This window comes from Apodemus sylvaticus, chromosome 4 (genome assembly GCF_947179515.1).
Source record: "Apodemus sylvaticus chromosome 4, mApoSyl1.1, whole genome shotgun sequence".
Classification (NCBI taxonomy): Eukaryota; Metazoa; Chordata; class Mammalia; order Rodentia; family Muridae; genus Apodemus; species Apodemus sylvaticus.
In genome coordinates this window covers 14,479,328-14,623,506 of record NC_067475.1, presented here as the reverse complement: position 1 = coordinate 14,623,506, position 144,179 = coordinate 14,479,328, and the positions used below count along the sequence as shown (strand labels likewise).

The 144,179-nt window shown below is 45.2% G+C and overlaps 2 protein-coding genes across 5 annotated transcripts in view; both read left to right on the top strand.

The window, feature by feature from the left end:
- Mcoln2 (mucolipin TRP cation channel 2) overlaps nucleotides 1-8,466 on the top strand; it is a 51,025-nt gene extending 42,559 nt beyond the window's left edge. For 2 of the 3 annotated variants that reach the window (XM_052179000.1, XM_052179001.1), the window contains exons 12-14: nucleotides 3,363-3,569; nucleotides 5,326-5,447; nucleotides 7,649-8,466. In XM_052179000.1, coding sequence (XP_052034960.1) covers nucleotides 3,363-3,569; nucleotides 5,326-5,447; nucleotides 7,649-7,685 — 366 coding nt within the window. In that variant the 3' untranslated portion in view covers nucleotides 7,686-8,466. The remainder of the gene's footprint in view (nucleotides 1-3,362; nucleotides 3,570-5,325; nucleotides 5,448-7,648) is intronic. The other variant, XM_052179002.1, reaches the window with a different exon arrangement.
- A 23,594-nt stretch (nucleotides 8,467-32,060) lies between these two features.
- Lpar3 (lysophosphatidic acid receptor 3) lies at nucleotides 32,061-99,071 on the top strand. Of its 2 annotated transcripts, none has more exons than XM_052178998.1 (3): nucleotides 32,061-32,278; nucleotides 52,766-53,522; nucleotides 97,491-99,071. In XM_052178998.1, the coding sequence occupies exons 2-3, from the start codon at nucleotides 52,787-52,789 to the stop codon at nucleotides 97,817-97,819; spliced, it is 1,065 nt and encodes a 354-aa protein (XP_052034958.1). In that variant the 5' UTR covers nucleotides 32,061-32,278; nucleotides 52,766-52,786; the 3' UTR covers nucleotides 97,820-99,071. The 2 variants fall into 2 exon arrangements, with proteins under 2 accessions (XP_052034958.1, XP_052034959.1); XM_052178999.1 differs by lacking the exon at nucleotides 32,061-32,278 and adding an exon at nucleotides 33,938-34,018.
- Nucleotides 99,072-144,179: the final 45,108 nt, after the last annotated feature.

Here is a 144,179-nt window from a genome sequence, read left to right as displayed (position 1 = left end):
TCCGAGGTGTGATGGCTAATCTACACGGTCAGCCTGCCTGGACTGAGCATCTCTCAGAGACACACCTCTAGGCATAGACATTTGGACGTTTCCAGAAAGTTCTAACAGGGGAAGGGGGCCTCATCCTGAGTATGAGTGGCTCCACATAAGGACTCAGAGTCCGGAATGAATAAGAAGGGGGCAAAGGAGACCCTGGAGAGAGCCCTGACTCTCATCCTTGTCACTGAAAGGCAAGCAAGCCGCTGTGGTTCATTCCCATTGCCCTGACTTCCTGACATGATAAATTGTATATCTGGGCCTGCCCCGCCCCCCTAAAAAAAAAACCCTATGAGGAAGATAAATCCTCTTTCGTTGCCAGGTATTTGTTCATGATGACAAGGAAATCAGTTAGACAGGGGGTCTTGCTGTGCCTAAGAGCTAGCCAATGTGCTATCCAACTGAAGACATTTTAGCACCTGCCCATTGGCCCCTTTATGCTCATGTGTTGGAATTTGGCCACTAAAACAACTTTGGTTATAGTCTATTCTTGTGGTAGAAAAGTGGCCCAGTATGCAGTAGTTACTTTATTTGGTCTTTGCTGTAATCTGGCGGGCTAGAATAGGTCTCATTTGTACACAGGAGGGAGAGGTATAATAGTTATGAATACATTAATGTTGAGATGGGCATTGTGTCTATACTGAGCATGTTCACACAGGAAGCTAAGGCGTAGATCTGATAGGTACTGACCAATGAGCTGTCTGAAGTTCTGAAGCAGGAAGCACAAGAGGCCTTGAAACCAAAGACAAGAGACTGACCAGGTTACAAAGGAACTGGGGGGCTCCAAGATGCTGTTAGAATTTCACTGGTATCCAGGGAAGCCAACTTTAGCCCGATTACTGTCTTAAGTTGGTGACAGTAGGAAACATGCCAGGAACTTCCTGTCTTACTGTTAAGCAGTCCGCATACTTACTGCTAAGAGATCTGCTCAACTGGATGCTTCCTGCAAGACTCCAAGGAGAGCAACATTAGTTCCGCTCTATGGAGCAGACTTTTCAAGGGCTTGAGAGTGATCACTGTTTGGGACTTTTCTCCTACCTGCATCTGGGCCTGCTCCATCCAGTGTTAAGACAAGTGTGAGATGTAAGGTTTGCCCTACAACTGAGGTATAGAAATGCATTTTGAGGCCATTAAAAGACGGCCCTGCCACATTCTCTAGGGTTCCTACTGATAACGGAGCAAGGGCTGCAGTTGACGGAGCATCCTATCCCCAAGCAGATCTTGGTTTAGCTCTTGAATGTTGACTTTGATGCAGAGGGAAAGGAAGAATACATGAGAGGGAGAGACCAGATTCTACTGGGGAAGTATGTGGAGAGCAGAGCTAAGCAGGGATATTAATATAAAACAAGAAGCAACCATGAGGTACATGGAAGAAGGACTTACTAGAACCTTCCATGCTTCTGTTTTCAGCTTTATGGCCATACACAAGGGTTGTTTGCTTGTTTCAGTTCGGATAGCAGGGTAAAGAGACTATCATGCCCGAGGCTCCCCTAGAAAGGAATGACATCAGAAGAGGGAGGAAGGCTCATATCATGAAGCACATGGGATTTGGAGGACCAAAGGGTAGGGAGACTGCCTGGCCACACCCGCATCGATGTGAATGTTCTCAATTGTTTTGGTACAGATGTTTCGTTTGGGTGGGCGTTGCAGTCAGTTACAGGAACAGAGGAATTTGGAAGGAGAGCCCTTTTCTCGATAGGGTGATGTGAGGTGCATTTTGTTACCTGTAACATGACAGCAGGTCCCTCCTCCCCATGACGATGTCCCAGATGCTGATCAAGGCCTTGGATGTTCTCAAGGCCATGCTCAATTAATGAACATAGAGACCCCGACCTGAATGGATTGAAAACTCTACAGTAACCCTTTTTGTGTATTTCTGAAAATCATACTGTCTTTTGTTTATTAAGTCACTATTACCCCAGCAGTTTTTCATATTTGTCTACTGGCTCCAGGGACGTGTTTATTTGGGGCATACGGTTTGTTTTAGTGGAGTTGGAGGCTGTTTGATAGCTCCTCAGAGCCAGGATGCCTGCCTGTGGATCCTAGTGATGCTCTGTGTCAGCCTCGGACCAGTGCTTAAGCTCCACGTGCCTCCCTTCAGCTGAACAGCCTAGAGTTCCAGGTCCCACCTGGTACCTCAGATACACTGTATCTAAAATGTCTATTACTAGCCTACCAATAGTGATTTTTCTTGTGGCTGCAACAAAGCAGCTAAGAAATGAATCTGAAGGAAGAGTTCCCTTTGGCTTGCAGTTTGAGGGTACATTCCACCGAGCTGGGGAAGTCCCAGCGGTAGGACCTGTGAGGTAGTTGGTCACACGGCATCCACAGTCAGGACACAGACAGAGATGGATGCTGGAGCTCAGCCCACTTCCTCCTTTTTTAATAAGCCTGTGGCTAGAGTAAGCCCAGGAAATGTTGCCACTACATATGGGGAAGATCTTTCCACCTGAGTTTAACTCCTGACACCTGCGGGGGCATGGCAGGCTCTTAGACTCAGACAGTCGACAGGGGCATGGCAGGATCCTAGGTGGTTCAACTCAAGTTGACAGTCAAGATTAACCATCCCACGGCCCCTCCTAGCCTTCATGCAGATGCACATTCTCCAGTGTCTCTTTTTTTCTGGCTAGGACTCTGTCTCGCGTTGACTCCTGATGTCGCCTCTGACTGGCATCTGCCCTTGGGCTATCTTGCTCTAGGAAATCTATGACATGCTTTTAGTTTTTAAAGATGTATGTGTCAAATCGCATCTCTCCCGTGGCAGAGATGCCATTCAAGTCTGCTTGTGAGCTGGATTGCACCTGACACATGCCCAGGTCTCAATGAGGTTCTGGGCAATTCAGTACAAATGTCTCTTGTCAGTCATTGCTGTGGGTCTCAGAACCACAATTTCCCACAGTCACTGAAGACAACCTTTTCTTCCCTTTGTTAAGAACTAGTTTGGAGTGTTGTTGAGCTACTGTGTCCCACCCCAGCTCTGCCCCAGGCCTTGCTGTCTTAGCTGTGGCCTTTCTTTACCAGTGGGAAGTTCCTGGAAAAATGTTTATCATATGGTTGGGACATCTGTGGCTTAGCCCTTTAGAAAAACCCTTTTATATTGTCCTGAATCTCAACCTTTTCCAAATGTTGCTTGCTGTAGTATAGAGACATCACAGTCCTACTAATGACAAAAACAGCTCAAAGACAACCAGCTCCCTGCTGCCCCCTGCTGCCCCCTGGAGCTCCCTGCTGCCCCCTGCTGCCCCTGCAGCTCCCCGCAGCCCCTCGCAGCTCCCAGCTTCCTGTGGTGCTCAGTCTCAGGGATTCCTTTACATTTCCCCTTGCAGTTTGAAAACCTGAACATAGTTGCAGAGTGCCTGTTTTCTCTGGTCAACGGCGATGACATGTTTGCCACGTTTGCTCAGATCCAGCAGAAGAGCATCCTGGTGTGGCTGTTCAGCCGCCTCTACCTGTATTCCTTTATCAGCTTATTCATATACATGGTCCTCAGTCTTTTTATTGCGCTCATCACTGATTCTTACCACACCATTAAGGTAAGTCACGATCAATGTTTGCTGCCCAAATGCATCATAAACTTTGTATGGATTGGAGCACAAGAAAAGGCTGTAATCTTATTGAAATGCAATTTGTTTCTTCTTTTAAATTTTTTTAGAAAATAAACCTTTTTGTTGTTGTTGTTCTGATGACTAATTTTAAATATGTACTTGTCTTAGTTAGAGTTTCTATTACTGTGCTAAAACACCATGACCAAAGCAACTTGGGGGAACAAAGGGTTTATTCAGCTTACGTTTCCACATCACAATTCATCATCAAAGGAAGTCAGGACAGGAACATGAGCAGGGCAGAAACCTGGAGGCAGGAGCTGATGCAGGGGTGATGATGGAGGGTGTTGCTTATTGGCTCGCTCGGCACGCCTCACTCAGCCTGCTTTCTTATAGAATGGAGGAGCGCCAGCCCAGTGATGGCACCAGCCACGGTGGGCCAGGGATCCCCCCACTGATCCATAATTGAGAAAATGCCCTTCAGCCAGATGTTGTGGAGTCATTTTGTCAGTTGAGGTTCCCTCCTTTCAGACAACTCCCCCTTATGTCGACTCAACATAAAACTGGCCAGCACAGTACTTGAAACAGTTTACTTGTTACCCTGGTGTGGGTTGGAGGAGTATTTGGACAGAGAGAGAGAGAGAGAGAGAGAGAGAGAGAGAGAGAGAGAGAGAGAGAGAGAGAGAGAAAAAGCTGATTTTGAGGAACTCAACAACCCTGTTCTCAGAGCTGACAGATGCTCCTGCCTGAATGGTTAGCTGGGACATAGGATTCAGTGTAAACTCTAGCAATGGGAGGTAATTGCCACCCTGACCACTGAGAAATGGCCCTGAGATATCTTATATACTTAGGGTGCACACTTCCTTGAGGTGAAGGAAAGAGCTGTTACAGCTTCCTAAGCCACAGTACATCCCATGCCCTTTCCCACTGGGCCTGTGTGGGTGATGTATCCACGGATGCTCTCTGTCTTTGGAGCTGGTCCCTCGTGTCAGGAAGATCACTTCAGGGCCAGCCCCTAGATGACTTCAGGACAAGCGCCATGGTGGTGTCCTTCGTCACTGCCCTTTGCTCATACAAACTCAGAAGAAAGATGGTCAGTGGTCGGGGCATGCGAATCAGAGCCAGGTATGCATGGTAGCTGACCCTCATTAGCAAGGTGTGCTAGGACAGTGTTGCAGGCTCTTGCCATGAAGATTCATGTCTTTGGCATGGTCAGAGCTGGCATATGTGTCCTTGTATGGGCCAAGTCTGAACACTGGGATGGATGGACTTACTAAACATGACTGGATGCTAGGGGTATTTTGTCTGTTAGGAAAAATCTACCGCCTGTCTCACTCTGTGGTCATCTTTTGTGTAAGCAGAGAATGTGGATTACGTCCCTGTAAGATTCTAAGCGGGCAGTGTGTGGGGTGACAACTGCTGGCCTCATGATTAATATCCTTAGCTTTCTGCTCTGGATGATTTCTTTCGATTCTTTTCAGCACACTTCTCCCTCTCCCCTTCCTTGTTTTCTGGAGTTTCCCCTTCCATTGTTCTTAGTTCCCCTGCCCCATTCTCTGCTGTTCTGGGACAGACAGATTGTTCTGGGACTGACAGACTGACTCTGCATCGTCCATAGTACTCCTCAGATCTGAATTAGCACCTTGGGAGTGGCATTTTGCAGAGGTGGGTTTGCCTTGTTGACAATGGGAACCATTGCTCGTGCCCTAGACAGGGGGTAACAACAACATTGTGTGCTCTTTAACAGAAACACCAGCAAAATGGGCTTCCTGAGACGGACCTGCAGAAATTCCTGAAGGAGAGCAGTAGCAAAGATGTGTACCACAAGGAGCCATCAGCCCTGCTGTCCTGCTTCTGCTGTCTCAGGAGGTCAGTGCTGTGTCTGTAGTGGGAAGAAAGTCATGAACTCTGAAATCTGCCCGTAGTGGGAAATGGTTGCTCTTTTTTTTTCTTTCCTCCCACACAGATTTGTTGGAGAAATAAATTGTTTCTCGTAAAACAATGTTCTGCACAACAAGGTTTGTGTACAAAGATCCATGATGTCACTGAGACTCATAGTTAGAAAGCCTCAGGAGGAGAGGAATGGTGACCAGAGGCGGGAGGCTGGATCTTAAGGGTCAAAGGAAGAGGTGGGTCTCTAGGCACATCAAAGGCATCTTCTCCCCCGACAGGGCGTGGAGCAAATCAGCTCCTTGAACAGATAGGACATGATGGAGAGGAAGCCATTGGTGTCTGTCCCACTTACCTTCCTATTGCTGTGACAAAGCACCAAGATAAATAATAAAAACTGAAAAAGAATTTATTGGGGTTTTTACAGATTCAGAGGGTGAGCCCGAGCCCTGACCATCATGGCGGGGGGTGGGGGGGCATGTCAGCAGGCGGGCATGATGCTGGAGCAGTGGCTAAGAGCTTACATCCCGATCCACAAGCATAGAGCAGAGAGACAGCTAACTGGGAATGCATGTGCTTTTGAAACCTCAAAGCCCATTCCAAGTGAAAACACCTCTGGCAAGCCACACCCCTAATCCTTCCCAAATAGTCCCACCAGGGACTAAGTATTGACATATATACGCCCGAGGGGAGCATTCTCATGCAAACCAGCACAGTGTTCTTGGATAAAAGCACACATCAGCTGTTCTTCATCACTAGCTCTTTGGACTCTGAGAGATATGACCTGATTCTCAGTGACGCCCCACAGTTATGTGGGGACCAGCATGGAGGTCATATGGGCATGGTTTTCTCAAATGGACCCAGATTTGTTTTCACTTGGGTCAGAGGTGGAAAATTTTCAAGTATTCCTTGCCCATGTTTTCTGAGGATTCCATCAATCCAATTCCTAAAGGAAGATGGGAGATCATAGCTACTTAGGCTCACATGATGAGTTTTCTATCCGTCAATTCACACTGCTCCTTGATATTTGCAACAGGATGAGTGAGCACATCCAAAGGATGTCTGGTAAACATGAGATGAGGTCTTCTGACACATTTCCAAAATTGCATTTCATCCTCTCAGAGCATTAAACTATTGCTGTGGCTGCCAGGATAAAGGAAAATTAGTTTTCTTAATTGGCAGCTGCCTCCTAAGACATGGGAAGGGTAGTGCAGGTCTCTAAGGGCCGCCATGGCATTGTGTAGTTATATTAATAGCTTCTCTGGCTGTCGAGGCAAATGCCTGATGATAAACAGCTTAAGGAAGGGCTTACGGCAGCTCAGGATCTGAGCAGGTAAAGCACGTTGGCTGGAGCCCGTGGTGGCTTTGGTGGTCACTTTTGGTAGTCACGTTGGACACAGGGAAAAAGCAGAAGACGAAAGCTGATTCTCTGCACTTGTTCACTCCCAGTCAGGGCTGCCCACCTTCCAGAGTTCTTCCTTCTCAGTTAAACTTCTCTAGAAATACCCTCAGCTGTGTACCCAGGCACAGATAGTCTATGCCTCTCCTGAACCACTTGATGCCCTCAGGGTGAGTCTGCTGGTCTCAGATTCCTCTTCTCAGACTGATAGGAGAGAGAAAGGCTTGGCTTGGCAGATGTGAGTTGTCAAATGTCCTCTGCTATGAAGGAAGGTGTTTGGCCCTGATAGGCATTAATCTGCTCTGCTAAGAGCAGGTGCTGAGAGGCGATGGCTGCTCATAGATTGTTTCCAGAGCCTCGATCCAAGCCTCAGAGTATATTTCCCCTTCTCCATTTTCTTCCTCTTTCACATTTTGCTAACATAAGCTATCTATGTCTAGATAGTATTCTAGTCCTTTTGTAAAGATTTTGGAGAGTCCAGGTGGCAAAAAAAAAAAAAAAGAAGTTGCCTAGCCTGGGCAAGACCCTCAGTTTGATCCCTAATATCACTATCTGAATAATAAAATAAGAAACAAGAGCTGTAAAAGTCAGATGTGGTGATGTATGTATTCTGGGATGGCAAGCAGGAAGACCAGGAATTGAAGGTCATCCTCAGCTACCTAGTTTGAGGCTAGCCTGAGCTACACGAGACCCTATCTAAAACATCAACAACACCAGCCTATCCAAACAAAAATTCTTAAATTGACATTCTCTTTCTCCTTCATCTCCTTTTCTGTTACAGGAGAAGAAGTGATGACCACTTGATTCTCGTTGACTAAAACCCTTGGCTAATGTCAGTCAAGTCCAGACGCTCTTCATGCTGAGGTCATACAGAGAGACCCCAGAGGCAACAGCAGTTCACTCAAAGATTGTCCTACTGAATTATGGATCCAGGAGGGGTGTCCATGCGCTGTGGACCGGAACTGACATTCCAAAGTTGCTTTTCTATAAACATGGAGCGTGAAGAGTAAGCCTCTCCTGGGAATTACTGTGAGGCCAGTGTGACAATGACAGTCATCAGCAGTCTGGTCATTTGTAACTCATAATGTTGAGATCTAAAAATCTATTCCCATTTCAGAGTGTGTAAGCAATATCTAAACCCAGGTAAAGATGGGTGCTTATTGACAGAAAAGATTTCTTTCAAACTGCGATCCTTGGATTTGAAGACATTCTTGTTAACTCATGGTCCGCACAGAAATACATTTGGCTTCAATATCGGATTAAGACTTGAAGCTGGAGAACTGGTAAGCCAAGGAAGGCTCACACTCAAACACGAGCAGAGAGGTGTCTAGAAGAACTCAGATCGTGACGGATTGTACTGTGAGCTTGCTTCTTCAGCAAGCGTGCCACGCAGTGTCTGTTAGCACAGTCGTTGGGATGCAGGAGCACCTGGCTGTCCCTCAGGTGAGCTCTCCCTGGACTGGACATATAATGAGTGAGTTGCCTAAGCTCGGAGTGGCCACCTGTTTCCCAAGTCAGCTCCACTGTGGTGGGGATTTGCCCTTGTCATGGAAGAAAATGTGGATTTTTTTTTCCTTAAATAAATTTATTTTCACGGTGCTGCATTGTACAATTATTGTGGTGTCTCTTGACAACCACCGAGTGAGAGTTTCATGTCACACCATCCCTCTTGAATGTTTTGTCTACATGAGAGATCTGCTGTTTTTAAGCATGTGGCGAAGGAGCTGAGGGTTGGTCCATAGAAGCTATTTAATAAAGATTTGGGCTAATGACAAGACATTAATATCGTTATGCCATAGCTGAGCTGTCTACTGGTGCAGAGGGAGATTGGGGTTAGCATCTCAGAGCAGCCCTGCCCTCCCTGCCTTTGTCTCCGCCCCAAGACTTGTTGTCTATTCCTCTGTCTGCTCCTTGTCCTGATCTTCATATGCTCCCAACTAATCCAGGCAGAGGAAACCCTGCAGTTAGTAACAGTGAGATCTGGAAGTGAGGAAAGGTCTCATGCCAGGGCTCTTTTCTGTCCTGGGTAGGGCAATCTGAGTTTTGTTCCCAGCTCCCACACTGTGGCTCACAAGACCCCATAATTCCAGTTCCAGGGAGACCATGCCTTTTTCTGACATTTGCAGAATGGTACAGATGCATCCATGCAAGTTAAAATTCATATATGAAATAGAAATCAATCTTTAATTCTCTTTTAAACGAAAAAGACTCATGCCTACATATAGAGTGCTTAACTAAAAATAACATTTTAGTTAATTTTTCTTTTAACAAAAAATTGCAAGAGTCTCGGGGTTTGTTTTTAAAACTAAAGATCATCAGACTGAGGTTCTAGGTTTCTTCCTCTGGTTCCAGACCAGGTACATGGCTAAGCCACTGCTAGCTTGCTTGACTCTGAACAGACTAGATTCGCAGTCTGTATCTTTGGCTGCCATTTGAGTAGAAACTTAATGATGGTATCACCCGTCCTTAGCTACATTTTAAAATCGGCTTTCAGGTTTCCTTTCATTTCCTTTTGTTCCACTTGGCTCAAATGCTTTCAGGAAGAAAAATATTTCTCAAGGTTACTGTGGAAACATTGTTTCTTTTTCTCTTAGTCATTTTGAACAATGGAGGCTTTTCTCACTGCATTCTTTTTCCTGTGTTACTGATAGTATAATAGGGTAACTGATGATGGACAGGTGGAGGACAAACCCTTCTCTTAGACCTCAACTTGAGTACTTCACTGCGACCGGAGATATAATCTTTTTACCTTTTAGTTGCATCCTGAAATCTCTACTCCTTGTAGAAGTCGTCTCTTTGGCTTATAGTGACTCAGCCAAAGCCACACACAGTACCTTAAGGTAACTGACTTGGAACAGCAGAAGCAAGCATAGCACGCGAGTCCCTTGAGTCCCACTCAGCCTGTAGCTTTGGGGCTCTGGACAAGCGACATTCTGCCTTGAGGTGAGGATGATAGATCTCAGTAAGTGAGACTGACCTTTGAACAGCTCCTGCCCTGGACTCCGGCACTAGTGACCTGGAGCCGTTTCCCTTCCATCCTCTGCTGTGTTTAGAAGCAGATTCCATGCAATGGTGCAGACGGAAAGCCTTCGCCTCTGTAGCTAATCTATCCGGGATCTCCTTCTTTGGACAGAGCTCAGTGTGTCCCCATTTCTCCATGTGCACAATGGAGATTGTGAAACTTAAAAAAGTCCAAGGTCATAGAAAGGGGCATGGCTCTTAACTGCTCCACTACAGGATCATTGAAGACGACCCCCCCCCCCCGCCTTGCTTGGTGTACAAATGTGCACATCTGTCCCCTGGTCCAGCTGGGAAGATCTCCATTTTTCTGTGTGATTACTGCACAGTTTGGTGGATTTCGTTTTGGGGAAAGACTTAAGGGGCACAAAAACCCACCTCTGGTTCTGTCCTGGAGACAATGAGTAACTTGTCTCTTGTGCTACAAGTGGCTGTGCACCATTCACGGTGAAGCAGGGTAAATGTCCTGCCACCGTGCATCCAGCTGTCCAGAGAAAGAGTCCGAGGAACCACAGTCTCCGTACCCAGTCCCCTATCAGCGGCTCTTGTGACCTTAGCCAGGTTTAACCCAATAGCAAAATGCAGGTCAGCCCCAGTTCATCCAACGTGGCGTCTAGATGTATACTGGAGGTGAAGGGTGCTCACACAAAGCTCCAGATTACTCTTTTCACTGGGTGACCAAATAGTGAAGAAGCAGAAGGGTTTGTCCTGACTCCTAGTTGAAGACATGGCCGGTCCATCATGGCAGAAAAGGCAAGACACGGCCGGCTACCCGAACTGCTCTTGGCCATGGCCGCAGAGCGCCTGGCTTCTTGCTCTCATTTGGCTCCATCGCGAAGCGGAGAAAGGAGACATGTTCCCTTTCTCCGTGTTTCTAAGCTCAGTCCGGGAAGAAGATGGTGCTGCTTCCCTCCAGGGTGGGCCTTGCCCTCAGCTCGCCCTTTCTGCAAATGCTCTCCCGGTCACACCAGAAGGTGTGGCTCACTAGTGCTCCGGGCATTTCTTACTCCCACGAGTTGATGAGATTAGCCTGCAAGCTCTTCCCCGAGTTCGACTCCGTCCTGTGGAGCCCTGACCCCACGGAAACCCAGGCTTGGCTCCTTGAGCTCTTGAAGTACAGTTGCGCAGCTTCTTATCAAGGGCAAACCGCAGTCAGTCCTGAGTACCCTTACCTAAAAATAGCCTGGCTCTGGCGTGGAGCACCAGGAGTCCGAAGGTTATTCGCAAAGTATGTCTGGGAACTGACTGCCCTATGGAGTTGACCAGAGTCCTTTGCCAGCACTAGAGATGGCTATGAGTCCCTCACTTGTGACAGCTCCTTATAGAGGTAATTCTGGACAGACAGACTTCACTGCTCCACGTTTATTTTCATCCGTAACTTTGGCAAATTTTATTTTCCTCTGTCTGACTTCAAATTTGAACACTTCAACTTTGTGTTCTCTACCAAATATCTAGAATCTCGTACCATTGGGAGTGCGTGTTTGAATCCCCTCTTTCCTGGTAGGGTGAAGAGGGCCTTACAGACTACCGCAAGAATGACATTCTGTATACCAGCACTTAAGAAAGGCTGTGCACCATAGCCCAGGAAACAGAGAGCTTTGCTGCATCAGAGAAATGCCGAGCGCCTCTGCTTTCCCTCTCCTGAGATTCTCAGGCTCTCCATAGGGATGATGTCAGAGTTGGCTCGGTGCTCACGTGACCTGTGTGTTCTAGGAAGTCCGTGTGTTCTAGGAAGTCCCTGTGTTTGACTGAATGGCCTGTCTTCATCAGCTTTTGAAATTCTTAGTGTGTTTTGGACAAGGGGCCCATGTGTTCATAGACCAGTGGCCTCCACAGGTAGAGTAGCTAATGCTGATGAAATGACTTAATGATTACAGGATGCTTTCACGATTTTAGATTTCGATTTGATTTTAAAAGCATATGTGGATAATTGTATTGGCCTGCACATCTCTGTGTTTGGGTGCTCATAGAATCTAATGTTGGATCCCTGGACCTCTGGATCTGGAGTTTACAGTCATTTGTGATCTACCCAGCATGGGTGATGAGAACCAAACTAGGAACTTCTGCGACAACAGTGTTTGCTCTTAACTGCCAAGTTACCTCTCTAGACCTTGATGCTTTCTCTTTAAAAAAAAATATATCTTTTTATTTTCTTGAGATTATAATATTGCAGGAAAAAACTGTTAAGGAAAGATTGAATTCTGGGCTTGTATTTTGTCGTCGTTTTAGTTTTGTGAGGTCGGATCTTACTCTGTGATCCAGGCTGACCCAGAACTGAGTATGTAGCCCAGGCAGGACTTGGATTCACAGAAATCCTCCTGCCTCCTGAGTGCTAGGGTTACAGGTATGGACTATACCAAACGAACCTTTCAATTTAATAAATACAATAATAGAAGTGACTGAGCCGGAGTTGGAATTGTATTTCTCACACAACAAGCTTTATCTTTTGGGAAAGTTTTAGGCTCACAGCAAAACAGAAAGTGAAGAGAATCCTCTGCCCTCATCAGGTTCCCAAGTTCCCAGGCCAGAACAGCACATCTGTCGTCAACCCCCCCTCTGTGAACCTGCATGTCCCCGTCACCATGCACAGCTCTGTGGCGTCAGGTCTCCCTCTCGATGACGAGTGTCCTATGGGTGCACACAAGTGTGTGACGTTCTCCACGACTGAGCATTCCTGAACTCTCCCCGCCTGCCTGCTGTGTTTGGTCCCTTCTCTTCCTTCTCTTCCCTTCTTCCCGCCTCTCCCCAGCTCCTGCTGACTGCCCTTCGACCCTTTGTTCTTTGCCTTCTTCCAGTAGGTCACCTTGCTGGGCCCCTACAGCCTATTGCCCTTTCTGCCTGGTCTCTCGCAGGTACTTACGGGTGTTATTCAAGTTCCCCCCATGCCTTCTTATGGAACTGCTATTAACAGTCTCACAGGTAGCAGGGAGCAAGGGTGTAGTTCCGCTGGTGGAGCGCTTGGCCGGCCTGCAGGAAGTTCTGATGTTGATCCTCGGCATCAAATAAAACAAACCAAATGCCATTCTAGTCCTCTGAGAGATGGAAACAGGAAAGTCAGAATGTCACCGTCCTACATGGTGAACCCATAGACAGTTCTGGGAAACATGAACCTCTCTAAGAAACACCAAACAACCAAACCAAACCAAAGCACTATTATGGCTAAATAACTAAGAGGCCTTTGGTTACACCATCTTTCTTTCATGTCTTCACAGAATATGGGACTGTGGGCTGCTTTTTATCTGATCACAGTGGAGACTGGCCTCAGGGTTGGGGATGTCAGGGCCCATGCTCTTCCGGCAACTGAAGATGTGATGCTTTCCTGGGCCCCGAGTCTGCTCTCTTCCAGAACAGAGCATCCTTTTCTGGCTTTCTATTTCATCCCCTTGGCAGAGAATAATGGGTTGTTTGACCTCTGAAGTCCAACCAGTGTGTCCACTCCCATGTGACATTAAAGTGTGTGCCTTGAATGGAGACTTTAGGGACCCACCCAGCCTCCGCGGCTTTCTCTCTAGTACCCCTGGAGCCACTTTTGATTTGAAGTGCTTGGAGTATGGCTAAACAGGCCCATGTCTTAGAGAAAAGGGCACATCGGCTCTGGAGGAACTAAACTAAGTCCCCAAATAAACTCTCGCGCTGTTAGAGAAATAGTACAGCACATGGCTGTTCTGCATGGGACCCCTTACAGCAAACGCAGACACAAGCAACTGTGCAAAAAGCAATGGTCCACGTGGCCTGTGCCGCCAGTCTCTGCGAGTGAACTAGGGAGGTTGTGAGAACACAGGCCCTGTCACACCCTCGCATAATAAGGACAGCAGAAGCCTGACTTCTTAAAGACCCTGGGGAGCTGTTGACTGCGGTGAATGGGGGGGAGACAATTTATTAGTGTGATATATGTTTTCTACTTTCTAATGATACATAAATTATCCCCTGAGCCATGATATGTTCGGTTTAAAGGGAATTTTAAATGAAAGCCTTCCCCCCCTGCAGCACTAATTGCCCAGCAACAGTAGTAAATTACTCATCCCTGTTGTCTGTGGGCTGGAGCCATTACTCTCTCCTCCGGCTTGAGCTGATGTCCCCCAAGAGGGATGCTGGCTCTGACAAAGTGGATTTATATCTTCCCTGTGAGCGAAACACACTAGGTTCCAGGGGAGAGCATTAATAACATTCTGGGCCCTTCCCTGCGCACATGTCACGCTGCCCGTATTATCCACAGTGACAGGGCAGTGCATTTGTCCCTGCCTCTTGGTTTGCCTTTCGGGAGGACATCAGAGTGCTGCTATCAATATTTAAGCTCCTTCCACTGTGAGATTTAAAGACAGACTTGACTAACAAGCATGGGTGTTTCCTTAAGTGGCATGAAGGGGAGGGAGAAGGAAGCATTATTAATTTTGGAAAACACTAGATAATTACATGGCGTGGGACAGAAAGCGATGATGTCACTGAATTATGACTTCGACACTTGTGTGTTAAATTTTAAGGCTGCCCTGTGCACCGAGATCGCAGTCCCGTCGAGCTGAGTTGGTGTCTAGGAGAACAAGGGTGGTGCTCAGGCACAAGATCTCATCAAGATGCCCCAGGAGAGCAGAGAGGCCATTCCTGTGCCTCCCTGAAGTATAAGATGGGGGTGGGGTGGGGGGTGGGGAGACAATCTGAGAGCTGAGGCACAGGGACACCCCTTTCAGCAGGTAGGGGAATAGGATGAGAAGGGCCTGCACCTCTGAAACAGAGCTCAGTAAATTAGGAAATGCCTATGTTAGGACAAGGATCGGGTATTAGTGAAAATCACAGCAGACACGACTGAAGAGGCATCTAGGCAAGGGCGGAGGACTTTGTGAAATGAACCACGAGAGACTATAGACTTGAGAGCCAAGTACCTTGATGACTTGGGGTACAGAGAGATAGGCAGGGAAGCCTATTTCTATTATGAAACACAGAGAAAGAGACAGACAGCAGATGGACAGACAAACTGTTATTAAGTGCAGTGACAAGTACAGTAGAAAATTGCACAGGAACATATATGGTTCCTTCCTTCCTTCTTTTCTTTTTTCTTTCCTCTTTAAAATCTACCTGTACACATGCTTTTCTCCCGCAGAAGGCTTTTCTGCTGCCGTGTTCCAGAGGCTTCCTGCCCTCGGGCTGCTCACCTAGAAAGAAGGGTCTCGTTTTGTAACTTCTGATAGCGAGGAATAGCTGTGTCAGGACAGATAGGTGGGGTGTGTTTCCGGCACGGGACTCTTCCTAGAAGAGAGGGTTGAGGAGACGCAGCTCTGCAAGGCTTTGATGCTGCAGACCTGACCCTGGCCTGTGGCAGTTGTGTGTTTACAAAGGTGACAGGAGGTGGGTGTTCTCACTGACAGAGTAGCCTGACTTCCTGAGTCTGGACATTACCATTGGCCAAGCACACTGCGACCTCTCCTTGTCCCCTCCCCATCTCTCATATTTGCTGGTCCCCTTCCTAAACCCTCCACACCCAGTCACTTTGTGGGACCACCATGGGGCTTTAAGATTGAGACTGCAAGGATTTTTATCTGTGTCTGCCTGAGGGGGACCAGTCCAAGACAATGACTCCCTGTGGTGGGTGAGGGGAGGGACTGAGGGTTCAGAGCTGGAGGTGATGACTGTCTCCAAGGAAACGGCCTTCTCCAGATACAAAAGGACTGATGCCCATAGGCACTCCCAGGCGCTGCCACAGCAAGCACAGGGCCTGCACTGGTTTAAGCCAGACCAGCAAGGAGAAGGGGAAGGGACCAAGAAGGGGAAGGGACCAACTGTGGGGTCCCGCGGCTGCTGCTAACCAAGAAGCTATCTGCAACTGACACCTTCTGGGGGAGGCTTTTCTCCAGTGGAGGGTCACTGGGTCTGACAAGCACATCCCACCCCTTCCCTTAACCCGGGTTCCCCCATCCCAGTCCCCACAAGCCTAAGTGACTGACGTCCTCCTATATCTTTTCTCTTGAAGGTCAAGTTCCTGGAAAAGCTTTTAAGGCATCAGAGAGATGGATAAATGAAGAGGTGGGTGTATGTCCGCTGACTCCTCTACTAGATCTTTGTCACCTTGCATAAATGCTTCCACAGAACTTTGGAAAAAATAAGCACCAGGAGATGGGACCTCAGGCTGATAAGGGATGCTGGGACGTGGGGGTGGCTGATGGATAGAATGGTGGCATCCTTACCTCTCCCTTATCCCTTCCTTCAGGCCTTCAATGAGGCCTTGACCTGCAGGCTTTAGGTAAGATACTCTCAGCACGTCCACTCCCGAGTGAGGGGAAGGAGCCACATTCACTTTCTGCATCAGAAATGAAGCAACCAGAGGCCAGTGAGGCAGGAGTAAGGGCCTGAGTTCCCGTCTTCGGCTCACACATACAAAGTTCAGTGCTATACCCGTGATCCCAGCAGCATGAACATGGAGACGACCCCTGGAGTCTCTGGCCAGCCAGCCCAGCCACGCCTGTGAGATCCAGCCTCAGTGTCATACCCTGCCTCCAAAAGTAGGTTAGATACAGGAAGAGGCCATGTCAGCCTCTGGCATGTACATGTGCAGGAACATGTAGGCGCATGCACATCTTCACATGAGCAGGACGTGTGCTGTGTGCGTAGCTCTGCACATGCTCACACACCCACGTGGACACACAGGAGGAAGGAACTCCAGGACAAACCCCAGAGATACACATTTGGACTCTGGACTTTTTTTTTTTTCCTTCAGGAGTAATAGTTCATTTCACAGTAGTCAGCTGAGAAGACAGTGCACTGGCCCAGAAGTGGCCGAGCTAGTCAGGAGCTGTATAACAAGGACTGGGTATCCAGATAACTCTGCACTTAGAACCTTTAGGCCACAAACATTCCAGATGGGTTACAGAGTGCAAAGGAAGGGGGGAGGGAGGGAGAGGATGGGAGGAGGGGGAAGAGGAGGGGAGGACGGAGAGGAGGGGGAGGAGGAGGGAGGAGAAGAAGAGGAGGGGGAGGAGGGGGCAGAGGAGGAGGAGTAAGAGGAGGAAACACAGATGAACACGGATCCAGCCCAGGGAATCGTAAAGGACTTCCTGGGTTCATAGAGCTGACTATGTAAAGCAAAGCAGAACAACGAAAACTTTCATAAGGTTGAGAGTGGAAATAAAACTTTAAAAGTACAACAGGGAAAAGTAGCTGAAACATAATATTTTGACTGCATGGTCATCCTTAGCCTGGGTGGGGCAGACAGTGGTTACTGTCTCTCAATCATTTGCCTTACTAGGTTCCTGGGGAGAGGCAGGAACAAGCCGTTTGGCTTTATTTTATTGTTTGAGAAAAGGTATACTCTGTAGCTCAGGTTGGCTTGGAATTCATTAGATAGCTCAGGCTGGCCTCAAACTCATAGCATTCTTCCTGACTCCCCCTCTAAGTGCTGGGGTGACAGGTGCAGGCCACTATGCTCAGGCAACATACATTTTTGATGCTATGTTTGACTTACATGTTTTGTTGCTATTTGACCTACCAAGCACAAGGAGAAGTGTCGAAAAGTCCAAAGCCAGGAATGGCTGCAGTGGGTCTCTAACCATAGTGCTGGCTGTGGTGGTGTGGGTCAGCAGTGGAGACGGGCAGATACCAGGTCTCCCTGGCCAGATGCTCTAGCCAATTGGTAAGCTCAAGGCTCAGTGACTCTTCAAAAACTGAGGTGACCCTTAATAAATAAAGACCCTCTGACCTCTGACCTTTCCATGTACGCATTCACCACACACACATACACACACACACACACACACACACACACACACACACACACCACACCACACAGAGCAAAATTTCCATTTTACTGGAGCAGGTGGGAAAGGGTGTCCTTAAATCTGAGGATTCTGATACCCAGGTGTCTCCTTCCTTCCCCTTCTGTTTTCTGCCTCTGTGGGAGATGCTTCATTGTAACAGGATGGCAGAACATCGAGAGCTTGCTTTGTGGGAGGTAGGACTTCTGTTTTCAAACAACTTGTTTAGCCTTTGAGCTCAGATGGCTGGTGCTGATGTGTGGCTGCAGATCGTTTCTTACCTTTGTCGCGGGAGTCAAAGGGCCCTTAGAAGTTCCCGCCTAAGGCTCGGTGCTCGGTGATTTAGGTATGTTGCAAAGTTCCTCCGGGTCTTGGAATCCTTATCTGTATGACACAGATAATAAAATGGAGAGAGCCAAGAGGCCCGGCAAAGTGTTCAGGGTCACTCAGGGGTCACTGCCTGTGCTGGGTGAGACCCAGGCGGCCCATCTGGAGAGCCACAATGTTCTCAGGTCAATGGAATGTCCAGGAGAAGTGACATAAGACTTGAAGAAGTGAGGTTGACTTAGCACAAGAACTGTGGCCAGCAGAAAAGGCTCTCTGATGCCCACGGCATCCTCACTAGCCCAGTTTCCTCTCCCTAGTATGGTTTACATAGTATGTGGATAGACAAACCATCCGTCCCAACCCTGCAAAATAAACCAGCCTGTCAGTTCTGACTAATGGATCAAAAGCCAGAATGTGCAAAATAACAGTTTATTCCTTTTTTTTTTTTAAATTGCTGCTGGGGTTGGGAGCAGAAGATGGCACAAGGCCCTGCGCCTCCCTGAAGATTCATGCCAGTTGATGGTTCTGGGGGAGGAGACATTTTCTTCAGTGGTGTAGCAACTGATAAGTTGCCCATACTTCTGTAAGGAACTGTGATGAGGTTTGTCGGTTCACAGAAGAACAATAACAAGAAGAATCTTGGAGGGGGGGTGAGGAACTAATGGAGCACATCAGTGGGAGTGGGGAGGGGCTGGGAGAAGATGATGGACGGCGAATATGATCAAAATACATTTTATACACATAAGGAAATGCCACACCCAAGCCCATTATTATGGATAGTTGGTACAGGCTAGCAAGAAACTTATAAACATTTACATCCTCTAGGATGATGCTTCTGGCGTGAGTCATCAAATGAAAGTGAAAACAGTGGTCACTCCACCCAGAAGAACTGGACTCAGTTTCTCTTTCTTTCACTTGGCCTCGAGCCAGGAGACTAGCGTCACAACGAGTCTTAATAGTCCTCCACCTTGCCGACGTCGTCAGTTCCTGTCCATGCCTCCCAGTAAATCCTTCTTTAGAAGACTCCACAGGACTTCTCTCTCTCCCGTTTGCAAAATTTACTTTACTGACCGCTCGGAGATAAAGGTGCCTGGACTGAGAGGAGCGTGGTGTGAGTGTCATGCTTGCAAGGGAACGGCTTCATGCTCCAGACGTGCGTCTTTCCTGAGCTCGACACTAATCCTTTGTCTCGTCAGGTTCAGTATCTTTAACATTGACACTTGCTTTTATCATGTCAAATCTACAATCCAATGTGATGGGTTCAATAGTTCTCTGTACAACTTTCTTTTCCCCTTAAGCCCAAAATTTACCCCAGGGTCACTACAACTTTAGGTGTCTATTTCTTTGGTCTCCTTTAATCCAAGATAGCTCTTCAGTCTTTACTGTTGTTGTTGTTGTTGTTGTTGTTGTTGTTACTCATTGCACAGAGATAGAATGACTGTTTGTTCACATCTATGGTACTTTAGTCTCCATCTGTTGATAATTGCCTGTGATTAGCTTGAGGCTATGCAGCTCGGGCAGGGATCACTAAAACACCTTGGTATCCTTCCCAGGGTAAGGCTACAGATCTTTGTTGTGACCGTCCTTTTCTTCATCTGATTGACGTGATGTCAAGTTTTCCTTGGTGGTCTTCTGGTCCTAGGTAGACAGGGCTCAGCTCTCCTTATATGATCAATTCCCTGATATTGAGGTCAGGATCCAGCCAGGTTGGACCAATTCCCCATTGATTTTTCTAAGGCAACCAGCTAATGATTGGGTTAGCACTGCAATTTGTATCTTGTTAAAGAGGTAATCGATTCATTCATTATGTTTCCGTTGTTTTGTTTCAGATTCATGCAGTCTACCTCAAGAATCCAGGATCACCTATATAAAATTTAAAGATGAAGTGCAGCGAGACAAGGCAGAGTCAATGGGGCCATGCTTACCAGGATTACAAAAATCTATCGCTATTGCTCTGTGATATTGCTTGAGGTCAGGGATACTGATTCCCCCAGAATTTCTTTTGTTGTTGAGAATACCCAGAGGATTCCCCAGCATGTAATAAGGATACGTGCTCCACTATGTTCATAGCAGCCCTATTTATAATAGCCAGAACCTGGAAAGAACCCAGGTATCCCTCAATGGAAGAATGGATGCAAAAAATGTGGTATATATACACAATGGAGTACTGTTCAGCCATTAGAAACAATGAATTCATGAAATTCTTAGACAAATGGATAGAGCTGGAGAACATCATACTAAGTGAGGTAACCCAGTCTCAAAAGATCAATCATGGTATGCACTCACTAATAAGTGGATATTAGCCTAGAAAACTGGAATACCCAAGAAATAATCCACACATCAAATGAGGTACAAGAAAAACGGAGGAGTGGCCCCTGGTTCTGGAAAGACTCAGTGTAGCAGTATAGGGCAAAACCAGAACAGGGAAGTGGGAAGGGGTGGATGGGAGAACAGAGGGAAAAATGGGGGCTTATGTGACTTTTGGGGAGTAGGGGGGGCCTGAAAAGGGGAAATCATTTGAAATGTAAATAAAAATATATCGAATAAAAAAAGATGAAAAAAATCTATCGCTAAAAAAAAGATTAAATATATTCTTTGAGATTTTATACATGTATGCAACAAAATGTGATCATATCCACTCCCAATACCATCTCTAACTGTCCCAGATCTCCCCCACAACACAGCCCTGTTCCAACTTCATGTGCTTTTTCTTTTTATTGTATCTACTGAGTCTAATGATGTTGCAGCATGTGCCTGGGTCAAGGCTCAAAGAACTGGGACGTGAGCTGTGAGCTGATGTCTTGTAGATGTAGTCTGGCCATCACAGCCACGAACTCACAGCATCTGTGGCTACCTGCACAAGATAGCCAAGATGGAACCAAGCCAGGCAAGGTTCCAGTGGGAGTGGAGGAGGAGCTCTGGTGGAGCCACCCCTTACTGAGTTGCTATCAGCTGTGACAGTGCCAGGGGAGGGAGGACCATTGGATTTTAAGGGTGTGGCCACTGGAAAGTTACCTATACTCTAGTGAATGAATGGACAATCTTGGTCAGAGAACAACTTCTTTTTCTTCCTCTCTTCTGCCTCCTCTTCCTCCTCCTCCTTCTCTTCCTCTTCCTTTTCTCCTCCTTCCCTCCCCTCCTCTTTCTTTTCTTCTTCTTCCTCTTCTTCTCTTTCTTCTCCTCCTCCTCCCCTTCCTCCTGCTTCTTTTCTTTCTCTTCCTCTTCTCCTTCCTCTTCTTCCCTTTCCTCTCCTTCCCCTTCTTCCCTTTCTTCCTCTTCCTCTTCTTCCCTTTCTTCTTCTTCCTCTTCTTCTTCTTCTTCTTCTTCTTCTTCTTCTTCTTCTTCTTCTTCTTCTTCTTCTTCTTCTTCTTCCTCCTCCTCCTCCTCCTCCTCCTCCTCCTCCTCCTCCTCCTCCTCCTCCTCCTCCTCTTCTCCTCCCTCTCCTTCTCCTTATTCCAGCAGGCAGTAGTCAATGAATAAACTTACAGGTAGCCGAGCTGCTGAGATCAAGGAACCATGAATGGTCAGACTCAGTCACCCCCACTCCCACGCTGCCAGGGTTCAGGGACCGTGGAGGAAGTGTAGGTGGGAAAACATTTATTTACACTAAGCACCCCAGGTTATTTTCCTCCTCTGTGACTCTAGGCTTGTGGGCACATCCAGTGATAGAGAAGGGAGTGGAAAGAACATTGCACTTCGCCATTGTTTGCCTTACATTTGAATACATAGATGTCAGCAGTCTTGCTGTTAAAAGTTCGACAGGACACATGATACCAGATAACTGAGATCTCACGGGCATGGTCGAGAAATGGTGGTTTTTTTAATGTTGGCAATCCATCACGGGAGCACAGCACAATTTAAATCCTATCTCACACTCACGGAGCACTCAAAGGTTTTTAAAGAGCTTTCTTGTGCACTATTTAGTTTTATCCTCACAGCAACATTATGCTGGGTAGAGTGTGTCACCTCTATCCCATATGTGGGGAACCTCCTCATCCACAGAAGGAAGAGGGAAGAAAGCAAACCAGTGTGAATGTGGATTAGAAAAGACTCATCTGAAGCCAGGACGGGGCTTTCAGCTCCTCAAACCACCTTCTGGTATGCCTGAAATCCAGATTTATTCTGTGTAATATTTAACACTTACTACCATTGTTTACACACTGGAATCAATGCCCCCAGCCTGCAGAGAGCGAACCCTCACTCTAATCTAAATTCCTTTAGCTGCTTTTTGCATCATGTGTATCAAATGAAACAACACAGGACTGAACAGGAGCTGGTTGTCTCCATGTTGCTTAAAGATAAGCTGCTTTTCACTGCTAGATGGTCACCCGGTTCACTAACAAGAGAGAGAGGAAAGAACTGGGCTTTGTAATTTTAGAACTGATTATTTGAGAGGTGGATGGGAATACTTTCTTAAAGGGTGAGAAGCAGGTTGTGGAATAATGATTTTATAGGCAGAGGGTGCTTTACAGCAGAGCCACTTCTTGTGCAATTGATTCCTTCACAATCATGGTGATTTTCTTGATCTCAAACAACACCTTTTACTGTACGCTCTCTTTCATTTCGTATCAGTTACAGGAACTTTCTATGATTAATGTTTGCGTAATGTTAGTTTTCTTATTATAATTTGAGTATGTCTCATTAAAATAACCTGTACTTTAGTTTTGTGTGCTATCTACTTATTTATTTGTGTGTGTGTGTGTGCATGTGCGCATGTGTGTGTATTTGTGCAATTGTGAGTGTGTGTGTGTGCAGGTATGTGCATGTGTGTGTGTGTGTAAGTGTGAGTGTTTTGTTTGTGTTTGTTTTCCCGTGTCATTTCTTTTAGTCCTCACTCAACCTAGTCATTCTTTTACTTGACTTAGAAAACTCTGAAGTTAATCAGTTCTTCAAGCACAGAGACCTTGGACTCTTAAGACAGGTTGCTCTCCTTCTTACTGACTCTCCATTGCATGCTTTGCTTGTCTAATGTCTTAGCTTTTTTCCCCTTCCTCCACTGTCACTTTTGCTAATCGTAGGCTGCAGACAGTGTGAACCTGCATCCAGTCACCTCTCAACCTCAAGGAAAGCGTTCTTTCTCTGTGGACCACTTCTTCTTTTGGGATTCATTTCCTTCCTTTCTTTACATTTTTTTTTTTATTGAAATTTGGTCTTCAATGAGAAAACCATAAACCCCAGTTTACCTCTTTGGGTAGAAATTCAGCTCTGGCTTGAATTCTGCCCTGTGTGTTTGCCAGCACTGTGGGGATGATATTTCATTTTTCCCTGGCTTCCACTGATGCCTGTGATCGGCTCCACTCATCTGTCTTTCTTCATTACCTGATAATTTTGTTTGTTCATCTTTAAAATGTTAACTTGTGAATATGGAAGTGTTTGCTTGAACTAGTTAAACCTCTTGAAATCCATCTCATTTCCAGCTTAGAAAAATACCGAATCATGACTTTTTGAAGAGATTTTTACTCTAGCTTTCTATCTAGCTCGCACTGTGTGACAGACTACAAACACAAGCACGAAGTCTTCCCATATTCATTTCCATCTCTCTAGATCTCCTATCATGGATGCCCCTTTCTTCTGCTGATGTGTAATGAATTCCCCTAGACACACCTTCCACGTCCTTAAGTCTATCTCTAGCTATTTTAAAAACTCAAGTGTTTTGCTACATGGTTCAACAAGTAGGAGTTTCACTTCTACTTTTTTTCTTTTTTATAATGCACTCTTTCCTTTTCAACAAATTACTAAAATGTCAACTTCTTAAAGAAGGTGAACTCAATATGATATGAACAGAAGATAAACCAAATCTCAAGATAAACCAAATCTCACTGGAATCCACTGCCTTTTCCAGTGAATACCTGGACAGCTCTGTTCATGTTCTAATCATCGTTAGGCAATCAGGCATCTGGTGATTAGCTTTAGACACAAGATCTGTCTTATTTTGGAACTGTAATGTGTTGCCTATTGTGATCATGACATTCCCAAATTTCACTCAGCCTTAAGATTTCTCTCATTCCAGTGCCTGAGTTTTCCCAGATGGGAAGTCAAGTGTCAGAGAGGCATCTGGGAGTTTGGAGATCCACTCTCTTGCCTGACACTGTATCCAACTCTTACACGTCATGATACAATATTGTTTTCTATATAGTTCATACTCAAGGACCAAGCAATTGAGGTTCAAAAGATAATGGCAAAGGTTTCATGATGTTCTGGTTGAGTTTACCTACCATTTTGTGTTGGTCACACAGCCCGGGACTATGATTTGAAGATTCCTGTTGGCAATTAGGGAGCAGAAGAAAAGTTTATTCTATGTGTTTTGACCTGACTTTGACCTTTGGTCCCAAATATTCAGTTGCTGTGTCTTTCTCTCTGAGATGCTTTTCTAGGCTTCTCATCCTTTACCTACCTCATCCCAGGATCAAACTATCTGCAGTTTCCCTTCGAGATTAATGCCTCATTTGCAGTAAACTTCTCACCCCTTCCTGTTCACTCTGGCCTCGTGCAGTGCCTCCTCATGGGTCACTTGGTCCTGAAGAAGGACCCTGCAGCAATGTCTCCTTCAAGCCTGCTTCAGTTTGTTTGCTTCACGGAAGCGCTAACCACTGTGCTCCCCCAAATGATAGAACACTGATGATGGCTTAGATGCTGTCTTCTGTTTCAAATCAACCAAAGGATGACTAGGATTGTTCCTATAGCTCATTCATATCATTCTGCTGTGTCATTATTCATATTACATAAAAATATTAAATGTTAATTTGGCCAGGATCCATCAGCTGCAACTGAAAAATAAAATCAACCCCAGAGACAAGAATTTCAGGATCTTGTTACAACTTTCTGTTGCAAAACAAGGGAAAACACTGAGTACATAGAATGCAGAAAACTCTAGCAGGGTTTATTTACAAGTATTTCCTTTTTCTTTTTTAGGTTTACCAGGATAAATATTTGCACAGCTGAAAGTGTTCCTAGTATCAGGTTCTTGTTGAGTGCCTCGGGCAAGGCAAATATCTAGTCATGGCTTGAGCAGGGGACCCGGGAGGACAACTCATTGTATAAGGTATATGTTATTGTTGCTCAGACATGGTTTCACTTCTGAAGCTCGCTGATGTCAGATACATTATTCTTTCTTCAAGTTTCCTGGTGTGATGCCTACACTTCTTAGGCTGAAAATGTAGGCAGGCAAATGCAGCACTACTGTTGATAGTGGACTTAGAATGTATCTCTTATTTCTGTCATTGACATAATTTTTCTTTGTCACTCTCTAGGCAAACTAAAGAAAGTCCATCCAGTGGTCTCCTGAGTGACCTTGTAGTGTCCAGATGTTGGCAGGCAGCAGGTGGGGTTCCCTTCATTCTTCTGAGGATCAATTCCTCCCCCTTGTCTTTGGCTCCTGGATCCTGTTTCCATTGCAACCAATGCTGGCAATTTCCTGGGTCTTTGTTGCACTGTCTAAAGTGCTATTTTCTATCACCCCCGGGGCCCGCAGAAAGCCCAGGCACTGGACTGGTCTCTCCTGGGTCTAGTTTGCCATGTTGCCATTTCCTGTAGTACTGTGTGATGAAACTCACAATGAGAATGAGTCCCAGTTAAGCTGCAGGGCATGCCTCACATCGTCATTTAAGATACTGTTGGAAGGCAGGGCACACCTATTTGTCTAAGTCAGGAGGTTCTCGACTGTGCTGTGATGACCAATGCTTCCCAAGTCTTAGTAGCTGAGGAAGAACTCAGTTCTTAGCCCCATGGGTCCCGTGGCCTCTTCATTCCTGGATTTAGGCAGGAGCTGATATCCCTGCTGTTGGGATAAGGGAAGAGAATAAACTGAGCCTTGTGCAGGTCAGCAAAGCTCACCTCCACCCACCTTTGCACCACAGTGAGTCAGATGGGGAAGCGACACAGCAGTGCTCAAAGTATATTTAAAACACAGTCGGCCATATGACACCTGTGTTCTTTATACTTAAGGTGGTTGCCAGTCTCTTAGATATTTAGCAGTGAGAAGTTAGTGGTCCCATGCCCATAGGTTTTTTGTGTTTCTTCTCCACATCAAAATTCTCTTCCCTGAGTTCTAGAGAAGATGGTTTGATCTTCATCTTTTCTCTGTCGTGGATTAAAGTTAAGGCCTTTGAAGCTCCAGAGAACTTGATTTTGCAAACCACAGACCTTGTTTTATTTAAGATTTTTTTTCCTTCTGGAATGGGGGCAATTGCCCTGTAACTGAGCAGCTGTGGGAAGATGTGTTTGTTGTTCTGCTTTTTTTCTTTCCACGATTTGTTGTTCAGTTGTTACTGTTGTTTTTCATGTTTTCCTTCAGCTTGGTGGGCTGAAGAGTTCTAGGGCAGCAAAAGACAGCCAATCAAAGGAACTACAGATGCGAGCTTGTCCCCACTGGGAGCGCTGAGGAGGCTGCCAAGATAAAGCCTGCGTGGGTCCCTAGCCGGAGGAGGGAGTCCCTAGCCGGAGGAGGGAGTCTCTGAAGCGCGCTTGCTTCCCTAAGTGGTAGCGAATTGCGAATCTCTGAAGCGTGCTTCCCTTGGCAGTAGCACATTGTCATCTCTTGTCCACTGGTCACCACAGTCTATCAACCTGCAAGGGTCCTTCCTTTGGGGATTACATGGTAGAGCGCTTGTCAAACACAGATGTTCGACGCTAATACTCAAGGGGCATTTGAGTGAAGCAGCAAGAATCACAGAAGCCCAACTTAGGGTTTTGTTTCATGAACAATTTAAAATGCAACAAGCCATCACATCTTCATCGACTATTTCTCTTTTAATATAGTATCCCTATCAAGTTTTTGGTTTTGCCCTGACACTTCACCTGTGCTCCAGTTTTCTCTATAATCGTTTATATTTGAGAAGGAGTGATTATATTCTTAGAGAGTTCACCCACTCTTGCATGGGTTTTGTTGGAGAGAACTAAAGAAAAAATTATCTATATTCACCCAGAGAAAGCGAGAAGGGATTCCAGCTTGAGGAGCCAATGGCCTCATTAGGGTCACAGGATCAAGCATTGACTAAAAACAGCTTTACTGGGAAGTCCCATGCACAGCGGAAGCTTCCTCCCTCAGCCAATCACTTACTTTTTATATACGTGTAAACCTTACTGAGAGGAGGGTCTCAGGCCGATCTCATGCAGGCTGGTGAGGGATCGTGTGAGCGCCCTTCTTTCCACAAGGGCTTATCAGTGGGTCTAGTCTCATGAGGTTGTCATGAGGGTGTTGATAGCTGTTGATTAGAGTACAACCTTCAGGAATTCTGTGTGTGTGTGTGTGGTGTGTAGACAGGTATTTAAGAAGTAACGCACACACACATATGTAGTCCCATCTCAAAATAATTTCAGTTCATATAAATAGGATGTTGATTTACAGTGTCCATTCATACAAAAATCGCATGATAAAAGCAAACAAAATTGATTAAGTACTTCTGCATTCTGCCTTTTATTAAAAACACATGAAGTCATAAATATATTCTCTTCATTATCTGTTCTAGAAAAGGTGATTTGTATATCCGTACACTAGCCCATTTGGTTGGTGAATGAAAATATATTTGAACAGTTGTCCACTACGGTTTTCATTGGATATCTGTGTTTATGGCATGAAGTGTTTACATATATGTTACAATTTTCATGGGTCTGTAGTGGGCGGTGACTGCAGGATGACTCTCAAATGTTAAATCACCCAATCAAACAACATGGATATTGTTAAGTTTCTTGATATGTTCCAGCCTCCTCTTATGTAGACCTCATAAATTACAACAATATTACATTATTATTTTGTACATGTACGTATATAAAAGTTGTCAGCAAGAACATTGCTTTCTTACTACTTCTAAACTTCCTTTGTGATTTCTGAATTTTTGGGCTTACTTAAAACTATTATTTTCCATTTTATTTTTTGCGCATCTTATAGAGGAGAAGTTAAAGCCTTGGTTAAAGTATTCATACCTCAGCTTCTCCATTCTCCTGAGGGAGTTTGCATTTCTCCTGCCCATTGATTGACTGGCACCACCAGAAGCCTGGTGATACAGCCTTAAGAACAATTTTAAAAAAAGCACTTCCTCTTTGCCCCAGAACTTTCTCCCTGTCCCCAACTTCCATTCTCAAGATGGGTAGACTGTGGTCACGGAGCCGCAATGCTATTTGAGATGCTTTTCATGAGGCCTACCTCCATCAAACATGGACCCCAGAATGAGTACAAATCACCCACCAGAATCATCAGACTAATGCATCCCACCAGCAATGCATAAAATTAGACATTCCCTTTAAATCTTAGTCAATACTGGGAACTGCCACTAAAAACTAACAAAAACTAACAAAAAACATTTTGGCAACTTCTATAGTATTTACCATGGCTAGAAAAAGCCAGCCTAGATATCAGCAGATAAATGGATAAGGAAAATTTGGTAGATGTGTACAGCACCATGGAAGTTTATTCAGCTGTCAAGAAAATCCAAAGCATGACACTTGCCTGAAACAGGGTGTGGCCGGAAATCACTCTGCTAAGCAAAGTCTCTCGTACTTAGAAGACAAACACCACATACTTTCTCTCATGTGTGGATTTTAGATTTTAGTCTTCATGTATGAGGTGTGTGGAGGTAAAGGTCATGGAACTTTACCTGACAAGGAAGCAGGATGCAGAACACCAGGCCAGAAGGGGGCGGTGGGGTGCGGGGTGTGGGGTGCGGGGTGCAGGGCAGTGACATGTGAGAGGGAAGTATTATGAACATGCTATAATAAAGCCCGACTCACTTATATGCTAATTAAAGTAGTTTGCCAGTTTGGAGCCTAGTAAGTAGTGTCTCATTTGAGTTTATACACTTCTGTTAGACTCGTTAAAAAATGTTATCTTTTTTTTTTTGGCCACTTTTATTCCAATTGTTGGTTTACTTGGCTAATTTTCTGTTTTTTGTTTTTTTTTAATATTACAATTTAACTATTAGAATTTCCGGGGCTGGTGAGATGGCTCAAGTTAAGAGGATTTACTGCTCTTCCAGAGGATCCAAGATCAGTTCCCAGCACAGGAACTCCAAGGAAGCAGCTGCCTTCTGGCCTCCAAGGGCACACACTCACACATGGTACACACACACACACACACCAACTCTCTCTCTTTGTTTCTCTCTCTCTCTCTCTCTCACACACACACACATATAAAAATGAAATCTTTTAAAACATTGTTGGGGCTAGAGAAAGGGCTTAACTCTGCAAAGCACTTTCTGTTCTTGCAAAGGACCCCAGTATGGTTCCCAGCAGCCACCTGGGGCAGATCACAAATGCTTGTAATTCCAGCTCCAGGGGAATCAGATCCTCCTAGGTTCTACAGGCACCTGTACTCGTGTGTGAACATCTGCATACACACATATACAACACACACACACACACACACACACACACACACACACACACACACACACACAGCTTTCTCTCCTACTCTCTAGTCTGACTGTTATTTTAAAATATGGAAATATTCTTGCTACACACAGATAGAACTTTTAGTATGTAGTAAAATCAATGGCTATGTCTTGTGATGTTTTATCTTATTGTTACTTTTAAGTTCTCCCTAAAGTTAAAAATCAAACAAGTATTAATATTTTCTAACTATTTCACAGCTGTATTTAACATCCATAAATGTGTGTGTATTTATTGATGTTACTTGCTTCCAGGTGCCCAAGTAGACCAGAGGAGGGAACTGGAGTTTCAGGTGACTGTAAACCCTTTTACAGAAAGGAGCCACATGAAGGTCCTCTGGAAGACAGCAAGCGCTCCTAACTGCTGACACACCTCTTTGCCCCCTGCTGAATGCATTCTTTATGCACGTGAGCCTTGTGGTAAAGATCTAAACTCCGCCCCATCAGTGACTTGTTTTAACGTCAGGGTTATCTCAGCATTGTTGGTTTAAGATGACGACCTCTCCAGATAGAACTATCTTTATATTCAATAGGATCTGTAAGTAGACTATTCGCTTTAAAGAAGCTATCATTTCCTCGAGATTTTTATACGATATGCTACAGTCATATTTACTCTTCTTCCTGACTCCACCCAGATCCACAGTCCTCTCTCTACCCATTCCACTTTGTGTCCTCCTTCTTGTTCTTTTGATACGTCCAGTTTGCACTCCCTACATATTCTCAGGCATGGTTGATGGCCAGGGTCTACCTACAGCCTTCTTTTCTTTTTTTCTTTCCTTTCTTTTCTTTCTTTTTTTCCTTTCTTTTTCTTTTTTTCCCTCTGTGTAGCCCTGGCTGTCCCGGAACTCACTCTGTAGACCAGACTGGCCTCAAACTCAGAAATCCACTTACCTCTGCCTCCCAAGTGCTGGGATTAAAGGTGTGCACCACCCCTGCCTCACTTGCTACAGTCTTAAAGAAAACCGATTCCCCTCTCCCTTCCATTTGCTGTTCTTGCTAAGACCTCCTCTCCAGGGGCAGGGCTTCATGCATGAGGAAGGGACCACTCACCTCTCCCTTGATGCTGTCCCATTTTTTCACACCTCTGCAAGCTGCGTGAGGCAGCCTCTCTGCTAATTAGTCCAGGGCAGCAAATTTCAACATAGCCTCAGTTCAGATTGTTCCCGAAGTGAAGGGCATGTGAATTCTTGTCTGTACGGTTGCAGGTCCAAGAATGGATGGAAGAGTGCAGGCCTCTTTCCATAAACCAGGCAGGAGACGCACCTTGGATCCTGCGTTGCCTCTCCCTACGGCGATGTGCTGTTATTCTTGTTTGTTCATTTATTTACTTATTAATGTATCTTGTAGCACTCACATTACAACACAAGGACACGTGGGGTGCAGCGGGGGCGCAGCTCCTTCGAGGCTGCAGTCTGAACCCCCCTTTCCTTGACAAAGCAATGCTGTAACCCCTTGCTCTCCAGGAATAGAAGAACAGGAGAAGGCTGTTCGGTGAGTGTTCATTTAGAAGGTTTTGAGTGACTCTCCAGCTAGTAGTCATCTTGGAGCTTACTATTCGGGGTACTAGTTTTCATTTGTTTTCACTAAGTGGTGCTAATTTTAATTTGGTTTTTACTTACAAAAATATTTGGTAAAGAAGTGAGAGACGTCCCTGACCCAACAAAGGTTGAAAGAAGATAATCCTTAAATTTCATCTTAAGAGTCAGTGTGTGTGTGTGTGTGTGTGTGTGTATACATGCATGTGCGCGCCTGCACACGCACATGGGTGTGGAAGCCAGAAGTTAACCTCTAGTGTCTTCCTCAATTGCTTTCCACCTGGTTTCTAGCAGAACCCGGAGCACATCCGTGGTCTAGACAGGCTAACCAGCAAACCCCAGGGATCGTCCTGTTTCTGCTTTTCCAGCATGGGGCTTGTGGGTAGGGGAGGCAAGATGGCTCATTACCTGGTGCCTGAGGCTTAAACTCAATCCGAGCTTGTGCGCTTTACCAGCTGAGCCATCAATGTCACCGAGGAGTGTCCCATTGAATGCACATGATCGAACAGATGGTGAAGTGTGTCCGAGCCCACAGTCTAGACATTTCACAAGTGTCCGAGGAGGCGTGGGAATAACTTTTCACACCACAGTATCTTCTCCTAAGCTTACCAGGAAGGCCCACCTTCTAGCATGCTGGGACCTGGAATTTGTTTTTTAGGGCAGAGAAGCCCTCATACTTGTTTTCCTTTCCATGGCCTTTACCAAAGGTGGGTCAGTTTTGAAACAGCATATCCAGGACTGTTCACTGCAGGAGACCAAAACGACTCCCACGAGAGCTTAAACACGCCTTGTTTCCGGTTGTAACACAAAGGTGACTGTATTTGGCCTCTGGGGCAAGCTTGAACTCTAGGGCAGCTTTGGGGTTCAGGCTTTAGGGTGGCAGGTTCAGTCCTGGCAGAGAGCCTGCCTCCCACAGCAGCCTCCTCAAACAGGTATCTTCAATTACAGAGAGAGGGTTAGAGCAATGCTCTGTGTAGGGCCCCTAGATGCTACTGTCTTCTTAGGAAACCTTAGGTAGCCTCTCAGAGCTGGCCACTCTGTGGGCACCAGGTCCCCAGCCAAACTTCTGCAGAGGAAGCTTCTCCCTGGACCGCTGGCTGGCTCTCTGCCGCGCGATCCGAGCTTGGCCGGCTGGGGGCGCGCTCCCGTGGGAACTTGCAGAGCACCGCCGGGCCGGCTGGCGGGCGGGACCGGGCCGCCCTCCACCTCTCCACCCCCTCGTCCTAGCAAAGTTGCCCGGGACTCCCGGCGCGTCGCCGCGGACGCTGGAGAGCAGGCAGACTAGCGCCTGCTCCGCGTCCTCCGCTGCTGGCTGGCCCGAGCCCGCTCGCCCCGTCGCGCTCCCCCGAGGGCATGCGACAGCGGCGGGACTCTCGGCTCCCGGGCTGGACGGCGCGGGCGAGCGATAGCGGTGAGTGCGGTGCGCGGTGCGGGATGGGGATTCCCGGAGCCGCTGTCGGCCGGGGCTTTTTGGGGTTCTCTGGTTTCTAATCCATTTCTCCAAACTCCTGGGGCGGAACTTTCCCCACGGTTTGTGGTGTACCCTACCCTTTCCCACTTCGTGTTTTCCTAGAGCAAAAAAGCAATGCAGATGCAAAAGCCCGGCTGCATTGGCCTCCGCAGCGGACTGAATGGGGCGGGGGGGGGGGGGTAAGCAGGGAAACTCAACTCCATCGCGCCACGCGGAGGGACGCTTCTTTCCAAACTCTGGGAAGTTGAATGGTGATGGGAAACGGGTTCTCCCCGGGAACCCTGGGAGGTGATATTTTCCACCTTGAAGTTTCACCGGTGTGGTGGCCGATCTGTTGCGGGAGGTGGGGGGTGGGGTGGGGGAGCTCGAGCCCAGTACGTGCATCTCAAGTAACCACAACCAGCTCTGAACACTATCAGAGTTGTGCGGGATGAGCCAAAGGTCCCTTGGATCTCCCACACCACAGGCCACAACAGTGCTTTGTTTTGTAGCAGTTTCTTCATTGCCTTCTCCATCGCGGCTATCAGAAACTTAGAATTTTCTCAGGCTTGTGATTTGAGGACTGACTGAATATTGGAAACAATTTGGTTTTATTAATGGGATCATGGAAATGGCCCTCCAAAGCACTTAGAGGTTAATTTGTAAATGGAATGATTTCCCCTAAATGCTTTGTAATTTGCCCGTCATTGTACAGTTTTCTCCTGCCTAACTCTTAACTCTTGGTCACGTTAGCAGTAAGACTGGGATTTTCAGGGCTCCTTTTTGGAGTTTGTAAGTCTGAGGACAAAGTGAATGTTAGACCTAGACAGACTCCTTTTTGCAAGTGTGTGAACTTTGAGCGCATGGCCAGAATTCTCTTAATGCCCCGCGCTTGAATTGCTAAAGAAAGTTCTTGGGTTTCCACTCTACCAATAGTTACTAATCTTGCTACCAGTGAGGTTTGGGTTCAAATTTGTGTGATGATTTGAGTCCAGTGGACATGTGATTAGAATTCCCCTCTCTGCTCCCACCGGAAGGGACTTGGTCAGGACAGCCTTGGCTCAGTTTAATACTGCTTGTCTGAGCAAACTAAGCTATTCTAAAAAACTCTAACAGACAAATGCTGCCCGTTAGGTGGGCCCTAAACCTTGAGTCCCAGTGACCCTGTATCTCTAACCATGGGACAATACTTGCATTGCTTGTCACTACCGTATAGCCAGTGAAATGGATTGTTTAGGAAATTTCTTCCTATTATTTTTTTAAATTATTCTTCAGTATTCAAAACCTTGTTGCTTTTTTTTGATCTAGAGAGAAATACCAGTCTTCTATATCTTGCTGAACGCATTCAGCAAGTGCAAGTCTTTATATCAGATCAATTCTACTTGGGACTTGCTGTTTTATAAGATGTTTAACAGAAACTGATTTACATACATTTTCATGAATGAAAACATTAAATATGAGATGATTTTTCAGGTAGTTTCATATGGACTTGAGATGTTACAATGTTAATTTCTTCTCTCTCTCTCTCTCTCTCTCTCTCTCTCTCTCTCTCTCTCTCTCTCTCCAAAATCACATGTTATTTAGAACCAGGAAGCAAATGAAATTAATTCTCAGAAAGTCGAACACTCTTGCCTAAGGGTGGCCTGCTTTTTCCCTGAGCTCCCGTCTTTCCCCTAAGGATCAGCATCCATCATAACCTAGGTCAGCCTCTTTCATTTTTGGGCTGGGGCAAGGGATAAATCATTACAATGTGAGTGTGAATTGATATAACTCAGATGAGCCGTTAGCCACTGTGCATGGCATCTACATTAGTTCAAATGCTTTCTGGCTTGTGATATGCCCAGCAGAGGGAGGGTTTAAGTCTGAGTGTAAGCTTCTAAATGGCTCAGACCAGACCTGTGGTATTATTAATGTGGGATACGGGGAAGACCAAGGCTTCCCAGCCAGGCTGGCTTTGCCATCTTAGGCACATTGTTTTACCTCCCTAGACCTTAATTTGCTCATCTGTAAAACTGAAGATTACACTCAACTCCCAAGATTAAAAGAGAAAACAAGAGGGTCTCCCACATACAAAGAGTACCCTTCCTAAACAATAAAGACCTGACATTCACATAAACGCTGCCGCGGTTGTCCATTGTTCCACAGGTGACTTAAGCGCCCACACTTCTCTCATGTGGACATGAGACAGGTCCTGGATAAGGACCTGGGATTATTTCCTTTTTTCTTCAGTGCTGTGACCACAGGCTTGACAGGAAGTTCCGGAGGGAGATTTATGATTTGAGAGCACAGCCCATTTGGTGATAGGATCAGGAACAGGGTCTGCTTGCTCACATTGGGGGAGCGGGACACAGAGAGGGGGCAAGAAACACGGCTATAAACCTCGTGGGTCCCCCGGAAACCCACTTCCTCCAGCTAGGCTTTGACCTCCACAGTGCCAGTACCTATGGGGACATTGCATCTCCGGCCCACAACAGGCCTGCCCTGCCTGTCTGCTGCTCTCGGTAGGCACCAAACCCTTCTCCTCTTGGTCCTGATGATACATCACCCTTGTCTTGGGCGAGAGGAGGCAGTGAAGATGGGGAATCTCTCTGTAACCACCTAAAGCTGTGGTGCTCATCCTGTGTGTCGTGTACCGACTGGATGGTTGAAGGACCCTTTTGCAGGGGTCACCGAAGACCACCTGCTTATCAGATATTCACATTGCAGTTTATAAGAGTAGCAAAATTACAGTTATGAAGCAACAATGAAAACAGTCTTAAGGTTGGGGGTCGCCACAGCATGGGGAACGTTATTAAAGGGTTGCAGCGTTAGGCAGGCTGAGAACCGCTGGCCTAGAGCATGTGCTTTTGTAAGTGATGGGGTGGAGATATTTGGAATGTGAGAGTCTGGGTATTTGTGGCAGCCCATCATCTTTGTGGGATATGTGACTTTAAATATATGACTTGTTCTCTTTTTTAAAGTTGGTTTGGTAATCTATGTGATGGGGATTATAATTCCTTGTCCATTTACCTACATGAGTTACTGATAGGTCCTGTTAAGTCTTATATATGAGCATTGTACTCTGAGAGGGATCTTATACTGGGGAATTAAAGAGGCGGGGCATCCAGATGTGGACCATCCTGGGAAGGAAATTAAAGAGGCAGGGCATCCGATGTGGACCATTCCGGGTTGATTCACTCAGCTGCTGGTTACATGCGTGTCAGTATTTTCCTGTGGTTGTCTTCAGGACCGAGTGGACATCATTGTCCTCTCCCTTCCAGCCTCTCTTCTGTTCCTTGAGGTCACATTAGACTTCAGGTTGGGAATTGTAAGGAGAGCTTAAGAAACTGGCCTGAGTAGGAAGTTAATTGCTGAACGGAGATTACCTAACCGCATCAAGGGAAGGGGAGACCAGAGCAAAGTTCCAGGGCTCCTTAAAGCGAAAGGCCATCTCTCCCCTCAGTTCAAGGTGGACGAACCCCAGGAGCCAGCTGCCCTCTTACAGCCGGGAAGAGAATGGGAACAGAAGTTTGGACAGGGTAGACGTGGCACTGGGCCCCCGCATCAGCTTTCTCTGTCATGCCCTGTGACTTCCTGATGCCTTTAGGTTTTAAGGCTCACTCTGCAAAGTGAAAGCAGGATCGGAGCCTGGTCCTTGATGATTGATCCTTTCAGTCAAAGGGTTCCACATAACAGGAGCCAGGAGAGTAGTTTCACCTAAGGGAAAGGTTCCCATACCCTGGGTTGTAGCCACCTCCTCATCACGGTCCTCCAGGCCTAGATTGTCTTTATTCCCTCTTGTGGTTTGGCTGTGTAACTCCTGTCCTCTAACTTGTCCTGTTTGCCTACGCTTTGTCCCATGACTCCTGATATCATCCCCCTTCTCAGAGGTCTTATCCCCCGCCCATCAGACGTGACAGGCTGTATGCCGCCCACCAGAACAGCCAGCCTTATTCTTTCCTAAGATTGTGAGGCAGGCTATCTGTCTGCTCATCTCACAGTCTTGTGTCTATTGTTCCTGAGACACTAGGCTGGGGTTTTCTAGCCCTGGCTTTGACTCAACCATGTGCTGACTTGTAGCATTATAAAGGGGCGGCTTGGCCAGTGGCAGGTCCGGGTTGGATGTCATATTAGCCTCGAGTAAGCATGCAGGGTTGGCCAAAGGCCTTCCAAGCAAATGTGCAGCCTTAGTAAAAGAAGAGAATGTGTTTCATGAGTAAACCTTAAGGCAATCCCTTGGCCTCGCTTCAAGATTCAAGTCCTGACTGCTAGTCAAAGTGTTGCAGACTAAAACTCCATTCTTGGACTCTTACACCAGAGCGTAGCCATCCTGTCTCATCTGTGGGATAGTGACCTTGATCACCATTTTATTTTTTGTCCACCAGGTTGCTCTACCTTAAACCAGCCTGTCTTCATTTCTGAGTTTATTGTTGTTTATTGGGAAGGATTCTAGACTCTGTTAATGGGCTGTTCCTCACTGACCGTCCACATGAGAGTTGCCTTGTGCCAATGGCTTCTGCAAGAGTCAGTCATGTCTGTGACGGTTGCCAGGGGTGACTCATCATCTCCACCCCTCCTCTGTGAGTAAGTTGGCAGTCTCCTCTAAGGAGGAATGCGCCTTCTCATGCTTCCACTCACCTACAGTAGGAAACGTTCAAGAGACTCCTTTTGTATTCAGTATGTTGAAATCTTATGTTTGTGTTTATTTTGATTTTTATATTGTACTCACTGGAAATTCTGTGGTGCTTGGTCTTGCATTTTTGTCATTTATTGAGTCTTATTTCCTTCCTTCCTTCCCTTTCTTTCCTTCCCTTCCCTTTCCTTTCCTTCCTTTCTTCCTTTTTTTCTTTTTTGCCACAATATGTTTCAGGTCCATCTTGCACTTTCTCTAAACTAGTACATCCTTTCTTTTAGGAGATAATGCGATTTTCTCCTTTTAAAACTGTATATTTAAGGCTTTGATGTGATGTTTTGCTATACTGATCTCAATACACATATCATAAAGTGATGTACTTTCATCTCATAGAGTTGTGTATGTGTGGTATGTATGTGTGAGTGTGTGTGTGTGTGTGTGTGTGAGAGAGAGAGAGAGAGAGAGAGAGACAGACAGACAGACGGAGAGACAGAGAGAAACAGAGAGAGACAGAGAGACCTAAAATCAGCCTTCTTGGCAAATTACCCCTACACATTGCAACATTACTGAGACTAGCCCTCAGCCGCAGTGCCCCCAGGTGGGAATGGGGCAGTACAAAGTTGCAGGATGTCAGGGGAATGAGCCTAGTGATACAACGTGTGATGGGAGAAGAGACGGAAGACATCGACATGTGCAAAGCTCATGTGTCCCTTGTTGCCTGGCTTGTGATGGTTTCTGTAACTCTCCAAAAACAGAACTGGAAAGTAAACACACACACACACACACACACACACACACACCTCAATATTTGACTGTGTGTTATAAAATGACAGTTGTAATGTAAGACCCAAGAAGAATCTTCTTGTGTATATGTGCAGGGTTCTGGCCATCACAGAGTAGATTCCTGTTATCATGAACGTTTCTTCTTCTTTGTCCAGAGCAGCCAGTCTCCCTGCCATGAAGGACCCCTCCCTGGCTACTCTGTCTGTCTCCCTTCCTGGTTCTGTAGCTCTCAGCCACAGCCCATGCCTCTGGGCTGGCCTGCATGGGTTCCATGCTGTGTCCTTAGTCATTGACAGTGTCTCTCAGTGTCTTCGGGTTTCTCTGGGAGGAGGATGGAATTAGCCCTAGCTGAAGCCTACTGCTCTCTATTATGAGCTTTCTGAGGGAATTTACAGCTTTATAATGTCTTTGTATGGGCAGGGAAGACAGGAATCAGAGAGTGGGTGATCTCTAGGAGTCCTGGAACCTGCCCGGCATGTGTCTGTGGCTCGCCATGAGTTCAGATCCCGGGATCAACCAGAGGAAAGCCAAAGAAGGCAGAAAGTTACACTTCCATGGAGAGTCCCAGGAGTTTTCCCATTCATTTCCACTTTAATTTGTCATTGTCAGATAAATGAAGTCTCTTGCCTTGTAAGAGTTAATCATTTGTTGCACTGGACAGATGTAGACTCTCTTCCGAGTTTGCTCTGAAATAGGAACAGTGGCTAATTACTGCTGTTTTCTGTAATGAGTTTAATTTCCTTTCGTCAAAAGAGCTTTTTTTCTGAGAAACTTTGGGCAAATTTTTAAAGAAGAGATGCACTTATAAAATTGATATTTTCTTTTTTTATCACAGCCAGATCATATTTCTTCTGGAATCAGTAAAAAGCTTGTGGAAGGCATTAACATCATTATAGAGAGCAATTTTGTATATTCTATTTCTTATATGAGGAGAAAATTGACTAAAGCAAGAGATTTTGATGGTTAGTACAATGAAAAGGGCCAGAAAGAGGGGAGCCGACCAGAGTGAATTAGGGCCCCATCTGTAGCCTCTCTCTCGCTCTAGCATCTTCCCAGTGTGATCAGAGGGGCAGGGTCGGGAACTCACTGAAAGCTCAGAGATGTGCATTTCAATAAGCAGCTCCAATGCAGGCAGGGTCAGCAAAAGCTTGAATTTTGTGTTCCGATAACCCTGCAGTAACTGGGAGTTGAAATGCCTCTGATATACCCCACCCACCAAGTGCCATCTCTTAGTGACACCGTACACTGTCCAGCACAGATTTCAGATAGCTGGAAGCTGTGAACTGCCTGGCGGTGGGAGAGGCCATCACAATATATAGGTCTAGCCTAGGAAAACTGTCCAAATTCACAATTTGAAATTCACAGTTGCTGTGGAATGGGCATCACTGTGTACTATGGTAAAGTTAAAAAAAGAAAAGATCCTAAATTCACTCACTGTAAATTGGGAACTGTCCTCAAGGACTCAGGCAGAGGGCTACAAAGTCCCTTCTCTTGTAGCCACCCAGAGCTTTTTTTTTCCCCCCCACTGGTGATAACAAAGTATCAGCAAGTATCAACTGGGCTCTGAACACAGGGGGACGGAGAGCAGGCGCAGGCTGTTCTGATGGCCACCCCACCCCGCCCCCACCCATGAGTCAGAGCAAATTGGTCCCTCTGTTTTTCCTCCCTGACGCTCTCTTTTGGACCCACCCCTCACTTCCACAGCCAGCCTGGGGGTCTCTCGACTCTCTCTAGACTTTGAAGGGAACAGGACTGTGCACCACTGTGACGTGCACTTCATCCCAACAGCCTGTGCTCCATTTTGTCTCCCTTCACTAACCAAAAAGCTGAGCCTCCAGAGTGAATCTCTGTATTTAGGCCCAGCTGATGATAGCAGCAGTCAAGTCAACAGAGTGTGGGGATGTTCTGAATACACTGAATGTCCCAATAGCCTTAGGAAGAAGGCTTTCTTATTGCCTCCATTTTGCAGATGGGCAAATAAAGGCACAAAGAAGCCTGGTGGCTTTCTAATTGATAAGCAAGGCTTCTAAGGCCCTGCCCACAGGCAATGTGAATAGAGCTGTTTGTCAAAGAATGAATTTTCCCCTCTTTATATTCTTGTCAAAGCCCAGTTGGCTGATTATGCAGGCAGGTATTTCTGGACTCCCTTTTCTGTTCCTTTGGTCTTTGCGTCTGTCTTTTGCCAGTACCGTACCATTTTAGTTGCAGTAGCTTTGTAATATAGTTTGAAATAAGAAAGTGTGACTTCTCTAACTTTGATCTTTCCTAAGATCATTTGAGCATTTAGCAATTCCATATGAGTTTCAAAGCTTTTTGTTTTGTCTTATTTGAATTGAATCTGTTGATTACTTTGAGTGTCCTTTTTTTTTTTTCCATTTCTTATCCGTGCCTTCTTTAATTTCTCCCAACAGCATTCTATTGTCTTCTGTGAACAAGCTTCCGTGGCCTTGACTGAGCTTACTTCTTGGTGTTTGGCTCTGTTTCGATGATATTGTGAATGTAATTGCTTTCCTAATCGTTGGGATTGTTCACTGTGGGCGTCTGGAAATGAATGTGCTTTGTGTTGCTGCCTTCTGTTCTGCAGAATACACTCCGACAAGTGTATCCGCTTATTCATTCTGAGACTCATTGGCTCTGTAGAGTTCTCGACACAAAAGACCCTACTCTGTGTGAACAGAGGCAGTTTTGCCATCCCTGTGCCTTTTGGCTTTCCTCGCCAGTCTTCTTGAGGGTGTGCCCATGTGCTGCCTTCTGAAGCATTCTATTTGGTCCTTTTGGTAACCTTGTATGCTTTTAAAAAGTATGCCAGTTTTTTTTTTGAGGAAAAGAAAGGGCCAAGGGATAGTTCAGCGGATGTCGGACAGAGCCATTTCTAGAAGAAAGAGTCTACCTCTGATGCAGGGTCAGCAGATAGTTCTTCACTATCCTACCCCCATTGCGTTGTGAGGACTAGCCAGCGCCGGCCACGCCTTCTCTAATCTGTTCCAAATACCAGTGCTTCCTTTTCTCGTATTGGATGGTGAATTTGCCCATACTATAGAGAAAAAATGAAAAAAAGAAAAAAACCGACACAGTTAGAGCTCACAGTCAGAACGCTCGGAGACAAGTAGCATCAGCGTGGACCTGCAAACGCTGAGCAGGAGTTATGAGCTCTCCCACAGAGGAGTGAACTGTGAAGGTGCCCTTCCAGAGTCCGGACTCTGACCTTGATGCTCTCCGGCCGCATCTAATGTGAGTGTTGAAACCCACGTGGCCCGTGACAGAGGACAGGCACGAGCCTTTCCAGACCAAGCTGCGGCTCTCTTGCCAATACAGTTTCTTGTGTTTTGTTTTTGTTGTTTGTTTTGCTCCTAGTGAATTCGACATGATAGCTACCACATGTGAGTTCCGTTCTGGGTCCAGTTCTCAAGCGTGCCTATTTTCTGGCTTGGATGCTTATGCTTGCCTCTCTCTCTCTCCCGTTCTCCTGTCAGCATCTACTTTGAGGTTTTCTGAGATGTGGCCGTGGGAGGAGGGATGCACCCCGACTCTCATCCCCTGTAAGCCTTCCTCCCTGCTGGAGCATCTAAAAGGCCTTGTAATGACCGTGAGTGCTTCGTGAAAATTCCCACTCTCTGAGGTTAGAGAGGCAGCCATGCTCCTCGAGTCCCTCAGCCACTAGATGCTTTCCATTCCTCTCTACCTTGGCTCACCTGAGATCTCTCTCTGGTAGTACATTACTAAAAGCCACAAGGAGCAGCCACTCCCTCAAGCTCTGCTTCTTTCTAATCCTTCATCTGGAGCCGCAAGCAAGGACGTCTCAAGTGTGGTGACCTGAATATAACAGAAGTTTATCTTTCCTTCTTGTTCAGGGCCATTCATTACTGTTGCAAGTTCGAGCTTAAGGGCTCCTTTCTTTCTGCTTAAGTAGAACACACTGCATTGCTTATCAAATCTGCTTAAAACAGGGAGGTGTGGCTCAATGGTAACAAGCTTGCTTAGCCTTTGCAAAGCACTGGGTTCAGGCCACCGCACCAATAAAGAAACAAAAAGGAAAAAGAAAAGAAAGCATTTCTGCTGAAGATCAGTGTACTTTCAGAGACTCCACCTGTCCTGCATTTTCATTTTGTGGCACCAAGTTGCTGTAAGTATTTTTAAGTATTGATTCCCTCTCCATGGACATGAGTCCATGGTTGTATTCATCTTTGATGTCTCGGGGTCTCGTCTTTGCTTCTGTGCTCCGTGCTGGGCCCAGGTGGGGAAGAAGCTAGAGGGACACACCCCAGCTTTGTGTTTCAGGGCTGATTGTGCAGAGCACATTTCCTGGGTCACCCAGCTACAAGGAGGTTGGGAGAGCAGGGTCTGGGCTACAAGGTTACAACTTTGCAAGAAACAAAAGAAATCATCTGGGCTGAGAAGATGGCAGGGTTGGTAAAGAGATTGCCTTGCATTCCTGAAGAGCTGAGTTTGATCCCAGAACCTCCTTAAAAAGTCAGGTACAGCGCTGCGTCGATGGTGAGATGGGGGATGGGGAAAGCTGGGCCTCTGGAGCCCACTGGCCCCCTCGCCTCGCCTATTGGATAAACTTCTTGGCTGATGAGAGTCCTTTTTTGAAATAATATGTGGAGAGATTCCTGATTCTAGATTGTCTGCATTGCACATGCAGATGAACACAAACATGTAACACACTCACTCACACTCACATACACATGAAAAGATAAAGCACAATTTAATAGTTTGTGCTATCTATAGTTAGGGGCAGAGGAGTTAGAAACAACCATTAGCTTAGTGTCAAATGCAGAACAGGGGGCTTCTTAGCAGTGGAGAATGGGGTCCTTTAGTGCAGCCATGAGAAGGTCAAGTGAGATGCTGAGGAAGTCCAGGAAACAACTATCCAGGGAGAGGACCCAGTTAGGATCCATAAGGTTATGCCACCGTGCTTGGCAAGAGTCGAGATCCATTGAGTACTGTTGTTGTTGGGATCCTTGTAGACACGTCTGAAAGTGTGTCTTGTGTGTGCTTATGCACCACATATACCGTATGTCTCTGTGCACCATGTGTGACATCACAGATGTCAGAAGAGGGCATCAGATCCCCTGGAATTGGAGTTAGAGATGGTTGTGAGCCAACATGCCGGTGCTAAGAATCTAACCTAGGTCCTCTGGAAGTGCAGCCAGTGCTCGTGACCTCTGAGCCATCTCTCCGGCTCGAACAATACTCTTTTCATGGAAGGGAGTTCAAGGGCCAAGGAATAGAGGACTGAAAAACAAGTCCAAGGCTATCTACAGTTCAAGGCTGGTAGAAAAACAGAAGACTGAATGTGGAGGACGGTGAGGAAAACACAGGAGAATCTGGTCACTGGGCAAGCATGGGCGTGTCAAGTAGATACCATCCGTTGTTGGCTTCGAACTATGAAAAGAAGGCTGGAAACAGGACTTGGGAATTCTTCAGACCAAATGCATTACAAAATCAGTGGCTGTTCCCAAACAGACTTTGTGTTTGTGTTTCCAAGTGGGAGACAGAAGGACACCATCTCTGCTTACAACAACCTTAGACATGGGGTTGCACATGAATATTTAGTGGAGGATGTTGACGGCCTTAGGAGAGGGGGCTGTGTATTTCTCAGCCTGTCTGTCTTTTCCAAGTATTGCACAGACATCATTTGTGCCCCAAGACACTCATGATTTGATGGTGAAGAGAGACACACCAGGAAATGCTTACACAGCGTAATTTCTAATGTGTTTTTGACACACCTGTTAAGAGAGTCTAATTCTAGAAACTACACTGAACCAGTGCTTTGGGCTGCAGAGGAGGCGCCACGGGTAACGCTGCCTTGCAACATAAGGATGTGAGCTCTGCTCCAAGGCTCCACATAAAACACTGTGCACAGTGACATGACCTTGTAATCCTGGCACTGGCCCAGCAACAGGGCCAGGGCGGCAGACGCTTGGGGCTCACTGGCCACCCATCCCAGCTTAATTGTTAATCCGAGATCTTTCCCTAAAGGATGTGGATGGTGCATCTGAATGTGACGCCAGGGGTTGTTGGTCAGACTCCTCCTGAATGTATGCACAGGAAAGTGGTCGCAACAAAGTAGCAAATGGCAGGGAACTGACTCCTGGGAATTCACAAGAGGGATAGCTCATTCTGAGCCTGTAAGAAGCAGCTAACACTCAGGCAAGGCTATCCCGTGAGAGGTCTGTCCAGTAGAAATGAGCCAGCACCTCTGCAGCAACCTGGGAAGACAGTGGCCGAAAGTCAACGTGACCCCCTCCCTCCTATCTCTTTACTGCACAGCTGGCACCTTACTGCCAGGAAAGCATGAGTTATGAAGAGGAGACCATCAGGAGCTTCCCTATGAGGGATGGAGTCTCCTCCCTGGCACAAGCAGCCCTTCGATCTGGATGCCACTCTAGAGGATTTGTTTGGTATTGAAAGTATCCTTCCTGGGATCTCTGAAGCCTCAGTCAGAACTCTTGGCTGCTGCAGCTGCATTGGCTTGAAGTGCTCCTTTCTATGCAGAGACCGAGGCTGTGCTCAGGTGCTTACCTGGGTGGACAAGAATTCCAGAATTACCTGGGTGGACAGGGTTTCAGGAAGCAGGAAGGAATCACTGCAGACTACCAGTGACCTGACACTGGGCGATGTGGGACAAGCCCGGCAGAGCCAGGGACTCCTGAACGTCCTCTGGAGACTAGAGACAAGGCCACACGAGGGACTGTGGTACACGGCTAGGTGAAAATAAAGATAAAAAGGTTTGGACCACAAATGTGCCTGTTGTAGACTTTATACTAAGAGGAAATATAATTTCCCTCTCATGGGAAACCATTGGTGTTAAGGCTGCTGCTCAAAAGTTTCAAAATATCTTATATATATAAAAAAACTTTGGTTATGAAATGTATTTCCTTCTGTATAACTGTCTACACTTTTGATTTTTATATTCTCTACTCTTTTGAACAGTGAAGCCACTGAAATGTGATTATATAGTGATCTAAAGTCTGTCGTAGGAGTTACACATAAATAATACTAATTTGAAAATTCGACTAGCATTTAAAAATGAGGGTCAAAGGTTAAAACCTATCTCTGCTAGCTTAATGAGTTAGATACGGGTTAAAATGTCATAACCAAGTAAACACAATTAAAGATTTACATTACGTTTGGATAAACAAAGTCAGGGAATTTGTTGATCCTATAAAATCCGTGTGTTTTTCTCTCTTTACTGTGCTTCTGCTGCTTCTTGTTTATTCAAGGGCTTAAGACCATCCTTAGCCATCAGGAACATCTGGGGAACAATGGCTTTGATTACCGATGTTTATTAAACAAGTCCAGGGGCAGAAACTGTGGTGTGTACCAAATGCTGTAAGTCCACCCACTCCCCAGGAGAGATGGTGATAGGTGAACTCCCCAACACATCTCACGCTACCCTCCCTGCCTAAAGGAGTCTGGGGTGTGTTCTGACTCCATAACCTGTTTATTCTGCTGAGTCTGGTCTCCAGTTTGTCCTGAATGCCACCATCTCTCAGTTAATGATGACTTGGGAATGTCAATTTCTGAGAGAGAGAGACAGACAGAGAGAGAGAGAGAGAGAGAGAGAGAGAGAGAGAGAGAGAGAGAGACAGAGACAGAGACAGAGACAGACAGAGACAGACAGAGACAGACAGAGACAGACAGAGACAGAGACAGAGAAACAGAGGCACAGAGAAGGGGTGGGGGAGGGAGAACATGCCCATGTTAAGTCAGAGGACAACCTCCAGTGTCATCCTTAGCATGTACTTTACATCTTTGGGAGGACAGGGCCTCTCATTAGCCAGGAGATAACCAATTAGGCCAGGCTATGGTCAGTGAGTCACAGGAATTTTCTTGTCTCCTCCCCCCCAGCTCTGGGATGCCAAGCATATACCACTACACTCAGAGGTATATGAGTTTTATTGAATCAGATCCTACGTTTGCAAGCACTTGACTGAGTCATTCCCCTTAGCTCCAGGTTCTCATTTTATTAAAGATTTTCCCAGTCACAGCAGGTGGGCATTTGTTGGTCCTGTGTATGGCCTCTCCCTTGAGACCTAATGGACTGTGCAGAAAACAGCGTGGAGACTGTTGTTGGTAAGGGGCACAGGTCTGTGCCAGAATAACTTTAGGTGTCCCAGTTGAAGATTTAGTCTTAGTAACAGGGATGAGGGCTCAGCTTACTGGAGATAAATGATGGGGTGTCTATAATAAAATGAGGAGCTAGATCTGCGGCAGCCTTCCCTTTAGCAAGCACCCCTGCAGTAAACGCACTGTCTTTATCTAAGATTATCAGGGGTGTCTACTATTCTATTACTGACACAATCGACTGATGTGTAAACTCTAAGAAATTGCTACTTCCCTGTTTATTTTACCATGGCAGGGGTGAAACGGGTGCTCTCAGTTTTATTAAGAAGTTATGTAAATATAATGAATGGAGTTGGAGCCTCTCCCTTGTTTCTAACTTTTAAAAAACATTTAGGAACAATGCATTTTAGATTTGCAGAAATGTTGAGCACGCAGCAGGCTTCCTAGTTCATATTCCCATACAGAGGACACAGTAGCTACCACTGCTAAAGCCTAAATTCATGTGGTACGTTTGTTACAATTACTGAACTGACATAGATCTGTTACTGCTATTAAAATGATTATTCTATTCACATCTCCTTAGACTTTTAGGATGCACACTCTGGGCAGTTGTTAAACCTCTTAGCAGTGACAGTGGGTGTAGAGCACCCTTTTAAAGACTTTTATAGTTCTCAAGGGTACTTCTCTTGAGATTTTTCAGCCCCCCCCTTTTTTTTTACATGATTAGCAGAGTGGTGACAGTGCTTCAGAAGGTCACGAAGTAAATGTTATTTCTCACATGGTTTCAAGAGTTGGGCAATCAACAGAGCTTCAGACTGCTGACATCGAATTTGGTCATATGACTGAAATGTTATTTCTCAACCGGAGAGTTACTGTGTCCATATTTCAGAAAGGGGTGTCTTTTAAAGGAGGTCGTTAGGTAGAGCCCTAAGATCTGGATGCCAGTCTTCCCTTAATAGAAGTGTTCCTGTGATTTATTAGGGATTTGTCCACTGGGGACCTCTTTCTCGTCACCCCAACTACTTATCCAGATCAGGTTGCGATTCCACCTTTGTGTTGTGACTTGGATTGGCCCGGCTTTGACGAGTGGCTCTTTTTCTCTTTTGAAGTTATGTTCAAAGAGGAACCCTCATTTCTGAGGCCTGCACTCAAGGGAGCCTCTGTGGGGGGGGGGGTTGTTCTTCAGCCCACCCAGACTCTCTGCTCGCGTGAAGCCACATTCAAGGGCAGGAGACACCATCCTCACACCTCTCTGCTGGCAGGGTTTGGTGCCGAGTCAAGCCAGGGAAATGAAAGGCTCAGGCTCAAATTAGAGGGCAGACATATGGGGGAAGAGAGGAGTAGGGCGAGCTTGGTTAGAAGGTTAGAGTCACGCGGCATGGGCGGCTGCGGGATCTCTTCACTTAAGTCTGTATTTAACAACCATTTACTGAGACCATGTGTGTTTGTTTGTGTGTGTGTGTGTGTGTTGGGCATTCTTCCAGGGTCCAGGGGTGTGTCAAAACAACAGAAAATGCATGCCTTCCTAAATGCACCTTCTTGCTGGAGGGAGCAGCTAGGACTCCAGCTAGATTGTCAGATGGTGAGATATGGTGCAAATCAGAGGTCAAGGCAAATGGTCCGAGTGCAGCATCCGGCTGCTTCCGCTTAGGGAGCTGCGAGGGAGGGGGGTCTGATGAGGTGATGTTTGCACGGGAATGAGGTATGAAAATGAGACCTGTGGGCGTGTGGGGAAAGAGGCAGCTTCAGAGACAGAGCAGCAAGTGCAGAGGCAGAGAAGGGAATGGCTAAAGTGAACCCCAGAGATTACAGACACATTTAAAATTTTTCTTGCTGTCCTGATATGCCATTGCCATGAATTATTGACTTCACTGAACAAACATGATGCCCTATGCAGACATTCCTAAGGAAGCGGCTAAACTAAGGTTTGAATCCCATCTTGGGGAGGTTCCTGAAGAGAGGGTTGTTCTATATGGGCCACGGAGAGCGAAAATGCAGACATCACTCTCCCCATCTTCCCTGTACCTCGTTTCCTTCTGGAAGAGGGGCGTGTTCCCGAAAAGCCAGGCAACGACTTGTCTCTTAAGATGTAGCTAGAAATAAAAGCGACTTGCGTGGTTTTCTGACGGCTTCATTTCCATAATCGTTTCCATATTCCGAGTTGCCTGGTTATCATTTTTTTTTTCAGAGAAACAAGTTGAGGAGCATCTAAATGAGAGCTTTGCCGCTGAGGTTTTCATTTGGATTCCGCATATAGACTTTGCAAACCACCGTTTTATGAAGTCTTACATTACTGGAGTTTGAAGTTGTGGTCATTGCTCCAAAGTTTAGTGTCTCCTGTGGGTCTGGGTCAAAACGTCTAAATCCTCTAAGCCTTTGGTATAAAAACAAAAGGCAGCTGACATGTCACAGGAGTAAGAGTTAGCATCGTTGATGAGACCGTGTCGCTTCCCACACACTGTAAAAATTGAACACATTTTAAAATGCCTTTTTCCTTCTGTCTCAAGGCTGTTTTAAAAGAGGAGGGGACCAGTGGCCGTTTGGAATGTCCGTCTGGGTTTTATACTGTGGGGCAGTCTTTGAATGTGAATTCATCGTCTTTTTCAGTAACATGGTCCTTACCATAAGGCTTAACTGGGATGCGCAGTTCTGCCTGTTGCTTTGGCTAAGGAGGAAGCGCAGGGTAGCGTGGGCTTCTGGGAAAGCTGCCAAGCAGAGCCATCTGCTTCTCAGCCGCGTGACCTCCAGCAGGTGCTTGTGTTTCCTCTTCTGAAAAAAATGGCTGCACATCATGTCGGGAAGGTGAAGCGGAGTGACCCGTGTAAAACGCTTAGTCGAGCGCTTGGCCCAGGGCGCACACTTAATATTAGTAATTAAATTAGACCAGAGTGCAGGTATTAACCCTCTGAGAACATGCAGTTAATAAGTGATGGGCTCCCTGGTTGTGCTTGCTGCTGTGGAGTTAGGCCGTGAAGAGGCCTAACTCAGACTTTTCGATTTAGGGGAGGGGGAGATAGCAGATCAGCCATTCATTTACCAAACCCACCACTATCGGGCAGAGCAGAATAGACAGATCTCTACTCCGTCAGAGCAGGGTGGACCAGGATGGAAGCTGGACACCAACGGTCCCATTAACGTGGAAGAAAGGCCCAGGCAGCAAACGGGCTACAGGCTGTCTGCGCAGATGCTGAATCATGGCCTCCGCGTCCCCAAGAGATGGAAGGTGAATTACTCAGAGGTACCTTTTAGAGAGCACTGTAGGCTAGGAACAAGTGACTTACTCGCTTGTATGAAATCACAGAATCACGTTGTAAGGTCGGAGAGAGGTCAAGAAATGCTCAGTTGGCCATTAGTTATAAATGGATGAGGATTTTTGCTGATTTCCAGCTTAGAAAACATGATAATGCACGGTTAATCCATGCTGGGAACCACTAGGAAACTTGGAAGCTGTGCAGGCAATGGTGACAGGAAGCGTTCATGATGAAGGTGGTGTCCAGATGCAGTTGTCTGCATAGACAGTCTTACAGTGACTCGAAGCTTTTAGACAAAAAACACCTAATCCTTGTGCCCAGTGAAAAACTCTGATTGAGCAGCAGAGCCGGTGAGCGTCGGCTGAGACACAGGCCTCCCAGGCTTTCCCTTTAAACACTAAGCTTAGTTTCCAGAGGAATGGCTGCACAACTGAAAGCAGAATAGACACAAAATGTGTGCACTCCAAACACTGCTGCATAGTGGTGGCCATGCTTTCATCAGCACCCAGGAGGGAGAGAGAGATGGGACCTCTGAGTTGGAGGCCAGCCTGGTCTATATAGTGAGTTCCAGAATAACCTGAGCTACATTACATTGCACACATATATGTATATATGTATATATATATATATATATATACATATATATATATATGACACAGGAGAAATCTTGTGTCATAGATAGTTGGATGGATGGATGGGTGGGTGGATGGAAGGATAGATAGATGAAATAGATAAATGGAATTTAAAAAGACCCATAATTAAATTGTGCCTTTAAAATTATCATTATCTGTTTAGATTTTAGAATTATGTGTTTCTGTTTGTATGCATGTAGTTGTTTATAATTAAAATAACTGTGAGTTTTTTCTTGCCTAACACAACTTATGACCTGACCTGTACTTACTGCTTGATAGTTCATGTTGGTTTTGTTGTTGCTGTTGTTTTTTTTGTTGTTGTTGCTTTAAATTAATTCCCACTGTGAGCTTTGTACCCTCATTCTCTCTCTCAGAGACAGAATTTTGTGCAGCAGGAAGGGACCTACTTGGTTTAAGTTCTGTTACTCATAGTTTCCCTCTGATAGTTCAACTTTTTCAAGACAAAAGGACAATTCTTATTCTCATGGCATTTTATTTCCATAAAAAAATACTCAGAAATCTACAACTTAGTTTTTATGGAAGAAAAGTAGAATTTGAAGAAAACATTGAAGTACCAATCATTGAGGAGTTCTTAATTCCAACAACAACAGATTTGATGAAATGCAACAACTGAAACTTAAAAATTGTTTAACATCTCTTTAAAGAAATTTAAAAAAATCAAGAGGTTTTAACAACATCTGAATTCTTACATTCTATATCATATTCTGGATAAATCACTCAGGGGTGACATTATGCTTAAGTTAGTAAAATGCTTTTCTTAGCTGTCTAGAGCATGTAACAAAACAATGTAAATCATTTTTAATTGGTGAAAGGAAAGAGTATCATCGCATCATTAAAACTTCTCATGTGGTATTTTGGCCAATTCCTGTGGCTGTAACTTGGGCTAGGTCTGCATAAAAAAGAATTTATTTCTCACAGTTTTGGAGTTCGGAAGTCCAAGATCCAAGATAGAGACACCATAAGATTTCATGTCTGGGGAGGCCAGGTCTCTGCTTTAAAAATGGAGCCTTGCAGAGGAGTCCTCACGTGGTAGAATGACAAATGAATGGGAATCCAAAGCGGTCTTTCAAGGTGGTGGAGGCTCAGTGCTGAGGGCCCAGTGGTGCTCCCTCCACAGCGAGGCTCCAGCCAAGAGGTGCTCCCTCCACAGCGAGGCTCCGGATTTGGAGAGATGTGAGCAGACTGCCACAGCATGGCTTCCGCAGGTTGTCTTGAATCTTTATGTTTAGCATTGTTGAAAGCTGGACTTTTTTCTTAAGTAGTCAGATGAATTTCTAATTGATATTTTCTATTAACCCCTCCTGTGGTGCTGGTACACTTAGGAATACAAGAGCACTTTTAAGTGGGTTGACAAGAACCTTCAGAATCCTTAAGATGCATTGGTATCCTCTATCTCATTCTGAAAACCATGAATTATCTCTATAGTTGGCTGTGTGTGTGTGTGTGTATGAAGAGTAAATGCTTATAAATGTCAAACACTGGAAAATAACCTTGTGTCCAGATCTAGAGATTGGTTAATCAGAGCATATAACATGATGTTAAAAAGCTGCAAAAATTATAAAACTTGTTTTATAATTTATATCAAGTGAGCCTTTGATCTCCCAGTGACATTTAATTCAGAGTAATGTATCACTATACAATTAAAATATATATTGGGAAGCAGGCTATCTGAGACGCAGTGGCGTTGTACTTAAAGTTGTTGTCTAGGCTGGCACGTCCTACTCCAGTGTGGTATCGGAGTTCAGAAGCTACAGGACGTTTCACTTGGGGTTCCTCCTCCACTTTCCAGTCGCTTGGTTTCCAAAGGTAGACAGCACTTAGGTCTGCCAAGCCTGCGGTTCTTCAGGGGATGAATCCCAACCTTGCTTGGTTTTTGTTTGTTGGTTTTTTATTCTTATTTTGCTTTGTTTTGATGAGGGATCCTTTCCAGTCAGAAGCTAGAAGCTTTGACTTCAACTCCAGTGGGTTTTGACAGGACCTCTCATAATTTTGACCACACATGACACAGACTGCTCTGAGGCAGAACACAAAGCACAGAGACATTGGCACCTCAGGGCCTTGCGTCGTCTACGATCTCCTATCTTTAGGGTCCAAGAAGTCTTGTATGCTTAGAAGGTCTGGTGCCAGGACTGCAAGCCTGAGACCACAGTGTACCACAGTGTGGTGTCAACTCTTCACACAGGTCTCAAGGGCTTGCCTTCACTTAGCAAGTGCATTGGGTTGGATAGCTGCACAAACCTTAAGTGTCAGCAGCATCTGTAGAGGTCTTACTGTAACCTGTGGGCCAGAGGGAGTCCTGGGACAGGAACTGAGCTGCAGAGATTAGATTGGGAAATCCAGCATAAAAATTCACATTGGTGCCATTTAGAAGAGGAGACCAGGAGGAAGAGGTGAAGGAGAAGATAAGGGAGGGGACTGAAACCAAAGTCTCCATTCCTGCACCATAGGCTTAATAAGTGATTGTGACTGCAACCCGAAACTAAATGCTGGTGACAGGATGATCAAGGGTGGAGTTGGAGGGGTGGAAATCAATCTCTTGGAGAAGGTATTTGGCCACGGAAGAGAAATTCAATACCATCATCTTGGCAAGAATATGCCTGGCATACCCGCCTGCTCTTAATTACAAAGCAGAACTCATAAATAAGAAATGTGGCCTGGACTCTGCCAGCAGCGAACATTCATTAATGATCCCTGCTACACTGTTATTGTCTCGGGCGCAGAGTGGCAATCGTAGGACAGCACATGGGACAGACAGGTGCCTCCTGGATCACCTGCCCATTCATTCACTACCCAGCTAGTCAGTTACCTGTCAGGAGGTGGGCAGAGCCTCTAGATCCTGCTGTGAGTAAAAGAGACACAGAGTCCCTCCTGGAACTTTCAGCTCATCTGGGGGAATTTGCATGCAGCCATTACTGGGGTAGGAGGCCAGGAGTGAACTTACTGAAGCAAAGAGCATCCACATTGAGATGTGGCAGACTGAAAAGAGTCACCTGGGGGAGGGGTGTCATAGAGGCAGCAGGCGGCTTAGCAAGTGATTCCCCCAGAGTGATGCCTGTCTTCCTTTGTCCCTTTCTAGGAGGCATAGTTCCTGTCCACCATGAATGAGTGCCACTATGACAAGCGGATGGACTTCTTTTACAACAGGAGCAACGCAGACACCGTGGACGAGTGGACAGGGACAAAGCTTGTGATTGTCTTGTGTGTTGGGACATTCTTCTGCCTTTTCATATTTTTTTCTAACTCCCTGGTCATTGCAGCCGTGATCAAGAATAGGAAGTTCCACTTTCCCTTCTACTACCTGCTGGCTAACTTAGCTGCTGCGGATTTCTTCGCCGGAATCGCGTATGTGTTCCTGATGTTTAACACTGGCCCAGTGTCGAAAACGTTGACTGTCAACCGCTGGTTTCTCCGCCAGGGGCTCCTGGACACAAGCCTCACCGCCTCGCTGGCCAATTTGCTGGTTATTGCCGTGGAGAGGCACATGTCCATCATGAGGATGAGGATTCACAGCAACTTGACCAAGAAGCGGGTGACGCTGCTCATTCTGTTGGTGTGGGCTGTCGCCATCTTCATGGGTGCGGTCCCCACGCTGGGCTGGAACTGCCTCTGCAACATCTCGGCCTGCTCTTCGCTGGCGCCCATTTACAGTCGGAGTTACCTCATTTTCTGGACCGTGTCCAACCTCCTGGCCTTCTTCATTATGGTGGTGGTATACGTGCGCATCTATATGTATGTCAAGAGGAAAACCAACGTCTTATCTCCACACACGAGCGGCTCCATCAGCCGCCGGAGGGCTCCCATGAAGCTAATGAAGACGGTCATGACTGTCTTAGGTAAGCAGGGACAAGTGAGCCAGTATTGCTGTGCGTGCAGCAGATGACACGGCGGGCAACAAATGCCCACTGCGTGCCAGACGCTCACTGTGCAGTCAGAAGGCAGCCATGAAGAGAGCAGACCTAAATCCCCACTCAGAGCTTAAGGTTTCTCTCTCTCTCTCTCTCTCTCTCTCTCTCTCTCTCTCTCTCTGAGACAGTGTTTCTCTGTGTAGCCCTGGCTGTCCTAGAACTCACTCTGTAGTCTAGGCTGGCCTCAAACTCAGAAATCCTCCTGCCTCTGCCTCCCAAGTGCTGGGATTAAAGGTGTGCACCACCACCGCCCGGTGAGCTTACGGTCTCATAGTGGGGAAATAGGTGCTATGATGGGAGAGACAACACAGGCAGGACCTAGAAGATAAGTTCTATGCTGAAAAAAACTTAGCGAGCAGAAAGACTGGGTGCCAGCCACTGCAAATGTCGCTTGTGATTGTCAAAGACACTTGATGGACCACATGGCCTTGGAGTAGGGATGTCATATGCTAATGAAGGGACAGCCTGGGTCTCTGAGCCCAGACAGAAGCTGCAGGGGGTGGGGGGAGATATGAGGACAGTCAGCCATCAGACAGGGTGGCCTACTCGGTTATGTAGGACCATGCAACCATTTGCATTTTGACGTTTCTGGACCAGGTGAGAAGCGACTGAATCCGCAGATGCTTTGGGGAGACACTGAAGTGAGAGAGCACACACAGAAGCAGAAACTGCACAAGAGGGAATTCTGGGACTTGGGGGAGTTCACGAGAGCAAGGTCACTGTTGGAGGTGGCAGCCAGATCCCCAGAGGGCTTTAAAGATAGATAGGGTTTAAGGGACTTGCCAGGCTCAGGATTATAAACGGAGTACTTGGGTAGCCGAGGTAGCATTATTTAGAGTTCAAACCTAGCCTGGGCAAAGAGTGATACCCTTTCTCCAAAAGGCGGTGTGCGTGCGAAAAATCGGTAATATTTTCATTGATATGGTGAGAGGATGGGAAGGTGGAGACTGTGATAACTGAGCTGATGAAGATGGAAGATGGGAGAGAAGGCGCTACGGGACTGCCCGGGGTATGGGGGAGGGGCATGGGGAGGGGCATGGGGGAGGGGCATGGGGGAGGTTAGGAGTTTGTGTTCAGACAAGGTCAGTTAAGATCCTTTCTGCTCTGTGATCCTGAACTCACCGGAAGAAGCCTGAATCATGAGTCCAGGCTTTTGTCCTGTGCATATAGACCTTTGAGGGATTCTGCAGGGAGAAAATGGCACCAGAATCTAGCAGATCGCATGCTCTCACTTTACCCTGGAAGTGAATGTCTTACTTACACCGGAAGTGAATGTGCATGTGGTCGGGAAGAGGAGCCACAGAGGATCGCAGGTGTAAGGAGTGGACAGCAGAAGGGCCTCAGAAAGGACTGGGGAAATGAAGGCAGCCAGAAGCCAAGAGTAGGCCACCAAGTAAAGGGTGATCCAAAACACATAGGAACAGAGGGTTCCAAACTTCCCGTGGTCTGTGTGGAAAAGAGAAGTTTTACAGATTTCGGAACATTTTGGCTACTCGGTGTATGTGGTGTGGATAGAAACCACCATTATGTCTCCAGGACTCAGGGGTTAGGCAGAGGCAGGAAGATTTCTGAGTTCAAGGCCAGCCTGGTCTACAGAGTGAGTTCCAGGACAGCCAGGGCTACACAGAGAAACCCTGTCTCGAAAAACAAAAAAAAAAAAAAAAAAAAAAAGGAAAGAAAAGAAACAGGACTCAGGGGTTAGCAGATATCCCAGGAAGACTGTTTATAATAAGCAGTTTTGATTTGTTTTGAGTGTGTGTGTGTGTGTAGTCATATTTGCAGATCTGAGTGTGTATGCATGTGTGTATGTGTGTGAGCATGCATGTGTGCAAGTTTCAGTGTGTAAGAAAGAATGCGTGCCTATGTGTGTGTGCATGAGTGAATACTCGTGTGTCAGGTTCCTGTGTGTGTGTGTGTGTGTGTGTGTGTGTGTGTGGGTTTTGTGTATATGTGAGCACGGATGTGTGCAGGTGTGTGTGTGAGAGAGAGAGACAGAGACAGAGACAGAGAGAGAGATGGGGGGTGGCTAACTTCAGGTATTGTTCCTCAGACACTGTTTCATTTTGTGTGACAATTTCTCAGGGGCATGGTGCTCACCAGGAGGCTAAATTTCTGACCAACAGGCCTTGGGAATCTGCCTTTCTGTCTCGTGAGGACTGGGATTACAGGTGAACACCATTATGCCCTGCTTTTAATTGTATATTCTTTGGCCCAGACTCAGGTGCACAAGCTTGCAAGGCAAGCTTTGCCAACAAAACCAACTCCCAAGCCCTGCTCCTGTTGTGTGTTTGCTGGTCTCTCTTCTGACCAGCCCTCCCCTTGGACCACCTCACTCTTCCTTTAGCATGTTACAAGGACGAGGAGGGACAAGCCTGCGTTATCATTACTTCCTCTGGCACCACACAGGCTGTTGACACTTCTGGTAAAGATTGAAGGTTAGCATGAATAGGTATGTCAATGAGGTGAGCTCTTCTCAGTTTGTAAGGCTAATCATTTGCTTTACATGCTTGGCCATGAGTTCTGTGGAATTACCTGTCTTCTTGCAAGAACACCTTTGCTCACACATTGTCTCACATTGTCTATACCACACAAGAGGTAGAAAGGGCTTCTGTTGCCCAGGGGTCGGGGAGGGTCTACAGTTGTTACCATCACAGCTTTATTGTCGTGAATGAGTTTGCTGACAATTATGGAAGAGTTCAGACTAAAGGACTTGTGTGGTTTCAACAGGTGTGGTGTTGGGTAAGAGAAAAACCAGAATAAACCATGAAATTGCCAGGAAAGATAGGAGAAGTCATGGGATTCCAGTGTAACAGGCTGGGGAATTGGTTAGTGACAAGGAGACAGTTGGGTGCTGCGGACCTGGGGAAGTTTCCCTGGTGGTGAGACAGAGGGATTTGGTGGAAGACAGGAAGTTAGGGAGAGGGAAATGAAACTGAAGAGCTAGGTGGTAATGTTTTAAGATTTCTAGCTTCTAATTTCTTAATGACAGACTTGGGGGTTGATCCCAGATCTTTTGAAAGTCTTCAATAGAGTGATCTGAGGCACACTATTTTTCATCTTTTGAAGGTGTTAAATTTCCTAATCTGATGTTGAATTGATGGTCTTTAAGTTCTTACCAAGATGTAAGTAGCCAGAGAAAAGGGAAAGGAAAGGTGTGTGTATGTGTGAATGTGTATGTGTGTGTGGCATGTGACCATGTGTGTTGTGTGTATTTGTGTATGTGTGTGGTATGTATTTGATTATGTGTGTGGTGTATATGTGTATATTGTATGTGTATGTATATGTGTGTGGTGTGAATATGTATGTGTTATATAGTGTATGTATTTGAGTGTGTTTGTGTCTATATGTGTTAACAGAGAAATTTAGAATGAAAGGATGAATGAATGAGAGACTCCTTTGAGGCAGTAGCCAACACAGAATCGTGGATTAACTGTGCCTAACGTGCAGCTTTTTCTATCTCACGGCCTCCCCGAGAGGAAGCTCCCAGATGCTACTTTTGTAAGAATTTAGCTGTCTAGCACAAATGTCTCCCAAAGGATGGATGTTAGTCACTGCTCCTCAGAATATGGAGAAAGGGCACTTAAAACGGGTGTCTCTAATAGCTGTGTGATTTTTAAATGAAAAAAATAATACAACTTCTTAAGTAAGGGGGAACTCATAAAGGAATAAGTTCCAACCTTTCTTAGAAATGTTTTTGAAATATTAGAAAGTCAGCCCATAAATATTCATAAATAGTTCTAGGAGGCAAGTGGTATGGTATATGTGTATGTGTGTGGTATGTCTTTGTGTATGTGTGTGGTGTGTGTGGTATGTGGTGTATATGTGTATAGGTGTGTGTGTGTATGCCTGAATTCATGAGTGTTGTCTCACTTCCAGAGAGGAAAGTAAGAAAAAGGAGGGTCTTAGAAAGTCTGGGGCATAGTCTGGAAGGAAAGGAAGAATTTATGTGTGTGTGAGAAGACATCTTAAGAATGAGAAAGAGCAGGATCAATCGTGACGACAGAGGGCTGGAGAGATGCTCAGAGGTTAAGAGCACTTGTTCTTGCAGAGGACCAAGGTTCGGCTCCTGCTAGCTAACCACATCATGGCTCACAACCATCCTTAACTCCAGTTCCAGGGACCAGATACCCTCTTCTGAGCTCTACACTTACCAGATACAAACATGGTGTGTATGGAAGCATGCAGGACAAACATTCAATGCATGTAAAATTGAATAAATAAATCTAAAAAGTACTTTTGTAAAAAGGTGGTGGTAGAAATACCCAGAGTTTCTGTAGCTCTGGAGAAAGAGTCCAAGGGTAAGCCAGAATGGTTGACTGAACTCTAAGACAGGAAAGTCCAGAGGGCGGGATCAGGAATAAAGTGCTGAGGGTGGCAATGGTAGTGGCAATATTGAATTGTCATGATTGTAAAGTCAGGTCAGCATCCTGTTCCTACTTCAGCAGCCCTGAGGCTGTGATGTATGTGGATCTCTATCCAAGGAGGAAGTCGGTAAGAAGACGCTGAAGACATAGGATCCCTCCGTCCAAAGAGCACTGGGCCTCTGCTTAAGGTGTAGTTTTGAAATCCTACTTGTCAACAACCTAATCAGCTTCAATAACCAACATACACACAAAACTGTATTTATTGTCAAACAAACTACCACGTGATCTATGGGCACAGGGACCAGAAACCAGCTGGAATTTCTTCTATGTTGCAATATCTTACAGAACAAAACAAAAGGTGGAAGGCTTTGTGAACCTACGCTTTTAAAGTCTTCCAGGAGATGTCCTGTTCCGTAGGGTGACTCAATGTGTGGGTTGTAATCCATTCACGTACTCCAAGATATATAGCATATCCCAGACTCAATAGTGCCAAACCCTATACATACTGATGATAAAGTTTAATGTGTAAGTTACATTAACAACAGGAACTGCTCAGAGCTCATCAACTTCAACATATGGGTCTCTCTCTCTCTCTCTCTCTCTCTCTCTCTCTCTCTCTCTCTCTCTCATTAACATAGTGCTTAATGGCTTCTCTTTGTCATATCTAGTTGCCAGCATAAGAACTCTTGCCTTTTGGAGTCCATACTAAGAAAGTAAGGATTCCTCAACTAGCACCACTGTGAGAGCCTGACCCTGAGTTTGACCCTCAAGCTTCGTGGAAACTAAAGGACGAGCATGGTGTTCAGCGGGGCTGGGCTGGGCAGCCGTGTCCTAGGTGAGATCGCGGTGAAGCATCACACAGAGAAGAATGGAGTAAATATGGAGTTTTCTGTTTCATATTTGCAGACCATATTTGCTTATCAGCCACTGATACAAAGGGGAGGCCGTGCGGCAAGGCTATGATCAGTACGTTTAAAAAAAAATCTAATAGAAAGAAATGCCGGCATGCATTGTGTTAGGTTTGAGCATCATGTGCTACTGTCATGTTTGTGTGTGTTTCTATGAGTCTGATCTGCAGTGTGTCTATTCCATGGTTTATGAGCAGGAATATTTGAAAAGCCAGGTCTTAAGGTCAAGAACTTGCTTTTCTCTCTTTGCCTCTTCTCTGACTTTCTGCCAAAAAGCACGTGTGTGTGTGTGTGTGTGTGTGTGTGTGTGTGTGTGTATGTGTGTGTGTATATACAAATATATATATGTGTGTGTGTGTACAAATATATATGTGTGTGTATCTGTGTGTGTGCATGTGTATGGTTATACAAATATATGTATGTGTGTATATGTACATATATATGTGTATACAAACACACATATACATACAAACACATAGATACATACACACATATACACATACATATATACACACATACACACATACACACTCATATATACATACATATACACATACATATACATTCATATATATATACATACACACATATACATATACATATATACACACATGCACACATACACACATATACATACACACTCAAATATATACATACGTATAACATACATACATACACACTCATATATATACACACATACGCATATATACACATACATACACACATATACACATGTATGTAGATACACATATATATATATATATAATACATACATATATACATACATACATACATACATACATACATACATACATATAATTGCTAAGGGCTGTTGCCAAAGGCCTGTGATAATTACAACAGGAAGTTAGGTATTTTCTTCTTTCTTCCTCCCACCTCACATGGACTGGTGCCAGACCCTCCTTTGTTCCCCTGGGACATGCTACTTTAGACTTTGGCAGGATTAATAAATGAGGAAACTGAGGTTTAGAGATGTCCAGTGGCTTTTGAAAGCCTGGACCTCAAAGAAGCATCTAGGCTCGCTCACATTGTGGTGAGCCCCTAGTGGCTGTGGCCAAGGCGTGCCTACAGAGTGGGCAGTGACTAGGAGTGTGCTATCGGTGTTCTTGGTGTGACCAAATATTTGAGAAAGGAAGAGACTGATCGATTCATGACTTTGGGGGTACAGCCTGCTGTGCTGAGGACAGTGTGGTGGCAGAGTGGCCCGAGGCTGTGGTGGCACAAGTGTCAGGATGCTTACTCTAAGGAACAAGGACACAGACAGAAGACAGGAGGCAGGGCCAGGCTATAAGCCTCAAAGTCTCTCACCCACAGTGATTTCCTTCAGCAAGTCTCCACTTCCCAAGGGCTCCAAACCTCCTGAATTAGTGCCACCAACGAAGCCCAAATGTTTAACATATGAGCCTGTGGAGGTCACGTCGTAGTCAACAGCAAGTGGGTACCTCATCCTCCAACATGAGGAAGGAGCTGAAGTGAACGGTACTCAGGGAGAGCTCCTCCCTGGGCCCTGGGCGGGAGAGAGGGAGCAGCGCTTCAGTACTTCCTGCCCTGAGGTCAGTGTGCTGCAAGCACTTCCGCTGTTGTTTCATAACTCGATGTAGATGCTCCAACAGACAGGCAGACTGGAAGCAAGGTCGTAATGGCTCTGACCCTCTTCTGGGAGCCTACAGACCCATAGTTCTCAAGCCACATGCAGACAGCAAGTGAAAGGACTTGGGGCGTGGGAGGGAGTCAGACTTAATCCTGACCTGGTGACTTTCGGGCTGTGTGATCCTGGGAAGCTTAGCTAACCGCTCTGTAACTTGGAGTTCCCATCTGTCAGAGGGGGCAGTACCTTTGCTATGGTGAGAGTTCGAATGTGCAAAGACATGGTGCTTATAAAACAGCTCAGTTAGCACCTGATACATAGTAAGTCCTAAGAAAACATTAGCTCTTCATCTTAGAACTTGGCTTAACTGGAGAGGGGTGCACGCTGCATTGAAGCAGATTGTCCTCTTATGCCCAGAAATGCCACCAAGTCCCCTAGAGCTAGGAGCCTTGCTGTTGTCACCATGGTAGTGTGAGATTCTGGAATATGGACGGGTGATGAGGAGGCTGGCAGGGTCTCCCTTGCAGAAGGCTAGAGAGCTGGTAAGTGGCATGGCCTCTGTCACTGCAGTGTCTGCTGTGATCAGCACAAGTTGAAAATCTCTACACACATCTTGTTGGTTTCTGTGAACTTCCTTCTTCCCTCAGACCAAGTTCTGCCCATGACTCCTATCTCTGACAGATAGCATTAGTTCATAGTTCATTTTTATGACATTTATGACTAAACACGGTGTGTCATGTCATAATGAACAGTCATCCCAGTTCACAGTACACATCCCAGTACACAGCCAGCATTTCATGTGTACAAGATGTTCCTCGTGACACATTGTCTCCTTCCTATGGACACACTCTCCTAGGGGCCCCTGCTTTCAAGGGCTCCAACTGCCCTTGGTAGAGTTGGGAGATTTGCTGGGTCTGAGAAGAACCAGGGCCAGAACCCAAGCCTTTAACATTGTACATGTGCTTCATCAGTGAAATGCCTTTGCTCCATTAGATAAAAAGAAGAGAAGGATGGGAGGCGGGAGGAAAAATACAGGAGAGAGGGAGTGCAATGCAGTGATGTCTATGAACACATATATACACACACACATTCTCACATGCATACACATGTACACACATGCACACATGTACACACCCACACATGCTTATACATATACCCATGTACACATATACATTCTCACATGTACACATGCAAGCACATGTATACATACACATGTTCACATACACATGTACACATTTATACATGCATACATACATGTACACAGACACATTCTCACATGCACACACATACACACATGTACATACACAATCTTACATGTATGCATGTGCACACATGCACACATGTACACATACACATTTGCAGGCACACACAAGTGCACATACAAATTCATAAGTGTATGCATATGCACATACATGTACACATATGTACACGCACACACACATACTTTAAAACAAAAAGGCCAAAGAAGCTAACCAGGGTTCCTGGGAATTTTTATGTTTTGTTCCGGCCTTTGTGGCCTTCCATAGGGATGGTCAGGCGCCTGCTTGCCGTGTTTGCTAACCCTGTGCCCCAGTAATCAAATACTTGAAGAAGAAAAGCATGCCCCAGCATTGTCTTGTGGAATGATCAGCTTGCTGCCCTTCATGACCTTCCTCCCTTGTCGGTGTGCAGGGACTCCTGTCAGATGGCACATGACGAAATCTATTCCGAGTGGAGCTAGCAAGGTACCAGGGAAGTACTTAGTTTAGGGTATTTGTACTTTGTCTTGAGGTCACTGAGTAACTGCTGACCCAGATGCTTCCTGGGCAAACGGGACTCTGTGTTGGAGGAGATGTTTGTTCTCAGACTGGGGATGGTTGAGTGCAAAGACCTCTTAGCAGCTGGGTCAGCGAAGTCGTTGGACTTGCCCCTCCTGTATGTGTTCATTTCGTTATTAGTGTGATCAGACACCTGACAAAAGGTAACGAAGGAAGGAAGGAAGGAAGGAAGGAAGGAAGGAAGGAAGGAAGGAAGGATTTATCTTGCTCTGGCGGCAGGGGCAGGGGTATAAGGTGCTCACCCACTTCTCTGAGGACCAGGAGCAGGGAAAGGAGAGTCACTCGGCCAACTTTGGCCTTTCCTCCTGATGCACTCCATGGGATGTTGCTGACAGTATTCAGGAGAGGTCTCACCTCTCAGGAGATCCTCACTGGTTCTCCTCACCCTCATCTCAGGGAGCGCTAGGCACCGAGAAGGCCTCCATGTGTGCCCTGTATCTCTGTGCCCCACTCTCGTCAGCACCTTCTCCTCCACAGCCTCGCAGGAGTCTGTCTTCCTTTGCTTTTCCACATGAAGCCATTTGTCATCTCCGTCCCTTCCCTCTGTTGGCATCTCAGTGTTGCAGATGCCTCTCTCTGCAGTCAGCCCAACACACATTCATCCAAAGCACACCCTCGCTCCAGGCCCATCACCGCTCAGCCATCTCCTGTTTCTTCCCACACTGCCCCACGACATGACACGGCTGTACTAAATACAGCCAGCATTGTAAGACATGACACGGCTGTACTAAATACAGCCAGCATTGTAAATCCCCGTTCTTGCCCCCTTCTTTGGGTTTGCCTCTGACTTATCTTGGTTTAGAAACCCAAGGAGACTTCAGCTGTGAGTAACCATTGGGTGTTTCCTGTGTGCAAAGGTTAGAAGCATATTTTTACATCTTACCTTCTGAGGACAAGGTTCTGGGAAAGGAGCTTCACCAAGCCCCCCAAAAGGCTCAGAGTTGCAGAACCCTGTAGCCCCCTCTCTGGGGGCTACCCACCACTCAAGGCCTCAACCTCTCCAGGCTAACTGAACAGCTAGAGTATAACAAACACATGCTGGCCTGTGGTAGAATTTTATCAAATTCACTTTAGCATTGTAACTTTTGGAAGTTTTAATAGGGAACTGCTGTGTTCAGCAGGAAACCGGGGTGAGAATGCTGGACAGGAAAGAATGTGTACTGGAGTCACAGCCCATCCTAGTGAGAGACCAAGATGTCTGAAATAAAGGGCAGGAGAACCAAGAAGTACTAACTGGAGACACCCCAAGTGAAGCCCCTTCCTGCTCACACCTGTTTTCCTTGACTGCCATACTTTTTCTGTGAGCTCTATAGTAACCTTAAAGAATCACTAACTTTTAAATGTGTCGACCAAATTCACCTTGTAAATCAGGGCTTCCTGGTTCCTCCTTGCTGCAGCAGGCTCCAACCTCATACCTTGAAGCAGGTTACCTGTCTTGGATGCCGGGTAGTAGTGATGCACAGGAGTCTGATCACAGGGCTTACCAAATAATTGTGGGCCTTTTCCCCCCTTTGTATGTTTTCTCAAAAAGAAGAGAGTCCAGCTTTTGCATCTTCATATTCTAAACATTTATTGACCGTCTCCGAAGACCCGGCCCCTCCCCCAAGGACACTCTGCATGTGCCTTGCTCTAATGTTTTATGGTTGTCAGGGGAGAACTGAGGCTTATGACTCAACAGTGTGTCCTATGAGAGGCCACATTAAGTCAGAGCTGTTTTGTGGGGCTGCCCCATGGGTGACTCACAGGAACCTGAATGATGGGTTTATCTAAGGAAATTCGCTATCTACCCAGAAAACTTACATTTTCTAAAAGAAATGAACCAAAGGACCAAGCAGAAGAATACTGTGGATGTGGATGGTTCCTGACGGCTTCCCTTGGACGTGGGATATAAGGCAGATCCCACTGGGAGAAGGCAGGCATATATATGCACATGGCCAGGAAGCCACGCCAGGGCCGTGGGTGGGAAGGGAGCTGGGCAGACTGTTTATGGAATTATGTTCTAAACAGTAGTAGTGTTCTGTTTGTAAGGTGTCCTGCAGCCAGAGCACAGAAAGTCCTGCATCCTCAGATGATGTATTACTTGCCCGTGTGCAGCAGAGACCACGCAGGTAGTGGGAGCTGGGCCTGAGTCGGGTGTGACGGTGGTGTACAGAGGGCATCTCCTGCGGCTATCCTGGCAGACCATATGCTATTCAGTGACACTCAAAAGCCCCGCCTCTGCCTCCCAACTCACCGTAGGAGCTTTGGAGGAATAGATGTGTGCTTCTGTGTATGGATTTACATCATTTCTGGGGATTTGAACTCAGGTCCTCACGCTAAATGCAGCAAACACTTTGCCCACCGAGCCTCTTTCAGCCCTGACTGTTTAACTTCTAATACAAACTCTGTGCAAAACAAACAAAGCACAGAATTTTATTTAAATGAGTACCACACTGTGCAGAACTTGTACTGGAGGGAAAGCACCACTGCCTACAATTTGAGGCCCAGTGCTGTGGGGTCTGGTTTGTGTCACTAGAGACCTGTCATACTAATGCTGTGACATGATGGCTTCCCTTTTGGTTCCCACCAGTAATACCGAGCCTTCTGTGGGAAACGCTTGTTTCTCAGTCAGGATTCATCTCTGTCTCCATGGAAGGACTTACTTCTTAGAACAGGATCTGACCTTTCTCACTGACCATAAGCATGGAAGGAAATTGTGTTGTTGTTGTTAGAGTTGGGCCTGGAGGTTGGAGGATCTCCAGGGATCTCCATCCAGGTTCGCGAGGTCCCCTCCTCAAGACAGCTTGTCGTGTGGACTCAGGTCACATCAGGGCTGCAGGGAAGCACAGCGAATGCCCTAAGGAGCACGAAGCCACTTCTTTTCCTTCTTCCTTAGTCCACTCTCCCGCCATCTTGCCCCCTTACGAAGAAAAAGTCAAGATAAAAACAGTGGAGATATTAAGGAAAGCACAATAGAGATTTAAAGCAAATTGTAAGCCCTTTAAAGCATTGGCCCTTGTGGCCAGCCCATGGTGGCCTGGCCACGAGACTGACCTCTGAACCTTAGATAGACAGGGCTAACCCTACCAGCGGCCAGGAGACAGAGGTCTTGCTGTGTGCGTTGGTTAGTGTTTAGTCTCTTTGGTTTTATAGCCCTTTCTTCTCTCTGGATGATATCTTTTTCCTTGTCTTCAAGTCAGAATGCTGACAGCAAAACAACAATAGCGGTGTGTGTGGTGCGGTGCGGTGCATGCGGTGCTGTGCGCGTGGTGCGGTATGTGCCAGGAACTCCCCGATGCTATCCTGGCCCCTCGGAGTTCCAGAGTCCCGAGGCTCCCCAAGCATTTCCACATTCCTGGTGCGTCCTAGCTGGGCTCACCCAGGAGTCAAGGCGGATCCTTCCTGTTCTGTTCTCAGCTTGCCTACTTGTCCAAGACAAGGCTAATGAGATGTGGGAACAGCTCCCCTCATGACTGAGTTCACCTTTAAGAGCCCCACACATGAGCCTTGAACCAAAGTTCAGGACTTTGTGTACAGCTGGAGCAGCTCCTCCCTCGAGGGTCAGGGTCTTCCTCCCCCGGAAATGCCTTGAGAGCCTTGTTCCTCGGGCTCCCTACAGTTTAGCCTGGTGTCCTTGGGAAACTTCTGAGCTTCAGAGTCACTGTGCTGGGTAAACAGGCTGTTCTGCTGGGATTGTGAGCCTGCTTAGATCTGCCTGCCTTCCTTCTTCCCTTCCTCCCATCCTCCCTCTCTCCCTCCATTTCTCCCTCCCTTCCTCCCTTCCTTTCTTCTTTCCTTGATGCGTACGCGCGCGTGTGTGTGTGTGTGTGTGTGTGTGTGTGTTTTGCATAAATGGTTGGATACAGCTATCTGAAGGTCAAAGGTCAACCTCGGGCATCATTTCGCAGAAGCATCTCGGTGGGGGTTTTGTTTGTGTTGTGAGATAAAGCCTCTACCTTTCACCAGGAATTCACTGATCAGGCAAGGCTGCCGGCCGGCAAGCCCCAGGGATCTGTCTGTCTCTGTCTACCCAGGACCCGCATGCCAGTGTAGCTGGATTTTTATGTGGGTTCTAGGAATTGAACTCAGGTCCTCATGCTTACATGGATAGCACGTTTCTGACTGAGTCATCTTCCCAGTCCCCAAGCAGTGTTTTCTGCGGAGACATGGCTGAATACTGGGAATTTAAGGTGACACCAGTCATGAGCTGTAACTCTTTGGGTCTGTATGTTTCTCAGAAGCTGACAATTTCTCTTTGGTAGGATGGGCTGATGGACTGTCAGACAACAGAGAGGATCTAAACAATTAGAGTTCATTTGTGCAGTGCTGTCCAGGCCTTTGTCCATATGTGCTGACTTGAAAGGGAAAGAAATACCTCTGTGCTTTAAGGCAGTTCACAGGATCACACAGAGGCTCCTAGGTCTCAGTGTGTTCCCAGGACAGTGCCAGAAACCAACCATGGGGTTCTACATGTCTGTCATGAAAGCAGCCAGCTTTGGGGTACAGCAAGGATACACCTTTTGGGGTACAGCCTTACGTTCTTAAGTTGAAGTTTTGTGGGACTGCTGCAGATTCAGACACAGGAGACTAGGGGGGGATCACTGCTGGCTGAGAGAGACCTCTGGGCTTGTCTCGTGAGAACTGACAGAGAACAGAGGGGTGCTGAACCGAGAGCTTCACTAGACGTGGCTCTGTGGATCCTGCAAACGCCTAAGGAAGGACTCTGGGGACATGGGGACTTGGGGACCAGTCTCAAGAAGCTCAGAGCCTTAGGACTTAGATGACTCAGGGAATTAGATGTCTAGGAATTAGATGACTCAGAGACAGACCTAACGGTCTAGACGTTCAGAGAACATGGACGACCCAGCCCAGCGTACTTGAGCGAAGATGGCTTCTGATACTCTGTAACAACAATGAATGAAGCAAAGAGGCCACAAATCTGAAGGCTGACAAAGAACTTGGAAGGGGGAAAGGGAGGAATGCTGTGATCTTCTAATCATCTCAGAAATAAAAGCTTTGAAGGAGAATCTCATCAGCGTTTGTTCATGGTCAAATGAGTGAGAATTAGAAACCCAAGAGAGACCATGGTCTAAGAGAGAGCTGTAGTGTTAACACCAGCTTGAGTCTTGTGTGAGAGAGACCTCGTTCTTGTATGGTCCTTGAGGACATATTGAATATGCTAGATGTCCTAAATATATCAGTTTGTGAGAGTGGGCTGTGACACCCTTTCATGAAGTAAAGTTGGATGCTAAGATCATACTATATATTTACTTCTCATAGTTGATGAAGTCCACCAGCATCTCTGGGCTCCATTGAGTTTCCTGGAGAGATCCCTGGCCATTTTCTAAGGATGGGTATATAGACATGGAGTGAGAAACTGGCATCCTGGGCACTCGGGCATCAAACATGGATGACCAGGAAAGGTCAGGAGGTGATAGCAAGGTCTGCGCTCACTATAGAGGAAGGAAATACAAAAAGAGAGAAAGAGAGAGAGAGAGAGAAGCTTTGCACACCCGGATGGACACTGTTTGCTCCCTCTGTTGTGGCTGTGTGAGCTCTGGAAAGGCTAGGCTTGTGAGTGGGCTGTGTGGGATCCAGCGAAGGGCAGGGGCTGGTTGGCTGGGCAGAGATCTCAAAGCTTAGACTCCTCTTCAGAGCAATACAGGAAAGTATGCAGAGAGCACAGCATGAGACTACAGCCCGAAGATGGTACAGCACCGGAGGGTGGGCCCTCAAATGTGCTCAGGAGAGGATAGTGGTGGTATTTCCTATCAGGCACTGGCTTAGGTGCAGTCGGGGGTCAACGTTCAGGGTCAGGAAGAGTGGCTCTCCTCTGGAGAGCCAGTGAGTCCCAGAAAGAGGTCAGGTTAGCCCCAGCCCCAGAGGACCTGGAGTAATAGTCAACCTGCTGTGAAAACCCTGGTTGGTGACCCTGGCTGGGTTAGGCAGATGCCTGCCTGAGGCCTGTGGTCTCTCCTCACTTCCTGTGCATGCTGGTGGGCTCTGATGGGCTTGGGCTTGGGAGGCTATTCAAGCTAGATGATTCCCTGTAGAAATGTGGCTTTAGGAGGTAGTGTGGCCTTTGTGTCAAGAGGCATTTTTAGCTTGTGCATGAGTTCTGTGTTGTCTCCTGCACACACATACACAAATGTGTACACAAGAACCCATACACATGTGTGAAAGCTACATATACACACATGTATACACACACACATACCACACACACTCACACACTCACACACACACACACCACACACACACACACACACACACACACACACACACACACGCACGTGCGCACGTGCGTTTCTAATTCCATGGTCTCCTGGCTAAGCCCTGACATGGATTTAGGAGGAATAACTGAGGATCTCTGACTGCTCTTATCCCAAGGGGAGCAACATCACAGGCAAGAGGCACTGTGATGGTGACAAGCAGGGGAAAAGAAGAATGGGTTTAAAAAATGTGAAAATGCCAGGTGTCCCAGGTGGTGGCAGGGTTGGTGGGGGGAGGGGCAGGACAATTCAGTTTGGTTAGTGGAAAAACAAATCAACAAAACCATGGTTTAGAAACAGAGGAAGCCCAATAAAAGAATAGGGTCCTGAAGTGAAGTCCCCCACCTCCCTGGAGATCCATTCTTGTAGAACTGCAGGGAATACCCTTCAGCCCTGTATCTCAAGAAGAATAAACTACAAGGCACCCACACATAATTTTCCAAATAGCTGGTTGAAGTGGCTTCTACTTTAAAATACATTTCTTTCTCCTGTTTATTAATAACTTTTTAATAATATTTTGTCATTGTCTTATTCTTTTAATTATTAGGAATAAACAGTTTTGTTAGGCTGGAATTAGCCAGTGTGAATTTGTACCCAATCTCATCTGCATCAGCAGTTTGGGTGATAAGTATAGTTTAAATGTGTGGTCTGGAGGAGAAAGCACTATTACTCAAGCTATTAGTACTGGGGGACTCCTGGATGACCCGTCCAGTAACCTGCACCAATACATCCTGTATTACTGTGTTCCTGAGGATGTGTGTGTGTGTGTGTGTGTGGGGGCAGCCTGAGAACATCTGAAAGAAAGTCATAAAGAAGAACAGATACGCTGTAAACGAGAGGCCAAAAAGGCCTTCTAAAATTAACCTAGAGGCAGAATTTGCTAGCTTCAAATGGCCTGTTAGCACATCCAAAATGTTTGAATCAGGTGAGGGAGTTATCACCGTAGCATTAAAAAAATCTTTAAAAAAAAAAAGTCAGGTTCTGCAGTTCTGTGTGCTGCTGTGACCCCCAGTGGGGACTGGAGTGGTTGAGAAAATGCAAATGAGGCTGGGCATTTGTGACCTTTGCTAAGAGAGCATGACCCCACCCGGTTGGCAGAGGCACCTTTAAGACACCTTTGTTAATTCTTAGGACACTTCGGGGAGTCTCCTTGGCAGTGTTATAGACCTTCTATCTTGAATTTCTGTTTCATTAGCATTTTTAGTGGTACATAATAACATGATGAGGTTCTGCCGTGACATTTTGGTACTTATATAATGTATTTCAATCATATCCACCCTCCCTCGTTACCCTCATTGTCTGTGTCCCGCGGATGCACATTTCTTTGGAATGCATTGAACTGTTAATACCGGGGTAAAATGGGCTGCCATTTGGACACGGGCTCCGTGGTGTGACACTTTAGCTAGAGTAACTCTTTGGGGTGTGGTGTGTGAGACGGGCCGAGAGAGCGTTCTCCTATGTCCTTGTTTATATACATTCTCTATAGGCAGCAGCAGCGTTGTGGTAACAAGCACAATTCTGGATGTCCCCGATGGTTCCTGTATCCTTTCACAGGTTGGCAAACTTAATACCTGTGTTTCCCTCCAAGAAAACGCGTTGCATCAGGGCCTGCGTTTTTTCTTTTTTTAGTCTTCATGATTGTGGAGAGGGTTTTATAAACTGGTTTCTCATTTTGGGTGCCTACCAGCATATTACCAGCATTTAATTTAAATGACTGATTGTCCCTAGTACTAATTGCAATATAGGAAAGATACTTTTTCACTGTTGTTTTTTGTTGTCGCCCCCCTGGCCTGTCACCTCATGCCCTGCCAGCCGGCAGCCCCAGGCCTCCTGTCTTCCGCAGATTTGCACTTCAGGGTGTCCTCATTTGCTGTCTGGATAGTGTACATAGTGGTTGACATGCATGTCGCTGTGACCACACACCTGAGAAAAAGGAACGCCATGGAAGAATGATGTATTTGCGTTATAGTTTGAAAGGTCACCGGCCTTCACAGTCTGGGGCCTACGGGCAGCTGGCTGCCATGTTTCTGCACTTGGATAGCAGAGAACAGAGTGGCAAGTGGGGCGGAGCCATCACACCTGGGGTCTGCTCTCTCTTGGCCCACACCCTCTGGCAAGGCTGAATCTGGGGACCAAGGGCTCAAAGGCAGGAGCCCAGGGCAGAGCGCTCAGATTCAGATGGCAGTGTGACAGGGTAGAGAGCCTGCCTGCACTTCCCAAGAAGGAATTTAACTTTTCACAGCATTCCCCTCATAAAGTCATAAAACAAAGAATGTGTTCTTGGGAGTAAACGAAAGACACCACCAATAAGAAGTTTAAACATCATACACAATGGCCATTTGTCCTTTACTGACCCCAAAATGGTTTCCTATCGATTTGGTTAAGTCACTCAGTAACCCTGAGCCATAGATGGGACAAGCTCTTCGGAGCTTCCAAATAAAGCCTATAGGAACGACAGAATTGTTGATGTAAACAATGCTCAGAACTTAAATTGTATAACAATCAAATTGCATTAGCTCCCGGATTTAAATGAACTTTAACATCTTCACAAGTTTGTTTTTTTTTTTTAAACCAATTTACTTATTGCTGAAATGTATGTACGTATTACAAAGTCTATGGCTTGGAAAGTAAAGATCTATTTATCTCTCCCCCCTCCCCCTCCCCCTTCCCATTCCTCTCTCTCTCTTGGACCTCAGTCCCCCACCCCTGACCTCAGAAGATTGTCACAGCGTCTTATGAACTCTTTCCCTGAAAACGGGACAGTCATCTTGGCACACATCTCTCTCTCTCTCTCTCTCTCTCTCTCTCTCTCTCTCTCTCTCTCTCTCTCTCTCTGTGTGTGTGTGTGTGTGTGTGTGTGTGTGTGTGTGTATGTGAGAGAGAGATCTTCAATGACCCTTACATTTTATTCTACATCGAATTGTTGATATTTCCTGAGCTTTTTCTAATATTTCATCATGAAAATAATGTTCACGTCATATCACACATTTTCAAGCTAGTGCTAGATCGAGATACTTGTTCTAAAATCTTGTTAGATGTTTCTCAATTGCCCTCCAGCGGGTTGTGTCAGAATGCACTTCCACAAACAATTCTTTCTCCATCAACACCAGGTGGCTACACTTGATAGACCTTTAAATGAAACACTTCTGCTTTGGTACAAGATGTTTGAAATGGCACACAGTGTCCAAGGAACTGAGAGTCAATGTCCACTCCCACGTACTCATTAAAATGATGTTTGTGGAGAATGGCTATCCCTGGCCTCCCTAGAACCAAGGACAAGTCCCTGCTTTCATGAACTTGGATAGCAGCATGGGTGACCACAAACAAACACAATAGAACATGTTATATGAACAAAAAGAAAACAGACATATACACGGGCGGTAGGGCTGGCAAGGACCGGTCCCGGAAGGTTACTCTTCTACTTGACTAGAAGCCCAACCTCACAGAGGCTGAGCACGTTGCTTCCCTGAGAGAGCTGACATCAGCAAGAGCGAAGGCTTGAGAGAGGAGCCAGTTGGGAACGCTCCAGAGACAGCTCTAAAGCTGCACTGACTTGCTTTGCCAGAAATGGGATGTTGGGCAACTTCCTTTTTGTTTGGAGTGACCTTGTGAACTGTTCAAGTCTCTTTAGAAGGTGCTGCTGGAAGAGTGGGGTTGTCACCATTTACACCCACCAGCGAATCCCTCACTCCTGCCCCCAGCAAACAACTATGGACTGTGAAGTTTACAGAAGGATAAAACAGCTCATGGTGTGAGCTCCTGCCTCATGCTTCTTTGACTCGTACAAACCCAACTCATTACTGTGCTTGAACATCACTGAAGAGGACATCACACCTGAAATTTAACTCTTTTGGGAGGAGGTCCTAGAGAAAAACCTTTAACGTGCTAGCCCCGAGTCTAAGGATAGTCCTGCCCCCACCTAGAGATTCTGGTGCGGGCTAAAATCAGCAGGAGTGTCTGTGGGGGGGGGGGGGAATTGTCTGTGGGGGGGGGGGGAAGAAGGGTGGGAGCAGGACACGAAAGGACATGCACAGTTTCAATGCGAGGATGGAGAATTCATACATCAGAGCTTCTACAGCCCCAGACTCAGGACTCAACCCTGCCACCCACCCAGACGCTGAAGACCATCACCTATAAGACCAAGACCAAGTCATCGAAGGTCGTTTCTCTGCAGCACCTGGATCCCATCATGTAAGCTGCCTTGTCTCAAAAAGGATGCTATTGCCTGAGAGGAAGCTCTAGGAAACTGAAGAATTGCTTATTGGGTAGACTTTGTTCCCTGCAGTGATTCTGCTGTGCCTCAGCATGTAAAGAACCTTTCATCTTTCATTGCTGCCCTCCAATGCAGGAAGACGCAGACAAGAAAAACCTTGTGAATGCCAAATGTGATAGTAAGCCTGAGATTCAAACGCAGGACTAATTACTATTATCCTCTTGCCCTAAAAAGAATTCCCAATTCTACCCTCTTCTGCCTGCACAGAGAACTTGCGTGTTCACAGGTACCTTGACAGATGATTATTTTTAAAGAGGACAATTGCGAGTGTGATGTGTAGACTAGCCAGGGAGATTTATCATTTTCTCCTATACCACTTATTTTATCAGAGTGAAAAGTAATCTATTAAGAGTGTTTCTCTTAAAGCATCACTTTAGGAGGGAAAAGAAGTGTCAAAAACATGTCACCTGCAAGTTCATTTGAATCATTAAAACCACTTACATAACTCTACAGCGTTGGGGGTTCTTACTTTCTGGGAATGTTTGGGCTTTGGTTGATGAAGGAAGTTCTTTGCTTGAGATCCTGAAATTATAGCATCCAGTGGATCTTGAAGGAACGCTATTTCAGCTTTGGTATCTCTAAGTGTGGCATTCCATTTACACATTAACTACGATTGGAGAAACAGGAATGGACTCACGCTCACTTCAGTGAAAAAGAGAAGCGCAGTCTCACACAATGCCAGGGTGTGGAGATGTGCTAGGGACAGCCTGGGTTATGTGGAGATGTGCTAGGGACAGCCTGGGGTATGTGGAGATGTGCTAGGGATAGCCTGGGCTAAGGCTGGAATGCCCCGGGCATGCTGGGAAGGTCTTCCTGTCCGCTTCTTATCTGCCTTACTCTCCTGGCGTTTAATTAATTATTCCCGCTTATGTTGTATAGAGCATGGAAGCTCACAGTACTGCATGCCTGTATTAAATGCCCCTCTTCCTTCTGTTTGCATGTTCCTTTTAACTAACTCAGTTTATCCAGCCTAGAGTTAGAGTTCTGAGCCCTATCCCTTAATGATTTAGACTATTTTGTCTGTCCAGAAGCTGGGATCTAGGATAGGAATTCTAGATGGTCCAGCATAGTCACAGATCTCTTGGGTAAATATTTTCATGATCATGAGTATATTTTAAGTGGCATTTAAAATAGAGTTCACAGGTTGGGTACCTCAAAGAAACCAATTTTGATCAGCAGGGGAATGAGGTTTGCCATGATCCGTATCCACGTAATCCTGTGAGGATGCTTGGATGGAGGTGAGTGTGTGTGTGTGTGTGTGTGTGTGTGTGTGTGTGTGTGTGTAAGAGAGGGAAAGAGGGAGAGGGGGAGGGAGAGAGGGAGGGGGACTAACTGGGGAGTGTATATAACAGTGGTCATAACTGTTACAACTCTGCTATAGAGTGAAGATCTTTAATTTGTATCTGTCCTTTTTAGTCTCAGAACATAAACTGAATACATGAACTAACTTCACACTAAAGCAGGTAACTTCTAGGCTAGCAGAGGAGCCAGTAGAATTCTCCAGATCCCCATAGGGGGCCTTATCTATTTTTCCTCCTTTAAAGGAAAAATGTCCCTTTAGTAAAATATAAAAACACCCTAGATGGGGTTTTGTTGTTAAATTTTCTTTTCTTCCTTCCCTACTTTCTTTTTTTCTCAAAACTGTTCTCAAAGAAACTTGCTTTTTTGAGAAAGGGTTTCTCCAGCCTAGGCAGCCAGATTCAGCCTGCTGTCTTGCATCCACCTCACGAGTGTTGACATAATAGCTGATAATTTTTGTTGTAATGGGCTATTGTTGCTTTAAAATGTTTTGATTAAGTTAATGAGCAAACCAAACCCTGTGTGTCATATGGCTATCTTCACAGATCTCTTGGGTAAATATTTTCATGTTCATGCGTCTATTTTAAGTGGCATTTAAATTAGAGTTCATAGAAATGGGGAAGGAAGTTTCAGGAATTCAGTTATACTCTGTGCTCTAGAGAAGAAAAACGTGGACCCACTGAAGATGCCTTTTGCAAGGCTGAGCATTGGCGAAGGCAGGGTAGCTGCTCATGACTGAGGACCTGGGAACCATTCAGATAAGAACACTAGTGAGGCCTTATATATGTCACAGATTTGGGGCTGGGGGTTTGGGATGGATGGCCCAGCAGAGAGTCATCTCTGAATAAAATTCTTTGTGAAATCAGCTGGTGTTTTCTGGAAACAAGGTCTTTGTCTCAATATCTTTGCACAAGAGATGGTGCCCCCAACAAGAAATTCAGTGTATAATTACTGCACAAACACTTGGCACACTGTCAACTCCTTTGGTTATAGTTTTCCTTCAACCTCATTATTGTTTTAACAAAACATCTGCTTTGCTTTGAAGAGTACACAGAGCTAAACCCTCCCACCTCGTGTGTGAGGATGCCGCTCCCCTGTCATTAGTAAACTGTTGAGAAACAAAATCTTATAAAATGAAACTTCTTCCATCCTGAGCATTCTCACAGATCTAAGAAAACTCTCTCTGTGTGTGCCTGTCTGCTCTCTCTCTCTGTCTCTCTTATTCTGTCTCTTTTTCTCTCTTGTTTTTGTTTGTTTGTATGTGTGTTGAGACAGGGTTTCTTTGTATGGCTCTGTCTGTCCTGGATCTGTCCTAGACCAGGCTGGCCTCACACTCACAGAGATCCCCTGTGCCCTGGAGTTTGGGGATTACAGACATGTGCCACCTCTACCCAGCTTTTCCTTTGACTTCCTTGTGAGTCCGTCCCTCTGTATGGGAATGCGTCCTTCCTGTAAGTTGGCAGTGTGCTTGTAGGTCATCTCCTGTTAGGGTTCAGTTTGATAAGAATCCTTCATGGAGGTACATAATGCCCTGTAACAAGTCTTGGGATGATGCTGTTGGTTCTAGGTCCAGCACGTGTTTAAGGCTTGTCACATCATCTCTTTCCTGGAAAACCCTGCAGGTGGCATGCACCCCGTCTCACAAGAGCCCGTAGATGCTTCACCACTGTTAAACACCTCTAACAACAAAGCAAGCACTCAGACAGTCCTCCCTCGGTGCCAGGGACTCTTGAAGCACTTGATTGACGATTGCTGGTTTAGTGTGTATCTTCTCTGAAGTATGGGTTATCGTTATCCACTTAACTGATCGGCTGCAGGGCTGTGCTCCTGGTCACATGGTCAGTGATGGGAAGACCTGAGACTTGAATGCAAACACCCATGAGGTAGGGAATTGTCATTATTTATTAATCCCACAAATATTTATTAGTCATCCTATATGAGACTACTCCAAACCGGGCAGGTCTTTTTCATTAAGGACCTAGTATACGGTACAGAAAACTGAGAAGGCAAATTGCTGTGAACCTTACCATCAGCGTGGCACTTTGGGAGCGGTTGGAAGAGGTTCTCTGCTTTGAGAACCATGCAAGCTTTCCCAAGCTGATGGTGCTACCTCAGTGGCCTCGGCTTCCTTATTCTGCAAAATGGAAGCTTAGCCACGCCTACCTTAAGGAATACACGTGAGCACTTAGTGGTGGTACGTATAAAATTGTTTTGAATGGAGCCTGGCACAACAAGTGTGAAGTGTTATTTTTATGAATTGTAGTGCTGTGAGCTGTGCAGTTGTGAGAGGTACAGGGCTGTGAATCTGTCCAGACGGCTGAAGGCGGAAGGATCATCTTGGCATTGCAGGTAACAGAAGACAGGAGAAGGTCACCCGTGAAGGGCGTATTCAGAGCAGCCAGAAAGCTGGCTCGTCTGCCAGGTGAGGTCATAGATCCACCTGCCCCTCTGGCTGTGGCCTTTGGACTTTATCCCGAGCACTTTTAGGCTACAGAGTAGCTTGGTCAGACTTGTCTTATGTAAAAATGGCTGGTCACAGTCATTGAAGTGGAAGTGGGTAAAACCAGAGGCAGTAGGCCATCTGTGTGACGATTAAGTTAATACACTAGATTTGATAGGGATCTGAGGACTGTAACCACCCTCAGAGAGACAGGTAGATCAGGGAGTGGTGAAAGATGCAGGATCCGTGGTACTTGGTAGTTTTCCTCACACAAGGTGCAGTGGGACACCTGCTAGACATTTGGGCAACTAGGCAGACGGGAGGGCTGATCACATAGGGACTTGACCCTATGTGAGTACAGGTCGTAGACACTGTTTCTAGGACCAAGGGAAGATAGATGGTGGAGGGTCAGGACAAGAGGGTGGTGACACCAGCTATGCGAGACTGCAGTTATCAGTCCAGGCCAGGATAGCTTCTTTAGGGTTCATGTTAGATGCTAATGGCCAGGCTGTTGTCACTGGGCTGTTCCCTAGTCCTCTCTGCTTGTTCCCCAGTCCCCAGGGCCTGGCTTGCTCCCAGGCTGTTGGTCCAATATTCTTCCTGCCCCGTACCAAACCAAGACTTTATTTTCCAATTTTTTAATTTGTCAGGTAGCTTTGAGATCATAATTCTGTTATGTCAGTAGGTACACGCCTCTCATCCTAGGAAGCTATCCATTTGCATATGTGTGCTTGCATTTTAAAATGCTTTTATTAGCACACATTAATTACACATAATAACAGGTGTCATTATGCTATTTCCATATGCGCATATAACGTGTCTTGATCATATCAAGGAGGATATTTTACAAGTAGATGTCATAGGATTGAATTATGTATTTTCTATACATTCCCCAGTTAAATAATTTTTTTTAAAAAAACGTCTGTGTATGGGTGCTTGCCTGTATGTACGTCTGTGCACCACTTTCAGGCCTGGTGCCCATGGAGGGCAGAAGAGGGTGTGGATCCCCTGGAACTGGAGCTGCAGAGAGTAGAGACCTGCCTTGTCAGTGTCAGGAACCAAACCTGGGTCTTCTGGAAGAGCAGCCAGTGCTCCAAACCCTGAGCCATCTCTCATTATAACATTTTAATCCTGGGTCCAAATTCCATTCTTTCCCTCCGTTTTCACAAACAAGAGCACGAGTTTGCACACAAAGGTAGGAACCGTTTCCCATTTGGTTTTCACGTTGGTCCAGATACCAGGTGACACAGAAGGCAGTGAAGGCAGCTACCAGTCTGCACAGACCCTGCCAGCCTCCACGCACATGGTCTCTTTACCAGTCACACCCAGAGCTCTTCCTCAAAGGAGCCAAGGACTCCGCCTCATCTGAGACCGAGGCAGAACATTAAGCACTTTAATTGCCTAAGTGTGCATCATCTTCCAGAAGCAAAACAACGTTGCAAAAGGCTCATGAAATACCTTTGTTCTGTCGAGAGTAATTAGTAATTACCGCTGAGTAAACAGGCTGATTCAGAACACAACTGCTGTTCAGGAAAGAAAGACTGAGGCTCCCGGTCCATCCCTCAGAGGAAGGGCTCTGCTTATCCTACCCTCACAGCTGTCGGTGACTTCTGCCTGTAAGGCTCTTCTCTTCCAGGGTTGAAAACTGCTGTTCCCTTAGCATTCAAAGGTTGCCTTACACGTGGGCAAGTGTCTACAAGTATCAATAAGACTATTCATTTATTCAGTCACTTGATTGTTGACTCGTGAATAAATATTGATCCAAAGCCCACTTTGTAATGATACTGTGTGGAAATAAAAACCTGGGAATCTGAGAGTAAATTTGCTCCATAAGGTCTCAGTTCTTGATAGATGCCTGGTCTAACTGAGAAACTGGACATGAAAAAGGAAAATAAGTAATACCAGCAAACCCAGATGCCTGTAGCATTTTGGAGTTAATACAAATGGCAAAACTTCTTTTTTCTGGCTTTGCTCTATTAACCTAGCTTTAAGTGAGCAAGTTTATTTTTAAGCTGTCACTACCCTTCAGGCGGGAAAGATGGCTAAGTGGGTAAATGTATTTTCCTCACGGGTGAGGACCTGGGTTTGAACCCCCAAATCCTCATAGAAGCCAGACGTGCTACAGCCATCTGTGAGGCACAGCACTTGTGTGGGAGATGCAAGGAAGGAGCAGGAGAAGCGTCCAGATGCTCACAGGATACATGTGACCCGGTGGGAAAAGAGCAAACCAGACCCTGTCTCAAACAAAATGGGCGATGAAGGCCAACGCCTGAGGCTGTCCTCTGACAGGAACCTCCACTTACATCTGCATTCACACACACACACACACACACACACACACACACACACACACACATTCACACACACATGCACACACAGGCACACACTGCAAACACACACTGATACACCTGCAAACACATACTATACACACACACACACAAACACACACACACACACGTGAACATATACACACAGACACAAATACATACACACACACTGACATACACATGCACACATATACATATCCACATGCATACATGCACATGCCCACACAAATGCACGCGCAATCACACACATGCACACAAACACACACCCCACTACCACTCTGGGGTTTCTCAGCAGTTACTTCTGTAACTTAGGTAGCTCTGGTTTCTTAGTATTTCTCCATCCTTTCCCAGATCCAGGTTTCATTCTGGCCATCTTTAAAGCTGACCAGTAGCCACTATAACAAATTTGACTTCACACAAGAAGTCTATTTACCCCTACAACTCCTGAAGTAGGCAGGTGTCCGTGTTAGTCCCATGTAACACGTTAGATGGCTGGTGCCCAGGTTGGTTAATAGATTAAGCATGATTGGCATGGGGAAGTAGTGGAGCTGGGATTTGAACCCAGCGCTCTGGCTGTGGAGGCACAACTGTCAGTGTGTGATGCTGCTGGCCCCTCTATTAACTGCTCTGGGGATCAGCCTATCACACCACAGCAGCCTTTCCTGGAAGAGTAAGACGCATCCATCATTGTGTCATCATCCGTCATCCATCATTGTCATCCAGAAGACTCTGACTCAAAGCTGTGTGCCAGATGAAGAGCTTTCTCTCCCTGTCCTCTCCCCTGGACTCACCAGCTTGAGAGTCTTACTGGAGTTTACCCAACTAGCAAAATGACTGTCAGTTAAATTAGTAAATTATTCATTGTACACATAGCAAACAAGTGTTTCTAGCGGTCAGAGTGTATGTTTAAAGAGGAAAGTGTATGCAGTTTTCCTGACAGAAAGGACACTTACAGAACAAGGAAAGGGGCTGAGCAAGATGTCCTCACGCTGCAGTTTAACTGAGATACTATCCCAGGCTTCCTTTATCAAGACAGAGTGTGTGACCTATCTGTATTCAGGACGAATGTGGGCACTCCTTAATTTATTACATTTATTTATTTTTATTGGGGAGGAGCTCTTGACGTGGCTGAAGTGGTTATCATAGGTCAGCTTGTGAGAGTCAGTTCTCTTTCATCACATGGGTCCCTGGGGTCAAGCTCAGGTTGTTGAACCTGGCTATGAGCACTTCTGTCTTCTGAGCCACCTCGGTGGCCCAGTGGTCAGTCATTCAGTAAACCTCCTTTAAACTTGGAATGATCTCTGTCTGCATCTGTGCTTAAGCGATTCTAAAGGTTCTCTTCATTAACAACTTACAATTTCCTTTATAGTTGTTTGTATATCTTACTTTACTAATCTTACTTATTATAGTAATCAAACACTAGGAATTCACGTACTAATAAAAGTAGCGTTTAGATGGAGAATGCTCTAATCACGCTGTAGCACGGTTCAAATGTTTTCTTTATTCTCTGCTGAGTGTAGTGGTGCAGTGCAGTCCCTGTTCTTGCTCCAGAGGCTAAAGCATGAGCATTACGGCCAGAGGGCAAGACTTCAAGGCCAGCCTAGGCAGGAAAACAAGACCTCTTCTCAAACAAACAAAAACAGTAACAATAAAAACCAGTGTGTTCGATTGCCCAAATGTGGGCAAGCAAGGGCTATAGGGAGAGCCTCTGGTTCTTGTGTCTCAGATCATGGCGACCCTTTAAAATGGGAGGAGGAGCCCTGGTGTCCCAGGTTCCCGTGGTCCCCTTGCTGTGGCCCCTGACCCCACAGTCATTGGGCGTGTCATTATCATGGTACTTGATTTTGAAGGTGCTTGGTGTGTTTACATGGGGTAAGTTTAGCCAACCAGCACAGGGACAAATCATGAAGATTCCTTCTTTCCAATAATTCCAATCTTTGTGCTCCGTTCACAGCCCTCTCAAGTATTATCTTCCCCATCCTTTTCCATCCGACATTTCTACCCAAGTCCCTGTCCTGTTTGCCCATCCCATTCATTTGACACAGGTCCTTTGTTACCTTATGACAGTTATTCCCAGCTTGAGAGAGATCAGAAGAGGCCAGGCTGTTTCCATTGCCTGACTCCCCAACGTTTACTGTAGGGATTCAGAGCTCATGTCGGTCATTTGAGGGAAAGAGACAAGAGGCGCACTGCTTGCTGTCTGTCCTGAGGCTGGGGAGGGGCTTGTCCGTGGTGAGCTGTGGGAGCTAGAGTATTCCATTGGAAACCGTGACAGTCAGCAGTGTGGCACAGCGGGCTGCAGCGTTCCTCACAGGTGAGCTTCTGCTGTGCTTTCCGGGACAGAGGAAGAGAAACTAAGCCCCACTCGGTTTTCATTAGAAACAGTGTCTCCATGGGAACCCCACGCCATTGGGAATCTTTGTGACAGTGGCAAACCTCTACCCTTGGTGTGCGCTCAATCTAGCCAGGCACAGGGGATGATCTGCTGCTGCTTAGCTTGATATGTATAGTATGTAGAGTGATGTGGAATGGGGGACATTCAGCACAACCCGGGATGGGGAAAGCTATGGTGACAAAGGAATGAAGGAAGCTTTTAAAGGACGTGGCAGGGAAGCCGGAAGTGGGTGACTCAGCTCTGATGCCAGTATTGAGAGGCTGAAGACAAGGTCACTGTGAATTTCAGGCCAGTCTTGGCTACAGAGTGAGACTCTGTCTCAAAAAACAAAACTAAGCAAACCAGGAAAAAAAAAACCCAAGGAGGAGAGACCCAGTAACAGTGCAAGGGGAAGGGTGTGAAGGTGGAATGGGGTCAAAGTTCAATGTCTACCTTCCCTTTGGCCTGCTTTTTCATCTCTCCCTCTCCCTTTTCCTCTACCTCTCTCCCCTCTCCTTTCTTCCTCTCTCCTTTTCTCATGACTGTGTGTATGTGTGTGTGCGAATGTGTGTGTGTGTGAGTGAGTGAATGTGTATGTGTGTGAATGTGTGTGTGTGAATGTGTGTGTGTGAATGTGTGTGTGTGAATGTGTGTGTGTGAGAGTGAGTGAATGTGTGTGTGTATGTGTGTGTGTGTGTGTGTGTGTGCACATGCATCTATGTTCAGCAATGTGGAGGCAGGGTAACAACGTCAGGTACAGTTCCTTAGGCATCATTTAAAACCTTGCCTTCTTGAGACAGGTGAACTAAAGAGGCAAAGTCCCACTTTCATATTTACTTTCCAAGCTGGGTAATGACTATTAATCAGCTAATAGACCAACCCATAAGAAAAATAATTGTAGAGTGACAGAGGCACAAAGTCAGGATAATATTGAAGAGACTGACCAGGGTGGACACTGTTTTTTGTGTAATGAAAGAGATCCCTCTCCAATGGAGGGGGTGGAAGAGAGGGAGAGGGAGGGGAAGGAGGAGTGGGAGGGAGAGGGGGAGAGAGAGAGAGAGAGAGAGAGAGAGAGAGAGAGAGAGAACTTGTGCCTTTCTTGTTCACTTGAATCCTGAGCTATTAATGCTAATATTGGCTCTTGTAAGAGTTTGATAAGGGTTTGTCTCTATAAGATAACTCCAAAGTCTTCAGACAACCGTAGTATTCCAAGGATTGAATCTGCATAATAGAACTGAGAAGGGCCAGGCCTGAGGAACGGACCTAAGACTCTACCAAAGAGAGTTAGACCTCCAACCCAAGTGACTATTTTTACACTTGCAAGTTACCTAGTTAGACGACATTGTTGTCCCAAATAGGATATAAGCAGGATTCCTAATGGAAAAAGAATAAAAATTGATAAACACATGCACATGAGAGGAACACAGGGCAGTAGGGCCAGCAAGGAAGAGGAACAGAGATGAAGACGACAAGCCTACATTCTGCCTCTAGCGCGGTGCACTATCGGTTCCAAGGCCGATCGATCGGTTATCGCCGCCATGTTCTCCAGATGGAACGGCGAGCTCTCACTCGCATTGCTTTGTCCATTACAAAATAAATTTGAATGCAGTCTTTAGAAGGCAAAGGCGTGTCACATTACAGTTTCTTGAAGCGAATTCGGGTAAATACTAATTCTAATTGGCTTTGGGGAAAGTCAGATATGATCAGAAATAAGAAGGTATTCAATAGAAGTTGAATGGTCCTTTGAATGTTGCCCTTGCCTGGTAAAAACTATAGAAGTTTGTCATTTGGACTCCTAGCAACAGAAAACATTAAAACACAAAGACGGCAAGATGAGTTATTAGGGAAGCTGGTGGTTTAAGATTTAACAGACACTCTGATGTTTGTGTTTGTGTGTCCAATGCCTAACTGGTCTCCTTCACCAAGTGGCTTGGAATAGAGAAGAGGGTGACTCTGTTTTTCCTGCATCTTAGTGCTAGCATCTAGATCTCAGATCAAACTCTAGAGTTGAGCTACAAGGAGGGAGAGCTGGTTTGGTTAGGTTTTGATTTTAAGTAGTAATAATGACAATGAATTATTTGTTCCCTCTTTCATGGGAGTCTCTAATGGTACATTAGCCCTAATTCCATACTCTGGCCGTAAAGCAATGACTTGTTTTTCCTTGGTGTCCTTAACAATTGGTGGCTATGGCTGTGGTGGAAAATGGTCTGCAAACAGAAAATGTTTCCCTAAAGTCCTTCAGTGTGGCTTATTGCTAACACTATCCTTCAGTGTTCTGCTGGCTTAGTTTGACCATTTAATTGCAGTTAGCAAATGTAGTTGCTTCCAGCCCTATAGTACCTCAGAGCTTCACAGTGAATGGGAGGGACAACAAGGCTCTTAGAAGTATAGGCTCCACTGGGTGTGTAGAGCTCGCATTGGTTGCTTCTGCTGCTGAAGAACACCGTGAGCAAAGACACTGAAGGAGAAAGAGTTTATTTGGGCTTATAATGTCAGTGGAGGAATCCATCGTGATAGGGGAGGCATGAGAGAACACAGACAGAGAGACGAGAGACCAAATCTTCAACCACATGCAGAAAACAGAGCAAAAGGGAAGTTGAGTCAGGCTCTAAATGCCCAAAGCCTATCCCAACGACATAGTTCCTTCAACAAAGCTCTATGTCCTTTAAGTTCAATAATTTCCCAAACAACACTACCGACTAGGAATCAAACATTCAAATATGTGACCGTATGCGGGCCATTTCTCATCAGTCCACAGCAGAGATGATTGCCTCCCGTACCTGTGAAAAGAGATAGCGACCACGCTGCAAGGTAAAGGGTGCTTGCTGTTGTAATACGGTACTCGGGAGAGGACAGACTTGTACTCAGTGGGATCCAGGTACAAGTACATTTGGGAATGCATCTTCTTAGAAGTCTTAGGCTTCAGTTGGCTGGAAGATGGACTAGGTAACTGAAAAGATCCAGCCTCCTTCCCATGCATAATACCCAATCCACTGGCATCTCCACCTCCCAGCTGCCCTAGTATCAGATGGGAGGTGCCATCACTGTGCTCTGGGGGCAGAGGGTCAGGGATCATTTGGGACCTTTGAGCTCAAGACACTGTCTAGGTTACTTGATTTTTTTTATCATTTATGTTTTCTTTGCAGGAGTAGAGATTGAACCTAGAACCTTGCATGTGGCAGATAATCTAAGCTACAGTCCCAGATATCCCCCCACTAAGCTACAGTCCCATGCTGAACTACAATCCTAGATATCTCCGCTGAGCTTCAATCCCAGATATTCTTTCTTTCTTTCTTTCTTTCTTTTTTTTTTTTTTTTAAATTTTCTGTTTTAGGACAAGCTCTGTTTGGCAAGTTGCCCAGGCTGGCCTTAAATTTGTGATCCTTCTACCTCATCCTCCCGAAGAGTGAGGATTATAGGCCTGCGCCACAAAGACTGCCCAGCACTGGGTGTATCCTGAGTTTAACCTTGTGACTTACATTACAACAAATACAAAGAAATGAGAATGCGTCTTATAACAGCAGACACCATGCTTTATGTAATTGATCTGTATTGATCCTATGTCAAGGTTTGCAGCGTGATTTTACTGCTTGGTGACTCATATCCTGGCTTTGCATTTTCCCATTTAGCGAAGGAACCATAGACACGTGGAGAGGCAGCTGTGGCCTCTGGCATCTCAGCCTGTGGAATCAATCTCACTTTGTTACAGTAGAAATTTAGTGCATGACAATGTACTTATCCTCAGAATTGAAACAAATAGTTTTAGTGGGGTTGTATGATTTAAAATAAAGATGTACTGGTGGCAAAATATGAACACACCAATGAAAAATAGGGAAGAAGTTAAGGCTATTTGGATTGTTCTGACTAGAGATTATATCATTTCCTAAGAATTTTATGTAGCTGCTTTGAGAGCATTTGTTTCTAAGTACACAAATACATAATCATGAATGCATAATTGATGAATCTGCTCAGTTAATGAATTAATCAATTCATTTAAGCATAATATGTTCATACTATGCATAATGTTTATGGCCTATTTTTATTTAAGTAATAAATTATGAGCATATATCATATACATATTAATATTCTTCTTGACAACTTATGTCACTGTTTGGATAAATAATTTATTCAGTCAACCTTTGCTGATGTGATACTTTTTTTTAATTTAGTCTTATTTTTTAGAATATTACTAACTTATCCTTTGAGAATTTCATATATCCATGCAGTATAGTTTGATCATATTCGGTCCAAATCCAATCTCCAATTATGACCTATTTTTAACAATTTATTTGGGCTGGGGGACTTGTTAGCTGAATTATATAAAGTTCATTGATTTCTAAGGGTTTTTTAAAACTAAAAGGAGAAAAAGAGAGTGTTTAAAATTATCCAACAAAAACCTCAACCAGGAAAAAAAGAATCTGAGAAACTTAGAATGCTCACAGAATGATTCTTGTATCAAGAGTAACTAATTTTCTAGGTGAAATTCCTTTTAAAAAAATCTTATTAGAAATGGCAAATCTTAGCTTGGTAAAATGAGTTAGTGGATGCTCATCAGGGTATCTATGAGGTCACACCTGTTGCTTTAGCTACAGCCATTGGGAAGTACTAAGCTTGGGGGCTGGAGAGATGGCTCAGTGGTTAAGAGCACTGACTGCTCTTTTAAAGGTCCTGAGTTCAAATCCTAGCAACCATCCATAAAGAACTCTGACGCCCTCTTCTGGAGTTTCTGAAGACAGCTACAGTGTACTTACATATAATAAGTAAATAAATCTTTAAAGGAAAGAAAGTACTAAGCTATGTAAATTATATATATTTGCATATATATATGCTCATTAAATTCAGGGGAGTAATGTGACCTCCTAGTGCAATGCCTTCCGATCGTACAACTCCAGATCCCACCACTAATAACAGAGCCCTGTGAGTGGCATTTCCTTGGGCAGTGTGATGCACATATGATAGATATTTGCATGAAGCCCCGTATACATTCATCATATGGACATCATACTAAGCAAGGTTACTCTTTCAAGGTATGTAATGCATTATTTCAGAAAATTCTGTGAAGGGCAAACCAGAACTGTTCTTCCTTGGTCTCTGGTTCAGATCCTGTCTTCAGGGCTCCTCCTTGAATTCCCACCCCGACTTACCTTCAAGAGGGACTATAAGCTGCAGAATTAAATAAAACCCTTCCCTCCCTACATTACTTTTGGTCATGGTTCTTTATCACAGCAATAGAAAGCTAAGACGACATCCTTGCAGCTTTTCATAGACAATCTTCTGTGATACCTATATGTTCTGCCTGCCTCCTTGTCTTGATCACCCAACAGTTAGTGAAGTGTTCAGAACTTCACCAGTGTCCAGTGTCAGTTAAGTGAATATTGAATGAACATCTGTTAGTATTCTGATGCCCATCAAGATGCCAGTCTTGACTGAATTTAAGTGATAATCATCTCAAACTATACCTAAAACTTCCTTCATCTGAAACTATAAAGAACAGCTATTTTGATCTTTCCCTTGATTAGTTAGAATATGGCTGAAAGACAGAAGCTAAAATTCCCAGTTGCTGAATATAAGACCGAGAAGGAACCTTTTGTCCAATCCCAGCAATGCACAGGTGAAGAGACTCCATCAGAGAAATAGATTCATAAACTAAAAATCATAGCAGACAGGATCTTGGCTCTAGGAAAGATCTGAGATTTATTTACTCTTAAAATAACAAGTATTTTTTTACACCATCTGTTTGGCCGGGAGGCCCTGAGGTAAGCACTGGGCATCCCAGGCTGAGTAAGATATCAAAGGGATCTCTCTTGCCATCAACCCAGCAGGGCTTCCAGGTGTGAGCAGGAGCAGGGCTTCCAGGTGTGAGCAGGAGCAGGGCTTCCAGGTGTGAGCAGGAGCGTGTGAGGAATTGTACACTCGAAGGTGCACGCTCATTAGCAGTTTAATCATCTCCTTTAAGGTCATGTTAGGAGGTCAGCCATTTAAGAGGTGACTGGGCCATGAGCGGAGAATGCATGTCCCGACCCCAGGAATGGGTTAATGATGGTGACAGTAGATTTGTGACAAGGTCACGCTCTCTTGCCCTGGTTTCACGAATGCTTGCTTGCTCCTCTGCTGTGTGATGACATAGCATGAAGCCATCACTGAATGCAGGCACTGCACTGTGTTTTCCCAGCATATAAACGGAATAAACCTCTATTGCTTATGATTTACCTACCATGTGTCATTCTGTTATAGCGGCAGAAAGTGGTTGAAAATAACACACGTGTACATGTGTGCACATGTGAACACACTATAGAAGCCAAAGCACACTCTCAGGTCTGCTTATAAATTATATAAGAAGTACAGCAGGAGAAGGGACCAGCTTTTTCTGGGCAGTCAGAATCAACATTTTTGAAGTATTTTCTGTGTCGGGCATTCTCCATGACACTGTATTCTCACAAAACTCCTGTGGAGCTGTATCATCAGTGCATTCTATATTCTGTATTCTGTAGGCTGGGGGAAAGTGAGCTGGGTCGCCCTTAGTCAGACAGGATTTCAGTTCCAGAGCCTACCAGATTTCAAGCGTTTCTCCTCTCTATGATGAGAATGGCAAGGGTGTTTCTCTCAAGGAAAAAGTTTATTTGCTAGTTATAGACTGTTAGAAGCACAACGCACACATCTGGGCTCTAAGACAAGCATCATCATGAGTGATTAGTCATGGTGACCATGGATGTGAGGCAGCGGTGGTACCACTGAGACACAGTGCTTTAGTTCCCAATTTCCAGTCTCTGTGAGGGAGTGTGGTTTTCATCTTCTCCCCCAGGACCAACTTCTTCCTGTTTCATTCCTCTGAGCTCTCAGTGATGCCTACCTGGGCCAACTTCCCATGTTACCTGAAAATGTAAACCCATCAAAGATGCCCCTTTTATGCCTCCCCAGAACCCCATTCTGTGCTAAGAGCAGTCCGTGTCATAAAATATTTCATGCCTACAGTTGAAAAGAGAACTGGGTAAGGGGCCAAAGATGGCTTCTTGTTCCAAAAGATGGGCGCCTGTGGGAAGCCCTTTTTAAACCCTTGGGTTAGAGAGTCGGTGTCTGTCAGTGTTAATATTATACCAAACAGCTCACTCTCTGCTCGAACTCTCAGCTGACCTTCCTCAGACGGTGGGAGGCCCTTGAGAGAACGGAGATTCTGAGGTATTGGGGGTCCACACGCAAGCTGTTTAAAGTGGAATCTGGAGGTAGAGACAGTGTTTGCCAACCAAGTTTGTGATTTCCAGTTTGTGATTTGCCCCAAGTAAAAGACTAGAATTAGGGGCCGGCTGTGGCTCCAGCTGCTGAACCTCTGCTTCAGGCTGGGTTTTATAAGTGCTTGGCACGGAGAGATCCAGCTTTCTGAAGCTGGCCACAAATTCAAAACAAGTGTCTAAAACCTATGTGTTAGAACCAGGAGTCCTGACAGTGGAAACAGGAGTGTCAAATGAGTCTCTATGGGCAGTGTCCCGCTCAGCATCTGTCTGAAGCCGCTCAGATTTGCTAAAGTAGACATATCACTCCTTTCAGCCGGGGGAGAGGGGTCTTTTTATCTCAGTTATCTGACTTTTAAGACTTTTAAAACACTGCCAGTAAATGAATTTGAATTCAAAGGCCAACAACATCTGGAAGCATCATTTCTAAATCATGGACCAAATTCTTCAATATTATAAGAATACTCTCCCCTAAATATTCTGTGAGTGTGTGCCATATACATTATACAGCTTCGACACAAAACACCTACTTACTTTGCAATTTTTACTTTGATTTTATTTTATTTTGTAAATATGAAGACTGCTTTGCCAGAATTCGGGTCACCACCTGATTTTTATGTGGGGTTGTAATTTTCTATTTTAGTGAATCAGACAGCCCTGTGGCTTCCTAGGTTGGTATTATTGCTTTTCACTCTGTGGTTTTTTTTTTTCCTGGTCTAAAAACAAAGAATGACAGAGTGAACAGATTTAAAATATATCCTCCTGCTTGATGAAATTAGTAGTCCATGTGCCAGAGCGAGTCGAGGCTGCGTGGCTGTTTTGGTCGTTATGAGTGTTTTGTGAGCTACTCTCGTGTCAAAGGTTTTTTTTTTTTTTTTTAAATTGCATGTGTAAAATTTTAAACAGATGAAACTATGGATTCACATCTAGAAGACGAGAGTAGAAACATATGAGTCTTGGAGATTAGGGTTTGTGCAACTGGAGACTCTAATCACGTGCACATGCTGTTGTAGTTTATCTGTTGTGGTGTACACCATCAGCAAGCACATTTTGGGAAAGGAATGATTTATTCATCCTCCATGCTGCATCAAGGGACCTAGGCAGGGACCCAGAGCAGACACTGAGGTAAAGACTGGGGACACTAATGGCTGGCTTGCCCTCTGTGTCTGGCTCAGCTACCATCTTATACAAGCTAGGACCCCCCGCCCAAAGATGGCGCCGCACACAGTGGTCTGGGCCTTTCTACATCAATTGGCAGTTTTAAAAATGCCTCCCAGACGTCGCCACAGGCCTTTCCGATCCAGCAGTTCTTCATATGAAGTTCTGTCTTCCTAGACGACTCAATGGCCATGTCAAGTTGACAATTGAAGCTAGTGTGACAGTCACCCACCCACCCCCAAGAATGCTAAACCATTTTAAATACATGAGGGAGGGCAATTTGCCTGCCTGGAGCATTGGTGTCCCTTGATGTGACCTCTAATGTGTATGTGATGTGTCTTTAATTGGATGCTTTTGATAACCTTAAACCGAAGCCATCAAATTCTCATCTCAGTGCTTGGCGTGAATCGTCTACGGTGAGATCACAAACTAACTAGCTTCGATAGCTCATTGTTTTTTATTTTAAGTATGGCACTCAAATTTGTTTATATGACTATGAGAAGGAAGTTCATCTGTGGTCCAAGTAGACGTTTAGCGAGTCTCTAGAATGGGTACTAAAAGAGCATGAAACGCCGCCATTAAGAAATAACTGTGATTAAGACAACTGACCTGTCGTCACTTGGCAGTGAAGGCAATTAGGCTTCTCGTTCAAATGTTGTCATCGTGGGGACAATCACGTCCAGTGTCTGCTGTGGTAGGCACTTACTTACTAGATATTTATTGACAGAACAGCATGTGGATTCAGTTGTACCTACAGCTGATGGCTCCCACTTCAACATTTTTATGCTTTTCTCTCAGAGTTGCAACCTTGTTTCCAGCTGCTCTCTACATGTAAAAAGTCACACACACTCTGAGGGCCTAGAACAGAACAACTGTTTTCTCCCCCTGCCCCGCCCCCAGACAGAGCCCTCCTCAGTTCCTCTGCTTGGCAAGCCCAGACACTTGCCTCCTGCTCTACCATCACTGCCTAGATCTAAGAAAGCAGCATGTCTTCAAGTTCTGTCTCTCCCTCTCGCCCTCAAACACATCTCCTGCCATCCATCCAAACCTTTTTAGATCCTGGTCAGTTTTTCTTCGGGGCTTCTGCCAGTCCTCAGAGGCCTTGGCCAGGAGAGTGGGTCTCACGATTTACCATGCTAAAGCACTCCAGCGGGAACTGCTTAATCTGGGAGATTCCTAGCCCACATCTCGTTTTCACTTGGTAGCAACTGACATGGTAAGTGGAGTCCCCTACTGAGGCAATCCTGATGCAGTTGGGAGCAGACTTACAGTCTAACCTCTTCGTATCTATCTGAGAAAGTGGATAAAGATAAGCTATGGAATGTAAGACCTATAAGAGTCAATAGTATCAAAAGGCTACCGTGTACAGCAGTAGTTTCCAGAATGTGGTCTGTGGGCCCACCAAGGGTGGAAATGTGTGTAGGTGAGCTGGGGTTTTCTTTACTATAACCAGCTACCAGACAGAAGCAACCTAACAGGGGCTTTAGAGAGGATTCTAGCTCATCACAGTAAGGAGGGTAGTGCGTTCAATGTTGCTTAGTCCGTGTCGGTGAGAGGACGGGGCAGAGAAGAACTGGGGCGGGCTATGAAGGAGGCAGGTGTATTATACTCCAAGCACCCATCTCCCAATCCCGCCAATGAAGCCTCACCTTCCAAAGGTTCCACAGCCTGGCAAAACAGCGCCACCAACTGGGCGAACACGCATTCAAGAGCCTGCCGCCCTGGGGAACAGATTCAAACCCTTACTGTATGTGAGGGTTGAGATGCCCGTGCGATAAACTGGAGAGCAAATCTGCTGTGTGCAGCTTAACTGACACTCCCTATCCCATGCCTTCTTTAGTCAGAAAAAAACTGACTAAAACTCCAGATGAGAAAGTTCCTCAGGGAAAGGTATTCTTCCACTTTTAAAAAGTGATTTGAAAACCACTAATATATAGAAGTAGATTTTGGAGTTTAGTTTTAATAAAAAAAAAACGCCATAGCTTCCAAATCCTGTCACACACATGCACACAGACCCACACAGACACACACACACACACACACACACACGTGTGTATGACTGAAGCACATTTTATGAAACAAATATACTTTGACTGTACTTTATACATGCTGACGCTTTCTACTCAGTTCATTTTTCTTCTCGGTGCCGGTTGTGAACTACTAAATTGATTTCATGATCCACTGAGCTGCTACAGAGACAGAGAAACCTTTGGCCTAGTCTTCCTTATTGGTGTTCCTTAATGAACCATACAAAGAAATGTTTTTTTTTTTTTAAACGTATGTGCCTTCCTCTCAAGAAGGGCACATAACTCACGCCATTTCAGATGCTTGGGAGAGAAGTTAATTCATCATCTGGAATGGATGTCTGAGGGCATTCCAGCTCCTTTCTCTGGGTGAAGTTGTTGAAGAAGGCACCTAGAGTCTGGGCTACATAACCCACACTCCTGAGCACTGCACAGGAGCTTGTCTGGATTTCAGTTCTCAGGTTTCTTCTGACTTCCTCACTGGCTTACCTGGTTCAAAACCACCCTGAGGTGATTGGGATTCCCCAGGTGCCTCGAGCTCTTTCTGACTCCTCTGAACAGTCATTCTTGACTTTCATTACCCAGCTCAACAGAATGTTTCTTCCTCTGAGATCTTCTCCAAGAGCTGCTGGAGTCCTAGGGCCTGGTTTCCATCCCTGCCAAGTCCCGAGAGGCAGGCGTACACTGTCAGCAACAGCAGGTGATGGCAGCTAGCTAGCATAAGGCTGGCCGTGTGACTCCTCATAGCCTCCAGTCAGGTTCATCTGACTTATCTCCTTTGCTGCTGAATGTGAAGCTTCATGCTGAGGATAACAAAGATGTCTGAGGTAAAGCTTGCTTGCTTAGGGGCCTTCCGAAAGGCCTGGAGATAAGGGCTGTGCATTAAACATCACTTTAAATAATGCACAGTGCTAAGAGCTTTGCGGACCTTCCATCCAGGCCTCAAGCTCAAGTACTCTATATGTCAAAGTTCATCACCTAGGAGACTAAGATAGCAATTCTGAGTGGCTGTGCTTTAAATGGGAAGTATCTGAGCTCTAACCACTCTGCATGGCCAAGAGCTCTGGCGGGGGGGGGGGGGGAGCAATAATATGGACAGCTCGTGGACCTACAGGCATGTGGATGTTGCATCTTACAGTGCATCTTACCGTGATGTAGACAAAGGACATACGTGGCCCAGGAAGACAGGACCTACACATAGAAGCGTCTCTTAAATCCCTCCATTTACTCGAAGCCTTACATCCAAATCTCAGCTCTTCGTCTACCTCTGTCTGCTCTATGTGACCTCCTGGAACACCCTGGGACAAGTCCATGTTTATCTCTTCTGTGTGTCAGCAGACAGTCGACCCATCATGTCTTCTCCTAATCTTCTCCAAGAAAAGCATTCCTAATTTCTTCTACTTGTCCCCAGATAGGCACAAGTGGACCAATGCCTATTGGTTAATGCTGATTCTATTGTTAGGTGGAAACTTGATCTGATCATGGCTTCTTTGAACCACAGTAGTTCCTAACAATAATTGCCTATGCATTGAGACAGAAAACACAGACAGATAGACACACACACACACAGACAGACAGACAGACAAAGAGGGAGGGAGAGAGAGAGAGAGAGAGAGAGAGAGAGAGAGAGAGAGAGAGAGAGAGAGAGAGAACATTTTTTTCCCTAGAATTTATAAAATATTGGTAGGGGGATGACTGAGCTGCACTTCAGGGTATCTTTACTTTCCCAACCCCCACTCACTTTACTTGAGACAGAGTCTCATATACCCCAATTTGCCCTTAAAATACTATGTAACTAACAATGAACTTAAACGTCTGGTCCTCCTGCCTCTGCTTTTCCAAGTGTACTGCCACTTGGTTTATTTGGTGGGAGCAGTGCGGGGGACCTGTGGCTTCATGCTAGGTAAACATCTCTACCGGCCATATCTCAGCCCCTTTCCTCCCATTTTTAAGGATTCATACATTTGCCCATACATATCCACTATTTCTTACCTTCTTTAAGGATTTTCTACTGTTACAGATTCCCGGGGCCCACACTATTCCTGACATGTCATTTAAAATATTTTGAGAGAGTGGCATCATACCTTTTGGAGGACACATGGTAAGATCCTCTAGGAAATGAACTGTTAGATCACACACAACAGTACCTGCTCTGTGTAGAGTACATGGCTGAGTACCTGGGCTTCAGGGTGCAAGGGTCTTGTGTTATCTCCGTTAGTGTGAAGGATGTGGACCTCAGCATGAAATACCTATTCTGGAGGTAATCAGTCTCCCCCAACCCCCACCCCCTGCTGAGCTTAGGTTGTTCTTTCGGAGGAGACTTGTCTTTTATTGTTCACTGGAAACGATACAAACAGAAGATCAACATGATTCTTTCTCCTTTATCCTATGGCCAGCTTGACTTCTTCTCTTCGTCCATCTGGTCTACCTTCACCTGTTCACTCCTCTCCCTTTCCTACCAGACAATCTCCCTGTCACACATCAGGAACTGATTTAGATGCTGCTCCACAGTTAGACATGACAAAACAGAACCTCTGAATCCAGGAGCAGCACTTCTCTTGTCCTTCTCTTTGCAAGAAAACACATTCTGACCTACTGCCAGGTGGCCGGCCTAGCACAAAGACAGTTGCAAGGCTCCCTGGTTTGAAATCCTGGTGTTGCTAGTTATCAGCTAGATGGTACCTTTCAGCATATCACCTGGCAGTGGGCCTCAGGGCTAAAATGAAAATTGTATTAGTGCCTATTTCCAAGAAATGCACTAAAAACTTAAGTGGTTAATAAAAATTAATTAAAACAGTACTGACATATAATTGGGGTTCAATAAAAAAGAGTCACATTACTATCGAATAAACTATTTGAAAAAAGAGAAAGTGAAAGTGTGCCTGCATGTGTGTGTGTGTGTGTGTGTGTGTGTGTGTGTGAATTAGCATGTTATGACAAGTGAGGCACCAACTTAAGGTTTGTTTGTAGTGTTTATGTCACCTGATTGACTAATACAAACCAATGTGCTGAGTGGGAACTAGAGCTTTCAAAATTTAAACACACACTTACACAGACACACATTCACACAGACATATACACTCATATACTCACACAACATGCACACGCACATACACATACAACACACACGGATACACACAACACACACACACACATGGACACACATTCACAAAACACACTCACACATGGAGACACACAACACACACACATGGACACACACACACAACACGCACACGGACACAGACACACACATTCACACACATGCTTACACAGACATGTACACACACACACACACATACACACACTATCTAAAAACTTCCTTCTTCCTTATTGAGGTCTTTCCTCATTCCTTCAGCTCCATTGCCCCCTCTCGTTGGCTTGGGAGCTCCATGTTTATTAAACGTGTACTTAACAAAGTCTAAATTAGACACTGTTTTTTTCCCTCCCGTCATTTTCCTTTCTTTCCATTCCTTTTCCTTTCTCCCCAATGACACTGGAACATTCCCACTGGAGGGTTGGTTGGTTTGTTGTTTTTGTTTGTTTTGTTTTGTTTTGTTTTTTGCAATTAGGCAATTTCATACAGAAACAATTCTTCACATCAGTGTTGGCAGCCTCGGCTTTCGATGTCTGACTTGTTTAGCTCTTGTGTCTTGACAACATTGCAACCCTCTTTAAGAAACAGCAACAAAAATAAAATTTGTTATGGCAAGTGCAGACCATTGGAGCTGGATAGAGCCTCGAAGAGATTCAAACTAGTGCTTTTCAAAGACTCCACTAAGCCCAGCAATAAGTAATATGCTCTGGGGTGTGGAGAGATGGCTCAGTGGTTAGAGGGCATGCTGCTCTTCCGGAGGACCTGAGTTCAGTTCCCAGCACCCACCACAGGTAGCTCATAGTCACTTATGACTCCAGCTCCAGGTCTGATGCCTCTGGATGCCTCCATTGGCACCAGCATCCCTGTACACATACCCACACAAACACACTTCATTAAAAACAATAAAAATAAATAGTTTCAAAGATAGGGATCTGCTGCTCCATTGCCAGTATATACCCATATGTAATATATAAAGTTATATAAAAATTAAATAAATCGGTCTATGTGGCAATCTGAGTCATTCCATTCTATTTCATACCCTCTTTTAAAAAAAATGGTCCAAGCTGAATAACTGACAGCACACCCACCAAAGGAATTGTGCCACTGTGTAAAACTCCAGATGTGCCATGAAGCCCCTGATGTACAGTGGAAGAATCCCTGTCCCTACGCTCCTGGATCTCCAGGAGTTGTACAATAAGTGCACGAGGATCCCCTACTCTCTCTGAAATTCACATCCAGGTATTTACCCACATGTTAGTCAGACCAGAAAAACAAACAACAAACAAACAAGTAAGTATAATGGGGAAAACAGTAGGCTTTGGTGATGTGTAATTATAAATGAGAAAACTAACCTCTTCTGTTATCTCTTATATGCCTAACTTTGGTTTAAGCAAAGCCCCAGCTCAGAAGCTCAAACGCAGTATTTCAGACCGTTTCTCATCATCTCTGATCCTCACGTACAACTACATGTATGTGAACAATAAGAGGAAAACTGCCCAGAGATAGTTCTAACCAATGGGAGTAACTAGTTGTTGATACGGTTTCATAGACTTGGTGCAGTCTGTTTTCCGTGTTGTCTGGTAGTTCCCCGACACTGTCTGGCACAGCCCCAAGCAGATTGTAAGCTTGAGGTGGATGTTTCTTGACTTGTAAGCAGTGGCATCATAAGACCACTGAGAAAGAACCACACTGTGGTAAGGAGATGGGTCCTATCATGGCGAAGAATATCACCTGTGGAGTAAGAGCATCCATTCAAAATTAGGTGTCTCCCAAAACCTGTTTATCGTGGGCAAAGTTCATATCTTCTCTGCTGCCAATCTTGTAGCATGATCTTATGAGTTAATCAGTAAAAACATTTCTCCCACCAGGTCTGGCTCATAACAAACTTATAAAAGGTAGCTGGTGCCTGTTGCCCCAGGCTATGTTAACTAAGCAGCGAAACACTGAATCTGTTTCAACATCACTGAGCTGAGTTAGGTAAGGTCAGTGCGATCCAGTCCCTAGTGGACGGTGTTCGTGTTCCAGTCCCACCACGCTCTACAAAGCACATTTCTGTCTATCGCACCCCCACGAGAGAATTGTTTCTTACAAAAACAATGGCGATCACAGCAAGTGATTAAGTGAACAGCTTGTGAGCATGTCACAGAGAACAGGGTGCGTTTGTGATGGATGGAACTTTTGACTTGATTCAAGTCTAAAGACAATGCTGTAGGGGCCATGGCTGCCTGCCTCTGATAATGCCCATTATCCAGTGTTATTTGATGGTGGGGGTGAGGGTGCCTTGGGGGAGTTGTGTGTGGGGTGCATTAGTCATTGCTAGAATTTTCAAGGAAGTGTTTAGAAAGTCTGAAGTCGGGAACAGCAAGAATGAGTAAGAATAAGAGTTTTGGAGCCCTGCACGCAGATGCTAGGAACGGGGCAGCAGTTTCCTCTCTGTCAAATGTGAGTGACTACAGCAGCCTTCTACTGTGCTTCACAGCTGGGGCTCACGTGTGTAGAACACCTTACAATTACTTTATAAAGATTAGCTTTTATCAATAATGAGTCCTGAGGGAACAAATGACTATCGAGATAGAACACCATGGATGGCCAAAGGGGGTTCCACCCAGTCACCTCTAACCGGCTACTAAAGGATGTAAGTTCCCCGTGGCAGCCGACAAAACACAAAGGGGTCAGAAAGCCCAGTTAGCATGCGCAGGTCTGAGCAGCCCTTCCTGCTTCCTCTCTTCCCACAGGCGCCTTCGTGGTGTGCTGGACCCCGGGTCTGGTGGTGCTGCTGCTGGACGGCCTGAACTGCAAACAGTGTAACGTGCAGCACGTGAAGCGCTGGTTCCTGCTGCTGGCCCTGCTCAACTCCGTCATGAACCCCATCATCTACTCGTACAAGGACGAGGACATGTACAACACCATGCGGAAGATGATCTGCTGTGCGCCGCAGGACAGCAACCCCGAGAGACGCCCCTCCCGCATCCCCTCCACCATCCAAAGCAGAAGCGAGACGGGCAGCCAGTACCTGGAGGACAGCATCAGCCAGGGCCAGGTGTGCAATAAAAACAGCTCCTGAGCCAAGGACGCCTCCGCCCTCTTCCCCCGGGGACAGAGCTGTTAAGAATCCTCACCCGTCTCACAGAGCACATGGACAGGGTTGTTTGAGGGCTCCATGAATCATTGCTGGGGCTTTTAAGATTTCATTGTCAAGGAAGATAAGATACCGCGTTTAGTAAAAGTGCACAGAGGGGAGAGATGAACAGTGGGTTAATCCGGCTTGCTGTCTGTGAACCGCTCCGAGCGCCCTCCAGCTCTCGCGCGAGGCATGCTGGGCTCTGCCACCATCTTGCCGCCATTGTCTGTGTTTTCAAAGATGGTGTTCAAAGTCCTAGGTCAAAAGAAGTAGTAAATAATGGTACCTGAGCCTCCTTGTGTGGCTGCTAGACTCTATCGTTGTTTCTGCATGGGTTTAAAATGTTCAGAAAGTATTTTAGCAGTGGACTTGGAGTTCCCAAGAGAAGCATGGCCAGGAGATAGGTGGGCAGCTGTATAGTAGAGTATTGACCAGCAGGCTGAACCTCTTCAAAATAGTGTCAATAGTGTCGGTTTTCTGGATACCACTGAGGGGTTTGCTGGATCCCGTGTGCAGAGTAATTGCACATCAGGTATTTTAACCAAAGCTGCCAGCATACTCTATCTTACTTGTGGACTGAATTTTGATCTATGGTTTTTTCCTTCAAAGACCTCTGAAAGGGGGCTGGCGAGATGGCTCAGCAATTAAGAGCACTGACTGCTCTTCTAAAGGTCCTGAGTTCAAATCCTAGCAACCACATGGTGGCTCACAACCATTTCATAATGAGATCTGACTCCCTCTTCTGGAGTGTCTGAAGACAGCTACAGTGTACTTAAATATAATAAATAAATAAATCTTTAAAAAACAAAAAACAAAAAACTCTGAAAGGCAGATCAGTTAAAAACGAAAATAATGTTTCTTACACATAGACCAGTGTTTTCTATGTAAGACATTTTGAGTATATTCTGACTTAAAGTAAGAATAACTTCAAGGCAGGCAGGTACTACGGTATTTATGTAGTTTGCAAACGACGTTTACATGCTCTCTCTCTCTTTCTCTCTCTGCTGTTGTGATGTAACATTTATGTGCACAAACTACTTGTAATAAAAGATTTTAAGAAGGTATGCTTTGAGATATAATGGCCTGAAATTAGAGCATTATGCTTTGAAGTCTTAGATTTTACATGCTTGATGCAGTAGGTAGGTGTACCCAAAGTTTATGTGAAAGCTACCTATAAAATAAAAAATTTAAAGGACCTGTTATCCCCCGATGAGGTCCATTATTGCTTTGTATATTATCTAGGCAAAAATACAGCTTGTGGTAACTGTGACTCACACTTCTATTGTAGAAGAAAATCAAATTTGCCATGAAGTGCATACTCGGTGTTTTATGTGAGCATTCTGAATCTACAGCTGGCCAAAGGGTGGAGAATGGAAATTGAATTCCAGTCCGTGAATAGCCACTAAGGGATCTTTAAAGGTTTTATTTTGAGGCAAGAACCATTTTTAGTGCCCTGCATCCGAGTGTCACATTCAGAATGGTGTCTGGAGGGGATCCAAACTGTGGAGACAGAGGGTGGAAATGTATAGCTTTTGTTTTTATGCTCACACACATCTCGAGAGCCGCACGAAAATAGGGAATTCATGTATATTTGGAAATGATGATTGGAGAGGTTGCAGAGTTCACGGAGACCACTCAGAAAATCCAGCCTTTAGTGTGTGAGGGGAATAAAGGCAGTTCTAAGATCCTGGGTCTGCAGCACTGCGGTCTGTGCTTTACTCTTACTGCACAGCTCACTCAGACCCTGTCAGGTCCGTAATTGAGTCTGAGCACAGGTCAAACAAGACCTCATCTCAAGTCTAAAGCTCCTCCCGTGCAGTTCTGACCAATCTGTACTGGTGAGAGAAATTAGTCTGGTATCGAAACTGCTACCTTGGAAAGATAAAAAAAATTTTTTTTGAAAACAAGCTTTTGAGATTTCTTGGTGAAAAATAATTTTGCTGCAACTGGGTGGTAGGCGAGGGGCGTGTCTGTGACTTTTAGAAGCCCCACGTCTGAACACTATGACAGAACTGCCTGCGATTGCATTTGTACAAGTCAGACTGACTTCCAACATCTCTGTTTGCCTCCAACTGTGTGAACTCCCTTGTGAAAACCAGTATATTGATGGTTTTTATAAATGCTAAAAGTCAAAATGGGTCAGCCGGTCAGTTCTGATACCATGGCTTCCCCGATGCTCTGAGCACACGCCCACCATGTGTAAAGGTGACCTGAGACCAAGCCCCCAGTATATGTGACAACCGTGATTCTGTTCACCTGCAGCCATCGCTCCACACAGGCCACAGCATTCTCTGAGCTCTGTTTGCGATGAGCCTCAGCAAGGTTCTCGTCTTCTGCCTGTTCGCTCACTAGTCCACGGATCACTGCAGTGAAGGGCATAGGACTATGCGGTTCTCCTTTCCTCCTTGTGAAACAAGTGTAATGAAGGTAAGCTCTGTGAAGACACCCGTGAAGGTGACTTAGCGACAAACTCGAGGCTCATTAGGATCCAGAGCCTCAACATTACCCTACAACACGAAGCATCTCACTGTGTCCCAAAGAGAATTAAGAACACACACAGCAGCTCTGACTTCCGGGGAGCTTACCACTGACTTCGGGGAGCTTACCACTGACTTCCGGGGAGCTTACCACTGACTTCCGGGGAGCTTACCATTGACTTCCGGGGAGCTTACCACTGACTTCCGGGGAGCTTACCACTGACTTCCGGGGAGCTTACCACTGACTTCGGGGAGCTTACCACTGACTTCCGGGGAGCTTACCACTGACTTCCGGGGAGCTTACCACTGACTTACCATAGGATATCGTTCCCTTTCTGGATTGCTAAACATGGTGTTAAACTGGAAATCCCCAAAGCTCCTTCCAGTTTTATTTATTGTCTCTCAGGCATAGAAACTGGGGTTGGGATTGCTACAAGAGAAGGATTTTTAAAGGGAGAGATTTTTAAAGTGCATTTTTGTGTAGTAGATGCTCTCCCAAACACATCACACAGTTTGTCCATAATTTAATATTAGTTTCCACAGAGATATAAGTGTTAGTAAGCATACAGTTGCTGTGGATTTATTTTCTCCCCGCTGCTATATTTTATTTGTTTTCCCCACTGCATCTTAGCGTGCACTCTTTCTCAAATTATCAGATGACAGATTATCGATTCCAGTTGTTAGGGGCTTGAGTGGTTTATTGCCTGTAACATCTGGGATAAGGTTTATAGCACAAACACATGCAACATTGACCTGTGTGCTGAGGCTTCAGCACAGAAATAAAATCATGGGTCATACTGTGTCACACAGTGACTGTGGGTGACAGTCAGTGAGTAACACAGTGACCGTGGGTGACAGTCAGTGATCCGAGCTGGCCATTCACTAGTCCAACCTAGTTTTGAGTCTTGCAGTTCAAGCCTGTTTTGAAAACGTTGTGATTTTATGCACATCATATTTTTCCGTATCGGCAACCTCTGATTTGTACAATCTAATTTCCATAAGATGCACCACTGTCTTTTGTTGTTGAGATTAAAGCTCACACATTATACAGTAAGGTATATCGAATCAAACAGGGAGAGCTGGGTACATCTTTGTGCTCATTAGGAAGAAAAGATCTGCTACTTGAAGAAGTCAAGTCACTGTTCCACTTTTCGTGCGTGTGCACATTTGTTTGTGTTTGTACATGTTCATGTGTGCGGTAATAGGCACATGTTTATCCATGTATGGAAAAGACCAGATGTCAAGATAACGATGGTCAAGGTGTCACTCATCTGGATGCTGTCTGGCTTGTTTTTGAGACAGGGTCTCTCCATAACCTATCAATAGCTGGTTACCAACATTTCAAGTTACAAAATCAGCATACAAACCAAGTATCTTTCAAATATACTAATAATGAACTTGCTCAGGTGGAAACTAGAAAAAGTATCTTATTCAAGGTATAAAATAAAAAAATTAATTTGTTATAGTAAGAAATTTAAAAGATACTAAACAAAAAGACCTTCTACGACTCTAAATCAGCAGAATTTATATCTCCAAAATAATTTCATCTCAAATCACAGATTTGATGCAATGTTCATCAAAATTCAAATGGCATTCTTTTTGGTCATGGTTGGCATACAACCATGGACAATATATCTTGACATCATCCACCTCTCATGTCTCTAGGATCTTGCCACAGCAATGAATAGCAAAGGTAGGTATAAAATTCAGACATTGTAAGTCATTAAAAGTAAGACTTATTGTCCCTGTGATCGTGAAAAAGAACAAATCAAACCTTTTACAGAAAGCAGCAGTATTTGATCCAATGAGCAGAGAGTTGGGGTTGTTGTTGTTGTTGTTGTTGTTGTTGTTGTTTTGAGGGAGAGTAACACTAAAGGTTTGTCATTTGATAGAAAGAAGGGTGTGATTAATGCACCTGGAAGGAGATTGTCAATGAGATTATCTCAGTATAACACGTGAGGAAACTGAATACCACATGATTGAATGAGTGTTCAAACTAAGTTGTGACTAAATTAAGACTGGGATTTATTTAAGTCCCCCTCCACCCCGTGATCTTCTCTATTAGCAAAAAAAAATGTTGGTTTCTTAATAACTATGTATAACTTCAGGTTCCTAAAAGCCAATGTTTAATAACAATAAGTTGTCCTAAGGAAGAAAGCTCTTACTCTTAGAGCAATTCAGCGTTTGAGAATATATGCTGAAGGAATGATTCCAAACTGAAAAGGGGCTTTTATGAGCAAAGGTAATTAGTAAAGCATGGTTTATGGCAGCTGTGAACGTCTACACTGTGTAAATATTCACACGTATAAAGTACCACAGTCATGGCTCTTATTCATATCCTAGCCAGGTAATGTGGACAGATTACTCCATGCCTTAGTTTATCTACCTTTAAAGAGGGATACTAATGATAGCTCATGGGGTTTTAAGGAGCTCAAAGGAATCATAGCTAAAATAAGGAGAAGAGGACTGGGGAGTGGGCACGCATCGTTACTTATGATTATTGATGGAATGCTACTTAGCAAATTAAAATTACAGGCATGAATAACCCAAAACATGTATATTATAGACTTTTCTGACAGACTTAATATTGTACAGAGATGTGTCTTAAGAATGACTTTAAGGGCTTGGGTCAGAGCTACTATGAAAGTGGAATTGCTTTTTGCAGGAACAGGACACCAGAAACACTCCATGCTGGGTGACTAGAATTCAGTTTTAGTTATGACATTAGTTGTTTTTGAGACAAAACCAGGTGGAGAGTCCAACAAAACAGCCAGGCAAACAAATCAAGATCGGATGTTTCAGTCTCAGAGATAATCCTGCATGAGGAACTTTGAAGTCCTGAGCTGAGAATCTACTCAGCTAGTGAGTGAATATGGACATGATGACAGGCTGGACAGTCGGCCCCTGAGGAGTCTCAGTGTCTGAAAGACAGAGAAACAAGAAGTCAATCATGGAGACAGAAGGCAAATACTGTGCTGAAGGAAAAGATCCAGAAATCCACAGAGACCTTGGAGTGAACAACTCTGTCAGACACTCCAAGGCAAGGCTTGAGGTTTCGCTGTTAATTTGGCCTCAGAAGTTATGAGGACGTTGACACAGGAGTTTCAGTGGCGTGGTGGGGTGAGAGCCAGCTTGAAATGGCTTCAAAGGAAAATGGGAGGAGAGGTTTGGAAGCAGCGAGGACCAGCTATTTTTGAGGCAGTTCTTGTTTTGTTTTGTGTTTTCCTGAAATGGAACCACAGAAAGAGAGGGGCAGCTGGCGGGGCATGTGAGGTCAGCAAGGGATTCGATGCTGGATAGAAGGGCTAATAACTCAGGACACCGATGACAACGATGTAAGAAATGGGAAGATGCATGAAGGGTCTGTCACACAGGGACATCCCACTCATAGTAAGATGAGGGAAGACAAGGTTTGCGCTCACGAAATAGGGAGACGTGGTAAAGAAGAGATGCGGTCATGTGTTTCCACGTATGTTATGGGTCAATGAGTATTTTGGGCTTTTATCAGAGAATATGCCAAATCTGAATGAGTTATGGGGTCAAGAAAAGGATAAAAAAATCACGGCCCAAGCCTTATAACAGATACTCCATGCATGGAAATAGCAAGGATAAAACACAGTGCGCTCTTGTCCTTCAAGAGACCATGCCTGCTTTGAACTTACTGATCCAGGGGAGACCTCTGTGGGGAAGGAGGCAGGGCAGCCCAAACTCAGAGCTCTGCTGGAAGTCCAGCCCCAGTGTGTATCCTGCCTCTCACCAGCATTCCACCTACACACCCAGGTGAGGCCTCAGAGGACAAAGTGCAGAGAGAAACCGTCATGAAAGGCTTTATAATCTCCCCTTCTCCACACACCAGCGACCCAGAACACTGAGGCTGCAGGAACCAGCATCTCCCACTTGTCTGACCCTGGCACTACTTGGAACTTACCAGAGCCCGAGAGGGCTGAGAACATCGCTCTTCAACTCAGGGCAGCAAAGGCAGAAATCCACTCTCTACAACTTTTTAAAGTTCTTTTTTCCATTATCTAAGTCCCACTCTTGCATATATATCTCAGGATGGCTTTGCTTCTGTTCTTGTATTGTTCAGTCAAGTCTTAGGAATATTCTCTATGTTTTCCATCTGTTTTCTATAAAACGTGATTCATTCTATTCCTTAATTTTTTTCTTTTTCTCTTCTTTAGTCTCTTCTCTTTTTACTTCTTAATTATAACCTTCCATAGCTTTAACAATCTCTAAAGTCTGTGGATCATATCAGTATCCTAATGTTCCCTTACCAGCTACTTCATTTAGCACAATCTGAGTAAACTCTATCTCATCTTTGGTTGTTTATCCTCCAAAACCTACTGAAGCCCAAGGGGTCACTGCTACTAACTGACAACTAAGACAGTACACAACAGTGGTATGGAGAAGCTGTTGTTATTGTACTTCTGTACAACAAAAAACTTACACCAGACACTTGAACTTCTGGACTTAGGAACTATATTCTGAACTACACAATGAAGTCTACCACATTCACGTCCCACATGAACATTTCAAATACTTCAATTGAAGGAAATAGTTGATAAAAAATAAATAAACCAAAGATATAAATAAACCCAGATGTATAAATCCTAATGTAGTAACATAAAACACACACACATACACACACACACACAAAACAAGATAATTTCTCCAAAATTTAATAACCCTTCAGTAAAGATACCATTAAATTCCAGACATAGAAGTCAAAATCATGATTTAAGGCATCAAAGACACAACCAGTAGAATAAAATAAGAAAAGTAATAGATTGTGTGAAAGAATTCAACAGGGGTAGAATTACTGAAGAAAGCCCAATCTGAAGTGCTGGGAATTGAAAAAACAAAACATAAAAACAAAACAAAAACAAAACCCACAGTAAGTCAAATGAAAAAACTCTTTGGAAAGTCTCGGCAATACTATGACTCAAGGAGAACACAGAGTATCTGAGTGAACAAGTCAGATAAAATAATAAAAGTCACTGGTGCTAAGTTTGAGATATCTGTGATACATCTGTAGATAACTGACATAGAAAGAGGAGAAGAATCTCATTTTAAGGGCATAGGAAACATTTTCAAAAGAATCATAACGTAAAATTTCCCAGACTTGGGAAAAGGGATAACAATCGATATTCAAGAAGTATTTAGAACAGCAAACATAAAAAACCTCCCATCATTGTATTTAATATATAATCTTCCTCATATTATAAGTAAAATACTAAATATACTAGTATATTGAAAGTGGTAAGAAGAAACACCAGGTCACACACAAAGCCAGGCCAATCAGAAAAACAGCTGATTTGTCAACTGAAACTTTAAAAGCCAGGAGGTTCCTGGAAAGATGAATTTCATGTTTTAAAAGAAACTGCCAATCCAGACTACTCTACCCATCAAAACTATTTGTCCTAAGTGAGGGAAAAATGAAAACCTTTCATGACAAAAATAGATTAAAGAAATTTATGACCACTAAGCAAACTCTTCAGAAGATACTTGAAGTAGTTCAGACAAGAGAGAAGAATTCATGCACAAGGCCACAGGAAATAATAAAAATTTAGAATAACAGGTAAGAAAGAAAGAAAGAAGAATTGAATACTATAAAATCAACAAAATGGGAGGATCCTCACGCCTTACAACAGTAACAATAATAGTAACTATATAAATTAATAATAGTAACAATATTAATGTTCTCAATTCCCCAATGAAAAGACAAAGACTAGTAGATTGAATAAAAAAAAAAATTAGAGCTACCTGTTGTTGCCTCTGAGAAATGGCCATCATCACAAAAGGAAGACACTACTTAAGGGAGAAAGAATGGAAAATGGCATTCTGAGAGAAATGGATCTGGGAAGCAAGCATCACTGTTCTCATAGCTGGCAAAGCAGACTTCAAAGTAAAACTAGTGAGAAAAGATAAAGGTCACTTCATACTGATTAAAGGAACAATTCATCAAGAGGTCATTATGACTCTAAACATACCAAAGCACAGGTATAGCCAATTCCATAAAACAAGCACCTGCTAGATCCAAAGCAATGTCAGAGCCTCAGCACAGTGGGAGGAGAACTCAATATCCCTCTCACAAACTAACAGGTCATCTCAACAAAAAATGAGAAGAGAAAAATCTGAATAAAATGACAGCATAGATCCCTGCTCCCCATCTACAGAATATTTCATTAAGACACTGAGGAATTATATTTTTCCATACAGCTTGTGGGATTTTCTCTAAAATATGCCATATATTAGGGTAAAAAGCAAGTCTTAACAAATACAGGAAAATTGGAAATAATTCCCTGTGCTGTATCTGACCACAATAGAGTTAGACTGCAAATCAAGAGCTAAACAAAACACTAGAGATACATAGACTCATAGGGATTAAACAACACAATATTGAGAAACAGAGGGGCCCTTGAATTAATCAAGAAGGAAATAAAAACATATGGCAATGAAAGCAGTCCTAAGAGGGGAGTTTATGGTTCTAAGACCCTGCATTAATAAAGCTATTAGATAGATAACTTAAAGCTCTAGAAAACGAAGAACAAGCCAAACGCCACATCAGTAGAGAAAAAGAAATCATCAGGGTTCAAATTAGTAAAATGAAAACAGACAGCCATAAATACAGTCAAAGAAGTCAAGAGTTGGTACTTGCAGAAAATAAACAAGACAGACAAACTCTTAGCTGAAACCAAACATGGATGAAGAAAACCTTATGGAAGCTCAGTACTTTGTAAACTAATAGAAGATACTAATAGAAGGATGAAGGGTCCTGCATGGTGCTCCTAGAAAACATGCTTATTAAATAAAAATCTCTGTGCAGGCATAGGGTAGCTCCTTACTGAATTATTGATCACAGAGGCCATAGAGGCCCCAAACAGTGTCAGCTGTCACTGTTGCTCTTGGCCGCTCTCACTAGATAGTGAGGCCCTATTGTTAAAGACAGTGGTGGAGAACTTAAGAGTAATCAAGCTGGAACCAGCCACAAACTTTCTCCCTGCTGGCTAGCTTTCATAGAGCCAGAAGGCGCAATGCAGGTTACTAAGGAAGAAAAGGCAACAATGTAGACAATCCTGTACAATACTATGTTGACCTGCCAAGCAAGATGTGCTTACTGGGACAACAATGGCACGAATGTTACAAGGATAACCAATCACTTTCGGATTGGATTTTAGGCCTGCCTCCCCAGGAGAGAATTCATGTCTAGTATAGTGGACCTGGTCAAAAGTCCGTGGGCTAAGGAGGTCAACAGCCTTAGGGCCCTACTTGTTTCTTGTTAAAGATCATGTTGTCCAACTATCTTCTAAATATTTATAACTATAGATAGTACTGCTCTCAATGTTGGTCAGAGAAGCTTATTTTCAAAGCTAGAAATGATTAATGCAAAGACTCATAACTGGCCAAAAATATTGATAACCAGTGATTATTAAGTATTTCACCATAAGTGGGACACCTATTTCAATCTCCCACCACTGTAAGGGTCAAGGAACATCATGGAGAGAAGAGTCAGAATATGAGGAGTGCTGGAGAAGGCTGTTTCTGGAGTTATCTGCACATGGCTTGGACAAGATTAGATCACTCAAAACCCCAGCATGGGTGAAGGATGGATTCACAAGGCCCACCAGTAGCTAAGGGGCTATTGGCAGTTGATGGTTACTGGCAGGGGGAAGCCATTTTTCTTTATGAATGTAGCCTCTGGTAGATCGCACAGGCTCCAGAGAATGCAACCACATCCGAAAGCAAACAGAGAAAGACATGTGTGTGTGTGTGTGTGTGTGTGTGTGTGTGTGTGTGTGTGTGTGTAAAAGACTAGGTAGAGATTCCATTCTAATCTACTATGAACCATGTAGGCAGATATTTAGGGTGTGATCATACAGGAAGACAATAAATTATCTCCATCCCAGAGTGTCACTGTGGCACATACAGTGCTGAATTGTTTTAGTGGGCAATATCTAGACTCCACCAGTGACTTTCTGAGACTTGCATAGATTCTCTTGGAGTCTATGGGTGCATTCAAAGTGACTGTCATATGCAGCCCATAATTGGCAACCATAAATGAAAAAGCAGTGTTGTGGTGTAGCTATTTCCTCATAATATGTCCACTGAGTGTCATGAAACACGGTACAGTGACCCACAGTCACATCAAAAAAAATTAAGCAAATGTCACAGTGATGGCTGAGTCTACAGAAAGGGCATGACACTGTGAACAGCTGCTCCTAGACATAGACACAGAGCATTGCCAGACATGCAAGATTCTAGTTACAGGTCCTTCCTACCCCAGATACATGTGGCTGTGGAGGGCACTAGAGTATATCAAATGTGGATGATTGGTGGTTTATAAAGTCATCACTCAGAATGGAGCAACACAGCCGAATTACCCAAGTTCCTTCAAATAAGTTCCCAAGTTCTCCCCGAAGCTTCTGCAAATAACCCCACTCATTAGCTTACCACTTCTTTGGTCTATTGGCATCTGGTCTAGTAGATGAGTAGATTTTTCTTTATCTACCCCTAGGAAAAGTCATACAACAGGCTCTGAAAAAGTGAAATCCAGGAGACCCAGCTTGAGAATTCAGTGTGCACTGAATTATGTAAGTGTGGCAATAGATCTGACTACTGTAACTCTGTGGGCAGGAGTCATATGGGGACAGGGAGCTAATCCCTATTCATTACCCACTGTGCATGGAGAATTGCACAGCGTTTTACATGCTTGGTCTTGAAAAAGCCTTGAAGGAAAAGATAGCAACCTCTAGTGTCAATAAGCTGAGACTCAGAAAGTTAGTGGGAGAGGCTAACAGCTCGTGAGCACCCAAGGCCGAATTGGAACCCAGAAGCATGTTTTCCTAATGTTTTGTTCAAGATTCTGTGGGAGATGAGCAAGTTGACCTGTGTGTTTTTGTTTGTTTCCTTGTTTGTTTTATTCTGGAGATGTAAATGGGCTTCCAGATGGAGGAAGGGAAAACAACCCCCAGAAGCAATAACAGACATGATAGATGCTAGGGAAATGGCTCAGTCAGCGAAGCGTTTGCCCTGCAAGCATGAGGGCCTTGACTCTCATAAGCCATGTAATAAATCCATCATGGTGGAAAGGGCTCTAATCCAAGCAGTGGCTGGGGTGGAAATCAGAGGTAGGCAAATCTCACATAGCTCACATAGCCAAACTGCTTAGCAAAGTTTCAGGCCAACCAGAGCCCCTCCCTTATACAAATATATATATATATGTGTGTGTGTGTGTGTGTGTGTATGGAAGAACAACTCAAAATTGCCTTCTAATCTTCATTCATATACGTACATACATACATACATGTGAATGCACACAGACAGAGAGACAGAGACAGAGAAAGGGAGGGAGGAAGGAGAGAGAGAGAGAGAGAGAGAGAGAGGGGGGGGGGGGGAGGGAGAGAGAGAGAGAGAGAGAGAATGAGTGTAAGGAATTGGTAAGGAAACGTGCTGTGACCAGATGGGCTAAAGCAGATGACCAATTAACAAGGCTCCAAACAACAAAGGAGAGAGGCATGAGGGCGTTCTCCACATTCAGACCACTCGGCAGTTGACGGTGTACTTCGGTCCAAGGAAGCTGCATTGCAAAAATGCTAAATGAAAGTTCCCTTCATTGTTTGTACAATTCGTTATTTTTTAAAAATGATGGTTTGGCTCTACAGAGATAAAAGATGGCCTCTGAGCATGAGCTCATTACCATCTGTCATGCGGCTGGGGAGTGCTGTGCGTCCACAGAATCTCCAGATCTATATTTCTCCAGCCTTAATGCCAGGATCGATATCCCAGCCCAGCACTGCTCGTAATAAATAGCTAACATTAAATGATAAAGTAGGCCACTGGCTTTCATATTATTTGGCTTTCAAGCCAATCAATTTTACAGCTGTCTGTCTGAGTGCATGGGGGAGAAAAACTTCTAAACACAACTGAGAGTCATATGAAAAACTACAAGAGGCTGGCAAAGTAAGTCTTTATTTCTCCTACTTCCTCATAGGAGAAGGGCCCACGTCAGGGCGCTGAGCGTGCAGAGGATGCAGTCACACGCATGCGCACTGTTGGTCCGCCTGCAGAGTCCAGGCCGACTCTTTTCGGCTTCCTTGGCCAGTGGGCCAGCCTCTTACACACATCCACGTGACGTGCTCAGGGGTTCCTTTACCTGTTGTATTAGTTACACTTCCATCCTTGTGATAAAACACCATGACCAGGGCAACTGAGAGAAGGAAAGGTTTATTTGGACTGATCGTTCAGACAGATAAAATTCCAGTGTGGCAGGGAAATGCCACAGCAAGCGTCAGGCATGGTGACAGAAACCACAAGCATGAAACAGAGAGAAAACTAGAAGTGAAACTTTTTAAAAATCTCATAGCCAGCTTTCGATGATACATTTTCTCCAGCAAGACTGAAACAATTAAACTTCCCCAAGTAACATCGCCAATTGCGGACCAAAGGTTCAAATGCCTGAGACTATGGGGGACATTTTTCATTCGAAACACCTCCTTTACCTTCTCACTTGGTAAAAGAAAGTGATAGAAAGCAAAGTGGCCTCTTTCTTCAGGGGTACTGTTCAGTAGAACTCTCCCCTCCCCTTCCCTCCCTTCCCCTCACCTCCCCTCTCTGCTCCTTTTCTTCTTCCTAGTTTGTGGTCTAAAGAAAGTGAAAAACATATTGTTGGTGGAAATCATTCACTTTTGGCTTTTCATGTTACATTAAAAAGTACAGGTGATTTTATTTAAAAATACAAACCTAGAGGGCTCAGAGAGATGGCCCATCAGTTAAGAGCGCTGACTATCCTTTTCAGGGACCAAGGTTCGATTCCCAGCCTCCACATAGTGGTTAATCCTTGGTGGTTCCAGTCCTAGGCGATCAAACACCCTTTTCTGGTCTCAGGTACTACACACGCATAGTTCACAGATACACATGCAGGCAAAATGCTCATATACATAAAACATAAAATATAAATGAATACAATGTGATAAAAATTTAAGGGAGATAAGGCTCAGAGGTTGAGAGCTTACAGATTCTCCACATCAGTTTCCAGCACCCGCATCGGTGCATTGAACTGCCTGCAAGTCCAACTCCGAGGGAGGGGATCCCTCTCCTGTCCTCTGAGGGGGCCTACGCATATATGCAAGCATGCACAGAAACATAGGCATGACCACGTAAATAAAAACAAAATAAATTGTCTGAGCAGTTTTATCAGAATAAGTAGCTGAAGTCACTCAACGGATGCAGTGGGTGACTGCTCAGTTATCTATTGGGCGAACCTTTATTTGCCACAGGACAGACACTTTTCTGGTCCCCAAAAAGACACCAGAGAGAAGAAACTGAAGCTCAGAACCAAGGAAGAGCTTGTTACTGCACCAGTGGGTGCTCATAGGAGTGGGGTGGTCCTGCATACCTCTTCTCTATCCTGTCCAAACCACAGGACGATTCTCTCTTCATATTTATGACTATCAAAAAGTGCCATGAGAATTACCTTTGCACCAATCGCAGGGTCTGATACTAAATTCATTACACTGTTATTGAAGTAACTAAGAATCAATAGCTGCAAGCAAGTTTGCATATGATGTGTCGATATGCAGATTGAGTAAATAAGTTACAGTATACTTCAAAAATATTACTATCCTAAGCATACCTTTTGATCTTTTTAATTTATTCGTTTTTTTTAGTTTATTAAATTTATAGGATACTACTGTAGATTTTTTTAAGATTGATTTTATTTTATTTTGCTTATTTTTTTTATTCGATATGTTTTTTATTTACATTTCAAATGATTTCTCCTTTTCTGGTCCCCCACTCCCCAAAAGTCCCATAAGCCCTCTTCCCTCCCCCTGTTCTCCCACCCACCCCTTCCCACTTCCCTATTCTGGTTTTGCCCTATGCTGCTACACTGAGTCTTTCCAGAACCAGGCCACTCCTCCGTTCTTCTTGTACATCATTTGATGTGTGGATTATGTTTTGGGTATTCCAATTTTCTAGGCTAATAACCACTTATTAGTGAGTGCATACCATGATTGATCTTTTGAGACTGGGTTACCTCACTTAGTATGATGTTCTCCAGCTCCATCCATTTGCATAAGAATTTCATGAATTCATTGTTTCTAATGGCTGAATAGTACTCCGTTGTGTAGATATACCACATTTTTTGCATCCATGCTTCCGTTGAGGGATACCTGGGTTCTTTCCAGGTTCTGGCTATTATAAATAGGGCTGCTATGGACATAGTGGAGCACGTATCCTTATTACCTGCTGGGGAATCCTCTGGGTATATGCCCAGGAGTGGTATAGCAGGATCCTCCGGAAGTGATGTGCCCAGTTTTCTGAGGAACCGCCAGACTGATTTCCAGAGTGGTTGTACCAATTCGCAACCCCACCAGCAGTGGAGGAGTGTTCCTCTTTCTCCACATCCTCACCAACACCTGCTGTCTCCTGAATTTTTAATCTTAGCCATTCTGACTGGTGTAAGGTGAAATCTCAGGGTTGTTTTGATTTGCATTTCCCTAATGACTAATGAAGTTGAGCATTTTTTAAGATGCTTCTCAGCCATCCAAAGTTCTTCGGGTGAAAATTCTTTGTTTAGCTCTGTACCCCATTTTTAATAGGTTTTCTGGTGTCTAACTTCTTGAGTTCTTTGTATATATTGGATATTAGCCCTCTATCTGATGTAGGGTTGGTGAAGATACTACTGTAGATTTGTAGGCAGAAAATGTAAAGATGGTAGCCACAGAGGGATTGCTGGACAGACAGGACAACAACAGCTGTTACCAGTGCTGTTATAAAGCTCTCGGGCACTACAAAACGCCAGTCCACAACGCTGGCTCCCTGGCTCCGGGCACTGTGTTCTCTTGGCCGACTTTTCCAAGTCTCCCTTACTGGCTTTCTTCTCTCCTTGACATCTGAATGCTAGGCTTTTCCACTGACCCATTCTCTGCTTATTCACACTCTTGTGGTCATCTCAGCCACGCACATGACTTCAAGTATCGTCTACATCGTGGGAACTCTAATTGTACACTTGGAACCAAATCTCCTTCTGAAATCTCAGCCCACAGGGAAATTCTACTCTAATGTCTAGAAAACATTTCCTCTCACCCCAAGCCTGTTCTGCTTATCCCCCACCTGCTTCAGGTGGGGTCACACAAACTGCCACAATACTCTCACATCAAACACTGTAGTGTCTGTCTTAGCTTTTCTTCTTCTCACACCCTACCTCGGAAGCACCAAAAAAAAAAAAAAAAAAAAAAAAAAAAAAAAAAAAAACCACTTCACTTATTTCTGTTGTAGAAGAAGCATCTGACCAATTTTCACCTCCTCCCTCTCTGAGGTCTCTCGTCTTTGACTTTGCCTGGATTCCTACATGCCGTCTGAATAGCCTCCCACAGCTACCCTTTCCTCCTTACACCCAGGGCAGCTCTTCAGGATCCAGTCATAGTACTCTCTGCTTTGAGCCTGAAAATGGCTTCTCACCTAGCTGAAGAGATGCGAGTGACCCAGTTTAGTGATAGCATCTCTCTCTATAGTAGATCTTGAACTCAGGGCCACGGGCTGCAATACAGCTACATCTGAATGTCACTGACATTGCTGCTTCTAATAGAACGAAGTGTGCATCATATATGTGGCTTCTGGGAAAGCAGTCGGTGTCCCTCCCTGTACCAGGACTGGGCTCTACCTTGATGTACTGGAATGGTCCCTTCTCTGTGGCGATTTGATGGCCCCTAAGAAGGCAAATCAGTGTCTAAGTCCCTGAAATCTGAATCTTACCTTATTTGGGGTTGGGTATAATGATGTTATTGATTTTAAAATATCCTGGAAACCCGAATGTTCTGGCTGGTTTTCTGTGTCCACTTGACACAAGATGGAGTTATCACAGAGAAAGGAGCCTCCCTTGAGGAAACACCTCCAGGAAATCCAGATATAAGGCACTTTCTCAATTAGTGATCAAGGGTGGGAGGGCCCATTGTGGGTGGTGCCACCCCTGGCTGCTAGTCCTGGGTTCAAGCTGAGTAAGCCAGGGGAGCAGTCCACTAAGCAGCACCCATCCATGGCCTCTGCCTCAGCTCTCGCCTCTAGGTTCCTGCCCTGCTTGAGTTCCAGTCTTGACTTCCTTTGGTGATGAACAGCAGTGTGGAAGTGTAAGCTGAACAAACCCTTTCCTCCCAAACTTGCTTCTTGGTTGTGATGTTCTGTGCAGGAATGGAAACCCTGACTAAGGCACCAAATAAGCCTTAAATCTGAGGATAACTGACCTTGTAAGATACAGAACTCTGAGAGGAGGTGGCATGGAGGAGGGGACAGAGATGCCAGTGATGTGGCAACAAGCTAAGCAGAGGAGGTGTGCTAGCATCCCTCAGGGGTGCTCCCACCCTCATGCATAACCCCAGAGGAGGTGTGCTAGCATCCCTCAGGGGTGCTCCCACCCTCATGCATAACCGCTCTCAGTAACCCTTGATTTCAGATTCTGACAGCTTTCTACCTCCTAAAGGTTGTGCAGTCTCCCAAAACAGCAAGTCTAGTTGGAATCACATATTCCCACACACCATGTGCAAACAGGACAATGTTTGGGGAACCCGGCCTGTTACATATCAGGACTTTGTGTGAGGAGATCCATACTTAGTATCTCACATGCCTGGAATATTTAAGATAATTTCAGCTAATAGTGTGAGTAATGAATTTAAAATTCTAGCTTGTGCGTATGGTTGGTTTTTAAATGATAATTCTATTACATATATACAGCTAGCGGAATTCTTTTAAACTTAAGCTCGGCCGTATTTGTGAGTTTGATTTATTAGTGTTCTACAGTTTGACTACTCCAGGAGGTTATATTAAGAAGGCTGTATTAGTTTAATCAAAACATTGAAGTGATTTTTAGAAAGGAAACACATTGATTTATGAATGCAATTTAAAATATGTAAAGGTGTCATATTAGCTAAGATTAAAAGCAGGTAAGAAAGATGTGCTATTCAAAGGCCCTTCTCATTGTTTAAAAAAAGACAAGAGGCTGTGTTAGTTTCCTTTCTGTTGCTGCAATAAAACACAATTATTAAGGCAACCTGTAGAAGAAAGAGCTGTTGATTTTAGGTTGCGTAGAGATGAAGAGTCAGTGTGCTGGGGAACCGTGGCAGCAGGTGGCGGGCGAGGCAGGACGAGGAGGACGCTGAGGGCTCACATTCCCAAACACAAGCCCGAAGCGCAGCGAGCAGGTGGAGGCTGTATGCTTTCAAAGCCTGACCCAGTGACATACTTCCTCACGAGGCCACACTCCGTAAACCTGCCTGAGCAGCGTCACCAACAACCAAGGGTTCAAACGTCTGCGCTTACGGGGAAACATCTCATCCAAACGACTGCACAGGCTATTTACAATTTACAAGAAAAAAATGATAAAAACTCTGGAAAATGTTAGGTTTCCTAATCTGTAATGTTAATAAATTGAATATTAATTTTTAAAAACGTTGGTAAGCTCTAAGTAGTTTTTACGGCCCTCGAAAACCGTTTTAAGAGTACCGAAGTGCATACTTTTAACAGAAGCGACGTAAAAATAAAGAAAGCTCTCTGTGTCTTCCATCCTGTGGGAACAGGGCCAGCGGAGACGGTCAGCAGATACAGATCGGCGTGGACAGTTTGAGGTCCAGCTGTGCTGTGGCAGAAGCTTGCAAACGTCACTGGTGAATGCCTGTATCCTGAGGGAAAGCATTCTTTCTCCCATGGGAGACCTGGGGTGCAAAGGCCTATGTGGCTAAGCCAGTGATGGGTACGCCATCAAACTTGGCTTCCTTCCGCTTTGTCTCCCCTCCCCAACCCGTGGCGGGTGAGGTGGGGGTGAATGCAACTATCAGGTGATCACCTGGGTGCCTACTTCTTTTGTTCGATTTGATAAATAAATCCCTTCTTCCCCCACCCCAGAGAAAACTACAGAACACATAGCTTGAAGGGCTCCCGTGTCACTCCTTAGGACGTTGGGTCCAACTTACTATGACCTGTTTCACTGATTTCCTTATGTTTAGCATCTGGACCAAAGAGTTCCATTTGTTAGCAAGTGTGCCGTCTGGTTAGGACTTCCTCCCTTGAATGTGAACAAACATATCTGTAACTATTTTATATAAAACAGTATGAAAACAGTAGCGTGTCCTTTCTGGATTACGCATGCATGATGATAATACTAATTTTGCCAGGAGACACTCTCTTTGCTGGCTGTGATAAACACGCACACTACCATGCTGGGAGTGTGGATAGAAGCACAACAGACTCGCCGTTAACTAATTGTTCTAATGTGGTATATCTACACAATGGAGTACTATTCAGCCATTAGAAACAACGAATTCATGAAATTCTTAGACAAATGGATGGAGCTGGAGAACATCATACTAAGTGAGGTAACCCAGACTCAAAAGATCAATCATGGTATGCACTCACTAATAAGTAGATATTAACCTGGAAAACTGGAATACCCAAAACATAATCCACACATCAAATGAGGTACAAGAAAAACGGAGGAATGGCCCCTGGTTCTGGAAAGACTCAGTGCAGCAGTGTAGGGGAATACCAGAACAGGGAAGTGGGAAGGAGTAGATGGGGGAACAGGGGGAGGGAAGAGGGCTTATGGGACTTTCGGGGAGTGGGGAGCCAGGAAGGGGGAAATCATTTGAAATGTAAATAAAGAATATATCGAATAAAAATAAATAAATAAAATTAATTGCTCTCCCCCAACAGCCTGAGTAGGACTTTCTAACTCTGTGAAAACTAGCCAGCCGTGTGTGTGTGTGTGTGTGTGTGTGTGTGTGTGTGTGTGTGTGTGTGTGTGTAGCTTCTAGCCCTGGTTCAAGCGTGATTCCCCTCAATCCTGCAACCAGTGCCTATGGTGACTTCTTCAGTAAGGTTTTAACGTCTAGTTCAGGTAGGCAACCAACAGTTTGCTTCAATTTTTTTAAACTCTGCCTATGAATGAGATTGCCCTATGATTTTCCTGCTTCGTATTGTTTATTTGATATTAGAATCAATGCTACACTAACTTTATGATAAGTAGGCAGAAATTAGGATTAACATAAAACTGTTACATAAATTTTCCACAAAAGCACCAAAATTTAAAAGATAGACTTTTCCAAAGTGAGCTGCTAGACCCAGCTAGCCTTTTCTTTTTCTTTTTTTTTAAGATTTATTTATTTATTATATGTAATTACATTGTAACTGTCTTTAGACACCCCAGAAGAGAGCATCAGATCTCATTACCGATGGTTGTGAGCCACCATGTGGTTGCTGGAATTTGAACTCAGGACCTTTGGAAGAGCAGTCAGTGCTCTTACCCACTGAGCCATCTCTCCAGCCCCCAGCTAGCCTTTTCAGAGGACAGATGGAGAAATCTATTCCTTGATACAAACACCTCATCGATTTGTCAAGCACATAAAAATGGCTCGAGACAGTTCAGTGGGGACTTCTCAAGGAGAATCCCTTAGCGAAACATTTTCTGTAGGAATGAAGCCAACTGATAAGGAATTCTTCAGTTTCCCCTAGAGATCACCCTCTGCATTTTGACACATCCTGGGACATTGTATTTGTCTCCATTCAAAGCACAGAAGCTTAGAGGGCTGTCTAGCAGGTTTGGTGATATTGAAGGCTGCTGAGGGGCTTGAGTCAGTTCCCAGATGTGCAGGGACTAGGAACAGATGAGTATTTTCTTGACTGATGTATAGCCAGATGTGCTCAAAAGAGCTGGCAATCAGTCGGTCATGTTAGATTAATCCAAATATAGTGGGGTCAGTTGAAGAAATGGAGAGTGTTTGTTTCAGGAGACACTAGGTGTGCACATTGCTTCACTTGTGCCTAAGGCAGACAACTTCCAGACCACAGTCAGTCCCTTCATTCAGATCAAAAGAAACCAGTCCTTGTGGGGAGGAAAAACAGGTTCTCCAGAGTCCAGATGAAAGCGTTCTGAGAAAGAATCAGTTTCAAATCCCTGGCTGGTCCAGTGATAGAGAGGCTCTCTGATACCAGCACCAGTTAAGTAAGCAGCGGCAGGAGGGGGTGGGAAATGTGTCCGTGCCTAAGGATTGGCTCTCAGCAACAGTGCACTTTTGATTCTTGCTGTGCTTTGCCAGCTGTTGCCGGTTGGGATCTGCATGTTAGGTTGCTAGAGGCAGGGCGGAAAGGGAAGGCTGGAGGGGCAAAGCGAACACCATCCCTGGTGTTGGCTGCAGTGGGCTTCTACCTGCCCACTCTGCTATCTTCCCAAACCTGCATCTTTATGGAAGGAGTGTGGTCCCTGCTATGGTGCTAGTTTCTTCTCTCAGCATCTCTGCTGCCAGTGCAGAACTTAGCAGAAACTGAGTGCTGGTCTCCTGAGGCTCTTCCTTTGATCACAGAGACCCCAGCACTAATCAAGTCTCACCCTCTTACTCCTACCATCTTTTCAGTAAACAGAGTTTAAGTAGGCATGTCCAGCTTTTTGGTATTGTAACAGGACAGTTGACACCTACAAAATTCATGCTAGAGAACCATGCAATCAGGTTTCAAAAAAAATGCCTTTAAAATCACACACACACACACACACACACACACAGAGAGAGAGAGAGAGAGAGAGAGAGAGAGAGAGAGAGAGAGAGAGAGAGAGAAGGAAAGAGAGAGAGGGAAAGAGAGAGGGGGGAAAGAGAGAGGGGGGAAAGAGAGAGACAGAGAGTCAGAGATGTGCTTGCACCTTTAAAGTTAAATTTCTGATTTGGGTCTGGGCTTCATTCCTAGCTATCCGGGGATGCATGCCACTTACAGGCTGTTAGGTGTGCAGGAAAGCTTCAGGTAGTAAGAATTCCTACTTCTTTTTTCACATGTCCTTAGCCCTGGGGTGGTATCTGCTTCCTGAAATCATCACTGATATTAGCTCAGAGTTCTCTCCCAGTTGCCTCAGTTGGCTAGCCAGCCGTTTTACATGTGGTTAATTGTTCTTTATAGTCCATTCTTTCTCAGATAACTGGAGTGCTTTCTGTTTCCTGGTTGAACTCCGACTAGTACAGGAGAGGGATGCTAGAAAGGATGGGAGAGGAAGAGGAAGGCTGACATTCCTCAGAGCAGGCACACAGCCTGCCAGGCCCCAAGGTGGAACCCAGCCTTCCTCTGTCCACTCACAGCCTGGCTTTGTATCAGACCAGACATCCAAGTTGCTCACTTGAGTCCAAGCGTGCATTTAAATGTGAATACAGGTGCTTCGGATGCCCAATAACCATAAGATATTATAAATATGATCAAGTCAAGAATCTTGCCTTTGTTTTCATCCAGTGTATGAAAGACTAAAAGCATAGAAGGTTACAACTCTAAAATGGCTTCTTGTTTACCATCCATAATCCCCCCTGTTTATTAGACTGCTTCTAATCTGAGCTGTACTGAAGTGTCCTGAGAAATACACAAACACCACTCTTTTGGTTCAGGACTTGTTTTGTCCCTTTTAATTGTTTATGATTCAAACTTTCTGATTTTATTTTGGTGCTTTTTAAAAAAAAGATTTATTTATTTATTTTATGCATATGAGTCCACTACAATTGCTCTCTTCAGACACACCAGAAGAGGGTACCAGACCCCATTACGATGGCTGTGTGCCACCATGTGGTTGCTGGGAATTGAACTCAGGACCTCTGGAAGAGCAGTTGGTGCTCTTAACCACTGAGCCATCTCTCCAGCCCTTAGTTGGGTTTTATGCTATGTTTTCAGTTTATTATGGTGAGCCATTATCCATTCAGTGAGGCAGAGGATCTCACACTTTTCATCTTTTCAAGTTTGTGTTTTCTCTTTCTCTGTGCTTTGAGGCAGGCTTTCAAGCAAACCTTGAACTTGCTATGTAGACAAGACTGGTCACGAACTCCTGATCTTCTTGCTCTCCCCTCCCACGTGCTAGGATTACAGGTGTGTACCAACATACCTGGTTTTTTTAAACTTCCTTATGAAACATAATACAGAAATATGAACATAAACATATAACAGAACAGTGTGTCTCTTAAGGGTTTAGCTTAGATAAATTCCACACCAGTGTGTACCCATGTATCCACACATTAGGATTGAAGCACAGGGATTTCAGCATTTTTGTAATTCGGTAGAAATGCAATTAATATAAATCAAACCATATTAGTGTGTATCATCCAGTGGCATGTAGCACCTTCCTGTCAATGTGCAGCCATCTCCTCTGTGTAGGGTCTGTTCATGTGCATCAGCTCAAAGAAGCACCTCTTCCCACAAGCCCCCAGCAGCACCAAGCCCCTTTCTATCTCTACAGATTTGGAAGTGATGTTTCAAACTTTCTTAATATATGAGGGGTTTAATTATTGTATTAGTCAGGGTTCTCTAGAGTCACAGAATGTATGGATAGTCTCTATATAGTGAGAGAATTTGTTGATGACTTACAGTCTGTAGTCCAACTCCCAATAGTCAGCTGTGGATGGAAGTCCAAGGATCCAGTAGTTGCTCAGTCCCACAAGGCAAACAGGCGAAGGAGAGTCAATCTTCCTTCTTCCAATGTCCTTATATAGGTCTCCAGCAGAGGGTGTGGCCCAGATTTTAAAGGCGTGGCCACCATACCTTTAATCCCATATGACCTTGAACTCAGAGATCTCCCTGTCTTAATCTTCTGGGATTCATAGCCACTATGCCTCAAGATCTCCATGCCAAGATCCAGGTCAGAAACTTGTATCTCTGAGCCTCCAGATTAGGATCACAGGTGAGCCTTCCAATTCTGGATTGTAGGTCATTCCAGATATAGTCAACACAGTTGACAACCAGGAATAGCACTGCAATTACACATATATCGTAATCTTCATGTGTGCATGATGTGTGTGCATGCTTGCGGGTGAGAGTGTGAACACAGTGCACATGTCTCTGGCCTTCCACCTTGTGGGAGTCAGGGTCTCTTCCTGTCACCTGTATACACCAGGCTGGCTTACCTTCACTTCCTGGGACTCTTTACCTCCCACCCCATTGCAGGTGCCTTACATTACAGACACGTGTTACCACATCCAGTTTACCGTGGGCTCCCGGGGGTTGAATTTAGGTTCTCACATTTGCACGGCACACATTTTACCTACTAAGCCATCCCCCCAGCACCTTAATTTGCATTTTTAACTGGTCTCTAACTTAGTTGTTCTATGATCTTATGCAACTGATTCTTTGGAACTTAATTTGGGGTTTGCTTTATGTCCTGAGTTGCTACGAGCGCTCGGAAATCGGTGTGCAAGTTTGAAAAGAGCGTGTGTTCTCTGCCGGTCGAGTGCTGAGCTCCACACAAGAGTTTCATATCAGACTTTTAAGTCATATTTATCAAAGTCTTTATAACGTCACTGGGGCTTTTGGGCTATTTGATCAATCAATTACTATGAAAGATGATAAATCGCACACTCTGATCATAGATTCATCAATGCTCCTTGAAGCACTGCTGTATTCTGCTTTTATGACAGACTTTTCAGATAACACAGAGAAACGCTAATCAAAGCAGGTGCACTGAGCTATAGAAAGGCTCAGGGCCCCTCAGTCTCTTCTGCTGCATTAGCCAGTCTAATAATGTCTTTCCAGAACACAGGGGCCTGGCTTTTACTCTCCTGCACTGCTGTTTCTCTTTTCTACCATGCCAGAGACACGTCGGTATAAAATCAAAAGGGTAAGCTAACAGATGTGACATCACACACCTCCTGTAACTGAAAACCCCAGCACAGAGGCCAGGGAGGAGGACAAGTGGATTCCAGATACTCATTGGCCAGCAGAAATGCCAAGCTCCAGTTTCAGGAAGGTAAAAAACAAAACAAAACAAAACAAAACAAAACAAAACAACCAAAAAAAACCCTGTCTCAAAATGAAATGTAGAGGGGCTGAAGAGAAAGTTCTGTGGTTACAAATCAGCGCTGCTCTAGGGAAGGACATGAGTCTGGGTCTCAGTACCTGAGTCTTGTGCCTTATGACTGTTTGTAACTCCAGCTACAGGGGGTACAACACCTCCTTCTGAACTCTGTGGGCCCCAGAAAGTGTACATGGCAACACACAGACACACAATGTAATAATAATAATAATAATTACAATGATAATAATAACAGGGATAGAGGAAAGCATCCCCATAGCCTTTACACACACACACACATACACACACACACACACACACACACACACACACACGCACATATGCACACACACACACACACACAAATATACAATGGGCAAAGAAGTTAACTGAATAAAAATCCCCTAGATCTTTAGAATCTCACATGAAGCTACATGTATCTATTAGTGCTTGTTTCCTTCTCTAACTCTCAAATCTCAAAGTTCTCCATTTTCCCCCAGCATCTCTTTCTAACCAGGGGAGAATTGGATGGAGGGTGAAAGGGACATGGAAGACCCACATGGTCTTCAGGTAATGCTCCCTCTCCACTGGACAGTGAAGGACAAATTTTGATTCATTCCACTTGGAAGAGAAAGCCCCTGCCATCCCAAAGCTGAATTCACTCTGTTTCTCACGACCGTAGCTGCGACAAGAGGAACAGCAGTGGGGAGCCGTCGTACTGGGCTTAGCATCTCTAGTCATTGCCTGCTATGTCTAATGCAATGTGTAATTGAAATAGATTGTCTTACCCTGGTAGAAGAATTTTGTCTTGTCCACAAGACCAACTTGCTTAGAAAACAAACAAAAAAAAAAAAAGTGGCAAGATGCCCTTTGTTCTGGTTGGACTCATTCCCTTGGTAGGCTCCGGTGACTTCACATCATTTTTTTCTAATCAAGAAAGTCAAAAGAATGCCAAGTTTTGAGGGAAATAAAGTTTATTCCTTAGAATCAAACAGTGCTGGTGGAAGTCGACCAACTTTATTTTCCATGCAGAAACACATGCTCGTCCAGTTGAGAGGAGCCTGGGTTTGCTCAACTCAACATGCACGCTCACCATAATTGCTTGTTGGAAACAGGCAGTCCGGCTGGCAGCTGTCTGCCCCACTGGAAGGCCTCCGGGGCTGTGATTCACTTCTCCTCCCAAGACTGAATGGCTCATTATTTCAAAAGGAACCTGGAGCGAACCTTGTCTGCCCCAACTCGTTGGAGACGTTACCTAAGAAGGGTCTTTTCTCTCTTGTGCTTCTCCTGACTCCACAGAAAACTGTTGGGAGTTTGCTACCAAAATAACCCAGAGAAAGGCAGATGCTGCATGGAGGCCCTGAGCCTGGAGGTCAGAGAAGGTCACAGGGTTTGATGATCTGGTGGACATAATGAACGTGCCTTGCTGGTCTCCGTCATCTCCGGGTTACCCACCTGAGATGCAAGATAAAGGACTGTCGGTCCCTCATTTATCGTGTGCTGTTCCATGCATTAATATCCGTAACGCCTTCTATCACTTGGTCAATCCAGATAAAACGTTTGTTATTTAAGTTACATGCCAGGAACATGCTGTGTTTTACAAACCCATGTTAGAAATTCACATCCTTATAACTTAATTAGGGGGGGCTGATATGATCTGGATATAAAATGCTCCCAATAGGTCCCTGTGTTTGAACACTGGGTCCCCTGCTAGGGCTGCAAGGTTGTGGAATATTCTGGAGGTAATGCCTAGCTAGAGGAAACGCATGTCTGGGTCGGGTCGACCCTGAAGTTTACCACCCAGCCCTTACTCCTTCCCCGTCTTGTGCCCTATTCTGCAGACCTGTGAGAAGCTGAGCTGTCCCAGGTGGGTGTCCCTGCGGCCACAGAGCCACGTGCCTCCAAGCCATCCCTGCCTTACTCCCCAAGCCAAAATAAACCTTTCTTCCTTCACATTGCGTCTGTCTGATAGTTTGTCATCACAAACAGGAAAGGTAAGTAACACGGGGCCAAGATGTAAACATAGTATATTAAGGAACAATGCTGGCGTTAGACACAGTCAAAACAATCAACATTAAAGAAGAAAAACACCAAACTGGTAGGTCGTTTTTACTTATCTCTAGGAGTGTAAAGCATTCAGCTCCTCGGCAGAACATCCTGTTGACGGGGCAAGCGTGACAAGCACCAGCTCCAGGCAGAGCATCTTCACACGCACCATTCATTAATTCATTTGCTCTTCAGAAAAGTCACTAAAATGAAGCAAGGCTTCTAAGGAGTGAAGAACAGTTGGGCTTGGCCATAAACACCGCTCTTTTGAGTATCAGTCAGCCTTGGCCCGGTTTTGCCCAGGCCTAGAATTCATACTTTTTCCCATAGCATAACACATTTCTTAAAATCTGGGGCCCTGATCCAGATTTCAGTATTGTTCGAAGCATCCCACCGCCATGTGTCACCACCAGGAGGCACATGTGCCCGAGGTCACCACCAGGAGGCACATGTGCCCGAGGTCACCACCAGGAGGCACATGTGCCTGAGGTCTGCTCATGGCTGCAACTGCTGATTTTAAGGAGTTGTGGCCAGAAAGTGGGAATAAACCCTTGCGGGTAGGAGCACTCCATAAATTACAAAACATTTCGATTAAGTTCACCCTCTACATTTTTGCCCAAATATCTCAAGGTCAAGCAGAAAATTATCACATTTGAGTAATAACAAAATCACTTTTTTTTTTGTAATGTGGCAGGGAATATCTTTGTTGGAATACTGATTCAGAGAAAATGGTCTCTGAGGTAAGTTCTTGGGGTTCTGAGGACCTGACTCTGTAAGACTCGACCAGTCTTACCTTACCAGACCCCCCTGAGTGGACCATACAGAGACAGAAAATTGATGCAAAACGCATGAGGAATTTTTATTAAAAAACTAGCATGCTAGGGTCACTTTGCAAATGAAGAGAGAGCGACCCGTGTAGTCCGCGTCTTCAGGGCAGACACCATTAGGTACAATGTGATTGGCAGAACAGTGTTACCTCTAAACAGATTGGTCTCTAGGGGAGGAGGTAAGTGGCCAGCGGTCAGTCCTTTGGAATGTGTCCCCACCCCTAGGTCAGTCTCTCCCTCCCCCTTGTGGTCTGAGGAATACACTGACCCTGACCCTTTTAAAGTTTCTGAGTTAACTCTTTCGATCTGGAGAAGGGAGATAACAGATAAGACACACGGCCGTGACCCATTTGCTTCAAGAGCCCTTCGGTCAAGTCCTACAGAATACAGGTCGGGGCCTCAAGGCAGTGCCAAGCACTGTCTCACCTCAGAGGCACACCCCATATCCCCCTGTGTCCACACCTGGAATGCCTACACACCCACTCTCAGTACTGAGGACCGTACCTCTGATCTGGAAACCAATCAATGTTTTATTTCCCCACCCCAGGAAGCCTCACCTGGTTTACCAGCCTTCTCTTGAGCTCCCGTTCTCAGGCTCCTGAGTGCTATTGGGAATAGCCATCCAGGCTCTAAGAAGATGAGAACTTCCGGTTCTCATCCTCAGAGACCACTACAGAGCTTAGTGCATAGCTTGTGCTCAGTAGACCTGTGCTCAACAAGAATCACGTAGGCTGACACAGGTTACTTGACATTCTAGCCTGACCTCAAACTAGCTATGTAGTAGAGGATAGTCCTGAACTTCTGATTCTCTTGCCTGCATGGTCAGAATGCTGGAAGGTATACATCATCACCTCCTTTTTTTTTTTTTTAAGATAATGGGATAAAGCCCAGGGCTTCCTTACTACTAAGTGTATTAGCTACTTTTGTTGCCAAGGCCAAAAGCAACTTACTGAAGGAAGAGTTGATTTTTGGTGTACAGTTCCAAATGGGGGGTCCATAATGACAGGTTGGGGGGTGGTAGGTGGCCAGAGCGAGAAGCTGAGAGATCGCCTCTTCACCACTTGCAGAAAGCACAATCAACGGAAAGTGAGGGAGGCTACAAGCCCTCGAAGCCCACTGCCTCCCGAAAGGCTCCACAGGCTCAGAGCTCCGTAATCTGTCCAAACAGAGCCATCAACTGAAGATCAAGTATGCAAATGCACGAGCCTATGGGGGCGTTTCCCATTCGAATCTATCCTGGCCATTTGATGATGCAGAACGCAAAAGTCCCCTTCGTCTTTCTCAGTCTCAACACGATTGGAAAGTCCAAAGCCCAAAGTCTCCTCCGAGATCCAAGGCAATCTTTAAAAATTAAATTAAATTAAATTAAAAATTAAAAAAAACAAACGAATTGCATTCTGCCACATACAATGGCACATAATTACATTACCATTACAGAAAGGACGAATGGAGACACAGTGAGGAAATACTGGACCAAAGCAAGACCAAAACCTAGCAGGGCGCATGCTCTATCCCGTAAGCGCCATGTCTGGTGTCTGGGGCTGCAGTAGCAGAGGGCTTAGATAATGCCAACTCTCCAGCTTCGGTGCCCACAACATACATCTCTATCTCTCTCTTACGCGGGTTCCAGTCCCTATGTGCAGCTCTCCTGGCAGCTGTCTCCCGGCTCTGGCATCTGCAACATCTTAGAGTCTGTAACATGCTGACTGCAGTGAAAAGGGAAACAGTTTGGAGCCAGAAACTCCAGCCAGGTTGACACTAGAATGAATGACAACTCCTGTAATCCGGAGGCTGGCGTTGAAGGGTTACAGATGCCTCTAGCTGGTCCTCAGCTCCCAGTCTGGCCACAGTACCGGGCCTCCAGTAACAGTCCTCTTGCCCTCTTCTGCGCATGTCTAAGGGCCTCAGGGTAGACCCCTTCTGCAAGGCCCTCCAATTTGCCCTTCAGAATTAGGTTTCCTGATGGGAGACATATAAATATGTATAAAGTGTGGTGTCTTTAAATATTATACAGGAGGCGAGAACGACCAGGTTCAAATGATAATATTTTAAGACGCCACCGGGAGCCTGCGCCGAGGCTGGATTAGTCACTCTTTGTTGTGATTAAAGAAGGCCATGTGGGTTTTTCCTCTTCCTCAGAGACAGGCCGTGGATTCTCTCTCCCCACTAAAGCACTGAAGGAGTTTTCAATCCCTCAGTGCTGCTCTGCGGAACGCACTTAGAGCATACTCTCTAACTGACAGGCAGGCTTAAACGCACTAATGAGGCCCTGATTGCCGCAGCCCTGGAGAAATTAATTAACGGCAACGGAACATGCCCTTGCCTTGCCTTCCCCGCTGTTCTCTGTGAGCTTAGAGCCCGGAGCTGCGCTTTGATCCTTACCCAGCCAAGAGCCACCCTGCGTGTCCTCAGCCAAGGTGACAGTTTTTCCGGGGCCTGTTTTTGGATTGCTTTTCCTAGAGAAAACTCAGTCCCTGAATAATTAAGTGACTGCACCTTCCCATGGCCCTGTAATATTTGTTTTAACTCTAAATTATTCACTCTTCGGTGCAAAACTCCAGGGTGTCTCTATCTTTTTTCTTATTATGAATACCTGAGCATTTACTGACCTTTCTTTCCTTCATGCTAATAGCCAACTCTGACATACTGCTTAACACATAAGGGACTGTTGGCACCATGTACTCCACACACATGGGTATATCTGTGTGTGTGTGTGTGTGTGCCCGTGTATTTGTATACTTGTGCAACTCCCCCCCCCACACACACACGCATTTATTCACTTGTACTCACAATAACCCTATTAGGCCAGTTTCATAACGGGTAAGTTCAGAGATGTAGGTTAAATCACTCAGACTGCACAGCTGGAACGTGGCAGAGGCAGGCTGAACACAAAGGGATCATCTCCAAATCCATGCCCTAAGTACTAGTCACACTTACAGACTCCCATAAGTATATATACATGCATATATATTGGGTCTTCTAAAATGAAAATGTGGTTTCTTTCTTTCATCTTGATTTTTATCTTATGTAACAGGTGTAAATGGACTACTTTGTTCATACACAAAAAATTAATAGGCAATCAAGTTAATATACTAGGCACTTGAATTTCCATTGTCTACACACACACACACACACATACACATACACACACACACACACACACACACACACACGCACGCACGCACGCACAGCACCTGAAATTGTTGTGTTAACAAGCTTTTAGTATTAGTATTAGCAACTGTAGTTTTCTGGAATTATCTGTCGGACATCACTGCGAGTTTGCCTTCTTCAGCAAACTCCGTTCTTTACCTTTGCCACCCCTGTCCCCTCTGTTGTAATATATTTGATTTTTTTTTACAGATTCTGCATGCATATTGTGCTATGCAGAATCGTTTGTTTTCATCTATCTGTTCTGCTCCACTTAGCATGAAGTGTTACAGGTTTGTCTGTTGTGTCCAGTGTCCAAATGGGTGACTCCTTTGGTAAAGCTAAGTCCATCAATCACATCTGCCCGTCTGTCGCCTGTCACCTAGCCATCTATCTCTGTCTACCACCCATCTATCTTAGTTTTCTCCTCGCTGAGGCAGGAACACCATCAGGGAGCAGAGGTTCAGTTGGCCTACGGTGGAAGCCGTGGCCTCTGAAGGCCCTCCGTCCTTGGGGATGGGAGCCTACGGTGCACTTGGTTGGTGGGTCAAGAAGTGTAGAGAGCACAAGGCAGAACCATGAGTGGAATCAACTTCAAAACCCATTCCCAGACACCCCCTGCTATCAGGCAGGCCGCAGTTGCAAAGGCTCCACAATCCCCAAACAGCACCACCAGCTAAGGAATAAAATACAAACACAGGAGCCTGGGGGTACACGTCACATCCAAATAACAACATCTGCCTATGCAGGGCTGTCCTATGAATTCACCCACTGGTGGGTTCTTAAGGGTTTCTGGGTCTTGGCTAGTGTTAATAGCACTGCAGTGAACGAGGGGATCCCCTTGTCTTGATGCAGGTGCTTTTGGGGAAAGTCCTGCCTGCAGGAACATCTTTTAGTGACCTTTATGTCCCTCCTGGGGGCTGGCTGAGAAGTAAACACACAAAGCTACTGTTTGAACACGGATGAACACCACGGTCATTTTGCAGCGTGAGGACATTTCACACCAACAAGACAGGATGGGAGTGCTCTGCTGGCCATTTTGTGTGGCATTCCTCTTCCCCCTGGGACAGCACGGAAGGCAGTCCTTTGCAAGAGGCATATTCTCAGGTATATGTCATTGTTGCCAGAAAGGCTGGCATGACCAGGACCATGGTTAAGGCGAGGACCCTGAGCTTCAAAGATCACTGATGTAGTTGATCAGAGGCCACTTGCTTGCTTTGCCCTCTATATTTTTATTCACTCATTTGCATATGTGGTCCAACTCTGATCTGTTAGGCTGTGTGGCATCCACGAGGTTCTGGTGGGTGGAACATAGGATGGATGGCCCTTTTGATCATCCCTTCTGATCTCGGAGATAAAGCTCACCCTGCTCCAGCAAGATCCAGACGACTGGTGAGACAGGTGTGGGGCAGCACAATAATGCACTTCAGCTATCTGGGGACTTGGGTTTAGATGTTGCTCAACAGGCTGTGGAGTTTCTCCTAAATGCAAGACATGTGAATTCCTAGAACTTTCAAAGGTTAAAGCAAGCAGATGTGTGGTTCCCCAAAGCCTACATGCTTCAGAGACCCAAATAAGACATGATGATGATGATGATGATGATGATGATGATGATATCAAACAAAGCAAGGAATATCAAACAAAAAAGCTTCCTGAACACTGCAAAACCCAGAAATTACAATAATTCATGATGAGGTTTAGCTTCCCTATATCTACATTGAACAGTGAGAACTTCACGATACAGAAGAAGCTGCCATTGGTCCTTAGCTGGAGGTTTGCATATGAGTTGGACCTTATTTCTATGTTGATATATATAATAGCTTAGGTAACCATGAACATGAATCTCCTGGGCAAGGCCTGTGAGCAGGTGCAGTCACTGAAGCCATAGTAATGCTGACCTTAGGTATTGGGACAACTGATGTTGTCGTGCTGGTGTGGAAGGGGAGGGCAGACATGCTCCACGGACTTATGTTCCTCTGCCACTCCACATAAAATCACAGTCAATGTCCATACTAGACAGTCCTTGCTGGGTTTCCTAAACAAGGTCCCTGGAGATGGACCGTTTGTTTTATTTATTTATTTATTTATTTATTTATTTATTTATTTATTTGATGTTTTCTTTATTTACATTCACAAATTTATTTACATTTCAAATGTTATCCCCTTTCCTGGTTTCCCCTCTGAAAATGCCCTATCCCATCCTCCCTCCCCCTGCTCACCAACCTACCCACTCCCCCTTTCCTATCCCGGCATTCACCTATACTGGGGCATCGAGCCTTCTCAGGATCAAGGAACTCTCCTCGCTTTGATGTCCAACAAGGCCATTCTCTGCTACATATGCAGCTGGAGCCATGGGTCCCTCCATGTGTACTCTTTGGTTGGTGGTTTAGTCCCTGGGAGCTCTAGGGTACTGGTTGGTTCATATTGTTGTTCCTCCTATGGGGTTGACAGCTCCTTCGGCTCCTTGGGTCCTTTCTCTAGCTCCTCCATTGGGGACCTTGTGCTCAGTCCAATGGTTGGCTGAGAGCATTCACCTCTGTATTTGTAAGGCTCTGGCAGAGCAGACCTCAACAGATATAAGAAGATTGAAATAATCCCATGCCTCCTATCAGATCACCATGGAGTAAGGTAGCAACAAAAACAACAGAAAGCCCATATACACGCTGAAGCTGAAGAATGTTCTCTTTTCTTGTATTACCTTTCTCTACCAATGTGGCTGCCTCTCGGGTGTCTAGCTCTTCTTAAAGGAATCTTGTACGTGGGGTTTTCTGGTCAGGTTTCCACCTAGGAGGAAGTGGCTTCTCTCTGGACTGCTATACTGCTGTGGACACAGAACTCCCGCCTGGATGGACATTAGGAACTGATAGCCTATTGGTCCGAATCCCTTCCTGGGAGCCTGCAAAGGCTCCAATGCGAAAGGCTGATTCCTACTAGACAGGGCAGGCAGAGAGCAGGGCGAGGACCAAAGCCTGGCAGGCAGGAGAGAGCACATGCTAGGCCTCCAGAGATCAGCTTTCACTGGGGACACTGGGTGGCACTCCTGTTACCCTGATACCCCTGCTGCGCCAACCCTCCTCTTGCAACAGAAATGACCTGGTGCCTCACGGAGCCAAGCATTTACTATCGACATACCACCTGCACCATTTATCTCTTGAAAACCTGTAGGGAACTCTGAACCTGGCCTGGTGTTGGAAACATAGAAGATACTGAATGTTCGTTGAATACATAGATTTCCACATAACTATCTGAGGGTAATAGTGGGTGTATTTATACCTTGTCAAAAAATGCAGAATAATCTGCTATGGTTCTAAACGTGATTTTAGTGTAAAGAAACTCAGCATGGTATCAAGAAAACACATGTGCACATGCACAGATTCACAGGCACACCACAGAAACACAGCAGTTGTTGGCAAGGATGTGGGGTAAAGGGCTTCATTGCTTGGGAAAATATAAGGTACTTCAGGCAGTCACTGTGATAAACAGTATGAAGTTTCCTCAAGTCACTAGCAATGTTTCTACGATCCGACTGTAACATTTCTAAAAGAATCAGTTTACTGTGAAGATACTTCTATGCTCATGATTACAGAGGCATTATTCACAGTGTCTATCAGTGGATAAAGAGTATGTGGCAGAGCTATGCAATGGGGTTTTACTTAGCTACAGAAGATTGAGAAATTATAGAGTATTCAGGAATATGGATGGATCATTGTGTTAGGTGAAATAAACCAGTCCCTTAAATACAGGTTTTATGTTTGCTGACACATATGGGAGGAGGAGAAGGAGGAGGAGGAGGGTGAGGAGGAAAGTGAGGAAGAGGGTGAGGAGGAGGGTGAGGAAGAGGAGGGTGAGAAGGGTGAAGAAGAGGGTGAGAAGGAGGGTGAGGAAGAGGAGGAGAAGGAAGAGGGTGGGGAGAAGGGTGGGGGTGAGAAGGGTGAGGAAGAGAAGGGGGAGGGTGGGGAGGAGGGTGAGGGTGAGGAAGAAGAGGATGAGGAAGAGGAGAAGGAGGAGAGTGGAGAGGAGGGTGAGGGTGAAGAGAAGGATGAGGAAGAGGAGAAAGAGGAGGGTGGGGAGGAGGAGGGTGAGGAAGAAGAGGGTGAGGAAGAGGAGGAGGGTGGGGAGGATGGTGAGAAAAAGGAGGAGGAGATGACAAAAATAAAAGGGAGCTAGGAGTGTGGAGCTGGTGAGACCGGCTAATGACCTGAATTAGGTCTCTAGAACCCATGTATAGATGAAAGGAGAGACCTCACTCCACAAAGCTGTCCTCTGTCTTCCACATGGATGTATGGCAGACACATCCACACTTAACACACACACCATGCACAAGCACACACACACACACACACACATGCATTGTAATAGTAATAAAGCTAATTTTAAAAATAAAACAAAGAGGGACGCTTGGGATATAGGGAGGAAAGGAAAGGTTAACAAGAAGATGACAGAGGAGCTAAATATGGCCAAAGTGCATCATCTGCATTATATAAATGTCATAACAAAACCTGGTACTTTGTACCATTAAATACACTAACAAAAATAAATAATCTGAATTATTTATAATAATTAAATGATTAAAAAAAAAAGATCAGGGTCCCGACAGGATTCTACAAAACTCAATCTGTCTTCCTGTCAGGTGACCAGTCAATTAAATCAAGAGCTAAGGTGTTAGAACAAATAGATATTCTCCCGTTTAACTTGCCAGGAGCTGACTTGGGAGAGGTTTACCTGAGTAGCTGATGGGTCTTCAGACTGGTGGGTGAAGCTCTGGGATTGTGGAGAAGATTGATCACATTTGGTTGGTTAGTTGTTTTGAAACAGAGGTGGGGGGGGGGTGTCTCACACCATAGCTCAGCCTGGCCTTGAACTCCTTATGCAAAAGGCAGGAAGCTTCTGCAGAAGGGAGGGACTTCCTAGAAGGTGAATTGCTCCAGAAAAACAAACCCCAAAGGTGCTCTGAATGGAACTGGTCGTTCCTCAACCCCCTCCTCCTGCTGCCTTCCTGACAGGCACACATACTCAGCTGCGTACGCAGAGACTTAAGATTTGTGTTCACTGAAGGTTATACTTTCTTCCCTTGAAAATAAAAGGAGCATTGAGGATGCAGGCTCTGGCTGGCAGGCAGCAGCATCCATGGTCTGGAGGCAGACGGATGAGAAAGCTTCAGCAGTGTAGCATCTCTGACTGAGATAAGGATGGATGTTGTCTTAGGGTTCCTATTCCTGCAGAAACATCTTGACCAAGAAGCAAGTTGGGGAGGAAAGGGTTTATTCAGCTTACACTTCCACATTGCTGTTCATCACCAAAGGAAGTCAGGACTGGAACTCAAGCAGGTCAGGAAGCAGGAGCTGATGCAGAGGCCATGGAGGGATGTTCCTTACTGGCTTGCTTCCCCTGGCTTGCTCAGCTTGATTTCTTATAGAACCCAAGACTATCATCCCAGGGATGGCCCCAACCACAAGGGTCCTTCCCCCTTGATCACTAATAGAGAAAATGCCCCACAGCTGGATCTCATGGAGGCACTTCCTCACCTGAAGCTCCTTTCTCTGTGATAACTTCAGCTTGTGTCAAGTTGACACAAAACCAGCCAGTACAGATGTCCCTCCCTTAGACACGGAGCCTTTGTGGGAACATTTGGTGGGGCCCAGATGCAAAACCCAGGCATCTGCTCAGGGAAGAAACTCCAGGGTGCCCTGTGAAAAAACCAGCAGGGCCCTGGCTGTACAGTCAGGTAAAGCTAGTGGGCTGGGTGCGGCTCCCAGCCAGTGGGGGAGTGCTGCTCCTTCACAATACAGTACATCCATCTGGGTAGGAGGTTTGACAGCCAGGCTCTGTGCCAGTGTGCCTGTGCCATTTCAGAGGCCTTGAGCCGTCATTGTCCATTTATTAACTCTGTGAAGCTGGGAGGGCTGGTCTCAGTGCTCCTCTATGCTCCTCTCCCCTCCATCCTCCCACCGGCACCAGCATCCTCCTCCCGTCCTGCTTCCACTGGTCAGCTGTGGCAGGCATTTGGTCATCTTTCTCACAACTTCTAAGAAACTGACTTGGTCACCCTGAATAAAAGTCGCGTGGTAGAATTGAGTAGGAGACAGCTCTACATGGAGGGAGGCCTGGATTCTGCCTCCTGCTGCCATTTGAAGCAGCTCTGGGTTTTCACAGTTAACAGCAGTTTATTTTGTTGCTGTTGTTGTTGTTGTTTTTCTCATTGTGCAGTACTAACAAGTGCAGGGCTCTTGCTCTGTGTGCTTCCCGACCCTGCCCATGGAAGGCATGGCTAATCAGTCACTGTCCTGTAGAACCTTAGGCTTGGCCTTACCGATATTAGCACAGAGCTCTTGATGATGGATGCTCCGTGATTTGAAGGCGCGCAAGATGAAGTGGATTTTCTACACTACCTTAGAGCAATACATCACCTGGGAACGAAATAGAGTTCAGTACCAAGAACAGGTCAGGTCCTTCCAAAATTAGATAGATGAGTAGGTAGATAGATAGATAAATAGATAGATAGATAGATGCAAAGATAGGTAAATAGATATAAATATAGATAAGTAGGTAGATAAATAGATAGAAATATAGATAAGTAGATAGATAGATACATACATACATACATACATACATATAGGTAGATAGAGATACATACATACATACAAAGATAGATAGATAGATAGATAGATAGATAGATAGATAGATAGACAGATAGATAGGAAGACAGCAGGCAGGCAGGCAGGCAGTAAGACAGATATATAGATAGATTTTTTAAAAAGTCAGCCAGCTAGAGATTGGTCAACGGCTAAGAGGTGAGAGAGAGTATTGCTGTTTTTACAAAGAACAAAGAACCCAGAATTTACTCCTAGCACCCACCTGGCATCTCACAATCCTCTGTAAATCCAGGTCCAAGCAGATCAGATGCCTTCTTCTGGTGTAATTGGCACTGCATGCATGTGATACACATACATACACACACACACACACACACACACACACATTCAGGAAAAACACACACAAATACAGAATAAATCTTTTTTTTTTTATTTTAAAACGTTCCAAATGTGGTAGCATATGCCTACAATAACAAACAGTACTTGGAAAGCTAAGGCAGGAGGATTGCTGTGAGTTCGAGCCCCACCTCAGCTACATAGTAAGACTCTTGTCTTTAAAACACTTTTAGTAACCCAGGCCCAGAAAGACAAAGGACACGTGGCTTTCTTTCAAGTGCGCGTCCAGCTTCAAATGTGTGGATTTCTGTGTTTACTTTGGAGTGTCTTTAGAGGTCAGGAAACTAAGATGGGCCCTGAGGGGTGGAAGGGGAAGAGACCTGGAGGAGAAAGGGGAGAAGAAAATGCATGTGAGGTGAAAGCGAGGGAGGAGTCTTAAGGGTGGGAAGATTGGTAAAGGAATGAGGTGGGGGCGGGGATGAGGGAATAGGGGTGAGTTACCCAAACCTAAGCACGTATGGAAGGCCTTATGGAATCCACTACCACCCAAGCTAATTTAAAATACAGATTTTAAGGGGAGTTTGAGTGGAGATGCTTTGCACAGGTGAACAATGCTGCCCAGGAACCACGGATTATTAAATGAAAAACCCAGGGCTATACTATACATGGGATACCGCCATTTGAGTTGTTGGTCAGGGAGACCCTGACACTTTACCACATGTGGCACACTTTCACATACACATGTCAATTAAGATCAAACAAATTCTCTCTCCTTTCACTCTCTAGGAGGGCAGAAATCCCCTCTAAAAGAATGGGATAATGTATGGTTGTGATTTCCCTGCCCTGGTAGCATAGGTCACTTTAAATAGAGTCTGGTCCTTCTGAGTCCCAGCCCACTGCTCCCTCCACTTGCTGACTACACTGTCTGGCTTGGAAAGGAAGAAGAAGAAACCATCACATTGCTGTTAAATCACAAGCAATTAATGGTTTTCAATACTGTTTGTGGTAAAAACTTAATGAAGAAATAAATGGTCCCTCTCCTCAGACCCGTAAAAGCAAATCCCCAGGCTCCCCCAAACAGCGGGTGATTGGACAAGGAGCCTGGTTGCCCTCTTTGTTTTATGATAAATCCACCACTTGCCACTGGATACGTGAGGAGTCACCTAGCCAATTTTAAACCTTGTTTTCCTTGCCTGTACAATGGACATCAGGAAGACTGCACTGACCATACTAGATAGAGCAGTCAGTAGTGAAGTTTCCATTCGAGAGGACAGCTGTCGCCAAGATCAGCATGATACTCAAGAGATGAGCTGTCATTCCCAGAGCTCTAGTAGTATTCAAGGAATAGTAGGTGTGAAATCCATGCCCCCTTTCTCCGCCCAGATCGATACAGACCAGAGGCTCAGATACAGTCTGGGAGGCGTTTCTATTCTGATGGGACTGCCAGAGAAGCAACCCTATGAGGACCACTGTTGGGTGAAAGATGGGTCCAGGTCAGCAGGAGACCCAAGGGGACCCTCTCACCCCTCTCTCCTTCAGATATCTCGAAAGGGACAAACACTGCACGCATATTTAATGAGTATTAACTGGGAGCCGCTGAAAGCATTAAGGACCAGCATGTGACAGATTAGCTCACAGGGGGTAACCCAAACACATCTCCTTGGGGTTACATTTATCAGGGCACCTTGCTGGGTGTTCTCGCTGTCAGGAACCGCTTTGCAACCACATGCCCACTGCACCAAGGCCTCTGCCGGTAGGAAGCGGCGCTGTGTTTGCTCACCCAGCAGAGTTTCCAAGAACATGAATTAAACACGTGTTCCCCCCAGCTCTGGCAGTTTGCTGCATTCTTGCAGAGGAAAGGCTAAAATGGCTTTGTTCTTTTTGCAGCAATCGAGGAAGCAGAAGCTATGGTAAAGAGAAGGCCTTTAATTTGGCCGCCAGGTGGCGAAAGAGTTCTACTGAAGATACTGCAACCAGCCCAAGGCACTCGAAGGGAAATCTTAGACAGGCTTTCCTTTCTATCATGTTCTGTGAGAAAAGAAGATCTCAGAGAAATGAAGAAGCTAGCCTTATGTGAACAGCCTCTAGCATCCTGACCAAGACTACAAACCAGGATTCCAACTTCTAGAACAATCTTATTCAACAAGCTACTCAGTTCCCCCTCCTTAGATATGCTGGTCTTGGATTCTCGGCCAAAATACGATGAGGAGGTGGACTTGGCATTTCAAATTAAAACTTAAAAGTGAAGTGGCCACTCCCGTGGCGTACACCTCTGAGATGACCCAAAGGCTTGGGACACATGATTCAAACCCTCTATGTCCTCTACCCCACCCCACCCCTTACCTCCTTACCCTGGTTGACTAGCGATTGTGCAGGTGGAACGCAGATGGAGACTCTTAGCCAACAGCCCTGGATCCAAGTTCCACCTGCTCACTACACAGCCAGTACCCGTTGGTCAGGTTCCCAAGCCTTGATTTCTGGGATATCTAAACAGCAAAAGGAGGGACGACTCCATCATCAAATTCCCACTCAAAGAAACACGGACATTTATCAGAAAGTGGACTTACTATCATTTTTATTTAAAAAAACATTTATATGATTGTGAAGGATTGAATGAGCTGTTCCCCCAAAGTCTCCAGCATCTGAATACTTAGACCCCAGTTTTCAGTGCTATTAAGGGGCGGCTTCGGAGGTATGGCCTTGCTGGAGAGCGAATGCCACAAGGTTTGGACTTTGAGAGCTTAAAGACTCGGCCAGTTTGGGTTTGCATTCTCTGCTTCTTGCTTGCAATTTGAAGATGTGAGCTCTTAGCTCCCTGCTCCAGCTCCGCCCCCACGGCTCCGCCCCCACGGCTCCGCCCCCACGGCTCCGCCCCCACGGCTCCGCCCCCACGGCTCCGCCCCCACGGCTCCGCCCCCACGGCTCCGCCCCCACGGCTCCGCCCCCACGGCTCCACCAAGCCTCTACTCTGCCATCTTTACCCATCTTTATCTGTAAGCCCAAGTAAGTCCTTCCTTCTATAAACTGTCTTGGCCACGTTGTTAAGCTATGGATAAATAATTAAGACATAGTCTTTTAAAAAATTTTTATGCCCTGTCATGTTTCAAAAAGGACTTATAAAACAACAAGCCACCCAGAAGTCTCAGAGACCAAGAAATATTTGAATGATAGCCCATTCAACAGAACCTATCAAAAATATTTACGAGATGCCAAGTTAGTTTGTGTGAGTTATTTTACCTAATATCCTCTCAAACAGAAGTCATATTTGTCTATGACTCAACCGGCCCTTTTCCCTGCCAACTGTGAATTCACATTTTTGACAAATGAGGAACTTATGTTAGTGAGTCTACCCTGATTTGACCTTTTCTTTTCTGCCACTGTTTTTGAGCTGTGTGAGCACACGGGGTGCTTCTGTGGCTTTGGTGTTGTCCACACTTGTTATAGCTTGGAGCTGTGTTGTTATTTGGAACTGTCTTAGGGAGATAGGTAACGCTGCGAAGCACTTGACTCTTCTTTCCCAAAGACCATGCTCCTGTTAACGGGATCAGAGAAGAATCAATACCATTATAAATGAAGAATTGTGTTCACAGGAGGAAGGGGCAGGTCTTCCCTATTCAATTATAATTAATAAACGAGGAGTGAGGAACACTGACTTAGGGGAAATCCACAAAACTCAGATATTGTGATTTAAATGAATCTTGGAGGTGACTCTGGACAAGTAAAATAAAGGAAAGTGACTGTTCCTGTACAGTATCCCATATTGCCCACATCCTTAGTAAGGAGCAAAAAGAGCACAGTTCCCAGTCTCCCTGACAGGTAGGTCTCACGTGATTAACTTCTGGTCAATGGAATATCAATACATGGTGGGTTAATTTCCAGGAAAGCTTTGTAAAAACAGAATATAGGTGTGGCCTTCTCTCCCCCCCCCCCCCTTTTCCTTTGCTTCTTATCTAGAAGACAGATTTGATGGCTGGTATTATCATGGATGTATGTGAAACATAGAGCAGCCAGGGGTATGGAAACCATATGCTAAAATGTGGAGAGAGGAAAAAAAAATCCTGATTGCTGCACAGAGCTCTCAAACCAGAACCATTCTCACTACCTCCAAACTATGTAAGCATTACATAGCACGCTAGGTCAGGAATCAGCAGCCAGTAGAAATTCTGAATGGACACAGGAGTATGAAACTGGTAAAATAGAGTAAATAATGAGAAACAGAAAACTGTCTTTAACTGTATAATTTTTGTGCATAAAAATATCCTTGGAGGTAAGAACAAGTGATATCAACTGAGCCAATGGTGGCTGGGCCTCAAAACACAATCTATCCCAAACCTATCAAGTCCCCTCTTCCAATCAGAGAACAGCCAGGATCATTCAGAAATCAGATTGTCTTGTTAAGGGAAGCTTCAACAGAAACAAGTTATGGGAAACATTTTTCTTGGTTGAATAACAAAAGCACCATCTCTCCTTCTGTGCAGGTTTTCTTAAAATGTCTTATGTACACGTCATCTTCTGTAGGGTAGAGAGCCATATTATACAAAAGTCTTACAATATCTAGACATCCTGTCAAAGCAATGAGTAGTTCAGGCCATTCTGGACTGGGATAACACTCACTTGACACTTTCAGCTCAGATAGAAACCTCTCTGAGTAGTCTATAAACTGATGTTAAGATTTTAAGGTTAGATGTACAGAATCCCAATAAAAACAATCTGCCTGCTTTTCTTTTCCATTTTGTTATGCAGAATAAGTAAGGAGTTGCCAGACACAATGGTGAAATAAAAAGTTATTTTGTAAGCACTGTAGCATTAGTTCATTCATTCATCTGTCATGTACTTAATCTGTCCATCCGTCCACGAGCAGCATGGAATGAAGGGATATACGTTTCAGGTGCAAAGCTCACTGGTGAATAAGACAGACTTTGTCAGCAAGAAGACTCACATGAAGATATTCTTCTAGTTAAATACAGAGACAATGGTACTTCACTTTATTTCCCAACCAATGGGACTTCACTTTATTTCCCAACCCAATGGGATAAAACAAACCAAAAACCAAAAACAAACAAACAACAACAATAACAGCAACAACAACAAAACCCAATGGGCTACTGATATGAAAAAGTAGGAAGTAAAACTCAAGTCCTAGGAAATATTGATTTCCCCCAGTATTAATATGCCAGCCTTTGCACTTCCCCCTTGGTGTTCATTGGAATACTTCAAGTCACAAAAAGCTAGGACCTGCATGCTTAGCCATTCCATCTGTTCACTTAGAGAGGTGGGCAGTTCAGGATACCAGTTCAGGACAGTCCAGGATACCACCTTAGCATCTGCTATATTGGCATGCCACCTCTACTCATGGTTGAAATTGGTTTGCTACTGCTGCAGTGTAGCGGGATGTGACTTTTGAGAGATGACTCACTGAGAGGCTGACAGCCTTTATAGAATCACGGTGGCAGGAGTGGGCAGATCAAGTCCTCTGTGTATGGTTTCTCTCTGCCCATGTGACACCTCCAAATGACACACAGCACGGCAAGCAGGCTCGAGCCAGGTGTGACCCCCGGACCTTGCATTTCCCAGCCTCCAGAACTGAAAGAAAAGAACTCGGACTTCTTTGTGGATTACCCAGTTTGTGACATTCTATCACAGTGGCTGAAACGGACACTAAAAGCATCTCTACGTTGGTGGCCTCCCTTCATGTGACATGGCTGTGACAGACCCAGGTACCACATTTGCACGACAGACACAAACCAGTTAGACAGTTGGGAAAGGTGGGGTCTCCTTCTGTGCCTTTTTTGCAGGAAGCTTTTTCCTTGACTTCCTCAGCAAGACCTGCTAACTCGAGCCAAATAGCTTGGCCATCCTTACTATAGAGGAGAACACAGAAGCACTGTCTGTGCAAGCAGAATGGAGCAGAGCATTGGCAGACACCCATTTGGTTTCCAGTGTGTCCCCAGTTTGTTAGAGTTTGAATGTAAAATGTCTCCTTCAGCTAATGTGTTGGGACACTTGGTTCTGGGCTGGTGACACTGTTGTGAAACCTGTAGGAGGCAGAACCTCACAGGAGAAAATGGGTCTCTTGGGTCAGCCTTGAGGTTTTACAGCCCAGCCCTACTTCCTGTCTGTTCTCTGCATCCTGACAGTGGATTCAATGTGATCAGCTTTCTCACACACCTGCTACAGTGACCCCATAATGGACAGTTTCCACTCAAACTGTGAGCCAAAATGAACCCTTCCTCTCTTATGTCACTCTTGTCAGGCACTTGTCAGAACAAGAAAAGTGATGGATACACCCTCGATATCTCTCTTTGTAGAACACAGGACGTGAGGTCGAGGAAGTGAAGCTTATGTTTGCCCAAATTTCAAAGACAAAAATGGCAGATGGAGGTAAAAATCAAGGAAGTCACATCCTGAGTCCCGGGTTAATCATTACCAGAGCCTTGCTCTGTAGGGTAGCGAGGGAGGTGGAGCTACCACAGACAAAGTAAAACTCCCAAGAAGGCACCATTTTAAGCAGAACATGCTGGCAGCAGTGGATGGGGTCGGCACTCAGTGAAATGGTAAATTCAGCACAGTGGCTGGAAAATGTCCTTCAGATGAAGCTGGCTGATGCATGCCCACGGTTCAGGAGCACTTTTGCTACAGAGTTGAAGGTGAAGGGACTGTCTCGCCACCCAACGAAACACAATTTCAGTGAGTTCTCTCCAGAGCACTAAGACTGTTCCTACAAGAAGATGTAGTTAATGGGCAAGGACTCAGATGACCTTTTACGTCATCGTGACATAAGGGCTGCTTCTTGGAGTGAGAGGAGGTGAGGTGATCAGCCTATTTATTACCCATCAGGCTCTGCTGGGGAGCTGGACTGAAACCGTGATCAACATCAACCTGGAGAGGAAAGGATGCCTTCCAGCTTCTAGCGTAAGTCCCTCCAGAAGGCAACGCAGAGGCACTGGTGATCCAGACACTGAGGAGGAACAATGCTTTATGACTTGCTCCTCATGGCTTGTTCACCCTGTTTTCTTTTCTAGAGATGCTGCCGCCCACAGTGGGCAAGGTCAATCGGGAAAGTCCCCAAAGGCTTGCCTCCAACCAAGTCAGTCTTAGAAAGGCATTTTCTCAGATGAGGTTCCCAATTCTAAAATGACCCTAGCTTGTGTCAAGATGGAAAAAAAAATCAGCACACATATCGCGCCTCCCTGTCCTTAGCTAGCTCACATGGTTTCTGCCACTGCTGAACCCTCAGATGTGGGGACAGGATGCTTCTTCCACTCCGAGCAGCTGAAATTAAATTCTAGGGAATGAAGTCATCAAAGAATATTTCTCCATAGATCCATGCTTGCTGCTGGAACCTGACAGGACAGACATTTACACTCAAGGTTTTAGGATGGGAAGGTAGTCCTCGATCATCTGAGTGAGCCTGGTTTAGACATTTACACTCAAGGTTTTAGGATGGGAAGGTAGTCCTCAATCATCTGAGTGAGCCTGGTTTGGTCACAAGGGCAAAGGGGAAGAAGGAGCATCGGCGATTGGTAGCGTTGCTGACCACGAAGATGGGAGCGGAGAGGTAGAAATAGACTCTCCCATACAGCCTCCAACACCTTGGCTTGTGCAAACACCTATTTTGAAGCCCTGGACCCCTTTTCTGGCTGGGTAGTTTTTTGTCAACCTGACACAAGCTAGAGTCATTTTAGATTTGGGAACCTCACCTGATAAAATGTCTTTAAGTTCTGGGTGTTGAAAGCAGGTCCACATAGACGTGAGACGTCCAGGCAGATGTACTCAGACAGGGGTCTCTGTGTGGACACAGCCCAGCTGCCCTGTAAGCTAGGTCATGTGGCAGTTCCCCAAATGTTCAGAGTCCTTTTACATACAAGAGTCTCCTGCTTGAAGATACCACCCTCCCAACACACACACACACACACACACACCCTTCTGCTGCCTGTGTCAGGGTGGCCCAGGACTAAGGTGCTGATTGATGGCCAGGCTCTTGGACTCAGGCCACTTTCTGAGGCCTGGCTGACACTGCTCCTGTCTGTTCTACCCGAGCCAGCCGAGTGCTCTCCTCTCTCCTTGCTCCAGTTTTAAATGACTGGCTGATGAAATTCTCTGTGGCTTCCCTGGGAGGCTTGGTTCATTAGGTCCATTAGAGCTTCCCCCATTTCTCCCCAGCAGGAGATTTTCAAAAGCATTAGTTCAAATGGCAGCCGCCTGCCCTCCAGCCAAGCAAGATACTCCCCCTTGCAGTGCTGGATCCCCCGCCCCACGCCTCCCTTGGCGGTGGAGAGGTCCCTGTTGGCCTCCCTGCTGTGGGAGTTTGTTTCTGGTTAAGAGAACCTATGTGCCCTTGGGCTTTACAAGGATTGAAGTCCTCTGCAGAGGTTGTTCCCTGATTGCTAAGATAATCACTTTCAGGGCCTATGGAGAAAGTGAAAAATACCCAGAGTGAACCAGACCTGCTTCCCCACCCCCCTCCCCTCAACTCTGGAGGCCTCCTTGTTTTACGTGAGTTGATTTTGATCACAGAGCGCCATGGGGACCACATGACTTCCATTAGAGACCTCATTGGGGAATCCTGTGTTACAGAGACTGGGGACCTAGGTAGAGAGAGCTTCAGGCAAGAACTTCCCTGCTGTGGGCACAGTCAAATAAGGATGGGGGTGGGGCGCATATATTTGGTCTTTTGTGAGAGCATTTTGCTCTCCAAGTAGCTGGATGGAAAATCAGACTCTGTTTTTTTGTGAAGCATCCAGAACGAATTATTAACTGAATTTAGAAACAGCATTAGGCGGGATTAGGTATGTGAACAATTTGAGGCTCAGGATATTGAAAATGAACATTCCAAATAATGGTAATAGCTCAACAATTCTAAATATGAAAGGCATTTGGTACAACTGGTTATTGTTGTTTTATTGTTTGTTTTGCGCAGGGACTCACGTGTTTCAGGCAGGCCTTGAACTTGCTACACAGCTGAAGATGAGCTCAGACTTCAGATCTGCCTTCCTTGACCCCAAGGACTGGCTGCATCACCACGCCTGGCCCCTGCCGGGACTCTAAACAGCTTCACACATGCTCAGTCAATGCTCTATATCAGTA

Excerpts from the sequence above, each read along its gene's own strand:
- Lpar3 (XM_052178998.1), top strand. The coding sequence starts at position 52,787 with ATGAATGAGTGCCACTATGACAAGCGGATGGACTTCTTTTACAACAGG. Across the intron at positions 53,523-97,490 it reads GACGGTCATGACTGTCTTAG|GCGCCTTCGTGGTGTGCTGG; the intron begins GTAAGCAGGGAC and ends CTCTTCCCACAG.